The sequence below is a fragment of the Astyanax mexicanus genome, chromosome 14, assembly GCF_023375975.1.
Source record: "Astyanax mexicanus isolate ESR-SI-001 chromosome 14, AstMex3_surface, whole genome shotgun sequence".
Lineage (NCBI taxonomy): Eukaryota > Metazoa > Chordata > Actinopteri > Characiformes > Acestrorhamphidae > Astyanax > Astyanax mexicanus.
Genome location: NC_064421.1, coordinates 20,200,221 through 20,314,615, shown reverse-complemented (window position 1 = coordinate 20,314,615; position 114,395 = coordinate 20,200,221). Strand labels below are relative to the sequence as shown.

The window sequence follows — 114,395 nt, the reverse complement described above, 5'->3', positions numbered from 1 at the left end:
GGTGCTTAATGTGGATGATGCATACCAGCGATGTCACGAGGAGATTCCAGACAGAACCGCCGTAGATAAGCCCTCGGCGGCTGCCACGTTCACACTGTAGTAACGAGAGAAGGTGCATGGTGACGACCATGTGGCCGCTGCACAAATCTCTAGTAGAGACACTCCTTGAAGCGCAGCCCAAGATGTGGCGATGCCTCTGACAGAATGTCCTGTAGTCGGGGCAGGCAAAGGGCGATCTGCAGCCCTGTAGGCCCCCTGAATAACCTCCACAAGCCAGTGGGATAGCCGTTGCTTCGAAAGTGGTTTCCCCAACTTCGCAGCAGAAAAAACATACAAACAGCTGGTCCGTTTGACGAACAGCCGTCGTAGCAGAAACATATGCCCGTAGAGCTCTTACAGGGCATAACTTTAGCCTCCTGGTATCAGAATCGTCCCCATAGGCTGGAAGATCAATGGTTTGGTTCACAAAAGCAGGATTCAACACCTTAGGCAGAAACGCAGCGTTCTGCCTCAGTTTCACACTGCAATCATCCAAGCCCCACTGTAAACACAGGGGGCTGATAGACAGCGCATGCAGCTCACAGCTCCGCTTTGCTGTGCAAACAGCCAACAGGAAAGCAGCCTTTAGAGAGATCCATTTCAGCTCTGCCTGCTCTAGCGGTTCAAAAGGAGCCTTGCAGAGAGCGTTCAAGACTAGCGGAAGATCCCAGGGGGGATACCGCGGCTTACGAGGGGAAGCCAGTCTCCTAGCTCCCTTCAAAAAAGCAGTCACAAGCTTATGAGAGCCCAAGGAAGTACCGTCCGCCGGCATCACGTGACAGGCTAAGGCCGCCACGTATACCCTGAGCGTCGAAGCGGCCCTGCCTTCCTCCAGTAGCGTCTGGAGAAAGGACAAGACAGTCTGTAGTGTGCAGAGGTGTGGTACCACACCTTGGTTAATACACCAAGCTTCAAAAGCCTTCCACCTGCCCTCGTATAGAGCCCGCGTAGAAGGAGCTCTAGCATTATCGATCGTGCGTCTGACCTGGGCCGTGCACGAGTCTAATGTGCTGGTGGGCCTAAGGGCCACAGCCATAGCCGGAGTTGCTCCGGACGTGGGTGCCACACCTGTCCGTTCAGCTGTGAAAGCAGGTCTGCTCGACACGGAAGTTCCCATGGAACCCCATGGAGTAATGACAGCAGCGTTGGAAACCATGTTTGATACGGCCACTTCGGGGCCACCAAGAGGACCCGATGCTGTTCCAGGCGTACTCTGTCCAATACAGCCGGAATCAGAGGCAAAGGGGGAAAAGCATAGAGCAGAGTTCTCGGCCAGCTGTGAGCCAGGGCATCCTGGCCCAATGGGCTGTATAGTGCCATCTCCGAAAACCAGAGAGGGCAGTGTGTCGTGTCTGGAGAGGCAAAGAGGTCTACTCGAGCCTCCCCGAACCGTTCCCACACCAGCTGTACCACACGCGGGTGTAGCTTCCATCGTCCTGGGTGAAGAGAACGGCGAGATAGCGCATCCGCCGTGACATTGGTGGCGCCTGTCACATGAGATGCTCTCAGAGATAACACTCTGGGGTGAGCCCACGTCCAGAGTTCTTGTGCCAGCATTAATAGCCTGCGGGACCGTGTTCCGCCGAAGTGGTTTACATGATAGACTGCTGACACATTGTCCGATCTCACCAAGACATGTCTGCCGCGGAGCACCGGGAGAAAATGTCTCAGGGCGAGCACTATGGCACGTAACTCCAGGATGTTGATGTGGTCTCGCGCCTGCCGCATGGACCAAACACCCTGCACTGCGCTGTGGTTCCAGACAGCCCCCCAGCCTGTGGCTGACGCGTCTGTAGTGATCACTTCTCTGCGAGAAGGAATCTGGCCCATCGTTACCCCTGACAGCAGGAAGGGTGCAGAGTTCCAGACATCGAGGGCAGCCAAGCACTCGCTGGTAATGCGAACGCGTGTGTGCCTGTGCCGTGCCGCATCCAGTTTCAGACTGATGAGCCACATCTGAAATGGTCGGATGTGGAGCTTCCCCAGTGCCACCACCTGCGCAGCGGCGGTGAGAAGACCTTGTAGTCGCAAAAGCCTCACATACTGCACCTTGGCGCCCCACCTGAGGCTGTGAATGGCCGATAGTATAGCCGCAGCACGAGCTGAAGGCAGGGTGGCCAACATGCGACGTGAATCCAAGACCATGCCTAAAAAGGTTATGGACTGAGCAGGAATTAAAACACTCTTGTTCCAGTTCACCGCGAGCCCCAGCGCTTGCGTGTGCTGCAGTAATCTGAGTGTGTCTGTGTGAGCTCTCTGCTCCGAGGGGGCACACAGCAGCCAGTCGTCTAGATAGGGCAAGATTTTCAGCCCCTGAGCCATAAGGGGGGACAGGGCCGCCCGCATACATCTCGTGAACACCCTTGGTGCCAGTGAAAGGCCGAACGGCAGCACTCTGAACTGGTATACCCTGTCTCGGAAGGCGAACCTGAGAAACCGTCTGTGTTCTGGAACGATTGGAACGTGAAAGTAGGCGTCTTTGAGATCCACTAGGGTGAACCACTCCGCCTCGGAAACCGCGTGGAGAACAGCCGCGGTGTGTAACATCCGGAACGGAAGAACTTTCAAAAATTTGTTCAGGCGACGGAGATCTAAGATCGGTCTCAAACCGCCGTCTTTCTTCGGAACAACAAAATAAATTGAGTAGAACCCCTCGGGGTGAACTTGAGGGTCTACTAACTCTATGGCTCCTCTGGCCAGCAGGGAGCCTATCTCCTGGGAGAGACTTGCAGCCCGAACGGGATCCCGAACTTTGGTCACCGTAGGGCGAGAACATACTGGTGGCCGGCGGCGAAACTGCAGTCTGTAACCCACTGTCATGGTGCTCAGAGCCCACGGGTCTGAGACCATCTTTGTCCAGTAGGCCAAATGTGATGGTGAGAGCAACAGCGTCACCGGCCGTAGCATGTCAGCGGCGGTCAGCAGCGGCAGCTGCACGCGGCTTGGAAGGGTGGGGGGGTCGCCTAGGCGCTCTCGGCGGGACCGTGGGGCCTGCGGGGCGCGGCGGCGGAGCTGCGGCTCCGAAGCGCCTCTCTCTATCGTGTCCTCGAGTCCGCTGTAGTGGGCGACGAAAACTCTGTGGCTGCCCGGTATTATGCAGCTTTCGAGCCTCCGTCAGGGAGGATCGTCGTTCCAGGGCTTCCTTGGCTGCTGGTCCGAAGAGAGACCCGGGTTTGAGAGGCACGGACCGCAGCGTAGCTCGGCAAGGTTCGGGCAGAGAGGATTGGGCCAGCCACACCTGGCGCCGAGCATGCAGGCTCGTAGCGACGAGCCGACCAGTATCGTGGGTCATGTAACCCGCGGTCAAGAGGGCTAGATTCAGAAGCTCCTCCGAGCTATTTGAGTCCTCCGTGGATGCGGGGGAATTCTGCAGCGCAATAAGCAGGATGCAGAGGGAATTCAGCAGTCTCCCCATCCGCGTTGCTGAGTTGTGCATTTTAACAACCAGCTCGTCCGTGCGCCTACACTCCGCGCTCGGGCAGCGAGGTTCCGGCCGTAGCGCTTCGTCTGGCGAAACCACCGTGGAAGCCACACAGGGGTCGATCGCAGGCATGGAGGCCAGTCCATAGTCAGCCGCTCCGGCCATGGATGCTAGCAAGCGCGCCGTCTCCGTCGGCCGACCTGCTTTTTCGCTCTGAAAAGCAGCCGAGAATTCAGACACGAAGTCCTGACAAGGCGGCACCGCGAAAGCACCCGCTTCCAGGCGTTTAAACAGCGCGTTAGAGCGTACGCTCCCTGCTGCTGGTGTATCCAGGCCTAGCCTAGCTAAGGCTAACTTAAGCGTCTCTTCCACTGAAGCCCTGCGAGAGGCTGCGGGGTGTGTGTCCTCACTTCCCTTGGCTCCATCCGAAGACAGGGAGTGTGGGGGTGCAGGAGAGCTATCGGTCGGAAAAGATCCGAACCCCATCTCGTGCTCGAGAGCCGACCCTTGTGTAAAGTTCGCGTTGGAGGCAGCCGTTGAGAGAACGTCAAACTCAGCCTCCCGCCTTGGCGAAACAGACTCCTTAAACTCGACCGAGGGGCTCTCACCTGCTCGGTCCTGTGTCTGGCTGTTCATAGCTAAGATCAGGTTCTTTAGCTGGTGTAACTCCGATACAACCGAGTCCACACGGTTAGAGAGAGCTCCATAGCCTTTCTTTTTTCGCGGCGGCTCTAACGAGCTATCCGCGCTCCGTTTTCCCCGAGCCTTGGGCGTTGTCGCGGGGAGGGATGCCTCGCTTCGTGCTTCCAGGCCCGCTAGCCGCTCGTGGCGGATAGCCATGGGAATCATCGCGCAGTCGATGCATGGGTCTGTGAGCGCTTCACGCAGATGGTCCAAGCCCAGGCACGACGGGCACAGTCGGTGTCCGTCGTCGGGCTCCAGGACGGCCTGGCAGTGCATGCAGCTAATCGAGGCTAGCATAGCAGCGCTAGGTAGGCCGCGGCTCCGGGAGGGGGTCTGACAGCCGCTCGCGGTGGCCGCTGGCTCGCTTCGGGCGTCGAGCGCCTCGCCGCCCGCTAAGTCACTCGGTGTACCGAGCACCAGCTAGCTGAAGCAGATAGCTCACGAGGAGTTTGCGCTAGTTAGAGCTACGGTTGAGAGTACTCACCGTGTCAGGCTCCGGCGAAAAGGCACAGCAGTGCTGACAGCCGCTCGGCTGATAGCTACTCGTGGGGCCGCTAGCCTCTGGTTAACCCCGGCGTCGAGCGATTCGTAGCCGGCTAAATGAACTCGGTGTACCGAGCACTAGCTAGCTAGGTCAGATAGCTCGCGAGGCGTAACGCTAGTAGAGCTAAGGAGAGAGTACTCACCGTGTCGGCTCCGGCGAAGACACCACAGTGTAGATAGCCGCTCGTGGGGGCGTTAGCTGAGGCTAATCCCGGCGCCGAGCGCTTCGCTGCGGCCAAAGTGAACTCGGTGTACCGAGCGCACGATAACTGAGGCAGCGGACGAGTACTGAAGCTAGGTTAGAACTACGGTGGGAGTCCTCACTGGTTTCGAGCTTCGACGGGAAATGCACAGTAACCCGAAGCTTGGAGCCCCAAGCTTCGTGTGGGTACTGGCGACGAGTAATCCAAATAGGAGAAGAAAAAAGGAGAAGAAAAAGATGATGAAAAAACAGCTCTAGAGGTCGGAATCCGAGCTCTGAAGCGAGCTGCACTCAATCGGTTCTGGGCGAGAAGAAAAAGAGGAGGAGCAGCGAGTGCCAGGGGGCATTTATACCCCGCTTGCGTCACACGCTGTGTCACGTGTAGTGACTTCGTTGGTATACAACTCTCGGTTCGCCGTGGGCACGGCAGGGAATACATTCACATTAAGCACCGCCCTGGCGGTCAGTAACTATGAAACATAACTACAAGTTCGTAGTAAGTCACTTTTTGTGGTTAAAAAAGATGTTTCTCATTCCTAGTTTAAATCTCACTCACGTTTAGCAAAATATTAGCCTTAGGTGGAAGTTTTCCCTTCCACCTTAAATGTGGACGCAAGACCAGTAACTTACTAGTTCCAAAACAAGCCACAATTTTAGTCAAGCTAAATTTAGCGGCAATTATTTTTTCCCTTCACTAAATATTACTAGAGCCTGTTAGTCGTGTTATGTAAATACGTCGCGAGTTTTCCGTTCCACCTTAAATGCGGCGGCAGTTCAGAGTAAAAAAATCAATCCAAACATTTTTAATTATAAATTAAAATACCTTTTTTAAATCTTTTCTGACTCTAACGTTGCGTGGAAGTATTTGAGAATCATTACCAGGTGTATATTTAGATTACTAACACTGTTTTGGGTTATTAAATATCGATAATACAAATTTATTTAACTGTTAATTCTTTATGTCTATACAATTAGCTACAACATTAGTTTTCTAAAATCATTCATCTTTGAGCAATGTCTGGTTAAATATATAAAATATACAGCTCTGTAAAAAAATAAGAGACCACTTCAGTTTCTGGATCAGTTTCTCTGATTTTGCTATTTATAGGTAAGTTAGGTTTTGAGTAAAATGACGATTGTTGTTTTATTCTATAAAAATACAGACGTTTCTCCCAAATTTCAAATAAAAATATTGTCATTTAGAGCATTTATTTGCAGAAAATGAGAAATGGCTGAAATAAAAAAAAAAGATTAAGAGCTTTCAGACCTTAAATAATGCAAAGAAAACAAGTTCATATTCATAAAATTTTAAGAGTTTAGAAATCAATATGTGGTGGAATAACCCTGAATTTAAATCACAGTTTGTGTGCATCTTGGCATGTTCTCCTCCACCAGTCTTACACACTGCTTTTGGATAACTTTATGCCACTCCTGGTGCAAAAATTCAAGCAGTTCAGCTTGGTTTGATGGCTTGTGATTATATTCCAGAGGTTTTCAATTCGGTAAAATCAGAAAAACTCATCATTTTTAGGTGGTCTAATTTTTTCTAGAGCTGTATATTAAATAAATTATAAAAATATATATATACTTTCTTTTTAATAACAACTTAACAATTTAAAAGAATCATGCTGGAGGATTTTTTTTTTTTACCATGTTCACCCTATTTTTGTGGTGCTCTTCATCCTTTTTTTCCCCCCACCACTTTTCCTTGTTTAAGCAGAGAATATTGTGATTGTGTGTAACTGATGGCAGGTAGTGATAAATAAGTCGCCCCACACCTTGGCTGCATTTCTCATCTGTTTACTAAAGGACCAGCCTTAGTGTGATGCAGCCAATAAATGCAGCCCACCTTGGCTCCAGGCAAGGTACACTTCTAAACACCTCTAGTGGATGTCATTGCTCAACACCCATGCCAACAGTGATGAATACAGCTTTTGGAAGGGAATGACCTTCATACCCTTACTTCAGTACATCCCACATCCCAACCAAATTCAACACGTGCATCAACACAGGATTTCCATTCACCATTTTACTTTATTATTTACAAAATCACAGTTAAATAAATAGTTTGTAAAAATGTGTACAAAACGATTTTCCTCTTTATATGTTTTAAATGAATCACTAACATTACTTCAGCTCACAGGAATCAATAGTCAGGATTTTACATTAATGTTTTTTTTTTTTTTTCCTTTTCCTTTTTTTTTTTTTTTACAATCTGGTACTGCGAAATTAAGGCCTCTTTGATTTTGGCATCAGAACAATCTCAGTCGAATGTGTTGTAGTCTGAAGCTGTGTTAAACACATGCTACTAAATTCACAGTATAAAATGGAAAAAAATGAATTACTATGCAGGAAAAAATGACATCATACATTGAAAAGTGGCACCTTTGTCACATTTCGGGCTGGTCACAGTTTGCAGGGTGAAGTGCAGTATTTTGAATGGGTTTTAGGTCTGGATTAGTGCATAGCATGTTGGGGAGGAATATCAAATTGGCAACTGAAAGTATTAACACTGCAGTTAGATATGTGGTTGAGGTCAGATGAGACAAGCATGTCACTTGGTGAATCATTAAACATTGCCTTACTACACATTTTCTACTTAAATAAAAGTGAGGACTTGGACTCCAACAATAAGTACTGCTGGAAATAATTGGGCTGCTGCAATCTCTAATGCTGCGTTCCATTTAAACTCAGGAATTTAATGTTGGAGCTAAGAATGACATCACATCACAGTTTAAACATTCCGGTTTTACCATTTCCAAAAACTACTTGAGTTTATGAAAATGAGACTGATAGTCATTTACCAGTGTTTTAGGGTGAATCCAGTCAAAATATATCCCATAGCTTTGTTAGCGATTCCAGTTGGTGTTAATGCTTTAAACAGCTCTTGCAAATAGCTTGAAAACATGTCCAGAGAGATGTTGGACAATAATGACTGTACAACTGATCTGATGCCATAAGTAGATAGAAGTGCCAATAAACTGTGTATTACTGCTGCTTTTACTACAGTTGAGGTGTGCTGAAGCCATCTTGGATTCCAATCTCAAATTTTCTAGTAGGATATCCAACTTGTGTGGGCTTTCCAGCTCAGATTTCCCAAATTTTAACATCTATGTTCAAATGGAACATCGTATAATATCCAGAATTGTCACTGTTACTTTATCTGAACAGGACAAGCTTCACATGGAACTACTAATGGAGAAAACAAAACTTGCAAAAATTGAGATTGTCAAGAAAAACATCAAACACAAATGTTTAAAGTTAATCTCATTAAAATTTCTTTCAACTGGCATTGGCTACCTAATGCTGAATCTACGTCTACTGGTGCTTTAAGATTTGACCACTTTTCTAACATCAGTCGATGAAGGACAAACCGATGGGATCGCAAACGCACAGAAATGAAAGGACTAGACGTGTGATTGGACTGAGGCACAACCACATTTCAGACCAGCTATTAATTATTGCTTGTTTCTTTAAAGTATCTTAGATTTCTTTTAATTCTCCTTGTCAAATGACCAAACACTGAAGATGGATCAGCATCAACAGCTGGCTGCACAGGAATGACACAAGCCAAGTTTTGAACTGGATGATGATCTTTTGATCTTTGTTGGTTTTGAACTGGAGATGATTCCATTTGGAGACTAAAATCTCACTGATGCAGTAGCAGTAGGGTTTGCTGGTGATTTCAGAATGAAGCACATGTTCTTTGGGGGTAAACAAGCTGAAACAGATTCCATGTACAGTCACCTGCAGATTATTCACACTTGCAGTGTGAGAATCTCCATATTACAAACCTTGCTTAAACTGTAGAGTATTTATATAATATATAGATATTTATCTATTTATAACCACAAGAACTCTTCCCCTTCATACATGAGCTATCATACTTATGACAAATACATACATACATACATTCATTCAAAAAGACAAGAATACACACAGGCACTCTGCAAATGTAACTGACACCGCATTTGATGTTGGCACAAATCAAGCACATTGGCGGTTTCCTTAACACTAAACCAATAGGAATATAAAAAAATTACAGTGGTGCATCTTTAAAAAAACAAAAATGCTCCACTTAATTTATTCACATCAGATTTCCAACCTCTAACTGCTACTTTACTTTTTACATTTAGAATTATCAACTTTGATTTATTTGACTTGTTTACTTCCAGTGCTTTGTTCCAATGAACATTCTCATGCCAGTAAGGGAACAGTTAACAGTAGACCCCTCTTAGATAGCAAATAAAAAAATAAATAAGTGAGAGACTGTTCTAAACACCAGAACAGTGTTAAAGATACAGTTTTAAAGAGGGAACTGGTCAAATTATACATGTTGTTAAGCAAATTCTTAACATTAAAAATGGAGATTAATACTAGAACAAAATAAAACTGTGTTTGTGGTACTGTGCAAAAGGCTTAGACACCTAAACAAAATTGTAATAAAAAGTTATCTGTGCAGTAAGTATTTATTTGTTCAGTAAAATACTAAAACTACAATAAATACAAATAATATTAAAAAAACAAAGACATGATTTTATCACTGTGTTCTTTAAAACATCTTGAGCTCTCCTTGTGGGACCACTTACGGGAGTATTAAAGGTCACCTTCCGTCGTTTTTTCTTTCATTTTAAAATGTCTAGTTGTGGTCTCTAGTATGAATGAATGACATGTGAGCCGTTTTTGTAAAAAAAAAGTGCTCAGGTGTCTCTGTATAGCTCTTTTTTAATGGACTGTTTTAGGGGTGTGTCCAAAATGACCAGATTCCAGCTTTGCTCATGAATATTCATACATGCAAACAGCATGCAAATATCTCTCCTCTGATTGGCTAGGAGCCCTGCGACGCCCCTCCACCGCTCTGCCGCTCACTGCCTCCCACCTCCTAACTGATGAGCGGTGATGTTGCGTCGCTTCAGCTCCGCCTCTGGGAGTTTCTCGAGCCAAGGTGGGCTGGTCTGTGAGTTTCTGCCTACGTAGGCAGAAAGATAATTCAAAATTCACCCGTTTTTCGGAGGGGGGGAGGGGGGATTTCTTTGCTTAGCTCCTGCAGACAATGGGGGATGCAAAACAGTTTAATGTGCAGGTGTACACATTCAACTCGGAGAGACCTACTGTATTCCACAAAAAACAAGAAAAATCGGATTTTCGCGGAAGGTGAGCTTTAATAGTTACCACCTGATTTGGCAAATCAATGCTTAATGATGATCAAGTTCACACACTGGCTATCCAAGAGAAATCTGGAATCAAGCTTTGTACTTCAAACTACGTCACAATGTCGACTACTTTCTTCAACATTTAAACTTTTTGTTACTTTTTCTGTATTCAAATTAGGTGTATCTGTTTTATATACGGTACTGTGTCAGTACTGCACTGTCCTGTCTGCAATTTGTCATCAATTGTACTGTTTATTCCATGTTGCACTGTATTGGTTCTGGAGGAATGTCATTTTATTGCACTGTACATTTGTATACAGTGGAATGACAATAAAAGCCCCTTGACACTGCCAAGCCAAAAGCCCCTATTGAAACTAAAGAACACTGTGCTGAGCTGAAGAACATGCATGTAGAGCATCCTGCATTTAATTTTTTTTAATGATGTAATTCTGGTACCCACAAGACACTGTGCATCAAGGTAAAGTGCCCACCAATCTTTGGAAATGGAATGTTACATCTACCTGGCACCAACTATAAGGCCTCACTTTAACTCTGATAATTCCCATCAACTTGCCATGAGCAAGTCAACCAGTGTTAAATCTCACTTAAAAGATAACACCTCACAACTTATACAGGGATGGGTGTTTCCAAGCTGTCTTCTGAGGTAACACTTCATAATTAATTTACACACTGCTTAACTCCAATTGAATCCAATGACCAGTGTTATGGAATACAAGAGAAAACTCTTACTGCCAAAATAACTGACTTTAAACATTAAGTGCCTTACACCTCTACACAGAGCCATGACTTTTGCACATACTCTATAATATATTTAAATCAAATCGAAAACACTTATCTTTGCTTATCAACAATATATCATTTGACCAGGGGTGTTGAAACCTTTGCCTAAAGGTGCTTGCACACTGCACGCGGTAGGTGCGGCGCGGTACGCTGACCCCCATAGGATTCAATAGTGTCTAGAGCGGTAGAGCGGTGCGTCGCTGCCGCGGAGCAGAGCGGAAAGCGGCGCGTTTCCCCGCCCATAACCACGCCTCCACCGCGCTACCGCTTACCGCGGGCAAAGTTCAACATGGTTCAACTTTGACCTCGCGGCAAGCGGTACCTCGGCAGAAAACGCATGACGTGAACTCACGCGACTAGAGAGAAACTGTAGTCCAAACAACAATAAACGTGCGCGAGAGACTAATAATAGCGATTAGTGAATCCCCTCAGCTGTACATCACTTCCCTACACTCATATAGAGATAACAGGAGGAAGAGAAGAATCAGAGCTTTGTTCTGAGGCTGAGAAACATATACAGATCCACAGAGGCTGTAGAGACTCAAAACTACAAAACACCGCTCACAGAGGTGATGGGTTTTAGAAAACTCCGCCTATTATCAGCAGGAGACGCTTGGCGTCAGCAGCAGCGCAACGCACCCGCAACTGACCAGCGTAGAGCAGAGCGGCAGCACAGCGGAATGCCGCGCGGCATACCGCGTTCAGTGTGCAAGCACCTTAAGACTGTATATTTAGCTGCGTGAAAGTAAATGGTGAAAATGGCACTTATTTTTGTCCTGGGGGTCTTCTGTGTGTTACAGCTCTCCCTCCAGCATGCAGCTGACTGCTTGTTCTAGTGAGTGGCTTTGCTGTAGTTTGGGTTTGACCCCAGCCGCTGGCCCCTGCAACCGCTGCAGCTCCAAGATGCTGTCTATGGCGCTTTGCAGGTGCTCGCTGAGCCCGCTGTCCTCCACCAGCGGAGAGGAACCTGGACACAGTGCATCTGAGGAGTCCAGCTTTGTTCGTTTAACCTCTGGAGGACACAGCTCTGGAAGCATACTCTCTGGACTCTGTGCAGCTGTGCAGTCCGGCTTGTCCGTGGAATGTGGGAGGTCCTGCAAATCACAGGCTGTCCTGCTTGTGTCTGTGTCAGTGTCAGTATGACATCCCCCAACTGCCTGCTGCACAGGCTGAGAGCTGCTCTCCGGGGGACTGAGCGAAGGATGCTGAAGTGCTTCCTGTTTCTCCTGTGCATCTCCTTCTCCATTGGTCAGCTGCCCACCAGAGGTGCGCTTATGGCCCGCGGAGGCATGGGGGCTGTCGCAGGCGGAATTGTGGACAACTTTGCGAGATCCTGACTCGTGTTTAATAGTGAGGCGGAGCGCCCCCCTGCTTCTGGAACGATATGTCTTAAGGCCTGGAGGCCTGTCCGAGTGCAGAGCCCACGCAGGAGGAGAAGGAGGACTGCTTGAGGCTTCAGCACGGCCTGAGGGCACCATGTTGTGGTGCAATGAGGCTTTACGCAAGGACATCAGGAACGACTCTGCCAAATGACCAAACATGCAGATGATTAGATTCAGCAGTACTAATTTATATGTCAGTGTGAACAAAAGCATGCAGTAATTTTATTTTATTCGCTTTCTTGTAAAACAATATGGTATAAATTTAAGACTTCAAGACAAATATTAGGAAAATAAATGCTAACAATAAAAAAATGTCTACAAATGTTTCTACTGTTGGTTCTCTTGTTTATACACTGCCTGGTCAGAAAAAGTGTCTCCATCTGGATTTAACTAAGCAAATGATGTGGGTTTGCTGCAGTTGGTCAGGTCTAGGTTCAGCAACAGTATGTGCTAAATGAATGCGGTCAGCGAACTACCTGAATATACTGAATATAGACCAGGTTATTCCATCAATGGATTTTTTCTTTCCTGATGGCACGGGCATATTCCAAGATGCCAATGCAAGAATTAATCGGGCTGGAATTGTGAATGGTTAGAATGGTTCAGGGAGCATGAGATCATCATTTTCGAACATGCATTGTTCACCACAGAGTCCAGACCTTAACCTCATTGAGAATGTTTAGGATGTAATAGAGAAGGCTTTGTGCAGCGGTCAGACTTTTCCATCATCAATGCACGATCTTGGGTCTTGGAGAAAAATTAATGCAACACTGGATTGAAATAAATCTTGTGGCATTGTAGAAGTATAAATCTTGTGGCAAAGCCACAGCGAATGCGTGCCGCAATCAAAGTTAAAGGCGGTTCAATGAAATATTAGAGTGTGTGACCTTTTTTTTTGTCCAGGCAGTGTATATCCATATTTTTTGGTTTCAGACCTTTTTGGTCTGAACCAAAATAAAAGTAAAAGGTGACAAGTAAAATGTTTTTGATTGTTTGGACGTTAAGATCAATTAAAGACTCTTGTCACCAATTAAACTATAACACAAGAACTGTTGTGCTCACAAAAGCTTATGCTGGTGATCCCTGTTTCTACTGTTTTTACTGTAGACTAACTCTTAACTCTTATTGTTGTGCTGACTTGTTTTCCTACTTTACTTTCCCAAAAGGTCATTTACCTAGCAAAGTATTTTATTTAGATACAAAAATAGTCTTAACCTATTTGGAGTAGGAAAAAGAAACAAAGCTGACCTGGATCTCCCCTGGCTTTGCGTCTCTCCTCCCCCAGTGAAAATCTCTCTGATTGCAAGAACAACCGCTCCAGCATCACCATCTCTGCTGATGGACTCTCCTGCTGCACAAATCAATAACAACGCTTTCATTGAGAAAATGCCTTCATTTTACATTTCCACCAAATACCCATAAGTAAACCTTTAGTTCATTTTCTGATTTCTCCAAACGAGGATCCATGTCCTCTTTTTTTTTTTTATAATATTTGCCAGTGAATTGTCTTCATTTCCAAAAAATTACATTTTTTAAGCATCATCTAAGTATTAAATGCATAGTGGCCTGTAAAAAACAAAACCATTCTCAGATCTAGACCAGAGAAATGCTCCAGAGAGACACTGCAGGCTGCTTAGCAAAAGAAGCGTGTTATGCTCTGGCTCACCTGGGATTCTGCCAGTAAGAGTTTCTTGTACTTGTTCAGCATGTCTGTGGTACGTTTCAGCAGCAGCCCTGATACATTCTCAAACTGCTTATCCACTGCGCAGAGACAGATAAGAAAGACTCAGTGGTGTGCAGTGTTCAATTCAAATCTGCTTCACTGCAGCAGAGAGATGAGATAGTAACAAATAGTTCCATGCATCCAAAATAGAAGAAATGGCAGAATTTCCGCATATCAGGTAATACATGTCAGTTTTAAATTTGCTGCAGTTCAGAGGTCTTGAATGACCAGCATGTCTGGGACCTAACCTGTCATCAGATTAGCTTGGCTGGGTAAGGCTCTGTTGCAGGTATGGTAGGGCAAAAGCTGTCTCAGTGCATCCTCTAGCGAAGTGAACGGAGAACGAGTGTTGGGATTGAGAATGGCATTGTGGTCCGAACAAAGCTGCTGCTTAATCCTGGGAATTACACAAATACAGACAAGCAAATACATACACATAAGAGTCATTTGAAAATGTTAGCTCTTTAGCCTAAGCAGTTAAGCAGTGCTTTCATTTTCCAGACTCTCCATATTCTTCTTGTGTTATATTAGCTCCTATGTTCTGAAAGAAATTCAGATCTCCTGAAAACTTTCAATGTTAGTGAACATCTGCTTACCTGTGCTGCCGCATTGCTGGAGTAAGACTTTCTTTTTCCTCCACACAGACAGAGGGCACCTAGAAAAGCACAGAGATCAGGCATGAAAATGGCACACTTCTTCAATTCTGTATACAGTCAGGCCCATTTTCATTTCAGGAAACTAATAATTGGATTGTATCCTGATTAGATTTTAGACACATGCATTTATGCTTGGTAGTCAAACGCATCTCTGGTTATTCAGAATGCAACCCATTTGCTGTGTGGCACAAAATACACAAATTTGCTTGTTGTGTGACAGTTATTACTGGTCTTTCACTTATCATGGGAGGGGTATTGGTTGCCACATTGCCTTGAAGAGATGGGTGCAGTTTCACAGCTTTAACACGACTCAAATGTGTCTCTAGTTAGTCAGACTGAAATTTGATTGCCATGTGTTATTTTTGTATGCATCTTGAAGCATTGCTATAATAAATGGCTCAAATGCTTCTCCCCTACTGAAGTTGTCATAGTGATTGAATTTGTATCTGTTCTAATTGCATCTTGGCTGCATTTGTGCTTGTGTTTTTATGTGGCCCAGCCTTCCAGACATAATCCTGATACTTAACATGCTGCATAAACTGACCAGGCAAACAGTCTTACTAAATAATAATGTCTACTCACTGGTATCTGAACCTGGATAGTGGTCTGTATCTGGGTGCCCTGTGATGACACAATTCTGAGGCTCTCCTGTAGGTCTGGTAAGACAAGTTCTCTCTCAGCCATCATGCCAGGTCCTCCGAGTTCTACTACAAACAAATACATATCACCCACAGAACTTTAAAATAATATACTTGCCTCATATACTAAAATTATCTTGTACTTTTTTCAATCCATTTTTCTCATTTTTTTTTTTAAGAATCAGCTGCTGTATTAACACTTGGGGGTAGTATGCAAAGTGTGATAGAATATATTTATATTCGTTAATATGTAAAAGGTGGAAATCTTGTGAAATAGGTGATCTGGAAATAGGTGGATGAGGCAGCTTTTTTCCATATATGAACCAAATTAAAGTTATTAGGCTTTTTATAATATTGATCCTTTAACACTGTCAGACCTAATGTCTTACAGTTTATTAATGTTTGGGCTCAGACATGCATGTCTACAAAACTCTTAAAAATAAAAATATTGTAAAATATTGTATGTACATTGCAAACAAATGTGTTTCAGCCAATTAATGTTTCTAGTAGTGCTTGACTGGTTCGACTTGGAGCAATACAGTTAAGGATAAAACAAAGTTAAAAATAAACATTCCAGGAGTAGGGTTGGAGACCTTAATGTCTTAAGGTTTGTTGTAGTGGTTCATCCTACTCACGGCTTTGCTTCATGTGCTGCTGGGCTCTACTATGGTCAGTAGAAGCAGAGACGGTTAAAGGCTGTTGGTCAGACACAAAAATCTTTTCTGGAGCAGATGGACTCAGGCACGGCACAGATTCCTCTTGACCCTGGGGGTTTGTGCTAAGAGCAATAAATGTAGAGGAGGCTAGAGGCTGTCTGTCTGACAGAGGAGGTGTAGGGAACATTGTGGATGGGGTGCTTCCAGCACACTGGAGAATGGGTGGCGAGGACAGCATGTCACTGTGCTCTGAACCAGAATGTGCTGGGGTGGGCATCCCGCCACACTCAGACAGTACAGAGAGAGCATCCGACTGACCACACACAGCCAGAGCTACAGGTGAAGCTTCGGCCTCACTGGCTGCAGGAGAGTTGTGACTGTCCAGTAACAGTGTCTCAGACAAGGGCTCGGCAGAGGCTGATGGTTTAAGTGCTTGCTGTGGACAGAAAAAAAAGAAACATTGAGTATTTCTAAGACATTTCAGTGAAAGTTTGTTTGTAAAATCTCAAAAGCTCAGTTTGGTTACTTGGTGAAGAAGATGTATGAAGGCTTGATTCTCAGAACTATGGCCTTCTTCGTCAGTCTTTTGGTCCTCTGGTTGGGTAATTAGATGTTTTGTTACTGATGCAACAGGCTCAGGGATATGAGTGCTCTCTGGTGCTTCTTGCAGAAGATGGACCACTGGAGAAGGCTGTGAGTGCATTTCTGCAATGGGTGTCTGGACCGGGACAGGAGAAGGCAGTCTACTTTGCTGAAATAAGGGATAAAAATACCAGGTAAATATTAGGCATCCATGCCCAAACCTGGACAATGTATGAGCCACACAACAAACAGCAAAAACAAACACAATAAAGAGTAGAGTAACAATGGGAAGCTCACTTGTAAGATGCCATGGAGCTGCTTGTTTGCTTCAGTTTTATCTGTTGCAGTTCGTTCAGGCAAGAGAAGCACTGGGGTCTGTGGAAGACTTAGCTGCTCCTCAGGACCTCCTGCCATTACTCTCTGTCCCTGTGAAACAAAGGGCAGGCTCTGCACCACAGGCGGCCCGTTTACTATTGATATGGACGTCATGTCAGGGGTGAGCACATTAGGGGTATTGATCAAGGTGATCTGGTTCCCTAAGGCAGGGCTGTGAACCACAGCACCATGCTGCCCCTGCTGATGTGAAGTGTAGGCTCCTGTTAGCTGTGCTGGCATCTGGAAGACGGTAGGAGGTGCTGACTGAAGCTGCAGGGGCCCCGACAGGAGAGCTCCCTGTCTAAGCGTGAGTTGGCCGGTAGGAGTTGTAAATACAGGGCTGAAATTCAGATGCCTGGGGCGTACCGTCACAATCTGTGAGCCGTCAACGAGGTGTCCTGCTGGAGGGGCTCCACTTGGCATTTGATTACTCACTGTAGTGAGGAGAGGCCTTGCAGTGCTTGTAGACTGGGCCACAGTTACAGAGCTTTGGCTGGGCAAGAGGAAGTGGCTTTGGCCCTGAAAGAGGCCTTGAGGCTGAATGACGATGGAGCCTCCTTGGTTGACTAGCTGGAGGCTGACAGGTTTATTAAGTGTGGGTGCAGACTGTGGTGATGGAGTTTGCTTGGACGCCACAGGAGCAGACAGTAGGATGTTTTGTGATGCTGCTGGTGGAATGAAAGTAAGTCCTGCTGATGTTTTCTGCCCTGATGGTTTAGGGCTAATTTGCACCAACCTAGGCTGAATGTTCACAGGCAGCTTGGGCTGAATAGGCAGAGGGGCCCTCTGCAGTATGATCTCTGGAGCTGCTGTCCTAACAGTGGGGGTCAACAGTTGGCGGCCAGCAAGGCCTGGTATGGTTTTCCGGATGATCATGCTGGATGCCTGTGCAGGACTTAAAGAGAAAGATGTATCTGGAGAGGGTGCAGGGAATACGTTCCCAGGTAGCAGCCCCATTAACTGGGGTGCAGCAGGTTTAAGCGAGGGACAGCCCGGTCCTACAGCTAACAAGGATGGTTGAGGAGGATCTACTGCAACCTGTGTGTCCCTAGGCAAGGTAGTGACCCCAGAGATGTTCAAAGGTTTGGAAAGATAGGTCGGTGAAGGAAGGGGCATACTAGATGGGTAAAGCGAGAGAGGTTCCCCAGGTTGGGCTAGACCAGCCTCTAAAGCTAGAGTGTGCTCAGTGATGTCAGCCTCCTGGAGACTTTGCTGCAAGATGTCACAGGTCTCCTCTTCCTCTTCATCTTCCTCTTGCTGCTGTGGCAATTCTGCCTGGACTTCTGGGGCATCGTGTGCCTCTTCTGAATCTTCCCCTCCAGCTGGTGAAGCCAGCAAGGCCTCATCCAAGAAGGAGAGATCCACACAGCCTGAGGTAGGCGTGTCATGAGAACCAGCATCATCTGCCAACAAAGACACAGGGCTCTGGAGAGGGACAGAGGTGAACAGTTAGTAATTTGAGAAATGTGGATATATAATAACTCATAATAAACATAAAATTAGTTTTTCTTAACATCACTTATTAGAGTACTGTCACTCTTCATAGTTACCAACCTACCAGCAGGTGGTTTTAGAAGAAAACAGAATGGCAGACAGGTGATACTGAGCTAGTACTAGTAAAATCTTCCTCATCTACCATGTCTTCCATAGGGACAGAGGCCCAGACTCACCGGGGTGTCTGTGAACAGGGATGGCTCCCCAGAGGAGGAATTAATGAGCAGGTCTCCACTCAGCAGCTGCTTGAACAGAGGGGAGGAGAGATGGTTAATTGCAGGGAGGGTTTACCGGACTCTTTCATCTATTTCCCAAATATGCTTTCTTATACACAAACAGTAATAGTATACAGTGTGCAAGGTTTTATCTTGATACATGTTCATTTACTTGGTGTTAATACTGCTGTAGTAAATTATGACAAATTACATTTCCCATGTTAATAATTTGATTATGCACAATGTAACAGCTAGACTGACACTAATTAGTTCAGGTATATTTAAAGAGATAAAATGATGTTGCCAGAGATAAGTACCTCTTTTGTTCCATGAAGGAAGTCATTCAGAGCTTGTGGATCACTTTAAAAAAACAGACAAAGACATAAATCAGTCATCAAGACATTTAGCTCAAGGAACAGGGATATTAAAACATAACATATAACAAGGTTCAATTACAATGAATCCTGCATGGTAAACATCTGTCATTAAAGATTGACTTCCCAACTAGTTCTAGTCATTCTAGTTTAAGCAAGGAGAAACTGGCAGCACTTACCAGAGCACATCAAGTAAACATGTCCCATCTTCATCCTCCATTTCAACTGAAAATGTGTGAGATGAAGAACAAAAAAAATTAGGCCTATGTCGATATGCACCATATCAGCCAAAACATGTATTAAAATAATCAGCAAACGTGAGTACTTGAATGTGGAAAACAGGAAAATAATGAATGTATGAGCCACTTTGACAAAAGTCAAATTGTAATGGCTACATGATTGGCTTATGCAGTGGGACCTATCAAACCTAAAAATCCTAAACAGTGAACTGGTGACAGGGCTATGGACACCTGCTAATGCCTTGGTGCCAGGTACCACTGGACAGCTTCCGAGGTCAGATCTGTTGTGCTGGCAAATAGAGTACCTGCTCAATATTACGGCAATTTTCCAATGCATTGTATCTACACAACTTTGCTCTTCTCGTTTTTAACTGTTTGATCACAACATTTGCACCTCTGCATCATTTTATGAGCTGCCACTGTCCTATAAAATATGATTGCTAATTTAGCTTGAATATTTTACAAATGGCATGTTTGTGCTGGATGTCTGCATTTTATCATATAGAGTGGCATATAAAGAGTTTCTCCAACAAACATCCACCACACTCCATTCAGCTAATCAAGAAAATTTAAAGCCAATGACTGGGGATTACTGTCTCTACCGTCCAGGGCAGGTTCTCTACTACATTTTGAAACATTCCCTTAAGGATTTAATTGCATTTAGCAACAGGAATGTTGGTGAGGCCAGGATGTTGAATGGTCACCACGTCTTCCCATCCCCAACGCCACAACTCATCACAAAAACATTGCATGGGACACCAGCATTCTAGAGAACGCAGTTACACTGGTCCAAAGTGCAAAACTGGGGGGTGTGGGCTTTATACCTCTTTGACCCATGAGTGGCATTAGATAACTAAATAAGCTGTGTGTGCAATTGCACATCTGTGTCAATAATAGGTGTATATTAAACTAGTTGCATAATTTCATTTCAAGAGGTGTCCACAAACACGTCATGTTTTTTGGACAATGCAGATATATTTAACATCTGTTAACTGTTCCCAAATGTACCCAGTTTTCACAAAGATTTTCTTTAGTACTCCTTCAGAAGCTTGTTAGCAAAATATTGCTACATTTTCTGCTACTAGGCAAACCAACTGCAATTAACTATCACAAATATTCACAAACAGGACAAAACAATACTGCTCATTTCTGTGAAATCATCCCTTTCCATGCCTTTCAACATTCAGAGGTCTCTCCACCACAAAAGCGTCTCACCAATGTCTTCACCCTTGTCGCTCTGCTTTCCTTGTATTTTGCACAAGCAAAAATGCCCCTTGTTCCTGACAGGCTGAAATATTTTAGTGTGCGTTGGACTGAAACACACTATTTGTTTCCCTTTTACAGAGCCAGACAGGAGTATAAACACTTTTCAGCATTCAGACAGACTGAAGAGCTATCCATGAAACTGTGAGTAACCATTCTTACTGATCTTTACAGAAAGAGTATTGGATTTAAATTGTACACAGCACTTTTAATGAGGGCCATGAGATCACAAATCTGGCATGGAGTTTTTGTCAGGACTATTCTTAAAAACATATTTAACCAATTAGGCCTTATATGAAAGGCCAAATATGAAATTTTCATTCTCTTAAATGCTTAATTACCATCATAATTAACACCAGTTTTAGTGACTCAAAAAATATGCTACACTAAACACTTAGCTTACCAAATAAATAGATTTGCATTAGGGGTTAAGACAAGTCTTACTGTAATATTGTTGAATGAGACCCGGTGTTCTGACCCTTCAGTACATCACCTAATCTTATACGGATAAAAGCAGACTCACCTCATGAAACAGAGGCTCCATTAAGAGCAGGGCAAGAGAGTTGGTGGACACCTCATGTTCACACTTCAGGGACCGGCTCTGGACCTGGGCCAGGCCATTGGGGTTAGACAGGGGGCCGTGAAATCCCACTGTAGGTACATCACGATCTTCTCACTTCTCACTGTTAATGAGACCTGGGAGAATTGGGAGAATGGGCAGAAAATCAATAATACAGACCAGCAAATGGATAGGGTGCCTACTTACTGACAAACAACACACTGCGATGAGCGTGGTTAGTACCATCCAAATGTGATCCAAATAAGCTGTGCAGTTAACACTGTCTGATAGATACCTTGTAAACAGCAGCGACCTTCAGGACTGGCATCAGTGTGGGATGATGGTTCACACTGTGGTCAACAGTCTATTAGCACACAGTGTGTCTATTAGGCTGTAGCCAGAGCTAGGTGTGATGATAATAGCCTGACAAGAGAGGACTGCACTCTGCATTCACCATGATGACATTGTGAAGCTGCTGCTGCTGCACACACACACACACACACACACACACAAATACACACTAGCCTGAGAACACTGTGAGGGCATCTCTCTCTCTCTTCACATGCATGGGGACACCATTACAACCAGAGGCAGCAGAGGCAGTGAGCCATCACACAGGCAGGCACACAGAATCAGGCAGGCTGCTCCTTGTTGTTGTTGTGTCTGTCGTGTTTTTTTTTATTCCAGGGCAGGTCCTGGGGTCCTTTCTGCCAGCAGAACCTGCTCAGACCACCTCCTCAGCTCAGTCCCCTAGCTAACCCCCTCCCACCCACCCCCGTCACATTGTTGTGAACGCACCGCCGCCGCATTCGAGCTCATATCCTACCCTTAACAGTGTGTGAGAGTGTATTAGAGAGAGAGAGTGTGTGTGTGTGTGTGTGCATGTGTGTGAGTGCCGCAGCATCACAATAAGCGGTCAGTCCCAGCACGGAAAGTGTCTGAGACCCATACAGACCCCCATCATCACCCACCCACCCATCCTCTCTCCTCTGCTCAGCCTCAGCAACATCCTCACGTAACACCGTGGTAAAGCGAGCGTGCGTTAGCTAGCTAGCACGAGCGCAGCTCACGTCTCGAGGAGCCCCCGCGCCACAAAATCTCCAACCGTAACTTAAAAGGCAAAGGACGAGCAGAGAGAGAGTGTGTGTGTGTGAGAATGAGAGACAGAGAGGGAGGGAGAGAGAGAGAGATGAAGAGAGAGAAAAGCCCACTCACCGCTGTTCTTTGTGGTTTTATTGTCCTGTCAGGCGGGCCTCTGCGCCATCGATTCTCACTCAGTAGCCTTTAGAGATGCTGAGGGAGGAGGAGGGGGAGGCAGGGGGGGGGGTAAGACTGGGCTGGGGGGGAGAGAAACAAAGGTGGAAAAAAAATCGGAGCAGCGCGCGATTGGTCTCTCCATCAGGCGTCGCGCGCAGCTCTCGGTGTTCCGTGCAGGCGGCGGCAAGAGCGGGTACAGGCGCGCGCTGCTATACACACTACCTCAGAGGACCACCGGGAAAAGAGAGAGAGAGAGAAAGAGAGAGAGCGATTTAGAGACAGAGATGTAGAGAGACACAGAGAGAGAGAGAGAGAGAGAGACTAGAGAGATGTAGAGAGAGAGAGAGATTTAGAAAGACAGATATATTTAGAGAGAGATAGAGACATACAGAGAGAGATGTAGAGAGAGACATACAGAGAAAGAGAGATGCAGAGACATATAGAGAGACGTAGAGAGACACAGAGAGAGGTATGTAGAAAGAGACAGAGAAAGACGCAAAGATGAAGAGACTTACAGAGAGATGTAAAGAGAAACAGAGAGGGGGATGAAAAGAGAAACAGATGTTGAGAGACAGAGAGATGTAGAGACAGAGATACAGAGAGCGAAATGTAGAGAGAGATATGTAGAGAGAGACACAGAGACATACAGTGAGAGAGAGACGAAGATGGAGATAGACATACAGAGAGATGTATAGAGAGACATGAAGACAGATGAAAAGAGACAGAGAGATATACAGAGACAGAGATGGAGAGAGAAGCATGCAGAGAGAGAGAAAAAGATGTAGAGACAGAGATGTAGAAAGAGAGACACAGAGAGAGAAATGTAGAGAGATGTAGAAAAAGAGAAACATGTAGAGACAGAAAGATATGTAGAGAGAGCGAGAGAGAGATATATGGAGAAATAGAGATTTAGAGAGCGGGACACAGAGGGAGACGAAGAGAAACAGACACAAAGAAAGAAACAGAGACATACATGTAGAAAGAGACAGATGTAGAAAGAGAGGGCCATAGAGGGAGAAGAGAAAAGAGAGGGAGAGAGACAGAGAGAAAAAAAATGACACAAAGAAACACAGAAAGATACACTTATATAGAGAAAGAGAGAGATACACAGAGTGGGGGCGCAGAGGAGAATGGGGAAAACACAAAACTTCAGAAATAGTTCTCAATACAACACGCTGAGAATGCATTTATCTCCAATAAACAGACTTAACACATCTTTAACACTGTAGTTAGCTGTTAAAATAAGTGGCTCTTCAATTGAGTGAACTAAGGAACATTTATTTGTCCCTATGTTAGAAATACTGTATTACAAAATAAATTGATCAGGAATTAAATATAGCTGCTTATTGTACCAAAGTATGCATCTAAACCATTATGGTTTTCATTGTTTTATATTTTAAAATCATTACTTGGCTACCTTGACCTTCTCCTCAGTCCAGATTTTTAAACCCCTCCATCACAATCAGATAGTAAAAAAATGTCCAATTATTAATTTAAAAATAAAGGTAACTAAAAGTAAAAAATCTGCACCAATTATTATTGTTGTGGTTATATATGTTACATTGTTATTTTTAACAATACCATTCTCAATATTACTACTTGTTATACCTTTCAGCCATAAGAGAACAGTAACATTTAACATGTGTAAAATAACATTAAACATATCTAATAACCTTATACATGTAATTTTTAGACAACATATTTTAGAATCAATTTTTGACACCATAGAGATTTTACCTTTTAAAACATTGCTTCCAAACTTTTCCTAAAAGAAACATGAAAGAACAAGCCACTTATGATGCTTACGTTAGTATAAGCTGAATGATCTAGTGTCTTTTTCCTGTAAAAAAAAAACATTATTACCACATATCATTACCAACACATAAGTGAGAATAAACAAATGTCATTTGTTTTGAGAATATCTCATTCGGGTATAAGGCAATCATAACAATAATTATTTATGTTTATATTATTCATGATCATTTTTGCAACATAAAAACGAATGCCTAACACCAGTTTCAACAGTCATTTTATTAGAATTCAGCAGAAGGAAAAATATCTGAGACATTTGCTTACAAAGAGGGAAAACGTAATAATTAACAACAACTAACATATAGTAAGTCATCCACAGTTTTCAACTCACTTAAAACAGACCACTGGTTCTCAAGCATAATCCTGGAAACGTCTGTAATATACACCATTTTTAACACACTCTCCAGAGCAGTGGGTCCAGAAGACCAGAGTCGGTACAACTTGGTGCTTTTCTCTCCTTGAACACAAGTGGCTCTAATTTTCAGAATATTTCTGTTTGGTTTTTATGGGGAAGCAGGGGGAAAAAAAAAACACCAAATGCACTCTTCAGGACTAAAACTAGTGGCATTTTCTGTAACCAAATCTTCATATCAGAATCAAGTAGATCTGACTGGGGCTGGCAGATACTGAAAAAAAGTAGTGGCCATCCAGGACTGCAGAAATATGACTGAGAACCAGTGCTCTAAATCTCTGACCCACAATCCTCACATTTCTCCTTAGCAGACATTTCTTCTTTAGACTGACTGAGGATGAACTTCCCACCATATCCCTGAAATGCAAAGCTTATGTCTGATGGGTACACAAGGGCATCTTGTAGTTTATTTTCCAGCCTGCTGAGCTTGTCGACGTAGCAAAACATAAATTTTCTCTTTTATCCAGTCTTTGTTGTTGGGCTGATATGTCTGTGTGTCTGCACGGTACCTAGAAGAGAGGAGACAGAAACAGGGTGATTAACCTAGTGCATCTGTTTCCAATATGCTCTGTTTCAAAACCTTTTGACTCGATGAAATAATAAACCAAACTAAACGCCTACAGAGCTTCATCACATCACCAAGGGTCTCATAACATTTTGAATTTAGACCGTGTAGATTTGAGTCAATGACATTTCAACAAAATATATGCATTTTTGGAAGGGATACATACTGTCTAATAGGGGTGGGCAATATGTCTCTAAAATAATATCACGATATTTCAGGGTATTTTTGCGATAACGATATACTTGCCGATATAGGAAAACTAAAATAATTCATTCATTTCAGGAATTATTAATCATAATGTGGCAAAATAAATAATATAGCATAAAATAATATAATGCAGCAAATAATATTGCAGAATATTTAGTGCATGCATATAAACTGCAAACTAAAACAATTATACAATAAATACACCTAAAGCTTCACAGTAAATAATAGACTACTTTTAAGACAGAACAGCCCTATTATCACGATATGGATTTTTAATATCATGATATTTCTGTGTCACGATATATTGTATACGATATAATATTGCCCACCCCTACTGTCTAATACTGATCATCGTCTGAGAATTAAAGCTGAATTCATAAATGCTTTATTTTTTAAGAAGATTCAATCCATCCACCTTAGATTCAAAGCAAATCAAAGAGGGGCCTGGCAAAGGATTACTTAAACACTGCCAGCAGATGTAAAACAAAATAACACTAACACTCTTAATTCAAAACAATGCCTGGAAACCATCAAACCTGACTGAACTGGAGATGTAAAGAATTATTGCTCACTTTCTGTAAATCCTATAAACAGTTCACTTCTTAAAAATCACAGTGTTTGTCTGCTATATGATATATTATCGGCAAACTCCACATATTTCTGGTCCAGTCTGGAAGTGGAACAGCACTCCAAAGCAGGATGTAAATGATAATGAAGTTTTAGTGCAAAGTTTAAATGAGGTCTTTGTGTGAAGTATTTGTAGTAAAAAAATAATTGTGCCTGTATTAACAGGGATGAAACTGGTGACAAGCTCAATGCTTGTAAGCAAAGTTATATCTGTCATATTGTCTCTTATTGCAAACTAAAAGAGTAGAGATAAGATATCACACATCTATGCAAATCAACTGCATTTGGAGTGGAAATTGTGTTAATTCGATTTTTGGCCACACTCTTCCTTAAATATTCTGGTGGGCCAAAGAAAGTTTTAATCAGGTATGGGGCAAAGAGTTCCGAAAGACTGAGAACCCCTGGTGTAAGAATTAGCCTAAGAAGTCTTAATCTTGAGTTACTTTGACTCACGCAGCCAACTCATTAAATCACATGACCTGCCCCAATGTTCACACTTACAGTTTTATGTACAGGTCTGCGTGTTTATATGCTTTCCGGTACATATTTATGGCTGTCCCATTTCTCAAACCTGCACAACTGCAGTGTGCAAAGCCACACTAAACACACTTACTAAAACCACTCATGACTGAACACCACATGAAAGAAGTATTGGGCTAAGCATATATCCCACCATTCAGTGTGTTGGTAACATACAGTCTCTGCAACAACTGCGTGACCCACAAAAATAAGATATATATCTACACCTGTGGCCCTAACAAGACCCATGCACTGTTAATAATTCTGAATCTTCATTTTGTTGGTGTACAAACACAAACTGCAAGTGTGGACATTGGAACAGGTTAAAATGTCTCCAACCTGTATGTTTTATCCAATGCCTAATAATGTACTCAAATAAATGTTAAATATAAGACTTGTTAACGATGATATCTCTTCTCTCTTTTATCTTATACACTCCCACATAGAAATAGATTTCTCAGCTTGTGCTAGTTGGTCTTACAGAATCACTTCTTGACAGAGAGAAAAATCTTGTTTTGGTGTCCTTCAGATCCAACTCGACGGTCCATATTGTAAATGTAAATTTATACAAAAAAATTATCTGAACGAAAGCAGAGTTTCGATCCCTTTTAGGCCCTTTTAGGTACTGTTTTTTTATATGTACGATTTCAGCCTCTACTGAAATACTGTTACATGATCCAAAAGGTTCTAGAAGCTGTCAGAGTGACTAATTCTTTTTTTTTAGTAACAACACATGTATACATGATGCTTGTGTTTAAAAAGGTGCAGCATTTCTTAAAATAAGCAACTGAGGTTAACTATAATGTTAATGCCAATGTCTTTTGGTGAGTAATTTTAAGATAATACTGTGATACTGACTATGATACTGGCTAAACAAGTCTTCAGGCATGCTCACGAAAAAGTTCTAAATCTCCTGTTCTTATATTTTTACTCACACTGAATCTCTTTCTGAAGTGATGACATTTCTTATAGGTCTAGCAGAATAAATAGTTCTTTCAAACCTAAAAAAGGTGTAATACTACGCAACACTACATTTTATGGTATATTGGCAATACCAGAAGAAAATCTTTCACAGAAATGTAATGTTTTAACCCCTTAACAGGCCAGCATTGTTGTCAATTTTCTGCCTGATATTACACACCTAAATCTTGACCATTTATATTCAGACATTACATAAAAAGATTTCATGTTTGATAATAAATGTTACTACAAATTCTAATTGTAATTGTAATAGAAATTATATATTTTTCTATTTTTAATAACACTCTTAAAATTGGCACTTTCCTAAACTTCATTTTAAAATCAGTATTTTTTTTTTGTCTATTGTATAACCTGTTTTACTGCAGATAAAAAAAGGTTTTGTATAATCCACACTTGTAGCCTGTATACAGGACAAGGCCTGTAAAGGGGTTAACGTATAGAATATTTGTTTACAGCACAGAAAGCATACTTACACCAAGCAGCTGAGATCTGCCAAGTCATCAATGAAATCAAACAGCTGACTAATGTCATATGTGATTGATGGACTGTTGGGGTTCATTCTCTTCAGATGTTCTTCGTACATTTTACACACTCCTGCCAAAATAACACATTCAGCATCAGCACACATGTTACTATTAGTGTTAACTTACTGTACATCTGTTCCCGTGTCAGTAGCAACAAATGGCAGCCACTGTTTTAGCTACATTCTTTATTTAATGAAAGAAAGGCTAAAATACAACTATAAAACATTATAAATGAGTATAAAAGACAAACATGACATTTAAAAGATAATAAAGACTAATAATGATCTATTTACCTTCCATACACTCATTAACCGATTCATAATCGGCGTATGTTCTTCCCTCTGGCCTCTTGGTGGGCTGAACCAGTAGAATAGTATGAGACTGATTAAAACAAGACAGATTATGTGCAGTTAGATTATAACTCAAAAAACAACACATGATGTATTAGCAACATAATAAATGCAAAAAAAAAGCATTTAGCGTTGTCTAGTTTGTGACCAGGGATTGGTAAGTATTGGTTACTAACCCGTGGTTACATTACAGCTCTCCTCAATATGTTACTTTAAATTTTAGCTAACCAGTTAGCTAGCTAACGTTCCTTATTGTTAACTAACTGGTTATTTAGGTTAGCTAGACAAGCTCTAACCTTCATTTTCATAAACTTAGTTGAACAAATGCTTAAATCTAGTAGCAAGTTTTTCGTTTTTACTTTAAGATATAAGAAAGAAGGTTATACTCTTAGCTTAGCTAACGCTAGCTAACGTAACTACCTAGCTCTACCAGCTAACAAATTAACAAATGAGCTAACGCTAGCTAAGCTAGGTAACGCTGCTGAATATGGAGCTAACGCTGTTTAACTTTTCATCAAACACAGCTACGCTATATTATAAATAAATCTTAAGAACTGACCATGTTTGATGTTTGAGTTGTTGTCAGATCCACAAGTATATACCCGAATTCTCTCCTGGTTTTCCGCAAACAGCGTATCCTGCTCTCCGATTCGTATCGTCACCAGTGGGGATACTCCACTTCCTACCGTCCAGCATTTCAAACCTAAAGTCCCCCAACCATCACATTTAACTTCTCACAAAATCTACTGCAGTTTAAAAGTGGCTTATTGTTGTTATATGAGGAAACATTTATGCTGACATTTATGCTCCACTTGAGTGGTACAAGAATGTAACAGATGCTACAGTTAATTTTAGGGCATTATGGGCAAAATTTTTATATATATATTTATAAATATGGGCAAAATTTACATCACAATATACAGCTCTGAAGAAAATTAAGAGACCACTTCAGTTTCTGAATTAATTTCTCTGATTTTGCTATTTATAGGTATATGTTTAAATACAATGAACATTGTTGTTTTATTCTATAAACTACAAACAACATTTCTTTCAAATAAAATATTGTTATTTAGAGCATTTATTTGCAGATGCTAATGCAAAGAAAACAAGTTCATATTCTTAAAGTTTTAAGAGTTCAGAAATCAATATTTGGTGGAATAACCCTGCTTTTTAATTACATTTTTAAGGTAAAAAACTCTTAATATTTAAAAAAGTGACAACTTTGTTATCGCGAAAACATCATCGCCACCTTGTGACAAAAAGTTGTAGCGAGCAACGTTGTAAACATGTTGAAATAATGTTGGGACAATGTTGTGAAAAGCTTTGTTCCAGGAACCTTGAACAGCGCCGCCTTGTGGTAGTGTTGTTGCTAAGCAGCATTGCAACTATAGTCAGGTCTAGTCAAGTAGTTTTATTGTCAATGCTGCATATGTACAGGGCATACAGAGGATTGAAATTACGTTACTTTCCTTCCCAAGTTACAACAAGTACAGCAAGATAAAAATATAAATATAAAAGAAGAATGCGAGACACTAAATGTACAATATAACAAGGTCACACATATAGACAAAAATCACAGACAAAAGTGCAGTAGTGATGGGGGATTAAAGATGGAATGACAGCACCATTGTAAACAGGACCTGTATAAACATTAGTGCAAATATAGAGGTATAATGATTAAGGCTGGTAAAGTGAACAAGTGCATAAAGTTCTTTAAATGTCATAGTTATAGGGTGGATTAAAGTGGGTATGACAGTGTAAGCATAAGCAGTAGTGCAGTTAAGGGGTGTGAGAGTGCATGTCTACTATAATTAGATTTTTGTTATTTTGTGGGACTCAGTATGATTACATAACATCTAGGAAATCTGGAAACATCTGGTGTTTGTTGTTTTAAGCAGGCCTGTTTGTTTTTTTATTTATTTGATTAGATTTTATTAGATTTTATTAGATTTTCAAAATACACCCCAAAGACATTATAATATTTTATATTTAAGCTTAAGTTGTGATACCCATACAAAAACACACAAATACCAAACGGAAAAAACAATAAAACATTGTAGCAAGCAAGGGCATAGTAAAAAGCCTTCCCTAAAAACTGACACATACACAGCAACATTTTTTGTATACAATGGCAGTAAACTCAACACTTAAGTAGCAGGCCTGTTCGTACCATTAACACCTACATGTTTAAAAACCCGGGAGAGAATTTTAAAGCGTTTATGCTGATATTTATGCTCCATTTGGGTGGTAAAGAAGCTGAGAAATGCTTAATTTGATACAATATTATTTCAATGTCTGTATCAAAAACATCAAAGCCATATAAAAAGGCAGGAACACCCACAACAGATATTTTCTTCATTGTTTTATTTTCTTTATTTATTATATTTTATAATGGATGTTGAAATATCAGACATGTTTTGATTAATCTTAATATCATATCATCAATATATTGGTGAGTTTTTAATTATTGTCCAGCCTTAGGGCAACCTGGATATTCATCCTAAGATAAGACATGAATGTACTGAAGTATATGATCTTAAGTATTTTCTTCACAACTAAGATTTTAGTCAGAAAGGTGCGCACATTCATGTTTAAAAAACAGGGAGAGACTGAAAGAGAGGGGTAGAGCAGTAACAGTTTCTGGCAACCCAGGACCAGCAGGCCCTCCTCCACTGTGCCAGCAGCAGCAGCAGCAGCAGGATTCAGCTGAGGTCGCGTGCGTTACCGTGGTCACATCGCGCGCCGTAGTGAAACATGGCGGAGGGGGAGAAGTCGGTGGACGGGCTGCAGTTGAGCACGGTAAACAGCGCTGTCTTACGGGCAGCTCTCACACTTTGGGTGGCAGCGTTCTGTTTCGCTGTTGGCGCAGCGCCGTGTGTGTTATGTCGCGGTAACGTGGGGGTATTTTTGGGCTGTGTTTTGTGGCGTAGACGGAGCTCCGGTCTGGTGTTTTCGTTGACGCTTTTATGGCTACAGTCATGCTAGCATCGGCGTTTGGTTGGCTAAAGCTAGCTAACGGTAGCTAACTAGCTTATGTGCCTAGAGTAAGAGCAGAGGGAGGCCAGCGGTGGACGCTAGAGAGTTAGCTAAGCTAAGCTATCTAATTTATAGCGTATAGTGATTTTAGAATAAGGGGAATAAGAGGCAGGGCGCTAGCTAGTGTGCTAAACTTGGCCAGGTTAAAATAACGCTACTGAAGCCTGTAAGCTAGCTATAACAGGCTCAGGTCCAGGATCAGGTTTGGCGCGACAGTGAAGCAATAGCTATGTCTGAACTAGGTTACAACATATAATATTACCTTAGACATCCCGAGTAAACAAGAGATACACCTGGATAACATTATTAGCTGGCTAAATGCGTTGCTCTAATTTGAGCTTTGATTGACATTCGTAGTTGAACAACAGTGGAACATCTGCTAGGATCCTGTGTGTTGTTGTGTTCCAGCTGGTCATTATGGGTGAATCATGACAGCTCACTGCTTTGTTTTTTAAGCTACCATTACTGTAATTCTGCTAGGTTAAGGTAACATATATTAACAATAATTATTAGGCCTAACAATATTTTGTTGACGATATATTGTTGAAGGAGATAATTGTGATAAACAGTATTCACCTTCAAATTATGTGGACATTTTCTGACATTTACCTGAACATCCTGGCTATAGTCACAGGACAGTTTGAGACTGTGTGTTCGTGAAAAAAGAAGCTCATTTTAAAATAGTTTAAAATACTTTTGCTTCTAAAGGTCTGTTTTAACTAATTAAACAATATACATGATTTGATAATATATTAAAACAATATATAGAACTAAATATGAGCTTTTTGTTGATCATAATAATACTATTAGCTATGCAGGACATAAACATTGGACCAAAACCAAACAAAGTATAAAGACTGTATACTGAACAACACATTTTTTGGCAGGTTTTCATTAATTTTGACATGATTGCAGACAACTAAATAGTCTAAAATGTACCTACATGTTTTGTCTTTTATGTTATAAAAACAAAGTTGCAGAATTACAATTCAACAATATTTATTGAACACTTGAATGTTTTTCCTATCCCAGCACATATACCAACAAAGCAAAATGTTTAGCATAATCCAAAAGTTTTTTTCTGCCATTTTCAGCTAAATGATGTTGGTTGCAGGATAATTTTATTTACTGCAACCAACATTCGTTGCCCCTCTACATAAAATAAGCGTGTTTTTTTTAAGAAAGATATTCCTTTAGAAAAAGAAAGATATGCTCTGTGGTTATACTACAGACTAGTGAAACAGGCTGTTTGTTTCTGTTTCTGCTGTAGTGCTGATGTCATCACTGTGGGCATAGAAGAGAGCTGTTTTAATCCTGCTTCTGAATTCAGCTCATGATATTATTTTAATAGACCTTTAAAATATGTTGGTATTCAAACTTGAACTTATCAATTCTTCAGTAAGTAAAGTAAATCAGGTGAGCTGCCGGTGATCTTGACAGTAATTGGAGATCACAAAGTCATCAATCAACCCTGATTTGGTTTGATTTGATCAATATAACCATTGTGTCACCATGATAAACACAGTCTATTATACTCTCTGTAGGGTTAAAAAGAGATTTGATACATTTACTTAATTAAGTGTGTAGAATGCTGGGCTATGTACCCCTGTGGGTGTTATTTTCTTTTCAATTATTGGGCTTTGGTGACTTGGTCTTGTGTATGGCTGCATTGCAGGTATGCAGTTTAACCTGTAGTGTTTAACCTATTCACCTTAAAGTGACTGAGTGCACTAAAATACTCTAAAATACTTTCGAGTGGAAATTTTCTGTTTTTTAACCCAGACTGAAATGTTTGTGGTTTATTTTGTGCAAACAAATCTTTTTCTTTTCTCTTCAGAAATGGTGGGAGGCCCCAGACCGCGGGGCTGCAATACTCAATTATATTGTGGAGCAGGTCCCCCGTATTTATTGCCTGGAGGCTGAGCCACAACCAGCAGAAGAGGAACAACGAGTACAGGAACGCATCCTGCACCCACTGGAGTGCTTCCTGTTCGGAGAGGATCCGAGGGTTGGCTTGGAGAAACTGGAACATCGGAATAGTGGTTCATCCTCTCAGCTATGTGGACGTGTTTTTAAGGAGGGCGAGACAGTCTACTCTTGCAGGTTAAAGCATGATGGTTTGATTATTGTAGCCTAATATTTAATAATTAAGTTTGATGAATACAGCAGCTTAGTTAACAATGTAACCTTTATATAAATACAGTTGTCATGAAATCTGGTTCTGTTTCGTTCTTTAGATTTTCATGTAAAGTAAATCAGCTCTTGGGAACTTTTCTTTTCTACGTTTCTATGACAGCATGTAATTTAGCAGTTTATTATAAAGCAGTTACCTCATAATTATTCTACAAACACTTCTGAGTAAGCTAAAATTAATTACAAAGATTACTGTAACGAAAGGTCTACATAGGGCATTTGATGGTGATTGTTTTATATGAACTGTCCTTTTCAGTATTTCATATGCTACGTTGAGTTTATTAATATTTTTTTTAGAAAAACAGGTGTTTTTTTTTTAACAGGGGCTTGATAACATTTGAGTCTGCTTTAATTCATTTGAATATATGTCACAGTACTTTGCACCACCTAGAAAATGCTAATAAACTTGCACTCTTTGCTAATAAACATGCTAATAAACTTGCAATCTTTAAAATATATCATGTATTATTTGTGTTTGACACAGGAGTGTGTAAGTGGTGAGCTCAGTTATTAAATAATCTTTTTATTTTGCAGGGACTGTGCCATTGATCCAACCTGTGTACTGTGCATGGACTGCTTTCAGAACAGTGTACACAAAGGACATCGCTACAAGGTCAGTTAAAAAACGATTGGTAAAATGAAGTGAAAAATGGAATTGGTGTCAAACGCTTAAAATATTATTTGATTAATCAAGATTAAAATGATAAATTTACTTTAAAATGGTTGGTATTTTCCTGTATGTTTTAATTAATTAACTGTGTGCTTTACCACAGTAATGTTGACCGCACTAGTTAAAATATATGCATTTTCTTCCTTAATAGGGCTTGGTTTTTGGAAACAAATGGAGAGAAATAAATTAAATTAAAAAATGAATTGATTCAGTGTGTGTGTTCTGTATTCACAAACACTGCTTTAATGCATGATCTTGTAAAAGCTAAAGTTGCAACATTTTTACCAATATTTATTTCACTAATTAAAAGTGCAAGAGATTTTAACCAAGATTTCACAAAGCTTGTGATCCAAAATATCATGATATGATACCGTTATTATTTTGTTATCCAATACTGGAATAAAATAAACAACATTGTGCTGATGTAATGTGCCTTTGGTAGATATGTGCAGCAAAAAGTAAAAAAATATCACAAAATTATATATTGTCCAAACCTGTTTCTTCATATTGATATAATACATTTTTTGCAAACTCAAAAAGAGCTTTGAGAGACACCCTTATTTTAGTGTTTTTTAGTAGGTGTAGTATTAATCATCAGGCTCTTTGGATTGTGTCTTCTAGATGCATGGTTCCTCAGGAGGAGGCTTCTGTGACTGTGGGGACTTGGAGGCGTGGAAGACCGGTCCCTGCTGCTCCCAACACGACCCCGGGACTTCTGTGGCCATGGAGACAGTGAGGCTTGGTTTCTGCCAAAATTATTTAGGCTTTTCTTAGGATGGAGAGTTTCCATTAGTTTTGTTGTTTGAGCTAACTTCCTGTCCTGAGGTCAAAGGATTAGACTGCTGAACACTCTGGCCTGGGAAAAAACACTGCTGTGTGGGAAAGGATGCCTGCAGCGCTAAACAAGAGTTTTAAAGTTGCTTTGAGAGTCTGGAAGCGGCAGAGGAGAGATAAAGACAATGACAGCAATAGGATTATTATAGACTATTTATATGTTAAGTGTGAATAGTTCTAGTTTGGACCTTTCAGCTGATAAATATTAATGTTCTATCTGGACAGTAATATTGTGATGCATGTGAAACACAGTGTATTCTCATATGTCATAGTGAGACTTTAATTAGATGAAAGCAAAGGGGTCTTTAAGAAAATATCCTCAAGGGGACTTGTCAAAAAGCTGTGCTTTGTTTGCCAGCTGGTTTTGTCCTACATAGACATCACTCATTTGACTGTGATAAGATCACGGTCTGGAAGGTTTCACAACTGAATCCTCTGTTATCCACACATGTACCTGGAAAACAGCTGCTGTCTGTTGTTCCTGGTGTGCTGGCTTAACTTTTGTAAGCACCTTGGGACCAAAACAGGCACATTATAAATGCATTCACCTTCATCTAAACCAAACAGCGGCTGTTCACAGTCTCTTTTGTGATGAATTTTATATCTCAGTTCAGGGTGTAGAGGGATCCTAAACCCAGCTGTAACGTATACATTGTATATCCAAATTGTTTTGTGTATTGTTTTATATCAATATTTAATTATGGTTTATATATGATTTTTAAAGTTTATGTAATGCAAAGTGTGTAAATAATTTGTGATGAATTGGCAAAGACATGGATGTTTGTATACATTGGCAATGTGATATTTGGTAAAAAAGTGTATGATGATGATACAAATTATGGTTTAAGGAGTATATTGTGGATATCGGCAGTTTAGTAGTTAGTAAGAGCCTTGTTAACACCCTGTCTTTCTTTCTCACCCCTTGTTTTCACATATGTTGCTAAAGATCCTGATCACAGTATTTTTTTTTTTTTTTTGCAAGAACTGGCATTTCTGTGAACATTGACTGAACAGAAAAAAATATGTACAGGACAGGCCAAAAGTTTGGACACACCTCTTTTTCAATGCGTTTTCTTTATTTTCATGACTATTTAGATTGTAGATTCTCACTGATGGCATCAAAACTATGAATGAACACATGGAGTTATGTACTTAACAAAAAACGTTGGTCACCTGAAATAATTTTTCAACAGTCTTGAAGGAGTTCCCAGAGGTGTTTAGCACTTGTTGGCCCCTTTGCCTTCACTCTGTGGTCCAGCTCACCCCAAACCATCTGGCTTGGGTTCAGGTCCGGTGATTGTGGGGGCCAGGTCATTTTTTGTTAAGTATATAAAATTCCATATGTGTTCATTCATAGTGTTGATGCCTTCAATGAGAATCTACAATATAAATAGTCATGGAAAAAAAAAAACGTGTTGAATGAAAAGGTGTGTCTGTTTCTGTTATTACTTGTCAGTGCACGATGAACAAATGTATTTGTAATATTATTTTAACCAGTGGAGAGCAAGACAAAGCTCAGAAAAGTACTCGCTTGACCTTTTAGGAGTCATATTTGTGCCAACATACTTTGGGGAAACCTGGCCTGGTTACTGGAGGCATTTCACTGAACTACTTTTTGTTAACAGTAATCTGGAACTGTTGATGAAGGAATGCTGTGAGTGTATTGGAAAATAATTAAAATATAAGTTTACTGCATGTCTATAAAGGTTGGAGTCTGAACAAATATATACCTCAGATTTTGGCCTTAATACAAATCTAAGTAGGACAGCTGAGATAAGAACTTTGATCCACATGTTTTATGACTCTTGGACTACATTATTACATTATTGTTTACTGTGTGTGTTTGTGTTTCAGGACGACTGTGTCTTGGAGGCAGAACTGCTGGAGCGGGCCCAGATTCTGTTCCAGGTGTTACTGCAGTACTTCACTGACCTGATGGTTTGGGAAGAAGAAGATGAGCTCCCAGAAGAGATGAAGAATGGGTCAGTTGTGTTGGACTACTGATATGAAGATATTAAGTGTTTGTTTTTACCTGCTGATGATGATACAAATATACTCTTAAAAACAATGACGCTTCAAAGCCATCTTTGGGTCTATAAAGAATCATATTTGTGGGATGTGCGAGTATGAAGAGTTAGAGTTAGTTACAAATAACTATTTTAAAAATAAGTTTTTATGGAACAAAAAGTGGTTCTTTCTAGGGCTGTGTATTATCTAGAAAAGATGATACAATGTGTATCGCAACACAGGAGTTACGATGAAATATAGTGAGATATATTGAGATACTGTATATTGTGAAGTGATGTATAGGGATCGTGAAATCAGATTATTATTATTTTTTTAAGTGTCATAGTATAAAAACACAATAATATTTATAAAGTCTGAGTATAAGAAAATATTTTTTGAATTCACATATAACAGTGGGACCTAACAACAGAGTACAAAACTGCTACCTAGTGGGCGGGGTTTAAATCCATCACAAAATGAACCACTGTCTGACGCTAAATAATTAAAATCAGTACTTTGTTTTTGAAAACTGATTGAATATTGCAGAACAACATATCAGTAAAGGATATGATAGTGATGTTTTCTAACACCCCTAGTTCTTTTATACTATTATTTAAAGACCTCTTGAAAACTGAATTTGTATAAGAGGAGAAATTGGAATCAGCCTTTTGTGTTTATCTTTTTCTTCAGAATGGAGGAGGACACATACTATTGTGTCCTTTACAATGATGAGCAACATTCGTATGATCATGTGATCTACACGCTTCAGAGGGCCATCAGCTGTGACCACAATGAAGCTCACACACACACAGCTCTCATCGATAAGGAGGTGCAGTGTCCTTTATGTGTAGAATGTAATTGTTTTCTCTGAATGGGCAAACATCGGTCACAATAGCTATATTTTTATGGGCAATATTTTGTCTGAGAAGTAATTATCATCTCAACTGTTTTTTTCTCCTTTTTAAATGATTTAATAGCATAGCATAATATCAATTGCATCATTTTAAAAACAGTCAACTTTTATTATTCTGAATATTTAGATGTGGCATTTGGAATACAAATACTATAGTAAAACTGTCTATAAAAAAGTCATTCACGTTAATTAGCTCTTTTCACTAAGATAACCAATGGGTAAGATTAAGGCCAGAAACTAATATTGAGATCTTTTACATATATTGTATAAGTCAATAATGTAATTATTGTGACCGGCCTGCCAAACACATCTTAGCATATCTGGTAATAATTTTAAACATTAATATATGCACAGTGCCGAACAGGTTCTAGTAAATGTTCGGATTTTCATGGAACTTTTGTGTTATGTTCAGGGGCGCAGAGCTGTGAGAAGAGGAACCCAGAGATCCTGTCAACAAGCTAAAGATCTTATCAGGGTACAGCGCAATGATTTTTTTACTCTACTCTGAACTCTTCTATTAATGTTCTGTTCTTCTGTAGTTGTTAGGACAGTCCAGTCTAAGCTCTTTCTTTCATTTCTGCTTACCCCTGTAGTCAACTGCAGAGCAAATTACTCAGCAGCCTTTGCGAGTGGAGATTCTTCACTCAGCTCTGATGGCCCGTCAGACCTTTGCCCTCAGACTGGGACCTTGGTTTCAGCAGATCATTGGGTATTCAGGTACACAACATTTGTCATTGTTATTTTAAATAAATGTTAACTACAGCTTTTTGCTGTGGTTTCAATCCAGTAAATAAGTTAAAATGCTTATCACTGATAATGTGTTTAAGCTACCTGTAAAAAGGGGAAGGTGTTCAGACGTCTCCTGTTTTAGTTTGCGTCTTTAGTTTCTTCATTACTTTTTTTAAAATTTCAAATATGGTGCAGTGGTAATGTGTGCCTTCCATTGTAGTTTAAACAGCGACATGTTGTGGTATGTTACCTCACTATTTTGCCACTGAGAACCTGCCTCACTACTGTCATCCATTTTCAGCGAATGTTTTAACGTAAAAGTCCTAAGAACTCTGATTTGTGTTGTGTTGCATTGCTAAGTATCAGATGTGAATGAGTTTTTAATACAAATGTGTAAATAAACCGCATTAGAATTGAACATTTTGTTTTATTGTTGTTCACACTGCCACACAGATAACAGATCTATGTCACATATGTCAGAAATATTGGATTTGGGCTGCTTTTACCAGCTTTTTAAAATGGTCTTAAGTAACACGGTAAGGGTAATGTTACAATAGCAATTTTTGTTGGAGTTTTATGCTTTGTTTTGCTTCATCTGTCAAGACTGACGCTCAGAAATTTCTTTTGTAAATGGTGAATTCTCTCTCTCTCTCTCTCTCTCTCTCATATATATGTATATATATGATACACACACAGTGGGTTTCAGGCAGGTGTTTTGCCAGGTGGCCCTGGAGGCCAGTGCTGACGGTGATAAACCCTGTTTGATTAGCACACTTATGCTCCATGACTCAAGACTCTACAAAGGCCAGTATTTAAACAATCCCTTAGTCCATTCTTAAGGTTTTTTATATTATGTTTATAATGTTTGTGTATATGTATATTAAATATAACACTGCAGTTGTGTTGCATCCAAACAGGTGTTATGTATGGTGCTCCAGAATGTTAAATCTGAAAGTGCATTTCTGTTGTTTTTATTAGGAGCCCGTAAAGTTATCCATGAGATGATTTTCTGTAGTCTGCTGATGGAGACAGAATATAAGAGGCAGTTTGCCATGAAATTTACTGAGGTAGGTTCTTGTTTTTTTTATAAACCATAGCCAAACTGACCACATACCCACTGGAATCCAGGTCTGACCATTCTTTGTTTTATCTATATACTTTATGCAGCACTATAAGCAGTTGCAGAAGGATTTCATCAGTGATGACCATGAAAGGAACATCTCAGTCACGGCCCTTTCTGTACAGATCTTCACTGTTCCCACTCTGGTAATAGAAAGACAAGAACAGAAAAGCCACATGCCGCCAATAAACTGCACTTTCTTTTTGACAGTCAATCTTTTTAGTTTAAAAAAAAACTCTACTAGTTTCCCAAGATTTTAATGTTTTTTTTTTTGTCTCTAAAGGCTAGACAACTGATTGAAGAGGGTAGTGTGATAAAGGTGATCATAGACACAGTCATGGAGATGCTGAGGGAACATTTGGACAGCAACCAACGCTTCCATTTTCAGGGCTACAATTCTGACAAGTTCTTCCGTGTTCAAGTCATCTTCCATGACCTCAGGTGAGCACTTCCTTCCTCTGCAATTTGATTGTATTGTTAAATGTCTAAGGTAGTATTTTGTTTTATTTTTATGTAATTACAACAATGTAATTGTATTTTTGTGTGCAGGTACATCCTGATCAGTAGACCTGCCGTATGGACTGAGCAGTTGCGGGGAAAGTTCCTAGAAGGTTTCAGTGTCTTTCTGGGACTGCTTAACTGCATGCAGGTGAAGCATAACAATCTGTATAATTCTGTTCTATAAGATTCTGTTAAAGTAGTTCACTTTTGTAAGTGAGTTTTTTTTCCCCTCTGTTAGGGAATGGAGGAAGTGAAGAGGCAGTTTGGTCAGCACATTGAGGTGGAGCCAGAATGGGAGGCGGGTTTTTCCATACAAATTCAACTTCGCCACATTCTCTCGATGTTTCAGGACTGGTGCTCTTCTGATGTGAGTTATTAAAAAGTAACTAATAGGGTAAAAAGCTGTTAAAAATTCATTTTTCCTGTTTCATACAACCACATTACACTGGAGAGTGTAAAAGCATTCTTCTTTTGCAGGAAAGAGTTTTGCTGCTAGCCTTCCAGGAGTGTCACAGGGCCCTGCTTCGCTGCACTAACCAGCCCTTCCACAGTGAGCCCACTGACAGCTACATGTGCAAACATATCCTCCATTCACGCCCATACAAAGTCTCCCAGGAGCCTGTCTCCATTCACTTGCCCATCTCCAGACTGCTGGCTGGTGAGATTTTGCACATTTATATGACATTTATGATTAATATTGTTAAATAGTGATTGTTTAGTAACTTCTTTTGCAGGAAAACATTGTAAACATGAAATACTGTGATGGATTGTCTTTAATTATAAAGTAACCTCACTGTCTCTCTGGTTGTAGGTCTTTACGTGCTCTTGTGTCAGACAGGAGCTGTCACTTACCTCCCTGACTTTGTGGATCCAGTAAGTTAGGATTGTTTAACTGAAGATATGTGTTTCTTGACTGTATTTAAAGATGATCTGCATATGTTGCTCTGCTCTGCAAGATGGCACAGTGAGATAGGAGTGTAGATCTGTGTATGTGATTGTGTTTCAGGAGCACTTGGACTTTTGTGCATTTGCAGAGCATTCTCTGCGCTGCGTGGTATTGGTTGCACAGGTGGCTGCTGAAATGTGGCGTCGAAATGGCCTCTCCCTTGTCAGCCAGGTGAAATAATTCTCTCATAATGCTCGTGAACATTTACACTATTAGTTTGGTGTCATTGGAGCAGGTTAATTAAAATGCAGACTGTCGAGATCTAAACATCATTGAAGCGCTGCAAAACCTGCCTAACCAGTGTAGAATATGAAAATGAAATTGTGTGTTTATACTGTGCTGTCTTATGTGAGAAATTATGTCATACACTGACATGCCATATTTTATGTGTTATAGTGTTATAGCTTAGTGTTATAACTTCGTGGTCCATTTACGTACTGATATGCTGTTACTTTTGACATGTCTATGTATAGTCGTGGGCAGTTTCAAATCCACCTCAAATAGAGGGCAGCACCATTTGCATTGGCACAAGCAATATTTGTAGGCCAACGTGTTGCAATAAAATAGAACATTGTACTTGTTCAACAGGCAGTAAATAGTTTTAAATAGAATTTAGCATCGAAAAAGTGTAATAAAATTAAGCATTTTTAAGCGTTTTTGTGATTTTCTTTATTCTGGTCTACAGTTGACATTTGCTTTTGCTTTAGGTGTACTACTATCAGGATGTGAAATGCAGGGATGAAATGTTTGATAAGGATGCCATCATGCTTCAGGTTGGTTTTTAACTCTTCTAGTGTCTTGCCACAAGTCATGTGTGTTGAACATACTGAACATACAGTATATGTAGAAAACTTGTTGCATGCAGGTAAGACTGACACTTTTTTTTTTAATTGCAGATTGCTGCTTCCAAAATGGACCCAAATCACTTCATCATGCTTGTTCTTCTAAGATTTGAGCTCTTTGAGGTTTTTAATGGAAATTGCTCAAGTAAAGATCAGGTTTGTATGGAGTGTTAAAATTATGTTAACAATAATGTATAGGGCTGCAAGATATTCGCTGAAAAAAAAAAATCCTTTTTTCTGATGTATAATGCAATATAAAAATACAGATAAAAAATGCAGCATATTACAATATTAACAATGGGTTCTGTGTATCCAAGATTGGTGTAAAATAAATCATATTAGTAGGACAAACATTACCAGTGCATATTTTCTTTTTGCATTGAGCTGCAAAGTTCTAATTTGTGTGAAGGCTCATTTAATCACACTTCACATGTGTTCACAGGCAAATAAACAATTTCAAATGACATTATAGTCACTGCTTTCATACTTTTTTTTAATATTGTCATGGATTACACTTCTTGTGGTTTATAAAGCTGTGTCCGATTGGTTTTATTCTAGAAAAACATCACTGGAATTCAATAGGCATTTGTAACGGCAATTTAAAACTGGGAAAAACTGCATGCCTGCTGCTTGGTGTTCTGTAGAGATGAAGGTTGATAGATATTGCCATGTGACATTTGCCGAGTGTTTAACATTTGAAATTAATTCCTTAGTTTGAAGGTTTAAATGTCTTTTGATGTAAATGTTCACTCCTATGCAGGACCTCTTGAAACAGTGGAACAGACTGACAGAAGAAATGCTGTACTTGTTGATCATCATCATAGGCAAGCCTTCATAAAACCATTCTTTTTTTTATTTTAGATGGGAACAGAATATGTTGCTATTCTGTACTGTAGTAATTTTGCTCTTGGTCAGAAGTTGCCTTTGATGACTTTTATTTTAAGCACGCATTTTCAGCTTTTCAGCATGTTTTCAGCTTACATTGTTCTTTTTGAGAATCTTATCCAACTGCACAGATGGCTCCATTACTCAGCCGCTTGTTTGTTGGTTTAATGACTTGAGTTACTTTTGTTTTCTCTTTTCTGTTATGGTAGGTGAGCGGTATGTTCCCGGAATCAGTACTGTGACTAAAGAGGATGTGACGATGAGGGAAGTGATTCATCTGCTGTGCATAGAACCCATGGCACACAGTAGTCTGGTCAAAGGGCTGCCTGAAAATGTAAGATTGCACCAACTATAAAAATGTCCTTTGATTTAATAGTGGACTAAAACAAATGATGCAATTATTTTCGTGTTGTAGGAAAGTCATGAAACTGGGCTTGAATCTGTTATCTCAAAAGTTGCCACTTTCAAGTAAGTAATTTTCAAAGTCAGGTCAAGTTTTCAATCAGTTTAATCAGTTTGGATAAATGCATGTTTGTATGAAAGGTTTACATGCAACTTTTTTTTTCAGGAAACCAGGAGTTTCCGGTCATGGTTTATATGAACTGAAGAAGGAATGTCTTAAGGAGTTTAATCCCTTCTTTTACCACTATACCAAATCGCAGCATAGCAAGGTACAGTGTACATTTATATTGTTCAATAAATCAATCGTCCTAATGTTGTCTTTGCGAGTATAACTGGTTAAATTTATTTTTAAGGCTGAAGATGCACAGAAGAAGAGAAGGGCCCAAGAAGGGCTCGACAAAGGCATGTAATCAATTACTTTACATCACTGAATGGCTTAAATTCATGTGCTGAATAGTATACTGTACACTGAACTAGGGCTGCACGCTATAAGGTAAAAATTTACATAGCAATATTTTGTAATAACACTAATTTTTTCCCAGACATCAGTGAACCAAAATGTCATGATATTAATGAAGCCCTCTGTATATTCAGGATTAGAGTGTAACACATTATATTGGATAGATATAATCCATCTCAGCAAAAAAAAAAGACAAATTATTTTTCTAAATTTAATTTGATGTGCACATTGCACTAATGATGGTGAAATTATATTTTTCTGGCCTTGTATGCATCTAGTTGGGGAATTCAAAGGATTTTATTTGAAGAATAACAAAATTTACAGTATTTAGTCAAGGCGTAATATTAATACTTTGGAAAAATTTATTTATACACAACTTTTTCCCAAAATCAACTGTGACATACTCTTCCCCTTCTAATGTGCAGCTCTTCGGCCCCCGGTACCACCTCCTTTTTGCCCCGCCTTCTCCAACATAGTTTGGCTGCTGTCCTGTGATGTGTTCATCCACGTGCTGAGGAGAGTACTGCAGAGAGCTGTGGAGGAGCGCTCCAGTCTGTGGAGTGAAGCCATGATTCAAAGGGTATTTTGACACTTCTTTTGTTTGTTGTTTTTTGATTATTTCACACGTCAATACACTGTATGTTTAAAAGTATCCCAACACCTCTTGTCACAATTTGTATAATCTCCATATTATAGCAAATTACAATGAAAATGGACAGTATTTTATAGCTGCACAAGAGCCTTAGGTCACACTGCACAATACCAAATGTCAACTAAAGGGGTATAAAGACCTTCAACTTCCAGAACTCAGAATTCAGTGCAAAGCCTGTAGGAAGAGCAGAGGCTGTAACTATTGCAATGATAAGGCACATAGTATACACAGTTTCAAATTTTAAATAATATAATATTGAAGCAGGTGTTTGTAAACTGAGTGTAGGATTGTAGTGTTGGTTTTATAATTTATTTGCTAAGTAATTGCAGTTCCAGTGTTTTGATTAAAGTAAGTTTTAAATTTGCATGAGTACTTGATTGTGTGTGTTTGTGTTTGCACTACAGGCCTTGCATCTTTTAGGACAGGCATTGATTGAGGAGAAAACTCAGTTGGAAGCCAGTAATGTTGAAGAAGTGACATTTGATTTTAGTCACAAGGCTCGAAGTACGTCTATCTTTCAAAATGGAAAATGGTAAATTAATAGACTGTTTTTTTTATGCTTTCAGCATATGTTTACCCTGTCTTTTTTTTATAGCAATTGGCTCAGATCATAACAAGTCATTGTTCCATTTCCTGTCCAAAATGAAGACGTTGCCTTCTCTGGAAGCTCAGAAGGACATGATTAATTGGTTACTACAGGTTTCTGACTTACTTCATTCTAGACTTATTTCACACCTTGACATTTTTTTAATCCTCTATACTTCAGAAATGTTTAAATGTAAATGTATTTTTCCCTTTTCTTTTCAGATGTTTGAGATTGTGAAGTGCCTTCGTGAGAAATCTAGCCCTACTGCTTTGTGTGAAGTGGACCATGCTAAGCCTGAGGAGGTAATGGGATTTCAGCAATTGCACTCATTATAATGTACTAAGCAATTTATTTGATTAACCTCATGAGTGTGTGCCAGGGACCTATTTGATTAGTATGGATCCTCCTGTCAGACTTGTGTGACAGTGAGTTTGTTTAGGTTTGTAAAGATCTGAACGTGTTTGTTTGTGCAGAGCGTTCAGGACAGAAAGAGGAAGGCTGAGGCTGCTAAGCTGCACAGGCAGAAGATTATGGCTCAGATGTCTGCAATGCAGAAAAACTTCATTGAGACTCACAAGATGCTGTATGACAATGTGCCTGAGAGCGGAGGCCAGGGAGAATCATCGACTTCAATGGAGAGGTGAGGATATTTTGAAACGCTGTTCTAGAAAATCGATATACATTCTTTACTTTTTGAGATACACTATATGGTAAAATAGTCATTGCTGACAAAGATGCGCAAATGCAAACGCAGCTTATCTAGTCTCTGTAGAGAAGTATTGGCAGTAGAATAGTAGCAATTGGAGCATATAAACAAACTGTATTGTACTGTACTGGAATTGTGTTCTCTGGAATGATAGTGATCCATCCAGTACGTCAGGGATGAGTTGGGTAGTTTGGGATCATAGAATCAGGTGGTGATCATCCAACATTCTAATCTCACTAAAGCTCTTGTTGCTGAATAAAATCAAACTCTCACAGTAAAGCTTCGAGACCTACGTGAAAGGCCTTCCTATACACTAAAGACTGTTTCGTTTCTTTTCTTAAATACCTTAGTTTTAAAAGACAAAATTACGTGCAGTTGTTTCAATAATTTTGTCCGTAGGATATATTTTGGCCAATCCAGGAAGATTGTAGGTGGAAAACAGAGATTAAGAGTTTTTGCTGGTCATTGTTTCTTTAAAGATGTAGAAACATCACTTAATGTAAATGTACAGTTTTTATCATATTAAAATGTATTTTATTTATATAAATATTCTGCATTTAAATTGCTACCTTCAGATACATTTCTAACAACTTGTACTGGTGCCATTTCTGGACAATGTTTAGCAATGCAATGGAGCTGGGGGAGAGACGTGTGGCGGTGGGCCCTCAGCAGGGAGTGTGTCCGGCAGACTGGGAAGCTCTTACCTGTATTCTGTGTCAAGAGGAGCAGGAGGTTCAGGCTCAGGCTCCAGCCATGGTCCTCACTGCCTGTGTACAGAGATCTACTGTCCTCACCCAGTACAGAGGCAGAACCCTGTCAACAAAAGGTAGTGCTCCTAAACCGCACATGCATGCACACACTTGTGCATAAGTGTCTCAGTTTTATTAACACTGTTAATTTGTTTTGGACAGAGAGCTCCTACCCTCTGTTCATGCCTCCTGATCTAGCTGTGGGCACACACACTGGGAGCTGTGGACACGTCATGCATGCCACCTGCTGGCAGAAGTAAGTCTTTGCAGAAAAGGCTGCCTCATGTTGGCAGTGAATAAACGGACAATCACAGACTCGCTAAATGGACAAATATTAAATTTCCTCTGTATGCTATCAACAGCACTCTATAGGTTTTCTACTCTTTTCTCCTTTTCTGCAGATATTTTGAGGCCGTGCAGAACACCACTCGTAACAGGCTGCATGCTGAGATGATCATAGACCTGGAGAATGGAGAGTACATGTGCCCGCTCTGCAAGTCTCTCTGCAACACTGTGGTCCCACTGATACCCATGCAGCTCAACAAACTCAACTAGTATGAATGCTCTGTGTAGCACTCTTAGCTCTCTTATATATTTGATGGTATTTAAAAACATTTCTCACACTTTCTTTCTCTCCCATTAGTGAGAGTGCAGAGTTGGTTGGCCAGGTCCTCACTCTTCCTCGTTGGATACAGATAGTGCTGGCTCGGATCAAAGGACTCAGAGCAGCACAAGAAGCTGGTAAGAGGCCCCACTTCTAGTTTAAAGCTTTTCTCTCTGTTTTCTTCAGCATTTGGGGGACCATATGAGCAGATAACAGTAAAATACTATTGACTATAGAACTATTAAAACTTTGTCACTTTTTACCCAGTTATAAAGTTTAAATCAAATCAAATCACGCTTTTTACAACTCACTCTGTCATAAAGCAGCCTTACAGAAATACAATATGTAAAACATACAAAATCATGTTTAGGTTAAATATGTTAATGTAAATATTAAAATAAAATATAAAAAAGAAAATAAAATGAAGTAAAAAATCCATACTGCATTCAGCAGGAAGAGCATTATTGAGTTCAGGATTTTGGATGATCTTCCTTCCCAGCAATCCCGGGCTGTCCTCTAACATTTGGACATATTTTTCATAATGTTAAAGCCTTTTCTTTTCTGGTTACTAAACATAAATTAAAAACATATAAAAAAAAAAAAATAAAAAAAATCAGCCTATTTTCTGAAAACAATGCTTTCAGACTAGTTTGCATATTCTGATTTAAATTAATCCCAGCTACTAGCATATTTAAATAAGCATAAGGTCACTTAGAGTAAAGATGTTCTGCTGCAAAGAAAGTTAATTATGAAACATTCCTTTAAAAGCTGATTGCGAAATGGTAACGCATTTACTCATTCTTAGGACTGGCATATTGAGCTGGATTCATCACTTACTTACTAATTTAGAACAGGAGATGCAATCTTAGGCTTACAAATTTAATTGTTACTAATTCCACCTGCATAAATAAATAGTAAACAACATATTAGTTACATGTCTTCATTTGTTTGTTGCAGAGAAATCGATGTGGTTTGGAGCACCAACATAATTTACTTTAATCTCCGAGAACATATCTTCATAGATACCATTTCTTATCAAGTCTTTTTAAATCACTAATCCAGGTCTAACTGTTCTGTTTTATATTCGATTTTCAATGTATTGAATTTGTTGACATACCAAGGCCAGTGTTTGTCAGCAGGAGTTTTAATCTAAATATGTTAGGATAAAGCTTGTTTAATATTTCCTGTCTGATCGACTATGTTGGGGTAAATAATCATGTTAATTTTATTGTTTTAAACATCAAATACACTTAATGAACTACATTTATAAAACTGATGTCCCGTATATATTCAGACAGTGGTAGTGAAACAGCAAAGGAAGAAACTGGGTTCTTCGAGGATGGCCAAACTGACTTCAGGTCAATTCTCAGTTTTGGAGTTCAGCCACCGTAAGTCACCCCCCTCTTTCCTTTTGAAAGTTTAACCCCCTATGTGAACCAGGATATATCTTTTTGCTCTGTATGTCATTTTGAAATGTTATTAGCGGGCACTTGTAATATCTGTTATATAAGCTGTGGAAATTTTATCCAAGCACTGCTTTGTCTTTGTCAGGCCAAAGTATTCAAGCAGTATAACGGATATGCTGGTAGTGTGCGCCACTACGGTGCACAGGGTCGGTCTGCAGACTGCACCCAATGAAGTTTGCCCTCACGTGCCTGTCATGACCTGGAACACTTGTGCCTACACCATCCAGGCTACTGGTGAGAGGCTTTTCCCCATTCACTTTCTTAATGGGTTGACCATCCTTTATTTTTTGGCCGTGATTTAACACATTTATTCTGCTGTGTTCTTCTCTGCAGACAACATGTTGCAGGAGGAGGGAAAAGCTCTTTTTGGTTCTCTGCAGAACAGACAGGTCAGTTTCAGAACGTGTAATTATTCTGCTTCGTTCTGTAAGTTAATGTATGTGCTCTGAGGGCAGTGTTTGTAATTATGTGTTTCAGCTGGCTGGTCTGAAAGCAGTGGTACAGTTCTCAGCAGTCCAGAGACTAAAGAGCTCACAAACTATCATACAGAAGCATTTTAGAGACATGCTGGCAGGTATGGCTGTGTTTCATTATGCAAATGTGACAGTAAAGTAATTATGCTAATGTAAAGGTTTTGAAATACTAAAGACGTTTTTTCTTCTCTGTCTCTCCACCTAGCCTTGCTACCTCTCCCTAATGCAGAAGAGACACCGTCAATATTAGAAATAGACTACTTTCATTTTTTGGTAAGAGTGTGCTCTAACAGACTGTCTGGATACTTAATAATATTATATAATAGCTGTGTTAAGAACAAATATAGTGTAATATTAATAAAACCATTGTTTTCCACAGGTCGGACTCGTTCTGTCTATACCTGCTCTGTATCAAGAGGAGAATGTTGACCTGCAGCCTTCAGCAATCAGTACAGCTTACAATCATCTTCATCTAGTGCACTTAGTCACCATGGCCCATATACTGCAGGTCCTGCTGTCCTCACAAGGTACAAACACAAACAATAAAAACAATAAAATACTAACATATAATTAATATAAATAAAGAACAGAGTTGTTGTCGTCACTGCTATATAGAAACTGAAGGAATTACAGTATATATTAAAACATGCATTATCTGTGTGTTTGTCTTTTGATCAGATTCCAGTGCAATGATGGCAGTGATGGCAGGGGGAGAAGAAGAGGAGGAGGCCAGAGCAGCAGCAGCACTGTACTCTACTTTATCGCAGCACATAGAGGGGTGAGGAAATCTTAAAAAGTCTTATAATGTCTTAAAATAATCACATAAGCTACTATTACCATTCTTGCAAACATGTTCCTTTTGCCTCATTTTTATCTCTTTCATTCTCTCAGTCTCAGGGCCAGTGTGACTGGTTCCATGATTGCAGAGAGAGTAAAGAGAGGTGTTTTACCCTTTCTTCGCTGCGCTGCACTTTTCTTCAATTGCCTTACAGGAGTGCCCCCTCCAGAGGAGCTCTCCAGTACTGCAGGTTAATAAGCTGCCTAATCCATACGTCTTTACTGACACTGGCTAAACTGTAATGATACTGTGATTTTTACAGCTTTCCAAAATGTTTTTTCTTTTTCCCATGCTCAGAGTCCTCTGAGAGTCTGCTGCCCTATCTGTGTAGTTACCTCGCTTTGCCCTGCAACCTTTTCCAGCTCTTCCAGGATCACAGAGATACTGTAACTCCTCTAATACAGAGGTAAAACACTTACATCTGACTACAGTTTATTTTTATCAGAGGTGTTCATAATTGTTTTAAAACATCCTTTCCGTACTCTGTCATTTCTAAAATACAGGTGGTGTGGAAATGGAGCCATATCAAAAGTCCTGAAGGGGGAAATGAGCACAGTCAGGTAAGTGCACTCTCACTTCTTAGTGACATTTTTTTATTTGCTGGTTATACTTTTATTAAACTTCCTCAAAATGAAACTGTGACAGGTATCCAAGGAATAGAAACAGGCTGATCAATCTTCCTGAAGACTACAGCATACTGCTTAATCAGGCCAGTCATTTTAAGTAAGTGCAGCTGTTACTGATGTTTTGTTTTCTGCACTCAGAATCCCCTTCACTCTTTAATCACTAAAGAATTCAAGCATTAAATTCTCACTAAACTGTATAGGTCAAATGCATTCAACATCACTTGGTTCTGTCCAGGTGTCCAAAGTCTTCGGACGATGAGAGGAAGCACCCGACGCTCTGTCTGTTCTGTGGCACCATGCTTTGCTCTCAAAGCCCTTGCTGTCAAGTGCAGCTGGACGGGGAGGAGGTGGGCGCGTGCACAGCCCATGCTGCCACCTGCGGGGCTGGGGTGGGCATGTTCCTCAGGTGAGTTCACATGGTAATAAATCTGAATGCACATTCAATTGATTTGTTCTTTCTAGAACAAACTAAAACTATTTTGTATGGCGGCACAATATATTACATATATTTTATATATTTTCTGTCGGTTTTTAAACATTGTGCAGCCCTACAATTTTCCTTCTTGTATTGAAATGTTAAGCGTAAGTTCTCAAAACTGATCACACCTGTTCTGTGTTGTACAGGGTGAGAGAGTGTGAGATTGTTTTGATGGCCAGTAGGACACGTGGAAGTACATATCCGGCTCCTTATCTTGATGACTATGGAGAGACAGATCCTCAACTTGGGTAAATCAGATTGGTATAATAAAAATACATTTCACACAACACATTTTATAGAGATTGATTCATCATTAAGGTGTAAGAAGGATTGACATCTTAATGTAAAACATATTTTAATCCAAAGCACAGTTAGTAGATTTGTATAAAAAAATCTCTTCATTTTATAATAGAATTTACTGCTTTGTGTTCGTATTGTATGTACTATATTTTCTGTATTATTGTATATATAATCTGCAGTGTTTGTGCTTGTTATTTGACAGACGTGGGAACCCCCTGCACCTCTGTCCTGAGCGCTACAGGAAGCTGCACCAGCTGTGGCAGCAGCACTGCATTCTTGAGGAGATTGCCCGCAGCTTGGAGGTGCATAACGTCATGTTCGCCTTCGAGTGGCAGATGCTCTGATGCTCTGAGCTCAGGTTTGGTCAGAGTGGGCCTGCAGAAAGATGGCTAATGGACTCCAGGAGGGACCGCCCTTTCCCACAATCTCTGTTCAGTTCTTTCACGCAGTCCGATTTCCTCTGTTCCAGTAAAGAGTAGATGAACTGAAGGGTAGTGACCCAGGATATGTAGGAGGGTGGGATGTACTTTTGGTCTTCTGTTCATTTAATTTTGGCTTAGAGTTCTTTTTGTTTTCTTTTATACTTTTTAAGGATTCACTTGGCCTGCGTAAGCCAGTTATTGTAAAACAAGGAAAAGACATTGCACATGTAGCTTTTATTTTCCTTCTCTTGAGCTTGAAGTGTTTCCATGAGTAAGTAATGAAGTCTTCATGCATTGTTTTTGAAAACTGGAGTAAGGCAGTGTTGTATTGTCTTACTTGTGTACGCACCTTCTGCGGAAAATGTTTTCTGTTCTTTTTGCACTTGTGCTTAAATGCTATTATACATATCCTGTCCTCCTCTTTGGACTTGTCACCCCTACTCTCTACTGTGTGGAAAAACTGTATCAGTGTTAATATATCATACCAATATATGAATATATTATACAGAGAACCTCTATATAAAAGTATGTCTGTTATTTCATGTATAAGTTGTGTATATATATATATATATATATATATATATATATATATATATATATATATATATATATATATATATATATATCTGCCTGGATTTTTGAGTAATTGTTCCCAAGGTCTTTACCATGTTTTGTGGAAGCTAAAGAAGGCGGCGCTGAACTGCAGGATATGGGTGTGGGGCCACTTGCTCTGAATGTGTAATTTCTGCTGTCTTCTCTGTTTGTACTGATAATTCTATTCCATTCTGTTATGCAGGTGTGGGTATAAGGCCATTCCCTAAGATACGACTTAATGATCAATTTACATACTGCTATTTATACACAAACAGGCTATATGTATACACAAATAGGCTATGAATAGCTGCCACTGTTACATGAAAACCTTTGTGTTATCTTTTTTGCAGTTTTTCACTTTCGACTTACAAAGCAATTTTTTTTTACATTTATTATATATTAAATGTATAAAAAAAATGCACGGTTTTGCAACAGTGCATAGCTATACATAACTGTATGTCGGTGTCATGTTACATTTTCCCCTTTTTCTTTTCTTTTTTCAAGTTACTCAAGTTACAGTTCATCTTACTAACACAGTCATCTACCATATTCTGAATTATCAGCATTGCTCACTGCTTTTCTGGTTAGTGATTTGAACAGTTATCAGGAGCATCAACCACAGAGAGCATATGGAATCTATGCAAAGAAGCTTTATTTACATGTTCATCCAATCATAAACACACATTCATTGGATACTTAATATCCGGTTCTGTTTTGGATATTGAAGTGATTTTAGGCCCCATACACATGTCTGATTTTTTTTTTTTTGTTAGCAGATGTACATTAACAACTGTGGTATGTTTTTATTTATCTGCGGTCATAAGATTATTTTTTTTCTAGCATGTATTTTAAGGTTTGAGATTTGAGTCTTTGACCCCATTTACACCTCATCAGTTATTTCAAATGACTAGTATCTGGATTCTGTTCTGATAAGCCACACATTTACACTGCTACACTGCTATAGCGTGACTTGGGTGCATGTAAGACCACATCCTGAAGTGCTTCATTTGAATCTGTTTTGGGTGTGTATTGGGTGTGTTGTAAGTTTGGCCTTATCCTGAGAGGCACAAACTGAAGGGTGTAAAAATGGTCTTTTTTTGTTGTTGCTGTAATTTAGGTTTGCTTTGGCTGTTACGTTGCTTCTTAAATAATTTAACACCCTGAGACTTTCAGAAACACTGATAGAAACTTTCCAAAACAATATGCAGATATGTGGATGGGGTCTTGGAGGCAGATGGCAAGAGTTTACTCACCAGTGTACCATTGAGGAGTAGGCAGGCACGAGTTGGAAGGTAAACACAGTTCTGCTTTCTAATTAAAGAATGTTATTCACTTTCATACTTCAGGATGGTGCATCAAAAACACTACAAAGCAGCTTTTCAAATCTACAATGATTTGTTATTAAGGAAAATTTGCAAGTAAATCTTTGTGTGGAACACTTTAAATGGTACATTTGAGGCATTCTCAGACTCACACATGTAGAGTAAACTTAAGGTGTGATCGTCAGTCAGAGAGTATAAGACGGGTTTGGTATCATCAAGGCCTCAGAACATGTGCATTTTACTTAATGTACTGTTTTATGTTGGATTTGATGGAACTACAATACTGTGCAGTGCTAGTGTGAATAGTAAATTTGTGTATAATTTTTCTCTTTAACGCCTGTGCCAATTACAAAGTTTGGTGGAAGAGGGAATATGCTGCGAGGTTGGTTTTCAGGGGATGGTCTACGCATTTTAAGAAGTTAGAATCCCAGACCAGGGTCTGCACCAAGGTTTGTGTGTTTGTTAAATTGTATTTATTTTGGTTAAATTAGTTTATGTTTCACACTGCAGTTGAGTAAGCACACTGAGGAACTTTCCAACATCCTGTCATCATCACCTACAAGGTCTCATCTTTTTATGCTTCTCGTTAATTAATTTGTAGAAAGATGTGCGTTGGACACTAATGTGTGCTCAGTTCTGCGAGTTGCCTTTCTGTTCACATGTTCCAAATTATTGGCTTTACAGCCTAGTGATTTGCAGGTTGGCTAGGGTATCCATCGGGATGGAGTTTTACAATACAAAATTGTGATCTGCATAGATGTAAAGCACATGAGGCCTCATTCACTACTTTACCCTGATATTTTCTCATATGAAATTTGTCCAGTTTAAAAGGACAGGGTTTAAAAACGCCCCTTCTGATAAACAGCTCAAGACCAGTTTTTCCTGGTTGCTGTTTTTTTAAGTCTTTGAAAGTCAAGGGGGCTGAAACGCTGCTCATTTAGGGAAAAAAAAACACATCTTCTGCTGGTCAGCTAGCTGTTGTCCAGCTCTTGATTGGCAGAGTATATGCTGCATTTGATCATCAAGGCAGATTTTAGGGAAGATTGTGTAATTTTCCAAATGCTTTGCACAGCAATGTACACCAGCGTAACCTTTCTCTGCTGTTACAGTGTTATTGACCAATGAACAGAACTGTAACAATGTATATGGTCTGTAATTTGCCATTGTCTCAGACAGTAGAGGTTCACAAATACCCACAGTTGTGAGCCTGATACCTTTGGCCAACAAAAGCAGACTAGGACCAGGTTAACTGGCCACAGGCATTTCCTTGGGAGGCACGTTGTCTGGGCCATAGTGTGCTGTACATGGTCTGTCAATGTTGGGATCTCCATTAACAGCTGTGTCAATTTGATTGCATTTCCCCAGGTTTTTGATGATGTTGAAGTTGGAGCGTACAGTCTCCACAAAGCTGTTCTCTAGGAGCCATCCGTCAGATTCTGACTCGGGGTCTCCCTGTCGCAGGACGTTCTCCACAGCAGTTTGCAGGTAGCGAACACCAGTAAGCACAGAGAGCTGTAGGTGAACAGAGAGGAGAAGATGAACATAAGATGGGCACTGTCAGTCTGTTAGGTAGGTGTTTAACAATGTTAGGAAATCCACAGGAGTGTGTTATACAGTGTGCCCTATATAGACAAATGAGTTTGGGTGTTTTTATTCTACCCAACACCCTTAAACTTATGAGTTTCCAACCTCCTTCTAGCATTTAACATTCTCTCTATCTTTATGAAGATCCAACTTCATGTTATTGCCTATGGATTTGGATCAGGGTACCATAAATATTCTTATAGGTGTCTTAGTGCTTTTTTCATATAGTGCACCGGTATGTTTCATTCTCTTGTGTCTCATCCAAAAAAATAGATTTGACAGATACACAAAAACAAGGATTTGTGACTGAGCTTTTACAAAGTGTGAGACAGACACTGGGAGAAATTATCACACAACAGTGGCTCATAGGTCTTTTGTATTTTAAGAAAAATTATTTCCTGTTTCTGATCTCTGAATTTTGCTTTTTATTTCCTCATGAGAAACTACCACTGTTACCAAATTCCAGCAGCAATTCAAGCAAGTGTGAATCTACCATACAGTTCTGTGGCAATTGTTTGTTCCTTACGTACCTCAAAGAGCCAGATGAGAAGAACCGTCAGGCCGATGGAGTGCAGTATGTGGGTGTAGTGCTCCACCAAGGCCTGGTGACAGCCTCTCTTCCATAAATTAAGCTCCTCTGTTTTGTAGTTGTAGTTAAAGTGGGCTGAGTTGTTGGTCAGTTGATACTGAATGCAGGGCCGAGGGGAGTTCACATTGCAGCAGCTGAATGGAACACCGTCCATCAGGTACTTCCCTTCTACGTTACTGCGTAAACGGCTGAAAATAAATAATACACTGTAATAATAACATCGTGGAACATCATTTTATTAGCAACAGAGAGTACTAATCTATCACAGCACACCCCAAGTGAGTGAATCTGTCCCTGAAACGACTCAAATGCATACGTTGATACGTGTATAAACGTTGCCTTCTTCACCAACAACAACAAAAAAAACGCCATATTTAAGAGACCCGTAGCTTTATAAAATGAAATAGATGGGTTAGCAGCTGTGGAGCAGGTTTTGCTCAAGTGGAGAGAAAAGTACATGCTCGGATCGAGGAGGAGAAAAAAGGCCAGGCAGCTTGCTTTTGCTGTTTTTGCAGCTATATCTGCACAACTGCACCTAGAGATCTGTGGTACGAGAGTTACTGAGGGCTTGAATGCTTTTGATTAAATCAGAAATGCATCATACTAGTGGGTACTTAAAGCAGCATTATGGATAATTGGCTTTTTTTTTTTCCTGGGCCCCATTTTAGTTGGAAAGCGAAATTCATGGGTAAACATCCCTTAGGAGACTGAGACTGACGCTGAGAGATACAACATTGACACTGAGAGAAGCATGTGTATTAAAGCTGTAGAGTAATATAACAAGATTATCCATAATAGTTATGCATTGTTCTAAACCCAAATACAATCAGTGGAGCAACACAGTGATTTTATAGCTGTTATTTTACAGTACAAATGCTACAAATTATTGCTGTAAACAAAGCCACAGACTTTTCTTATGAATAGCCCAGTCGAGAACAGAGTACTAAACTAGTGGAGTACAAGACTACTGGAGTTCCAAAGTAATGATATGTGCCTTTTAAATAAAAAAAAAAATAAGAGCCTACTTACTCCTGCACTTCTCGTGAGGACATGTCCAAGTAGCTGTTGCTGATCCACTGGATCTGGAACCAGTCTCTGGGGCCTTTATTCCCACAGCACTGGAACTGAATCTGCAGGAGATCCACAGTACGTTTCAGGAAGCACCGCCCTGGTGTGTCTGTGTCTTTATAGAAGCGCATGGCATCGCTGAGTCCCAGTGCTAGAGCCTCCTCAAGTTGCCCATGCATTGTGTAGCACATCAGAGCTCCAACCAGTATGCACAGTGTGAAGAAGAACGTACAAATGATGTAGGGCAGAATCATCAGCTTCCAGCGCAAGAACTTATTGGTGTCCACACAGTCGTAGCAGATCTTTCCTCCTATGAAGTTGATTACACAGGCTATCAGCCCCACTGCGATAAGCATGTTTGGCACAGCGTGAATCTCCCGCTCGGCCATTAGCTCCCCTTTCTTGTTGATCTCCACCTTGAGAAACAGGCCCAGGCTGAAGAGGATGATCCCAGTCACCACAGAGACCCAGTTTAGCAACCACAGAATCTGGGCCAGCTTGTCCCTCTGGCTTTTAGTGAACTTCACCCTTAGAACAGCCATTGTTGCCAACTTTTAGCTTTAAATCTTCAACTGATTCTGTCTTGCTTGTAATGAGCTCTAACCATTTGTCCTGGGAATATGAAATTTAGTGGGAATATTAGTGTCTAGAACAAGATTGTATTGGGCAAAAGAAGAAGCACACAGAGGTTTTACAATAAGTTGCTGTAGCTATAGAGAAGGCATTGTTTTTATCTATTAGATGCCTGGAGGAATTCCCATTATAGCCTTAACTTGGTTGCCTTCTCACTGGCTTGGATAAGTTCCAAAAAAGCATGCATATTGAGATATTGTGTCCATTAGATTCCAGGAAGCATTTTATGGCCTTTTGGGAATACATTGCTGAATCCAAGGACATATCCAAGCAGATGTTGGGCTATTTTTCCATTATGTTCCCACGAGATACCTGGAATGATGCTTGTATTCTTAAACAAATAAAAACAATATTACAGTTAGTTTATATGCCTTGATAGTCCCTTCTCTCTTTCTCTCTCTCTCTCTCTCTCTCTCTCTCTCTCTACATATATACAGCTTCTAGAAATCAAATGTGGCAGAAATATGGGTGCTGAGACTAAACAAGTTTATAGAACTTCACAAGCTGATGCTGCTTTGTCTAGAAACAACCAAAACATGCAGAATTTAGATACAAAACCTAAGAATAACCTAAAGCTCACACGCAGACAAAACACATCTCATCTACTCTTACAGACACACACATCCCTGTACTTAGCAAGACACAGTGAATGAAGATGATCCCTGCAGACTTAGGGGTAGCTGTAAATGGTTTAACACTCACCCAAACATGTCTGCCCCATCTGCTTCATTCTTTTCCACGATGCACTTGCATTTCAGCGTATTTTCCTCTTCGCTGTGGTGTATATTTGCACTTTTTGTGTACACTAATGTGTTTGTGGCATAAGGTCAGACAAAATATGGCGTGTGGGTTTCAGAGACAATGCCATAGGCCCAGCCCTGACCTCCCGTGTAATCCGCTCTAATCAGTAATCAGCCCAGTTGGATTTGGAAGAGTACCTTCTGCCACCTACACAAATCTCACTGACTGACTGTTATGGGCGTGTATATGAGAGAGAGTGCGGGAGTGAGTAAGAGTAGTGTTAAGTAAGAGGATGGGAAGTGGCCTTAGCATTTTCAAGATAACAGTATTTATGGACTATAAATTGTAACTGTGCACCTAAAAAATGTGAGTTGCTTTAAATTTATTAATTTTCACAGTCTGTAAAATGTATGAATTTTCTTCATATTTTCATACTTTGTGGTGTGATCTGACTCTGGATTATTGTATTATTGCTTTCAGATGAAGGAGTAAAATCTGCAGCAGCCTTTAGTGAATACGGCAAGGGTTTATGGAGCCTCTCAGATCCATTAGAGCCATGTTTTTGATGACATTAGGGGTAAAGTTTTCAGTGAGCTCATAGGCTGACAGCAACACTGAAATCCTTAAAGAGCATAGAATTTAATCTCCTTCACACTCTCACTCTCTCTCTCCACATATGCTTTATCTCTCTCTCTCTCTCTCTCTCTCTCTCTCTCTCTCTCTCTCTCTCTCTCAAGAAGCACCATTTCTACCTATTAAACAATGTCATTTATTCCTGTGGTTTTTGAGGTGGAACAGCACACAATGCCTGCCATTTGGATAATGGTTCCTACAATGGGGCACATAAACTGGTACGATTTTTCAAGCTGAACAATGCAATTGTATGCCATTTCAGTAAGTAAAAAGGTAAAAGGGTAAGACAAGTATAGGTTTTGATGGAAACAAGCCAATCAGTAAGTCTCACTGTGTCCCTTGACTTAATGGTATTGCTAGTTCTGCAAATTTTGTGGCATTTACTTTACTCCACTTTTCCACCAAGCAGAACTCGAAATGAACACTTCCACATTCCAGCACGACAACAGCAGGTCCACAAGGTCCGGTGTGAATTTGTGTGTTTCAGATTTAAACTAACTTAATAGGATACAGGGACATTGTTACTAACCAGAAATTACCATCTTTTCATCTTTCAATTAACAATAATTACCGTGTTTTGGAGATGTGCCTTTTTTCCCATATTAACAGCGTGAATATAAATAATTGAGGAATTTTTTTGTTATACCTTATCTTGTCTCATGTAACATCTGCTCATCAGTGCTAAGTGCTCCTTCATGTCATAATACCCTGTATGTCATATATTCATATTTAAAGTAATACCATATCTAGCCTACCCACCCTCACTCACTCTTCAAAGAGCCAATGGGATCCAGAGCAGGTCTAGATTAGTGGATTATTCTAGCCTAGGGGATTGAAGCAGGGGAAAGCTCATGGGACCCAGTAAGCAGATCGGGAGATGCTTCTCTTCTTGGCCCGTGGGATGCTGGTGGAAGGTGCTTTTACCGGTGAGTCTTGGACATGTATATTAAGCAGGTGTTGATGTCATAACACTGCTAATAAACCTGTGTGATGACTGAAGATTAAGCTGGACTGAGCTGGTTTCTTCAAAGCGACAGTCCATAGGTTTTGGGCATTTAAAGATCTCTTTTGTGACAATGTGTAATTGCACTGAGCATGAGTGAAATTTTTTTTTACACAACATGTATAGTGGTGCAGTCTACTTTCAGAGTCAATGAATCTGGCAGTTTTAACACGGATTATTTTGTTCTGTTTTAGATTGCCAGCTCCCCTCAGTTCTAATTCTGTGTTACTTTGGTTGAACAGTGTGAGAAGTACCAGGTGAAGGCTGAGTTTGCCATTAGCAGCACTGCAGTTGCTCAGGTAACCAGCAAAATCCATCCATCATGGTCAGAGAACTCCATGGAAAAACACTTTGTTCTGTCCCCTATCCACTCAGAAATTCTACTTCTTTTAATGTTAAGAAAAAAAAATCAAGGACTGCTGCAGGTTTAATTTTGTCTGAATATTACCGAGCAGGGTGATGCTGTAACCATACCAAATAAGGCATGCTTTTTTTTGCTCAACTGCAGATAACTTGGAGTGAATCATCCAGTAGATTTTAAAGATTGAAAAACTAAACCTTTGGTTCTGGTCTTTAGATTAGTCATAAAAATGTCTCAAAGAAGAACATCTTAATTCGCTCAAACTCCAGTGCCTTCAGTAGCAGGTGTTGAGTCATATGTAGTGGAGCCTTTCTTTCTACGCCAGTAAATGGGGTTATGAAATAACTTATAATTTGGGAGGAGCCATGCCTCAAGCCCCGGCTTCATATTAAATACTATCTACCTAGCTTACATACCCCTTTTTTGTTAAAATTTTATTTCTCCTTCTTGACTCTGCTCTTTAGACGGGGGAACTGACTTTCTACCTCAAGCAGAAACCACCGGAACTCCAGCCCACAGGTTCTCTGAATTATCTCCCCTCTCATCTCCTCCTTATGAGATGTTCCAAACTAGCAAAAGGATGCTCAACACTGAAGCCCTGTGGAACAATTCTTTAACAGACAACAACGTGAAGGACATCTTCTGCTGGCTTCGATGCATCATCACTGAAGGCAAGCAATTCCAGGACTAATCATGGCTATATCTATATATAGTTGCTGAGGCCACTATAATAACACCATTCTTTGTACAAACTTTGATTTGTATTTGGCAAATGCAATATAACTGTCGTTATTTGTATAATTGATTTATTTTCAACAGATAAAGACAATGCGAAGAATAGTCTGGCCAATTTTAACTGCTGGCTTCAGTGCTCATTGGAAATGACCAAGAAAGAGTTGCTAACTCTCTGTGAGTACAAGGAAATCCACTACAACAGTAGAGTCACCACTAATCTCTTTATATAGATACAGTAGTGAACCATTACTATTTAGAGCTAAGCCTTCAGTTACATTTATAAAATGTGCATTTAATTAGTATTTGGCCTTTAGTTTGGGCCATAAATAAGAAATTGAACAAAATAAAAGTGAAAAAAATGAAAGTTTTTTGTCTAGCTTTTCAAAGAAAAAGCCTTTACAAAACTACATTTATTGAATTACATTGACCTCAGCGGTGCTATTCTAATCATAATTTTACATTAGTAGGTTTGTTGTATTTATTTTATTCAGCACTGCAGTTCTAGTCACACTTTTAGCTAGCTAGCTTTCACAGCAGTGCCACTATGATCATATTTTTACTTAAGCAATGCAATTTAAGTCATAAATGTACCTTAGTAGTGCTATTTAGAGAATTCACACAGAGAATTAATTCAGTTTTTTTGGTAAACAGACACTAAGGCTAAGTTTGATCATACAGTTCCAAAACAGCAAATGTACATTGCACTGGATTAGGGCTGCATGCAAGAACGTCCTAAGAACCCCCTGCTTTTCTTTCTTTTTTTTTTTCTTTTTTTTAAGTGTGGCATTAAAAATGTCATCCAGGCCAAACATGCTTGCTTGTTTGTGAAGAGGTAGGGAATCAAGTATACTGATACCTGACATTGAATTTAAACCTGCCGTTTCATCCACTGTTTCTCTCCTTTACTGGCTGCACGCAACAGTCCCTTTACATGACAGTTCCTCACTGCATAGATATTAACAAGTAGTAATTTCCCACTCTGACTCCAGGTTTTGTCCAGCGCAAGGGCCTCTGGATGTGTCTGGACCAGAGAGCCTTCACTAAAGTTCATTTACTGACACAGAAACTGGAGAACCTGCTGTCATTGAGCTGCTTGGGAAAGAAACTCACTGATCCTCATCTATCTACACACAGTGCGTTATCATATCTAACATTCTTTAAAATAATTGATAAAATGAATGTCACTGTTCTTCCAAGTACATTTTATATGTAAATGCATTATTTCTGCATTTTTCTGTCATGTCTGCCCATCGCAGGGCTCACAAATGGGACGTATTTAATTGATGGTCACATGATCAGCTGGGGCTGCTCAAATCAGGAGCAACAAATACTCAGACAGCACATCTTGCTCGGCAGACTGGTACAGTGGTGGAGTTTAACTGGACTTCTGCCACAGTACCCAGGTGATAATTTTATACTTTCTTACTGTCATTAGCAATGTTCTGTTAAAGATTAGTAAAGGTGATGATACCATTGAAATCAAAGGTGAATGTTAATCACCATTATCAGTGGAAATAAAATAAGTCTTCTAAATAAAACATTCTTTTTTTTAAAAAAGCAGACCAGACATTAAATGTTCAATTAGTCTAATAAGATTTACATTCCTTTTAGATGCTTGTGAGTTCAAGCAGATTTCTCAGATGTGGCGTAAGATGGACCAGAATCCCAGAAGAGTTTGCTTGAAGCTGCGGTAATTTCTCCCACTAACTATTAAGCATTGGAATGTTTTAAAATGTTAGATTTTTTTGTTTTAATGGAGGACCATTTTAAAGAAAGACATTTACTCTTACTTTTTATGTGTTCTGCATAAGTCAGTGGTTAAGATGGAAAAACTTAGCCTATGCTGGTGAAAAAACAAATTGGTTAATCAGCTTGATCAGCTTGAGGTGGCCAAACTGTTTTCTTTTTTAGAGGGTGTGTATTGTAAAATAATTATCAATTCATATTTATTTACAGAGGTAGTAGCTGTAATGTATAAATATATCTATTATATTGACTGTTCAAACCAGCAGTAAAATGTTTTAATATGTAATGTTGATGATGGTAAAATAATGGTAAATCTGATCAAATAAAAAAAAGTTACAACCTTGTTTTTTTCTCTAGAATAAGAAATTTTACCTAAATATAAATAAAGCTATTAACAGCTAAAATAGTGAATTATGCAGAAATTTGGAACAATTGATGGAATTCTCCTGTACAACTTTTGCACAGATACTACAAATAACCCCTGCTGATGATATATGTCTCTTTCTCATTAGATGTGATATTGAAGATAAATACAGATCGAGCTCCCTTATCCAGGACATAATGGCTCGTTTGGTTAAACAGCATGGGCCACTATGGGTTTCAGAAGACTGTGCCTACCAGACTTACCCTCCACCCTCTCTTAACGCTCTCCTAAATCTTGTGCTGGTCCCACATGTAGACATCACATGTGTCCAGGCCATTGTATCCTGCTTTGAGTGTATTTAGTTTTCAGTTTCACTTTAAGTTCAGTGAATTTTTTTAATAGTGTTCTTTAACTGGACACCTTCAGATAATGTACTTTGTCTTGGATGTGTCTAACTACCTGCGCTGTAATGATGACCTTCTGAAATCATTCTGCCGCACCTTCAGCATCCCACCCAGCTTTTCCCAACAGATCCGTGGATTCTGGCTCATGGACCATGGCTTTGTGTCTGTATGATGTCTTCTCTAATTTGATTTTAGCATTCATCCATGGTTTCTTATTGTTTATTTGTTCAAGTAATGAGACATTAGAATCAATTGTTATAAGAGCAGTTTAAACACACACAATGAACCTGATATCCTCAGGAACATTTAGGTTTCTGAAAAATATGTTTGTTTTTTTTCCCATAGGATTCAATGGAAATGCTGCTAAGCCCAAAGGCCAGTTCACCCTGGTTATCACTTCACCATTGGGCTGTTCTGAGGACCCTGCTGAAGCGAGGGGAGCGTCAGGCAGCACTGAAGTACCTGTACTACACCACACCTGCCATAGAGAGCGTTCAGAATGCCAGACTGTATATGGACGTCCTGCTACAGAACAAGTACATCATAATTAATCTCACTCACAGTATACAGTTGTGTTACATCCACTGCTAAACACAGATAATTTTTTTTCAGTCGTGTTTCTGAGGCCTGGATGCTGCTCAGACATGGTCAATTAGGAAACAAGCACCTACTCAAACACTTCATTCATGAATGTGAGAATGTTTGTGTCTGTGGGGAAGCACTGACCGCTGTGTGTAAGGTGAGTGTTATTCCATATATACTAGTAGTTAAAATGAGTCTGTGTTAAATAACAAATACTACCAGTATAAGAAGTTACTTAATTGTGAGTGAGGAATTAATTTAGATCATTGTAAGAAAATGTTATACACTCACAATATGGCAATAAAAATAGTAAAATAAAGAGAAACCCCCCCAAAAAACATAAGTCTAACTATTTTTTTCCAGAACTGTAGTCCTGCAAATACTGTATCTTTAAGAATATGACAGACTATTGATTAACTGTACTAATTACAAGAAAGACTATATATATATACAGGATTGTTGCTAATTACAGTAACTTTTCAATATATCTCAGAAGTTACAGCCCCACTTACCTGAAAGACCAGATTCAGTGAGACCTGAGGCCACGAATCAAGATAACATTAAACATGAATTAAACAGTCCAGAGGGAAAAGGTGAACTTCTTTAATTATTTTATCATTGAAGAAATTGTGTATAAAGCTTTTGAATTAGTCAAACAAAGAAAATTTTGTATAAGCTGACTCACGTTGTGTTTTAACACTTTTAGACCAGACCTCTCGTCCACTATCTGCACTGTTATACAAGTGTCTCAGCAACAGCTCTCTGACGCCTGAAGATTTGATTACACATCTTAGACAAACTGTGACTGACCTTAACTCACTACAAACCACAGAAAGGTAAAACTAGAGATTAATCTTACTGTATTATACTGTATGGATTAACTGTGAATTATAAAGACCAGAGGAAAGAATGGTTACCTGTGGGTTACTTGTGACCTGAGTTTCTTACATAGGGTTTTGGTAGTGTGGCCAGAGCATCTGGAGATCACAGAGGAGAACAGGAATATACATCCAACACATCCTGCGTGCCATAATCTGCCCGACACACCTGATCCAGCAGAGCTTCAGAAGGCTCCTCAGAGAAGCCCAGAGCTGGAGCAGCTAGAGGATGAATTGCCTGCATTGTTACAGGTACAGTAGCATCATTTGAGTTTATTTTTGAGACACAGTTATGTATTCCTTAGATATTGGAACAAAACCCAATTCCTTAAAATAGTAACAGTTTAGAAGAATCAAAAATGTTCTTAACCCTCCAGGGCGGTGCTCTTCAATGATTTATATTTGAACCTCTTTTTTATTCTTTCTTTTTTTTTCAGTTGGTATGTGTGTCTCCGTCAGTGGAATCTTCTGGTACTACATCTCCAGACAGTATAACGTCCGCATGCTCCTTCACAACTGCCCCATCTTCACCGCTTGTTGTCCCATCTGAAACCCCATCTGCCATCTACAGCAGCACAGAGACAGTGCAGAGCCCCTTTTCTACATGTACACAAGAGGACTGCCAGGTGCTGGACAATGAACTGAGAGCTCCTGAAAACCTGGCTCAGATCTGTTGCCCAGACCTTACTTTGACTGTGGATGGTTCTACAGAAGCAATGCCTTTTAAAAGCCTGCGGAGAGGAAGTGCAATTGAACTGGACATCTATGAGTGTGAGTCTGCTGTCCTGTTGTAGTTCTTTTACTGGCTATGCTTCTCGAGTATTCCTAACATCTCTATTTTATTCATATCCATTTTTATTACATTTCTATGTAATAAACCTGTTTGTTTTTACCATTAACTGTGATAAACGTTTTTAATTCTGCAGGTGTTGTGGAAATCTCCACGTCTGCAGTTCCAGAAAACATCTCAGACCCAACTGACAGTCCAATAGTAGAAACTGCACAAACTAAGAAACGGTATACTTTATTTAAGGCTCAGTGATTTCACTTTCGTTTATTTTGATCTATTTCTTCTTATTTATTATTATTACTGCAATTTAGTCAAATGCTAATGTATAAAGGTATACCAATACCTCACCATCAACCTAGTAACTCCTTAGCAACCGCCTAGCAACATCTAAACAACCAGCACCTATACCAAAGTAGCACATTAGCAACCGCCTAGGAAAATCTTACCCTACCAGTGAATACCTTTACTAAAGAAACACCATAACAACTGACTCATATATCAAAACAACACCCAGCAACCAATTAATATTATAACAACACTTTGCCCACAGATTGAATGTTTAAAATTTAACTACAATAAACTGCTTAAAATATTAATTTTGAACATTATCATTACAATAAATATAATTAAAAAAAAAACAGTTTTCACTTGCAATCCATTATTCACTAATCAGCCATAACATTAACATTTTTACTGTATTCACTGTCCAACTTATTAGCTAACGTATTATCCACTGAGCATATAGGAGCACTATATCTACTAGATCTATAATTATAGAATGCAGTGCTGATTATAACCCATCACTCAAACAATACATGCTCTGTGGTTGTCCTGGCCATTAAAGAACAGGGTGAAAATATGATAATATAAAGAAAAACAGAAGTATATATTATAAAACTACAAAGCTCTCTTATGTGGTCAATGTAGGTGGTGTTAATGTTACGGATATTTTGGTATAAATAGTACTTTAAATATTTTATTTAGGTCTTGATTAATCTTTTATTGTTTTTAGGTCAAAGAGCAAGTTTAACCTTCCGTCACAGTGCTACAGCAATGAGGATAATCAAGCAGTGCATTCTCCTGCTGAGCTTCCTGTAGACAGTCACAATTTTTTAACCCCTGATTATGGTAGGTTAAGAGTATTTATATAGGCTCTTTTTTATCGTATCACGGTTTGCTTAAGGTGAACTGTTCTGTCATTGTCTCATTTGTTTCATCTGGAACAATGGCAATGAAGCTGATTGATCAGTGTAATTTTACTAGACTGTACCTGTATTTAGATGTGATGACAATAAAAGCTTTTTGACTTGACTTGATTTTAATGCATCAAACACAAAAAAGCACAATGTGAAAACATTCATAATTTATGTGTGTCATTTTCAAAACTTCACGTGTTCTTTTATCTATAAAATAAAGACTTAGCATGAAAGGAGCCTTAAAGGTATTTAAGTTTTTGGCTGAGTGTAACTTTGTCTCTTTTTTTTTTATACAGAAAAAGCAGTCTATGATAAAGTCGTATCTGAGGACATCATTAAGGCAGAAAATGTGACTGAATCTTTAACCTCTGAACAGAAAGCTGAAAGTTTTTATCCTCAGGAATCTTTCTCCATTGAAACGCCTGAAACAAGCAGCTTTCTGGAACTTGAGCCTTTAAGGGTGAGCATCTTTACATGTACAACATGATGCGTAAAACACCTTTTGGCTCTCTGTTGTTTCACTATTTGTGTTTCTTTGTACTGTCTTCAGAGAGCACTGTCTCTTCCTCTAGCTGAGGAAGGCTTTGAGGTCTCCCGTTCGGATTCCCAGGATTCGGTGGATCAGCCAGAGATCCTTACCTCCTGTGCCCCTTCTGAGGACATGCAGGACCTCGAAAAGAAATATGTTTTAAAAAAGAGAGGAGATCCATGCCAGTCTGCTTCATTAGCCTCTTTAAGGAGCGCTGTCATAGAGACAGACTTCTTCACCCATCAGCTGCACATTCCTCTTGGAGTCTCCGTGTCACCCTGCACCAGTCCAACCCGCAGCCCCCAGCTCAGCCCCTCTGATCAGGTTAGAGACAAATCCCCCAGCCAAGGCAAGACTACAACAGCGAAGGTGGCGATGTGTTTCCGGACTACACCCGACGGGATAGGCCACTGTAGAGTGGGCAGCTGGTGGAAGCAGGGCCTGGAGACAAGACGAGCCTCCACAGGCCTGCTGCATGCAGTGGAACAGGTCTCAGCTGCCACAAAAGGTTTGTGGAAACTTGGAGCATTTTTCCTTTGCTTTAGTTTACCTTCACGCAGGAAAAATTTAAAGCAATCCATAATGCATTACTATAAACCACATAAAGATTATCTCTCCACTTATTGGCCAGACCTGTCTGGGGTGGAGCAAGAAAATAAATACAGAAAGAAGATTGTGTGTTCTGGACTATTGCACATTTCTGCATGGAGTAAGAGATGGCAAATGTTCTTAACTGTAGCAATTATCTGGATGATATACCAGATTAAACTCAAGCTTTCAGATTAAATTGTCACAGATTAAATTCTCATCACAAACCGAAAGCTCCAGAGTTTAGAAACGGACCAAGAGCCTCTCTTTTTAAGGATCTTGATAAAGTCATTTTAGGTCGTATCCAGGTGAAGTAACTGTATTCACATCTGCCCAATCAAATCGCACCAAGAGTGAAAATAAAACAAATTAAACTGGACCAAAATAAATGCAGGTGTCGTGTCAGAAATCCTAGGCTAGTATTGGTTCTAATTTAATTATGATCATATTCAAGCATGTACTTATATTGTGGGCTAGAATTAAATCTTTAGGCTGTTTTAGAAATGGAAACAGTAAAATAAATAATGGGTTTTAAAGTAAAAATTCAATGCATGGATATTCGTATATTATAGTAGACTGTAAATGTATTTATTTTTGTTGTGTTAAAAACTAATGTAATGGCTCAGTGCTTCCACTATGATCTGAGTATGGCTGGTTTGAATCCTGGGTCATGGTGCTTTCCATCAGCAGCCAGAATCCAAGAGAGCACAGTAGGCTTCGCTCTCTCTCTCCCTACATTACTCCCCAAAATTATGTGGTCAACACAGACATCTGCTGGGCGTCTGTCAGCCGTGTTTCTGCGCTTTCCTCCGAGCACGCTGACTACCTGCTAATGCTACATCAGTGGCAGTTGGAAAAGAGGCGGTAAATGGCTTCACATGTATCAGAGAAGGCATGTACTAGTCCTAAACCTCTTAGTGTTGGAGTATTGGAGCATAATTAGTGATAGAGGTGGTCCTAATAAGTAGGTAATAGGATAAAATGGGGTTAGATTATTGGTAAAAAAAAAAAAAGATTCCATCTCTTGCTTTGATCTACTGAGCCCTCTTTTTTTCCTTTGTTCTAGGACAATCTCAGTCTCGAGGATCACCTGGCTTATTGGAATCCTCTGCCAAGCCTAAAGGAGGCAAAAAAGAGGTCAGACGGGTAAGATATGCTCATTTGAATCTGAATTTGGTATTACAGAGTGACAGCAATCCTTTACTGATGTGGTGAGACTGAGGAAATCAGTGTGGAACTTCCTTTAGGCCACACTGTGGCAGTGTTGGATAGATGTTCTTGTGATTCAGCATGAGCTCATACTAACAAACGTTCTGCTGTGTTTAGATGTGTGTTAATGATACTGGATTCAGGCTATTGTTTAATTGTTCAATCACCCTTGAGTGCTTTATGCAGGCAGTTAACTTCAGGGTAATAAAGAGTGATACATTTACACTAATGGAGACACTAAAACAGCTGCAAAAGGTAAAACCTCATTAAACTGTTTAGTGCTGAACTTTGTGGAAAGCAAATGGAATACTGGGTAGTCTTAGGTATCTGTTGCTCAACATGCTTAACATGTCAAGTTTTATTTTCACTCATTGCATTACAGTTTCTAAATTTTATTTTATTTTAAATTGGTCCCCCATTTTCTCCACAATTTATGCGGCCAATTACCCAACCCACTCATTAGGACTCCTCCTATCACTAGTAATGCTCCAACACCAGGAGGGTGAGGACTAGCACATGCCTCCTTTGATACATGTGAATTTAGCCACTGCCTCTTTTCGAAACCAAGTAGCGAGCTTGCTCAGAGAAAAGCGCAGACACTCGTTTCGGGTACATTGGCTCACATTTGCGGACCTCACCCTTTGAAGTGATGTGGGGAGAGAGCGCCATCTACCCACCCAGAGAGAGCAAGGCCAATTCGTTCTCTCGGGGCTCCGGTAGCTGTTGGAAAGCTACATGAACAGGATTCGAACCAGCAATCTCCCGATCATAGTGGCTCGCTGAACCACTCGAAGCCCCTACAGTTTCTAAATTTGATCTTAGGATGTCAGCAAAGATGGATCCAATGGGTAAAGGTTCAAATGTGTCAAACCTAAACACAACATAACATGATAACGGTAAATTTCAGTCAGAACAATGTGATATTCATGCCAAAACAAAATGTGAAAACCAATCACAACCCTGTACATAATTTACACTGCATTTACCCTTCTGTTAGTAGAGTTACTGCTTTCAATTTGGCACTAATTTCTTTCTATAATTTATCATATTGCCCTGGCTGCAGTCCATTAACTCATCAGCTGTGGCTAAGGCTTTACCTGTATCTGACAGGGATCAGAGCGTGCTTTCAGCTTAGATTAATGCCCTGTTCTATACACACAGCCACTGTTAGGAAATGAGGATATCAATTTTACATCTAGGAGCATGGTTCAGTATAAAAGCTATAGTCCAGAATAATCCAGTATGACAATTCTTTATAAATTTCTTCACTGATTTTTTTCTGTTAAGTTTTCTGTTTATTGCTATTTTGAAGACTCTTTATAATGAATTTTTAGGCTGATTTTCATATGGAGGGCAATACAGCCACTCGTATATCAGTGCCTGTATTTTGTTGTCCACTTTATAAAGGATTGATTGCTGTTGTGAAATATCGGAATGCCTCTATTAGAGCCTTTTCATCATGGCCTCTACTGACTGTGTGATTGTCCCATAACCTTAGGCACAGATTAATGGGATCAGGATATTTCTGCACCCACCACCCCTTGTGAAAAGTGTGTAATGCTGAGGAAATAGCTCTTCCTGACTGTAGGAGGAGCCCAGGAGCAAGAAATGCCAATTGGCACATAATACTACTTGAAAATATTTTATAAGAGAAACATAATGTTTTCTTTCTGCTCAAAGATTCACAGGGTTAATTAAATGCCATTTTAAAATGCATTTTAAAACTGTTAAGGGCTCACAATAAGTTGTCTGTTTTGACCTCCTGTCCACACAAATACTGTTTTAGGTGATTGAAAACATTCTTTTTTAGAGAAGCTTTTTTAGAGTTTTTTATTATTAGAATCTTTATAATTATATTTATTTTTTATAATCTTTATTTATTATTATTAAAATCTTTATTTTATTATTAGTAAATTTGTTTAAATTTCTCACTATATTTAACGGTGCTTCTTTTTGATTATTTTTACATTAAGTTTGTATGATGTTAGTATCTCCTGCTGGAAGTTAATCTTTTTTTTTTTTTTGTTTGTTTGTGGACAAAGAGATCTCTACTGGACACAGAGAGTTTTTTTTCTTTTAATATCCGGATACAAGTAGACAGCATTTCCAATGTCAATTGGAAAAACAGCAGACAAATTACAGATAAGAAAAAAAGTATTGTACTTCTGACAGTGAAAATATTAACATTGAAAGGATGTAATGGCTTACTGGTGTAAAACTTTTTTTAGGGTGGGAAAGAGGAGTCGACTAGTAGAAGGGGACCCCGAAAAGTGGCCTCTCATCCAGTGGAATCCGGATCATCTGCACATGCAGAACGAAGAGACAAGAGAGGAAAACGCTTTAAACAGTCATGAGAAAAAGATTTTACTTCAAATATCAGCTATGACATGTAATCATATTTTTAATGATGGTGTCTAAATGCACAGTTCACACAGGTATTAGCAAATCTGATCACAATGTGGGACATTCAACTATTATATATAAAGCATTTTTCCTGTAGGTCTTTTAGTGAGCATATACAGTCAATGCAAGTAAGGAGAACTGCCATTTTTGCTTTGTTCAGACACTAGAGTGCACTCTAGAGCAGGTTTATGAGAAATAGTTAAAATGGAGATCTATTTTTTCCAACACAGAAAAATATTTCAGCTGTTTTTCACAGTCCTGTTATATTGTAATGCTGCTAACTCACCACCCAATTAGAAGCTAATAGCCAGAATGTAGATATACATTTATTTAATATATTCTTCTACTTTCCTAATTTTAAGGTGCCATAGAATAAAAAAATATTAATTTGGTCACTGATGATAGTTCAGTACATGCAAAAGAAATTTGTTAACCCCAAACACTGTTGCGTCCTCAAAAGAAAATCCACCGAAGTAAAACAGGACTATAAAACAGGCCAATTCCGAAACATTCCAAAAAAAGTATGATTTGACTCATTTTATATATATATGCCTTCAAAAGCCTTCCTGGGTTAAATGCAACAGCTACTATGGGAGAATATTGATAAAAGTCTAAAATGCTAGAGACCAGAGAAAAGCTGAGTGGAGGAAGAATTCCTGTGGGTATCCAATCTTATGACAGGCAGGGAAGAGCTGCAAGGATTGTGTTTTATAGAAAGGCTTTGAATCATTAGGTGCTTGCTGGGTTCTTGTTTAAAAGCTAACCCTACCACTTAAATAAATAACCCAAAAGCTGGTTTTAAACTACTTACACAAATAATGTCAAAAGTAGAAACTAGTAGTAGTGGCTCAATCAAGCATGTAGAAAAATAATGTCCTTCTCTTATACTATAAAACTGAAAAAATTAAATATTTTGCATAAATTGTCAGATATTCCAAAAATAAACATACTATTGAATTTGTGTTATATTGTTTTTTCCAGATATCAACAATGAATTTTCATACAGTACTGATGTTTTAAAGTCATTGGTGGTTTTAGAAGGTGATTGTAATTGTATACCGCGCCTTAAGAGGTGTAATTACAAACTGGAACTACTATATGGTTGTTGACATATATAAAGCCCGATATACTGTACACTAGCTATTTTTTTTTGTCTTTTTTTCAACTCTGAATCTAACACATGCATTAAACTGTTCAAAACATGTACTGGTTAAACTCAGGCAGCTTTACTTAATTTTGTACAAGGTTTTAAGCTGTAGATGGTTACGAAAATTGTGTGACATTGTCCACTGATTCCTAATTTTCTTTTAAAAAAGTATTTATTTTAAAGAAATGGTATTAATGACAAAAAAACACTCCTGATAATGGCACCCATTCCTGTTACTGAAGTTCACCCCTGTTACTAGCACTTTTACCTTTTATGTTTTGAGTAACAGGAATGAAAGTAACAGGAATTAGTTTTTCGCATAGAATTAGCAAAAAATTTAAAACAGCTAAATGACGGCTATCTTAGTAGCATGAGGACACTAAGCATATTCTAGTGATTTCCCCCAAATTTTCAGAATCTCATTACAGGTTTACTGAGACTCCTCACTTTCCCTATTGACCAATTCTTCATTTGGAACAAATAGGGACACACCCTTACAATCCATCATCCAGCCTCACTAATTATTAATATGAGTAAAATCATTAGCAGAGTTCAGAGGGTTAATTAAGAACATTAACAAACTATATGTTTGCTTATTTTAGGTTTATGGTTATTTTCTTCTGGTGTGAGACAGTAAAAACATGAAGAGAAAGGCACCACACCAAGGCTTTATAGACCTAATGGGTGCACAGTGGGTATGACCCACATTCCCAGATGTGTCTTTTTAGCCGGGTGTTATAAAAGGCTCTGTGTGTTTAGTCGAGATGGTGCTAATGTAACCCATTAAAAATTGATGAGCTCCCTGAAGCTTCAGCAGGAACTGGTGCTGCTGCGAGCTCCCTCAAACTCCTCACTGCAGAGACAAGCAGGGGTGGTATTTAGCATTAGCCAAAAGCAGGCAGCTGCATACTGCCCCCAGAAAAAAAAATAGATTATATATATTGCATGTGTTCTAGGGGATTTTCTGGATGTGTATACACTTTAAAAATAGAGGTAACAGATGTGCACGTACATAAACACACATCCTGTCCAGTCTCTGTAAAAAAAGTAGTACCAATTAAATATGTCTTTCTGAGGCAGATAAACACGAACCTATAGGCAACATGCCTAATGCCACGTGTGGGCAAGATGGATATAAAGGCCTATAGAATGATGGTGCTCCGACCAAAACAGGATTTTGGGATGAGTTTGGAAGAATCAATCAAATTCTCACAGCAGTTCTTCATAATCTACTAGAAAGCATTCCCTGGACAGTCACTTTGTTACAAAAACAGGACAATTACTTTTGTGTTCTCTTGAATTTACTGTGCATGTAATTTTTTATGCAGTTGTTGGGCATTCTGATTGTTTTAAATAAAACCACATGTAAACTGACAATAGGATCTATGATCTACACAATCAAATCTAATTTTGAACACACACACACACACACACATAGATTGGTCCAGCACACATAGAGAAGAACATACAGACCGTAATGACTTACAGTGATCTATACATAGCCTGGAATGACGTATAAATAATTTGTGCAGTCAACCAAGCTATCGCCAACCAACCGTATGTAATGGATTGTCTACATGTCTTATTGGCCTGACTGTAAGCAGAGACATAACATTAATATGTGCCCAATGATGACTATGGTCATTTGAAATGAGTATAAACCTGATTAAGGTGGACCTAATAACGAAAAAAATAAGATTAGATGATGATGATTTAATGAGATGTGACATATGTTGTATTAAAAAAAAACAGCCAAGTAAGAAACCCTAAACAGAAATGTGTGGTACAAAGTCTTTTATAACTATAGTATGTAATTTTTTTACAGTAAACTGTGTTGTTTCTATGATGGTGTAGTAAATATAGTCAAGAGTGCCCTAGACTGAAGAAGAAAACTGTGTTTAAAGATAAAGTACTAAAGTCCTGCACTGTTTGTTAAAATCTTAAAAAAAATTATTTATGCCCACAAATCCACAAAAGCCCACTATGGAAAAATGTTCAAGGTTGTTGATAATGAAGATTACCTCATTACTTCTACAGTCTGCTAGTAATCACACTACAAGCTGGCCAGGTTTCCTGTGCCAGTGTCAGCACAGGATTTTACCAAATTGAAAACCTAAAATATAAATACAAGCCATCAAACCAAGCTGAACTGCTTGTATTTTTGCACCAGGAGTGGCATATAGTTATCCTAAAGCAGTGTGTAAAACTGATTAGAAATCAGGGTTATTCCACCAAATATTGATTTCTGAACTTTTAAAAATGTATGATTATGAACTTGTTTTCTTTGCATTTTTTGAGGTCAGCAAGCTCTGCATCTTTTTTGTTATTTCAGCCCTTTCTCATTTTCTGCAAATAAATGCTTTAAATGACAATATTCTTATTTGGAATTTGTGAGAAATGTTGTCCTTAGTTTATAGAATAAAAACAATGTTCATTTTACTCGAACATATACCTATAAATAGCAAAATCAGATTAGAAACTGATTCAGAAACTAAAGTGGTCTCTATTTTTTTCCAGAGCTGTATAAAACAAGAAACAGAAGATAAGCATTATTTTAGTCTATCTAAATAAAAAAATCATTACATGCCTTGCCTCTCCATCCACCCCCACCCCCCTTTCATCTGTACTGTAGTGCCGCCTGCAGAGCTCCATCGCGCATGCGCACTGCCTGAGCTCCGGGGCTGATTAGCAGCAGCAGTGCGAAAATGGCTAAAGATAATTTTATTTTCGCGCAGTGCATCCTGTACTTTCTAGCGTTCGTCTTTGGCTTCATCGCGGTAGTGCCTCTGTCGGAGAACACGGAGGACTTTCGGGGGAAATGTCTGCTGTTCACGCGGGGAATGTGGCAGAACGAGAACATCACAGTGTCCAAACAGCGCTTCATCATAGAGGAGTGGGGACCCCAGTCATCCTGCAGCTTCATCACTATCGTGGGCATCGCCTCTCTCGTGCTGTCCGCGGTTCAGGCCTGGAGACTGCTGTTCTTTATATGCAAAGGCCACGATGAGTGAGTTACACGCTTTTTTTAATCTGCATTCCCTGTCCCTCATATGCCCCCGTGCTCGTGCCCGTGCCAGGGATGCTGGGGCATTCAGCTTATCTGAATGGGACGCATGCACTCAGAGCACAGCAGCTCAGAGCACTTTATCATGACGCTGCACAAAAAAACACCATTATGCGTTTTTCTAAAAAATCTTAAAATAGGAATTTCTGTTTTTCTGTCCATTATTAGCATTCAGAAAACGAATGTCAGCATAAGCGTGGCTTCAGCACACTCTGCATCCAGATAAACGAGCAGCTCGATCAATATGCAGCTCTTCAGCTCTGATAATGGCAGATGTGATGGACACTCAGATAGCTCAGATTGCAGTTTGCACGCTATGTTATGTAAATGCTTGAGAAGACAGTGATGTGGGATTTTGTAATCAGGGATCAGGGTTGCTGCACAGGCCTTATAGCCTAAACCGTTTTAGTTAATACAGTGTAAACAGTTTAGAGTCTGATCTAGGCTGATGTGACTCATTTTTAATCTAACTTAATCTTGAGCAATTAGGTGTTTGATTCATCTGATCATTTAACCCTTTATTTCAGAAAGAAATTTAGAGTAATAGAACGTAAGAATGTAAAAGAATAGAATTGCTTAATTGCAATTGTTTTAAATATAACATGACCCAGCTCTAAAATTATTTCCATTTGTCCACTGTTATATTTCTGACGGCATTCCTTCTCCTTCTCCTGTATTCGTCCACAGCTCCATATTCAATGCCTTCCTGAACCTTCTGATCAGCTCTTTCGTGGTGTTTGCCGTGTTTCTGTCCAGCACCATTGTAAGCGTGGGCTTCAACCTGTGGTGTGATGCCATTACTGAGGGGGGCAGCATGCCTAGCAGGTGAGCATCCTATTCACATTATTCAGATCATATTTTTTGGAGAATGTTTGGTTTTTAAGAAGGTTTATGGCTGCTGTTTATATGATACTCACATTTTTTTTGTTGGGAAAATGTTTTAAGCATTAGACAGATGTTAAGCTTTGACAGATTTAAAATCTGCATTTGTTTGCATTAAGTAATTGTAAGTGTTAATGAGGCAGGATTTTGGATGACCATAACCCCACTTTATCCCCCAACAATATTGGATGGAGCACCATCATTCTAGAGAACATAGGTCCACTATTCCACACCTCAATGCTGCGGGACTATATACCCCTGTAGCACATGACTTGCACTAGGCATGCTGCCAATAGGTTCATGTTTATCTGCTCCAGAAAGTTATATTCTATTGGCAGTAATTCTCTGCAGGGACTGTGTGCATTTACACATCAGTGTCAGCATTGGAATCAACTTAAATTAACTGAATTCATTCATTAGAAGGGGTGTTCACAAACATTTGGACATCCAATGTATGTTTATTGTGTTGAACCAATATCTTCCCTGATTTGCTTGTTTGTTCTTGCAGCAGAGCTATTGAAATAAGGCCCAAGGCTCAGCTAATTCTGTTCAGTTCAGTGACATTACAGCTCCATCATGTTTCACTAAGCATCACTGCATGAATATGAATATGATTTGTTCAGAGTCTGAATGGGTGCTTTGATGAAAAGTTTAAGGGCTTTTGCGATGAGGCTTCTTTTAAATATGTAATGAGATTACCTTCATAGCTTCTAGTTTCTTTCAGAATGTAATTCTAGTATTGCTCTTGCTTCAACAAATATTCACTTGTTGAGAATGCTTCTTTTCATTTCTAGTTGTGAGGACTTGCAGGACACTGATCTGGAGCTGGGATTGGACAACTCTGCATTCTATGACCAGTTTGCCATTGCACAAGTAGGTTTATAATAGTGAACAAATAAACTTTATGAATCACACTGCCATAATATATCATATTTGTACACCATTTAAATTGCAAGAGTCATTTACAAAATATAATAATTGAATAGTTGTGTTTTTAAATGTTATGTTGCATTAACAAATTAAGATCAAGAACTTTGATTATACCATTTCTGAGAAGCAAATATAATTATATTTCCACTTTGGTTGTGTTTTTTCATTATGTGAATCTGGCCTGTTATGATGAATGCACCATTAAGGATGGTCTTTGAATAAATTCTATTTAAATTGACGTCCACTGAAAATTAAGATGTAGTTTTTTCTGTGAGTGTAATGACACTGACATGCCTAATTTCAAGGGACACGAGACTAGTATCATATCAAACAGTTTTAGGCCTTGCCCCCCTCTGAGTTAACACCACTTAATAATAAATTTACATACTGCTATCCCATGCATTTTGGCATGTCGGTGTACTCTATAAAGTACATGGCACATTGAAGGCATATTTCTTTCATGATATGATTTTATTGTAACATTTCTCTGTTTCCTCCTCCAGTTTGGATTATGGGCAGCTTGGTTGACCTGGTTGGGTATCACAGTCATGGCCTTCCTGAAGGTCTACCATAACTACAGGCAGGAGGACATGCTGGACAGCCTGATCAACGAGAAAGAGTTCCTGCTAGGCCGCTCCTCACGCCGCTCCTCTGACGTGGTGGATAAGAAAAGTGGCATGATCTGATCTTCTGTGGGGGAAACCCATGGGCAGTGGAGCAGAAGATCACTGGCTGAAATATGATGATTGAGATGAGACACAACATTCATCCACATGCACTGAAATCCAGTGGTGCTTGAAAGTTTGTGAATCTTTTAGGATTTTCTGTTTCTGCATAAAATTGACCTGAAACTTTTTCTGGAAAAAAAGAACCAAATTAAGCAAATGAGACAAAAATAGACGGGTATTTTATTTATTTATATATTTTATATGTTAGTGGCAAAAGTATGTGAATCTTTGCTTGCAATATCTGATGTGCAGCAATGACTGCAACTAAATGTTTCAGACAACATCCAATAATTAGTCCTGCACATTGGCATTATGTGTCTAATTTTCTACTTTTAGGACCTTTGTGAAATACTGATCAAATTTGAGATCAAATGTATGCTGAAACATAGAAAACTCAAAAAAAGGGGATCCCAAACTCAAGCACCACTGTAAGTGCTAAGATGATATAGCATAGAGGTTACAACAGCTTTTTTCTTAGGACTCAAAAAACTGCAACTTTTGGTAAAGCTGTAGTAACTCTATAGTATTAATCAATTCTTAAAAACACTGTTTCTGATACACTAGGTATAAATATTGCTCTTTTTAGACACATTTCCAACTAATATCTAGTTGTAAGTTTACTCTAGTTCTTATTACCTTGTCTTCAGTGACTTTAAAATGTGGATTACAGCTCAGTATACTCTCTATGTTTGTTTTACAGCCTACAATTTACAACCCAATTAGTTTCCCTTTTAGAGTCCTGGTGAATAAATCTAATCTAATAGTTAGAAACAGTATTTAAGTTAGATTTCAGTATACACACCATTTAATCCTGTATGGTTTACAGTACTGTACTCTCTTATCTTTCTCCCTGAGTTATATTCTTAGCTCGCTGCTATTATCTGTATGTTTATGCATATATGATAAATAAGATAATTCATGTACAGTTACATATGAGAAGGCAATATGCGATCTGTTATGCTCTGTCCAGCTGTATAAGTAGCTTGACATACATACAAGTACTAAACATAAATCCTGCACTTTCCTAATGAAGACCAAAGGTGAAGCATTAGGTTAAACTGCACTCTCTTTCAGATGAATTGCGCAGTGCATAGTGTCCATCAGTGTTACTCTTTTTATTATGTTATGTGGTGGTATGACAAACAGAGTATTTGCTGCATGCTGCAATAAAATGTGGTGTGTGTGTGTTTTCAGTATGAAACATTTCAAATAGCCAAATAACTCTTTTTAATCCTGTGAGAATATTTTAAATTTCATTTTTAAATGTGTTTATGAATTAATTTAGCAAACGCATGAATAATAATTTCAGTGTATGTTTGCAACACAGCCATATAAACACTTGACATCTCTGTCCTGTATGAAATACAGTCAATCTGTTATACCACGTCTCCTTTTTTTCTTTTTGTGTGCAATTTTGTGATTACCTTATTTTATGTTTTTTAGTTTTTTTTTTTAAATCAGGGTCCACAAAATCTAAGGCTATTTGAATAGACCCTGCCTAGTGTTAGTGCTGTGTTCCAAACAAAGTGCTCAGTGAGTTTATATTGCTATCCATTTTTTGGCAAATTACAAAATGCTTGCAATATAAAAAAATGATTGAATGATAATTGGAGTGAAATCTGTGGTAAAGTGAGTTTGGCTGCCTTCCCTTTATGTAGGAGGGCCTATGCTGTGAGGTTCCTGTTTGTGGAAGTTTTAAAACAAATCAAATCAGGTTGATTGCCGCATCACATACAAGTATGGATGAGTAAAAAACTTGACTATAAGCATATAATATTGCACTGCTGAATGTACAAGGTATAATATATAACTATGAATATATAAATGTTATATTTCTATTTACAAATACAGTACCAGCAAAAAGTTTAGACACACCTTCCCAGTGTTTTTTTCCTTCTTTCTTTAATTTATTTTCAACATTGTAGATTAATATTAAAGACATGAAAACATATGGAATTATGTAGTAAACAAAAAATAAATGTTTTTTCTCCACAATCCCATGACCTAAACTTAATCAACTGAGATAGGTATGTGGTTTGGGATGAGCTGGAGCTTCACAGCATGAAGGAAAAGCAACCACTATTGTTTAGCACCTCCAGGAACTCCTTCAAGATGCTGAAAAAAACTATTTTAGGTAATTCTACCTAATGAAGACACTGATATTAAAATATCAAAAGTGAGCAGATCTGTCCTCAAATATACTTAAATGTGGCTACTGGCTACTTAGAAGAAGCTAATGTATAAAATATATTGTGGTTTGGTTAACAGTTTTTGTTTACCAAATAATTCCACACGTGATCCTGTATATAGCTATAATGTCTTAAATATTACATTTACAATGTAAAAAATATATAAAAAGAAAGAATTGAATAAGAAGATTGAATAAAAAGATGGAATAAGAAGAGGTGTGTTCAAACCTTTGACTGGTGCTGTATGTATAGGAGACAGGAATGAATCTAGATATATGTAATGTGGAAGTGAGGAGCTTGTATAGGAATGGTATCTTGGGAAAGGTGAGGTAATCTGTGGTGGGTTGGACAGAACATTTTCCTACTGGCTCTTCAACAGCCAGGGAGAAGGATCTGTCTGGTTCTGGTTTAATTTATGCTCCAGTTACTTTCAGCTTTACACTAATGCACATAAAATAAATGTTAATGAAGATATTATACATATCAGACCAAATAAAATTGTACAGCTTTTGAATCTGTTCTGATAACGAATCTCAAAACTCTTTAGAGTGTATTTGTTGCTGGTTTTTTTTGTAGTTTCTGGAGGTGTCTATATATTGTATAAACATTTGTATGGTTTGTTTGAAAAACAAAAAGAAAAGCTTTCACCAGAGCCACGGCCCTGTGGATTTCCACAAACACAACCTTTAACCTAGGTTTGAAAATGGCACTTTTTATTTATGTATTAAACACAGAATTTCTAGCAGAAAATCACATCTTTTAAAAATATTTTTATATTATTACTTGCCAAAAACACAAAATAACACAAGCAATTATACAACTTTTTTGTACTTAAAGGTACACTTTTCATAATTGTGTAATATTGGTCTTTACAGGGTCATATGTGTTCCCTTTTAACTAACTGCAGAAAGAACAGATTTGTACATTCAGTATTCTGTATCACTTTACTAATAAACTATATATTTCAATTATACATTTTTTCATTTGAAAGTCGGACACTTTTGTATCATCAGGTTCTTGATGATAATGTTTATAATCTTTATTAACTTTACTGGTACAAAAAACACGTGAAAGGTACTCAGAAAAACGAAACAGTTAAAAAACGAAATATCTGAGGTGTGACAAAAAAAACCCAATAAAAACTGAAAACATAAAACAAATAAAATGGATTTAATAGGGCCCTACTTATGTGAGTGAAATTGACCCTCTAGAGGGCAAGCATAAACTTTACTTGTAATAAATGAAGCAGTATTGTTCTAAAGTAATGACAGTAAAGTGTTGAAAGGTCCCTTTTACTCGCCAGATTGTTTAATAGAAGTAAAAAAAATGCCAATATAAGTTATTGGAACTTTAATTCCAGTACAGTGTGCTTTTCAGCATTTTTGTTCTGTGTTTTTGTGTCAAGTTCCAAAATGTGTTGCTTTGTTTGTCATTTAAAATCCATTACCACCAAAAAAGTTACATAGAAATTGATTTATTTCAATTTCAATAAGCGTGGTTCTCATGTGGTGAAGTTTGCTTGTTTGTGTGGTAGCTATATTATGTTGATGTTGAGTTTTTAATGTCAGTTTAGTCTTACTCTAATGTTATGGGATTGGTAGAACTTGTTGTTAGTTAGTTAGCATGGTTAATAATGTAACATTTGTTTTGATACAGTAAACAAAACAGCTTAGATTTCTTCGGCTTAAAGTCAACTGTTGACCTCTTCCAAAGCTCTCCTTATTGTCTTGTTAGCTCTGTCTAGCAATTTCTTTGTCAAACCTTGTGTTGATTGTAAGGGCTTCAGATCATCAACGGTAAGTTAACTACAGTAGAAATGGTCCATGAACGTTTTCATGCCTGCTGTGGTGATGCACTTAAATCTGGCTTGCTTGTTTGTTTACATATTTAAGTTTGCTGGACCTTGCTGATGTTTGTGGTACCTGTACAGCCTATTCACACTTGCGTGTGCACACAAAGGGGTAGGGTGGTCTGATTCTTGTTAGGCTGGAGGGGAGGGGGGAGTGTTAGGGCTACATCAGCCTTTAAACAGAGATTTACTGTAATCTGAGAATTTAAGTTACAAATTGCTCTTTTATTTATAGTGCCCTAAATGTATTTTTATGTGTTAAAACATTGTTAAAAACTGTAAAAAATATAAAATAAAGTATGACAGAAAAAAACAAAAAACTGAAAACATACAATTTCATAGGGCTCTACCCCTAGCTCCTGACAGAGAATTATATGAGTGAAATTGACCCTGTAAAGGGCAAACAAAAATTTGAATTGTAGTAAATTGAAGCAGTGTTGCTCTAAAGTAATGAAAGTGAAGTGCTGGAGGGTTGCTTTTACTTGCCAGGTTGTCTAATAGAAGTAAAACAAATGCCAACACACTTTATGTCTCTGGTTTGCAGTGATTTTATTGATGATTTATTACAACGGAATATAAACTGTCAAAGAAAGGAGAGAACCTTAAAGAAGGCACTTCTATTGAAAGTGTCCACATATAGTATATTTGATGAGAAACAAAACAAGCTGAAGTAAAACCAAACCCAGAATGTTATGTATATGTGCTATATCTGAAGAGGATTTATTGCTTTTTAGGTTTGTATGATGAGAAACCATCAGTGTGAGACTGCTGATTTGAATAGGTACTGCTTCATATTGCTTTGGAAATTCAAGTACAAACCATTTGATGTTTCTTAATTTCTTCACTAAAACAGTTCACAATGTACAGCAAGCATTGCATTAAGTTGTGCTATGCAATGAGCAATTGTGTTGTTTATATATATTATATACATTTGTTCTCCATGTACAGACATTTATTGTGACCATAAGAGACATGTATGTTCACCCGGATATCTCACAGTGCTTTATTTTGCTGCATATAACAGGATAATTTTGTGTCTCCGTTTATATAACATCCTCCATGCATCCCATGGATACAGGACCTTATAAAGACCATTTTAAGTCATGATTAATGTAAGGACCAATTAGCTTGTTGGCACCAACTTTCATGCATCATTAACAATGTTAGTTTGAGTAGCATTCAGTTAACATATAGATGTCCTCTAAGCATTATTATTTATTTCACATATGGATTTCCTTGCTAAAGTAGATTACACATACACTGATCAGCCATAGCATTAAAACCACCTGTCTCATATTTTATGGGTTTCTCTTGGGCCACAAAAACAATGTTGACCCACGAGGCATGGAATCCACAAGGCCTCTGAAGGTGTCTTGTGGAATATAGCACAAGGCTGGTTATGATAATTAATAATACTTTTTTTTGTAGGTGATATTTTAGAACCATATTATGCCAATTATGTATTGAGAATACTGTTCATAATGCAGCATTAAACCCCCTTTAAGGGGTGAATATATGTCCATATAATATATTGTGTCACCAGGGAGTTGGCTTCAAATTTTACATTTTTGTAAATTGTAAGGTGTGGCTTTTGACTTTTGACTTGTTCATCCAGCACATCCCACATATGCCCAACCTATCTAAACACTTCTTACATATGTTACTGTTCTGTGTAAGTGAAGAAAATGTATTTGGCTTGAAACAAATGTCCTCTCCAAAACAACAAAACTAATGTATGTATTGAAATCCGCTCACCATAGATGCTGATAATTAGAGATCAGAGCAGTAAAAAAAATCTAAATCTAAATTATATTAATTCTAGAAAATGGATAGCTAGAAAAAAACATATAAAATATTGAAATAAATAAATGTATTATACTAATGCCAAGTTGGTACAGCTGGTTCTTGCAAAATGAGCTCAACTCACGTAAATATAGAAGAAATCATTTTCTTTTGCTCAGAATTTTCTTAAACTAAAAATGGCTTTGCCCTTTTCTTATATAAGTCAGGCATTGCATTACATAAAATATGGCCAACTTCATTATGAAACAGCTTTTTTTTCCTTTTGTTTCTTTTTCAAGTGAATGCAGAAGGTGGAAACATTTGTGCTTACCTTTGCGTCATAGTCCTTCATTTGAAATAGTGAGTGTAGCTATTGTGCCATTTCATTTCATTTTCATGGTTGCAAGTACATTCAAATATATAATGCACATAAACATGGCTTAGTTAGGTGACAGTCATTAATAGTTTCTATTTACATGTGGAATTATGCAGGATTCAAAGCATATTTCAGTATTAAAAGCATATTTGATTAACAGTAAAATAAATAGTAATGGTTTGCATTGCACATAGACAATCACAGACTGTATAGTAAAATGGTCAAACTAGCAAAGGTGATTAAATAACTGATATATGCAGGAGATGCATAACAGGGTTGTGAAATTCAACATGATGCATTGATTTCAATCCAAAGAATACTTAGATACTGTAGATACTGCACATTATATTCTGGCTATGTTCACATGACCAGCCAAGTAACTCAAACTTTTTCATGGCTGTGTGGATGTATGACTAATGTTTCTTAGATCAGGTTTGAGTAACCTGTACCATATTTTAAATTCTACAAGGTAGTTATTTACAAGACCAGACTCCAAACACTATACATTTGAAACAGAAATGTGACCTTCGGTTTTGAGGGTTTCCCAAACATAATGTAAATTACTGATCAACGTAGTGTTTGGTGCAAAAATGCACAAAAAACATATTTTTTCGTTTTGCTCTGACTTGAATGCTTGCACAAACCTCTACAATGATAGGGGGATTTTTGTTGGACCCCTCTATTTTTTTTAAGGGTGGGACTCTATCCACTCCCAATCATATTCCAAACAGTGTCCAGTCTCCTTGTTATCAATGTCTTTGTGATTGTATGCTGTTTTAGGGACAGATTTGTTCACATTACAGACAAAGACAGGTCAATAACAGTAACTTGTATCTGCCTGTTATACAAGAACCATCAAGATATCCAAATCGAATCTATGCAAAAAAACATTATTTCTGATTGTAATGTGAACATAGCCTTTGATGTAGTATTTCCAAGTATTCTTTGGATAAGAGGCAACAAACATCAGTAAAACATGAAATGTGCTCTAATGATAAGTGCTACTGGAACAAATGGACAGCTATATGCCTCTTAGTAAAAATGAAGGTATGGCATTAACAGCCATTGTAAAGGGCATAAAGACACCATATCTGTATGGTGTGCAAAAGGTTCACGGTCTTCATCTGCTCACAGCAGGCCACAAAGCTGGATGACTGTCTTTTTGGGAAGTTCCAGGGCAACCATCTCATTTGAGGCTGATTGAATTTAGCCTGTCCTTCCGAGTGCTTACCTAATCACCCAAAGCCAAGGAGGCATCACGTTCTCCCATGTCCATGTAGCTCTTGGCTCTTCAGTCACCCACTCTCCATCATCTGGCACTCCTTCCACAGAGCATGGGTGGAGAATGGTGTTGCCCTGTCAGTCCAGGTGCAGTCACTGCATGGTGAGCCAGATCCAGCAGCCCCACAGGATTTGCTTGAGCTGCAGCAGGTAGACGGCCAGCGCTGCCTGCAGTTCCTCACAGGCACGGTGTGGCCGCCGGCGGTCAGTGCAGTACAGGGCAAAGCCCAGTGCAGAAAGCAGCAGGAACAGGCAGGTCAGCAGGGCTAGATATGGCCGGCTCTGGGAGGAGTCATAGGCTGTAGAGGAGAATGGTGGATAGAAAGGTCAGGAACAAATGAACATTGTGGTAGCTGAATTAGAAATATTAGAAGAAAGGTTTGGTTAACCACTTAATATTCCCAGATCCAACAGGAGTTCCTAACTTTCCCCTACTAGTAAAATTTTGGACAACTTGGGCAGTTTACAAAGCTTTGTATGGATTTAGTAATCTAATTAGTAATTCTTAGGATGTCATAAAAGTCATGAAGCTTGAAGGGCTAAACAATGTAGCCTGCCAGAAAAAAACACTTTCCTTCAGTGTTGTTTTGAGAAACATTCAGTGTGTAAAAAACAAAATAACACCATAACAAAATGTTTTTCCTTGTCTATCATCTATTTTATGTAAATCAATGTCTACTGGGACTTTTTTTTTATATAAATGAACAGTAGTATTCCACTGGTAAAAGTGAATATTAGAAGTTTAACACCAACAGCAGCAGTATACAAAATTAACTCACCTCCTAAACAGTCATAGTATGGAATATCTGTAATTCCAAAATAAGAGAAAGGCGTGTTAGACTTTTTGGGCTTATAACACATGCAGCGATAAGAATTGCAGGTGATGGTACTAAATAATTTATCTTGTGCTTTTTTTTATGTATTGTTAAAAATGAAAAGTGATATCACGAGCTTACAAAAGAGGAAACAAAAGTAAACAATGCATTTAGTAAACCGTTAACCTTCTACTAATAGACAGTAGACAGTGTACGTATGTGGCGATATATTCCCTTTCAGTCTCGTAATAGTCTTGCTGGCACGGACTGTGCAGTGCCTCGGTGTCTCATTTGCATATATAATTAAGTAAGTATGTAAATCATGTTGGTGTGTTGTTAAACCTTGGTGATTCATTAACTCCACTCTCTACAGGGGAAGCTCAGTTACAGCTCTCTCCCACATCTTCAATTTACTTCGCTCATTTCCTTCAAGTGTTGGCTCTTAATGAAGCAGACTGCACTTTAAGGAGCTGATCAGAGGCAGATGCAGGTCAGGGGATGGGGGGCTGACTGCAGTAATCTTGTGGAAAGGCTCTCACCGTGTACAATGATCTCTGGCTCTCTAAAACGAACCCGTCTCTCTGTTTTTCGCCGGTGGGTCGGATCTGACTCACTGCCACCTACATTGGTCCTTTTCAGGATGGATGTGGGAATCTTACCATTGATGACCTAAAGGAAATAGCAAACATTATTTATTTTTCCTGAGTGTATGTTTTTGCTGCCATTAAAAAACACATTTTTAAAATGTTTTTGAGAAAAAAAAAAAAACAAAAAAAACAATGAAAAACCAAGTAAAATCTTCGGGGAACTGTCACCAATCTCACCTTTTTCAATACATATTTAAATCTTTATTTATTTTAATAAAAAAATCTTATCAGACAGTTACTATTTCCAAATCAGCATAGACTGATTATTTCATCATAAAAAATGCAACTGGAAATGTCCCACAATTCATATTTTGCTTATAAGCTTGTTTTTCGTTTTAGTATATATAACTGCGTTGATTTGTTCTGAATTAATTTCAGTCAGAATAAAATTAGTCTAAGTTGTTGTCTCTGAATCCTGTCCTTATTGACCCCCAGACAGTCTGTGTATCTTCCAGGACAGCCATACTGTGGTCGATTAGGAGTGAGGATATAGCCGAAATGTGGACTACTTTTGGGTTCTAAGGAATGAAATAAAAGTCTGCTCTAAGCCAGTTCCTGGAAGTGTGAAATTCCCTTAAATTAATATTACTCTTGACATTTTAGCATAATATTTATGAGTACCTTTGGTTTTGGAGTGTCTGTTGATGGATGTGGTTCTTTCCTGTGCCGGAGCTCTGTGTGTCTGTCCTTATGGCTGTGAGTGAAACCGTTGAGTGTGTTGCTGTACGACTCGGCGGCAGAGAACCTCTTTGACAGAGCTGACACACACTGACCCAACGAGTCTGTAAAGTGAACATTCAGTAAATGATGTTGTACTTTTAGGGGATATTCTCATCCAGGACACTGGAATATAAGCAGAGTCAAAAGGTTTCCTGGAGTTTCAACAGTTTACTTTGATGTTTCACAAAGAAGGCATTGTGTAAAGCAGGCCTGGGGTTAGTGAACCTTAGAGATCTGCCTAGTTTGTGTTTTATTTCTCTTTTTCTCAAACCTGGTAATAACTTGAATTGGTGTTTGAGTGTCTGCACTGAAATTTTGTTGTCCAGGACTGAGTTCATATCATCCTCTGAAGGCCCTATGGTCTCATACATGCAGTAAAAGCAAGATGGCTAATAAGGTTAAGAAACACTGAATTAGGGGTGGACAATATATTGTTTCATTATTGCAGTCAACTTTTAAGACATTTTAATTACTAATTAATAATTATTAATAATTTATTTTTTTCCCAATTTAGCTAGGCCAATTTCCCACCCAATCAGCTGCTACTCAGCTGTACATCCCCCCCCCAATCACAGGTGATGTCACAACACAAGGAGTGTGAAGACTAGCACACACCTCCTCCGACACATGTGAAGTCAGCCAGAGCCACCGGTTTGTGCTGGTAAACATCATCCTAGAAAAGAGGGCCCATATAATCACCAAAAGAGATCAAGGCCAATTGTGCACTTTCAGGGCTCTGGCAGCTAAATAACCGGGATTCAATTTCCTGATCATAGTGGCAGCGCTTTTAAACTGCTGGACCTCTTAAGTGCCCTTCTTAATTCTAATTTTACCAATTTGTTTTAACCACTTTAAAATGGCGCTCACATTACTTTTTTAAACGATTTGTCTGCTTGATACAAAAGGACAATTCACACTGTTCTGATTTTCCATAACATACCAGCCAGAAAATTGTGCCATATATTGTTTTTACTTAATTCTTGGATGCACAGAGTGCTTTATTAATATCATGAGACACTCAATTACTGGCTTGTTTTAATATATGAAAATCCTTGAATTTCTTAAAATCACTACATATATTGCAGAATTTATATTAAATGTTTTTCACTATCAAGGATCACCTACATTGCATTGTGTAGTCTTTTTTTCTATATTAGTAAAAAGCAATGGGTGAAAAGAAAACTAAGTTTCTACCATAGAAGGCCAAAAACACAGCTGGGTGTTTCTCTGACTATTCTTACATTTAGTAGGATTATTTTGAGATTTGCAAACAGCAGGCTTGTGCAATAGTCAATGTATCCTCATTTTTCAAGAGGCTGTTCTACTGAAAGCACTTTCTTAAAGATGCTGACTCAGTAGGTAAACATCCAGTATACACTTTTTACCCTGTATATAGCCACACAGAAGGGCATCAGGCTTGCCTCTTTGCATAACAGAGGTAAAGGTGCTAATGCAATTCTGCTCTAGCCTTCAAAAATGTATCAAGGCATAACTGCCTACAAGAGACTCTATGAGGGGAGAAAAGAGAATAAAGACCTGTCCTCAAACTGTCAGTCAACATCTCAATAGAATTTTTAGTTACAGCTATTAATGGCGAAAGCAAGCTAACTGTACATTATTACTTATTCATTGACTTTTCCTTTGAGTAGATGTTGGCACATGGTAACAGGCAGATTACTGTAGGCGCCCTGTGTTTAACAGTGAGGGGAAAAAGAGAACTGCAAGATTGAGAGAACCATGGCTGTGACATCAGTGGTGAATATTTATGATTTGCTACATTCTGCACCATTTTAACAAAGGTTTTTTAAATCCCTTTGTTAAAGACAATTGTTTTGTAAGCTGCACAATGGCAGCTATGGTTCACAGATTTTTACTGTAAAATAAATGGTAAAATATTAGCTGTGGTTGTCGGAACTAATAAAATATGCAGTTGAAATCTATGACATAACAGTATGATTTAAAGGTGATCATACATTCAAGAACTGTTAACAATATATTACTAATATATAACAATATATTACTGAAGTAGTCTGATGTAAAATTTGTACTTATTTTTCTGCATTTGATCCAGTTTAACAGGATTAATTACACTGTATTGAAATGTGCTGTTTGTTATTGTTTTTAAGCATTATTGATATTTGTACTATCAGAATAGTACATTTCATATTCACAATAGGGCTGTCCCTAACGATTATTTTTTAAACGATTATTCTAACGATTATTTTTTTCGATTAGTCGACTAATCTATTCATTGAGAAACATATTTAAATAATTATTTTACGTTTTAAAGCAAACGATAAATTACTATATTTATATATAATAACAACAACAACAACACAAGCCTACTAAACCAAACCCCACACTTATAATCACTTACATGTACAGCACGTTGTTTAGATCTATAACGCTAAAAATGGATAAGCTCCCATACACCACAACCGTGTGTTGCACTGTTTTCTGTGACCGCTAGATTTTGTGACCACTGGCAAGTAGTTCTCAGCAGACCGGTGCACTGGCCGATTCGAAACGTGTTCGTTTCTAATGTTTACCCCGACTGGCCAAAACGGTTCAGTTTAGAGCTGAGGGTAAGGTGTAGGTATAGAAAGCTTCCGTTTTGCCAATGAACGCTCATAACCGTGAGCACTGGTCACAAAATTCCGACGGTGACAGAAAACGGTGTGACACCGCAGCGCCGACGGCGCTAGCTAAAATAACTTAAGGCAGCTAGCTTAGCTAAACACCTGAACTTATGAATAATGCTACTGTTTCTGGAAACTGCGAAATGCCATGCACAAATATAAACCAAAACTGTATAATTTCTGCCTGTGGCAGGTTTAAAACCTTTGGTAGACAGCCTTAAGTCTTTTTAAGGACACCCGCGGAGACCCTGATGTAAACGGTAACTTACTGTGTGACCCTGTTGACATAGTGCTCCTGGATGTTTGCGCTTCAAGTGCTCCTTTTGCACGTATGGCAGAGGACCACATTGTTGCCCTTTTGCGTGAAATGCTCCCAAACTTTAGATGCCCGCTGGCGTTTTTTTGTAGCTGGAGATTGCTCTCCGGAGTCCAAGCTCTCTAGAGCTTAGATTCTCTGCCCGAACCCGACATGACCCGAGGCCCCGCCCGTAAATCCGACCCGGGCTCCAGAAAATAGTCCGAGATGTAGGCGTCTGTTTTTTAATTATATTTTTATAAAAAAAAAAAATAACGAAAACTGAAAGTGAAACTAAACTAATTTATTTATAAGCGCTGTTTTCACTACCGCAGTTCTACAGCGGGGGTGTTGTGCCGATTCTGTCCGCGAAGCGGGAGTCAGATTCAGCAGAGAGTCGGATTCGGCACAAACGCGGCGGCACCTCGCGGTCCGCGGTGTCAGTTGTAAGCGCTCGCGCTAGCCGCAAAATACGGCAGAAAACACTGAGGGAGCCGCAGAATTATGAATGGGACTAGAATATGAGCACGAGGAGATCAAAGAGAACCTTCACCTGTGAGTAGCTCTCTCTCTCTCTCTCTCTCTCTCTCTCTCTCTCTCTCTCTCTCTGTGTCTCTCTCTCTGTGTCTCTCTCTCTCTCTCTCTCTCTCTCTCTCTCTCTCTCTCTGTGTCTCTCGCACGTGAACTCCTCCGCGTTTGACTTGCAGAACTGTGTTTAGCTGTTCTTAAAAATCATTTTAATTAAATAATAGTTCTATGCTTCTATGTTACCGTGTTAATTAACATAATTCTGATCATATTTCGCTCATTAAAACAGCCCGAAAACAGCCAGTTGGAATTTTTGGGCCCGATCTAACCTCTAATGCTCTCCACAGGCGCCGCCATGTTTACGACGCGCCGACGCACGTTATGCAAATCGATGTATTTTTGTAATCGATGACGTCGATTATGTCGACGCGTCGCCCCAGCCCTAATTCACAATAACAGTTGATCACAATACTATAAAAAATGTATTATCCAGCTCTTACTGTACACTGTAAACATTTTTGCCACATTTGTTTAGCTTTTTTGTTAACAGTCAAAAATGACTTAATGACTTAAACAAAATATAATATATAATATTTTTCTTATTAATTATAGTGACATTTTTTTTTCTTTTAGCTCTGACCAAACTTACATACATTTTTGCACATATGTCAGTCTTCAGAAATAAGGCAAATCACAATCAGTATTATGCAATATCTAATGCTAAGCAATTTTGACACGTTAATGTTAATAATTACTGACATGTGATAGATAGATAGATATATATATAGATAGATAGATAGATAGATAGATAGATAGATAGATAAATATAGTTCAACTGAATAACATTTTACTTAGCATGGTCTTTTTTGTTGTTTTACCTGAATATTCTGTCTTGCCAATCTCAGCATAGACAGTGGCCAGAAGCTCCAGACTCCTGGCTGTGATTGGGTGATCATTACCGAATGCCCGCTGGTGTATTTTTGTGGCCTGTGACGGGCGAAAACAAAATGTGTGAACTGATGGCATCTATAGTGGAATTAACTAATTAATTTAATTAAAAGCATTCCATGCAAATTGTAAAAATGTACAGACCTTGCCGCTGTACTCTAAAGCCAGATGGGGTCTAAAAAACATGAATTAAAAACTGCAATTAAAAAGACAAGCCATTGATGTACACAATTGTTTATGCAGTGTATGTAAACCTTTTTCACATTAGCAGTTAATTTGTCAGTCAGGATGTGCTTGTGTGAGACAGGGACACAAATGGTTGTGTTTGCTAATGAGGCTAAAGGTTGTTAATTCCTGTATTGTCTGTCAGGATTGCTTCTTGCTATAATCAGTATAAGAAGTTGTTTAGGGTCCTTAAACCACCAGGGGGCCCTATAAATTTGTATAAACATTGCTGTGAGATTTTTGTAATGGGAAAATGGTGGCAAAGTAGATTTTATTTCTGCTAAAATAACCGCAAAGAATTAAACAACTAAATAATATCTACAAAGGTTTGTGGACACCCATTCCAATGAATGCTTTCAGCTACTTTAATTTGGACCCATTGCTGACACAGATTTGCATGCAGATGAACACACAGCCTCTCTATTCCCTGTAGAGAAGTACTGCCAATAGAATCTCACTCTGTGAAGCAGATAAACATGAACCTAACGGCACCATGCTTGGTATGGCCTTTAGGGGTATAAAGTCCCTCTGCATTTAAACAGTGGAATTGTGCCCTCTAGACTGATGACATTTGGGAGTTGAGGTGGGGGTGGTGATCATCATTCAACATTGTAACCTCACTATAACACACTTAACACTATATGCAGTTAAATTATCACAGTACTTCTCCAAAATCCAGAAGAAATCCTTCCCTGATCAGAGACGGTTTCTCCAACAAAAGCAGAATTCAAAATTATTATATTTTTTTAAATTCCCCTAAATTTCGGAAAAGGCTAAGAATGAGCAGGTGTCCCAAAACCTTTGTCCATATAGTTTATCTTCTCTTCTGCTTGTTAATACAGAAATGGCATTATTTGAAAGAGAATTTTTAGTATCAATAGATTTTTTTAAAGGCAATAACTGGAGCTCTTAAGGTTTAAAGGCAACAACTACACAAGTCCATATCACATTGTGTGCAGTACAGAGTAAATGTAAACAGCAGATACCATTACATGCCGATGGTATGTTAGCAAGTGAGTGGCTGTCAGACATACTGCTGACACTCGCCTTCACTAGTGGCCTCATCTGACCTATGACATCTCTTGACACTTGAGAAACGCTAGGGAGAATTCAGCAAGGGCCTCATGTCACCTCATTCTTAAGAGTTCTCACATGGCTTACCATGACCCATGTAAAAGGTTCTTGCCATCCTACATTGCAGGACATTACTACCATTTATTGTATGTTAACACTGCTGTAACAAAACCTTTTAACATATATTAATGTAAGGGGTTTTGGTCCATCATCTGCAAAAAGAAGTTGAACCATCATTTTCAAATTAGGTTAACAAACCATTGGCATCTAAAAGTCGTTATGTTGCAGATCAGAATAAAAAGATTTTATCAAATATATTAATCTACACTACCCTGTAGTAGATGCTGATTCACAAATGTATCTGTTCAAATTCACATAACAAAGTAACAGCTTAGGAAAAGAAGACCAGCTTTGACAAAGGGTAAATTTGACCCAGGGCTGTAACTCACTCCTCTGATCTGGCAGCGTTCCACACGAATACCTCAAATACAACAGCTATGACAGGCCTTAATCAGGCTTAGTGAGGCATGTCGTGTTGTCAGGTATGTGGATCCGTTTCAGTTCTCAGCACACAACAAATCCAACCACACGTGCACCGTGATTCCCGCTGAGGCCTCTAATGGAGGCAGTGGAAACGTGCTACCTGCGCCAACAAATATGGAGACATGTGCGATGGGTCACACATTTGATGTACTGCGGGGTGTTCCATTGCTCACCCAGTGTGCTAATTTCAGCTTCACACACGGCTCTGTTTCTGTGAAAGCTCATTGTGTCCAAGGATGTTAGCATTAGCACCTTGGAAAGTCAACCTTCATCGTGTGTAATACAATAAGACTAAGTCACTTTCATCATGTGCTGATGGTGTAAACTAAAGCTTACAGGCACATTTCTGTGCCAGTGGTGCCCAGGCATACTGTGTGTCCTACTACTTTCACATTCTGGGTTAAAGCCCACAGAGTCCAGCAGTCACCTTTACGTGTGCTTATGAATGTACAAACATGCTCTTTCTGGGTGAGGCGGATGTCCAAGTGGTTGTTCCTAACTGTGGTCCAGCTTCAATTAATAATGGCCGGGTGTCAGCTTGCTCTGTTTTGGATTGTCCACTGAGGACACTTGATCAGCAGTTACATAGCTTAGCTCTCGGCAAAGAGAGCACTACTTGCAACGACACTGAAAGATGCAAGAGGCCAAGCCATTTCCTCCTCTCTCCGCAAAGAGAGAGCTATTCTAGGGCCTAGTCTACAGGTGTTTTTCCCCACTTATCTTGTTTTGGCCTCCCATCTACATGGACATGGCACTTTAGGGGACTGAGGTTTTATTAAAGTGTTTGTTGCCAACTAATGAAGTGGTTTACTTTTTCATTACACTTCCTGAAAACACCATTTCTGAGTCAAAAGCTATGCCTTATTCCCTATATGTATGTTAATATGAGTTTTTTGGAATCATTTTTACTAGGGATGCACAACGATATTGAAATTATATAGTTTTTGATTGATAATTGCTTTATTAGAATCCTTGGCATTGGCTGACATGGCCGATATTTTAAACAGATACTTGGTTATGTATTTATTGTCTGCTGTTTTTGTAATACTGACTTGTATTGCGGGCTGCAAAAATACAATTGCCAAGCCTGGCCGCACTGCTATAAAATTAATGAATTTAAGTTGTTTATTTTAATTAGATTTAAAGCTATAATGTTACACAGCTGTTTAGAAACAATGCAGGTGATGGAGAAAAAAAACTGCCGGTACCTTTTCAGAAATAGTGTATGGTTAAAAAATACTGTATGCTGCATAAACAAAGGCCTTTATCCTTTTGTTTTTTTTTCTTTTGTCATTAATAGTGTTGATGTAATATATTTTATTGTTCATGTATATACTTGGAACAGAGTATTGTTAGTGCTTTTGCTACCTTTTTCAGTTTGTCTGGGTATTTTAAGGAAGCATTGTTCAGAAGGTTTGCTTATGTTCCTAAATTAAGCTGCACCTGTGTGAAGTGCTGACGGCATCTGCCTGGAATCTTTTTTTGTAACTCTGCTATTTTTAATCTAAAAATTATTTTAGATCTAGACTTTGGACGCTGTTCAGTTCTACCCCCAGAGTAACTGTAGCTGTAACTGCCAGGTGCAGGAGGGGCCCACAACAAAAAAAGTAGTTTTTTTTTTTATCCTCACTTTCGGTAGCACTGGCTGATTGATTAGGTGGATGCAACATTTACAGCTGCAGCACTGAAAGTAAAACTCCACTGAAAAACATTTATTATAAAAACATTATAAAAGTCTCCCTAAATTTCCTATAGTACCTTTTCAACGTGTACCAGAGTTAGAATCTCTGCCCTTTTCAGCTTTCCTGTGTTACATGACCCATTGCTAGAGATTAAGAGATAACAATGCAAATTCCACCATCTATCCTCGCGTCCTGGGAAACGTAATCTTATGAGGGCACCAATAAAACAATCTCGATTTCATTCAAATTTAATGCCATTCTCATTCTCTTAGTGCCAAGAAGTGAACTCTTTCCGCAGAATGATAAGGTTAAATGCTTTAGGTCTTTAAGCAGTGCCAACAGGCGTGTGTGATGGTAGTATAAATATTGATCTCTGTGCCCACATGTTCAGAATGTGGTGGCCTTACAAGTGACTCCCTGGTCATGTTAAGCCCCTTGAGGAAATGGGACACCCATGACAGTGTGCCCCAGTAACACCCGAAGCCTGCGGACTCACATAACACTAGCCACCTTTCTCCCTTTCTTTGTGTGCGCGATTGCCATTCATTGATATAAAGATCATACAGATACACACATTACCTCAAATAACTGCTTTATCCTTTATCCTGTTTGACAGATTATGAACCTATATATTATACTAATCCTGATTTGCTGTTTTTTCATGGATAATCTTGGAATTTTCCATTTGTCTAGAAAATTTTGCTTCAGTAGTTTGCTACAGGCTTTTTAGATGCCTTCTATCAGTTTAATCTGGCAGATCTATTAGATCAGTTCTATCAGATCATCATCTCACTGGATAGAGCATTCGAAGATCGCATGAATGGCTACAAAGGGCAAACTTTTATTAAACTCCAGACCATTAATTTTCTTAATTTGTTAAGGAATGATACGTGTTCAGACAACTCTATTACTGAATTACTTGAAAATGGATCAACTATGTAATATGGAACAACTTAATTATAATATGTAATTATTTCTACTGTGTTAATGCAATACTTTTGTTAAACCCAATGGATTAAAATCCATTCTTCTGAAAATCTAAACTTAGTTATATATTGATGGCTTACTTTCAGATCTAGTGAGATGGTTACAGAGGCAAAATTACACAAATTGTGTGTCTGTCCTAATAGTTGTGGAACTCGCTATGTCTTGGAAATGTATGTCTTGGATTACAAACTTTGGTGCTCATAATGCCAGATTTCGCCACCTCTCTTGATGTTTAGATGTACTTATGTTCTGAGCCAATATGAAGAGGACTATTTCTCATGTTAATGTCCACATATCCTCCTGGACCAGAGCCAAGAAAACCATTACTGCTAGGGGAGTGCTCTTTTGTAAATACACACACCCGATACACTATAAACTGACTTTACTTTCATTTACAATCTGAGAATAGTTACAGAAAGAAATGCGATTAAATACTCTCAAAACTATAGAGGTGCTGTACTTTTAAATTTCAGTATAAAATAAAATATTAAAAAGAAAGGTTTATGCTAAAACAAATAAAAAAGAATTCATTAGAAAACGTGTGCCTTTCTTCATGCTCCATTCTTAGATACCCTAGCAGCATTTCCAAGACAAATTTCAACATTCAGCATTATCCATGCAAATCCTTACCTTTTGCTCATGATGCAAAGCTGGGCCAGTCTTTCAAGATCCTGGGCCTGCGAGGCCTGCTCTGATAACTCCTCCTGAGAGAGCCATCCTGGAGAGCCTAGTGAACCATCCTCCAGAGAGCCTGCTACACACAAATACACACACACGCTCCGTCAGGAAGCCCCAGACAATATGCCACAAGAGCTCAGACCCTGGAGATACACTGAACAGGCACAAGAGTGTGAGTGAGGGAGGGAGAGCAAAAGAGAGAGTAGTCAAGAAGGCGACTGCTTTGCCACACCCACATATTCAAATGCTCTTAAGAGGATATCCTTAAGCACAGTCTCACACTCAGCAAACAGTTGTAAATTATTATTTTAACAATAGGGGAGGCAGTGGGAAAATCGATGATGTATGGTGCTCAAAGATCAACCACAACATTATGACCACCCCTTGTTTCTCCACCCATTATCCGTTTTTTAGCTTCAGTGAGCATGTAGGAGCATTTTGTTGTTAAATAATTAAAGACTGTAGCAGCCTTTTTTTGTTGCTTTTACACTCTGAGTGCCACGGAGCAGTCCGGCAGGAAATTCTCACGTTTACGTGAAAAGGTTAGTGTAACATCCAGCCCCGCCATCAACCACCATGAACAAGAACACGATTGCCAGTTGGCCCCAAAATGACTGATCGGTCCACCTCTACAAAAAGTCATCAGGCTTTTAATCAAAGCACATAACTGACGCAAAACTGGACTCCTGTTACAGCTGGCGTGAAGCTATAGCATATGTTTCCACGGTAATAACCTTTGACCAACAGTCCAACTGCGGCTTTAGGGCATAGGAAGAAATCAAGAGAAGGGAAGCAAACTATTTTCATTACTGTTAACAAAAGATGCCGGCTTTAAAGCTGCCAACAGCTATCAGAGCCCCAGCAAGTGAGGTACCAACCCTGCCTGGAGGATGGGAGCCATGACAGTTACAGCTGCATCAGAAGTGCTGCGTCAGGCTCCGGCGTTTCCATGGATCCCAGCGGCTCTTTTAATGAGAGAACACGCACAGTAGCCATTTGTCTCTGTGGGCTGAAGCACTCCCACCCTCAGCCCACGCTCCGGCAGTCTGCTGCCTCAGCACGGCCTGACAGCAAGTCCAACGCCATGCAGACATGCGTCAGGAGAAGAGATGGATGGCCCTTCTCCCCCCGGAAAAACGGCGGCATGCACCGCAGTAAATAAATACTAACCTGGACTAAACGTATCGCTGTTCTCTGTGGATGCTGTAGGAATACAGACCAGTGTTCATTTCCTTTTAGTCCTCCGGCCAGAGGCTCAGTTGTGGTGGTAGGGTATGACTGCATGCTTATTTTTGTAGTTTACAGAGCCGTGCTTATCCCAACTATGCACAGAGATCATCTGTGTGAATGCAAGATGAACCCAAAATAGAGTGGGCACTACTAATAAAGTCCGAAACACCTCCTTCTTTATGGCTTGACTCTATTATTTTGAACACAGTAGCATATTAAATAAGTACAATGGAAAGTGTAAATGAACTGCCTTGGTTTAATATGTTGTTATTGAATAAGTTAAACTTGCTGTGGTATTAAACAAGTAATCTTCACAATGTTAGAAAAAATGGCCCTAAAATACTTTGAAGGCAATGTTATTACTACATTTATTTAACCTTTTATACTCTGACATTTTATTACATTCTAAATACATGCAAAGCAAAGCAAAGCAAAGTGGCAACTGGCAAGTTATTCCTCAGTTATACCAATAAGGTAAAAATAAACTGATTGAACCACTGGTGATTCTGTACAGTTTAAGAAATAAAGGAACATAATTGTACTATATTGACATTAAAAAACATTAAAGTTTTAAATAGATACAATGTTAATTTGCATGGGAAAGTGAAAATGATGCATCTTTGAAATCTCTTTAATGCAACACAATTGGGCCTTAAAGACCCAGTTGCATTGTACTTTGTTCAGACCTTAGGGGCCTGTAGCATACACTTAAAAGATGCATTGTTGTATGAACTTGACTTTAATTATGCCACAATTTTCTATTCAGTGAAATAAATCATAAATCAGCATGAACACTTATGATGCATCAACATAAAATGCAATTTCTGATAAAGCAAAATATTTCAGTACAATATATTTGACTTGTTGTTATGGAATGTACGTTACATAAACATTTTTAAATTAATTGCCTAAATGCAGAACTGTCAGGTTATTTAATATTAAATATTTTTAACTATGAATAATATTCATACTATGAGTTTACATTGATGCCCATAGGGTGATCCTTTATAATTCCATTGTATTTCCTTCTAGATTGTAAAAAGTGGAAAGTTCTTTTCTTAGGGTTCCCATGTGTCCTGGAAAAATCAGGAAAATCTAAACACTTATAGGCTATTATGCCAATTATGGACACCAAAGGGTGTACAGATAGATTTGCCTCTCTACAGTCCCAGATTTACAGGAGAGGGAAAAACTTTCTGATTGTCTTGGTAGGTAAGTTCAAGGCAGTTGCTGTGGTGTTTCATGTAATTGCTATGAAGTCTTTGGTGGAGCATTCCTATACCTCAAGAATGCAGGATTTGTCGCATAGAATAATAGAAAAGAACAAGGAAAACTTTTTCTTAGTTTTCGAGCTTTGCTATTGGTCCAACCTGAAATTCTAATTTATGCCAAAATGGTTTGTCCTGTCATGGTTTCAAGAAAAGAAAAATAAGTGCATGTACTGAGAAATGAGAGTTAAAATCTTGGCAGCGTACTTTTTAATACCTAAATTAATCAGTCAGATAATCTGCTTAAATATGTTGGAGATAAACTAAAGCCATTATACCATAAGTCGTCCTGTATGTTTGGACCATATTGAAATACATAGTCAGTAATATGAATTGGCAGCCAACAGATAAGAAATGAATGTCGTAAAAGGGACTTGCCTGTGCTTCCCTGCAGAGCAGTGAGCTCGATCAATGCCACTTCATAGAACATCTTCTCCGCTTGAATGAACTTCAGTGCCTTCTCATCTGGTTTATACGAGTGAAGGATCAGCCAAACTCGTCACTGGGATTAGTGGGTTGTTATGATGATGATGATACACACAAACACACAACCCAGTCACTCACAATCCATATTTGAATTACGTTTTGTTCAGCCTCTGATTTTAATCACCCATTCCAGTCATTCTCTGGTCAAGTAACAGAGCTTTATACGAAGAACACTGCTAGTTAGACTGTACCTTCTCTGCAGCTTTGATTGGCCAGTATTGGTTGTAGTCCTCTCTGTCCATACAAAGTTACAAAGCATGAGTGAGAACTATTAATAGATGTGGATTTAAGAGTTTATTTACATACTCTGAAGCATGCTGAAGGGAAAGGAACACGGTTCTTTGTAAGACGACACTGCACTTGACAAGTGTCATTAAAGTCCTTTTGATTGGAGAGGAAAATGTTCTTAAAATAAATCTGAATGACCCAGTTCAGAGCGGGACACAACAAACTCACATGTAGCATCAAGCAAGTGGTTCTATTTTGGTATTACAAAGTGTGAAAGTAACGGATTAAACAAAAAAAAATGTAACATCAGTCAAAACATGGCCTCACTCTTTTACTACAGGTTTGCCCTGGAGATATGACGCAAATAAGGCTAACAAATAATAGACGCTTATACCTCATCCATCCAACCATGGTGGAGTCTGAATGGTGTCCACATTTTTGTTGTTTGTTTAAAATATGCCTTTTATGAAGAATCTTTTTTAAAAACGTTCTTAATCTGTTGAATTTCAATCGAGTTGATGACACTTGGAAATGGAATGCCCCAATCTGATCCAGTAGATCTGGACTGCAGCCAATCTAGACTTACCTTTCACAATAGCAACATTTTTTGACATTGTCCAAGAATTTACAATTGTAAAGAATTACACATTACACCACTAATATTGAGAATATCATATCATGATAATAATTCAATTGCAACCTTTTAAAGCACAGTTAATTTTTACTTATTAGGAATATTCAGATATTTGAATTGGATAAAACATCCTACATATATGAAACAAAACTGTTGTTGTTACAGTTCACATATTTATTGGCTCATACTTGTTAATGGACTTTTTTGAATAAGTAAACAAAATGGGCAAGGTCAGCAAAATTGCCCATATATTGTACAGAGTATCAAGCAATACTCTGAAATAACTAGTTTAATCTGGTGTAAAAAAAATTAATAGGACAATCCTGATAATGATTTTAAGTCAGTGTTGACTCTGTCAGGGAGTCTAGTGTGTGATTGACTTGGAAAGATGACAGCAACATAATGGTTCCACATCTTCAGGTGCCAAAACTACACTAAATTCCAGGCAAGCACTCAGCACTCCCAGACTATACACATGACTGGTGCCAGTAGGGTACGAGTTGGCAAGTAACTCCTGTCCTAAAATTAGGCGCTTTATTGCTGCATTTAATCTCATGTGTGAATCATTAGAGTTCATTTGTGTTGTTTCTGCCAAAGCTGATAATACACAGTGATCCTTTTCTGGAATGTGACACATATTCCCAGGAGTTCCTGGATATTTTTAGAGTGCAGCTGGGTGGGACGGATTTAGATGTGTACCAGAAGTTGAACATTTGTAAACATCAGGCTGAAGGTGAAGGATCTCTTTTTTGTGCATGCTTGCAAATCTGCTTAATTAGCTACAGCATGGCCAAGTACAAACTAATGTATATTCATCAGATTTAAAAAATCAGAGTTTTGATGGATCCTTTTAGTCTAAGTTTAAAATCATGTCTCACTTTATTAATAAATGTGTGGTTTTAAAGAATAAAACAATAAAATAACAGATAATTTTAAAATAATGTGATGTATTCATCACAGTTTTCAAAACATTATTATTTAAAACAAAATAATCGTTAGCACAATTGCTTTTTTAATGCAAGTCACAAATATATTGATTGTTCAAAAATATTATATGTAAACAAATAAAGACAAAGACGTGGTTAGGGGCAGGATACAGATTTTAAATCGTCATAGCTCTTTTTATACCCAAATTTTGTGGGTAAAAAAGTGTCTAGATACCCTTAGACTTGCTACTAGACTATGATTTTGTTTTTAGAAACACAACATTCATATTAACAAAAGCTAATATTTAAAAAAAAAAAAAGCAAAAAAAAATGTTTAAAAATTGTTGGTTTATTTTAAGTTTTTTTTTTTTTAGGCTATTTTAGGTATTCCAATACCAATGTCTCAATATTTTAATCATTAATACTTTTTTTGCTTTTTATTGCACTTGAAAGGGGTGCAACTTCTAATATTATTATCATTTTCACAATATATCAGCGGCATAAAATGTTTTTAAAATGGCAGTAATATTGTTATTGCAATAACTTGTGGGACAATGTGTTGTCCAAAATATTTTTCTCATGACAGGCCTACTAAACCACACATGATCTTTTTTTATTCTAGTGTAGACCCATTTTATTTATATTTTCTCTTCTATCATTATAATGACCTAACCTCAGACACATGAACTAGGATAATAACCATTGAACTCTGAGAATATATGAGTATATCAGTGATGCCGAAGAGCAATTACTGACCACTTAACTGAACGGTCATGGCCAAAGGCATATGATATTAAGCTGGCCCTGTGCACCTAACCTTGAGGGGAGACATTCTAGCGAACTGATATTGCAACAGCAGCAGTGATAAGTTGGAACCTAATTGAAGCTAAGCTATGTCACTTAATAGGAAGGACAGGACATCTGCAGTGACTTTCTGTAAGTAGGACCTCAATCATGTGATTTTATTTAATTGTGCAACTTTCATTAAGTTGTAAACTAACAGAAAATGATTTTTAATCATTAATTAACTTGTTGAGGGGAAAAAATAGCAGGGATTGTTTAGTACATAAAAGGGATCCATGGAATAAAGGAGTGTTATTTTGTTTGTCTATGTAATTTTAGGTTAATAGAATGACCGTTTATCAAAGGTAATCTTCAATTCTAAAACAAATATGTATTAATCTGCTTGAAAAGTTTTACTGAAGCTTGGTGCAGAATACACACATTTTTATTCCAATTGTGTTTATCCTAGAGTGAGATGACCAACTGGACATGCTTCAGCCATTAGCAGCCTTGCTGAAAAATGGCAAGGAGAACAAACGCTTGCCATGTGCCAAGGACTCCACAAATGGAAGCTACACTTGTATATAAACTCAGGAGTATCAAACAAAAACTACCTTAACAGGATGAACAAAAAGAGAAGCTGGACAGGTTGGGCTAGCTCTTAGTACAAAATAACATAAGGATAATTTTTTGTTTCCCTTTTTTCGAACAAGAATGTCTACTCGTATTTTTGGCTTTAATGTTGCATTTGTTCTGTTTTGGTGCTTCTCTAAACATATATAATTTTACGTCAGTATGACATCATATGTGAGTTGCACTTCCATTTTTATCAGTTAGATAAGTAAAATCTACACGTGTACCAATATTTCCACACACTCAGTGTAACCCCTAGCTTGGCCTTGCCTTCATTCAAGTTATTATTTCTAATCTTATGCAAAAAATAGCCCAGTCTTATTGAACTGTCTGCCCAATTAATGATAAAATTGATAAAAGCTACTAGAATATTTCAGACTGTTTCACATTTTCTTCTACCACAGTTTTAAAAGTCCTCAAAATGGTTTAGGTAGTTTCTGCAGATATGCTGTAGGCATGGAGTGTTGATCGTGCATCCAATAGGCCATCTCACACATTTTCAGTCGGAATATATCTGGCATTGTGGCTAACCATAGCATAGCATCGCAGTCTTAGAGGCAAGCTCTTGAGATGACCGCACTATGAGGACAAACATTGTCCTGTTTGAATAGTGCACCAGAGTGTGCTTTCAGAAGTGTTAGAGCCACTGGTTGCTGGGCCCTCGTAAGCGTAATGTTGGGCAATCAAAGTACCCCCAATATTTAATTCCTGTGGGTTGATTTCTTCTGACTGTAAACGTTTCTTTGACGATAAATGGTACGTTCTCCATATTAAAGATTTTCTCAAGGTATTGAGAACCAGGCCATTTCTCTTTTCTTAATACTGAGCCAGGAGAGGAAGCTGATAATGTGAGACCCAAAATTGGGTCTTTTTAAATTAGAGACAACTAGATGTAGAGGGAGGTGTATTGTGTAACACATGGCTTGCAGTTATCAGCCTTCTACAGTTGAGTGGACAGAGTGGAGTGCAGGCTGGGTCTGCGCAGGTTAATTAGCTCCAATGCTCAAAAAAGAACGATAAAACTCTTGTAAAAACAACAACAAAGCTCTGTAGGAATAGCAGTAAAAGCACAAGTTCACAAAGCTATAGTGGCCAGCGCCCCTGTTTGACTACCTGCTAAAATCTCATGACTGTTATTCAAATTTCTGTACGCATGTGTATTTAATGCAAAATTCTTCATCTGATCCAGGTGTGGGTGTCTGTGCCTGCTTCAAGCCAAGAGTCAAAACTGTTTGCAGACATAATGTGAATTACTAACTCAGCCAAAGACAATATTAAAATGGTTTGAACCCTCTTCTCCTGTGCATTTACTTTAGCTTTCCTACTTTTGAGACGGGTCTCTTGGAATGTAAAACAACCAAAGTAGGGCAAAAATAAGAATAATGTCCAGGAACAAATGCTGAGAAAGAGCAGTTAGACCTAATGAGATCAGGTCTACTAATTAATATGAATATGAATCCCTTTATACCAGATATACCTTTTTCTTATATTTGCATATATATGTATATTTTTATTGATACTAGTTTTTGTATGACTCTACCACTCACTATTATTGTTGTTGATGCTGTTGTTGTTTTTATTAATATTGTTTGTTATTGTTATTGCCACCAGTATTTAACAATAAAATAATAAGTAACTTCATATTATATTGTGAAGAGCTGTGGGCATATATTGGACTTTCTAAATATAGTTTATCTAACCTACATGTTTGTTAATTACATTTTAATCACACAAAAGAACATAGAAAAAATAGAAAATGCTTTAGGTCCGGTGTCACCAGTTCTGGTTATTAAGTTCAATGCTTAATGCTGGTTTATCTGAATGTGGTACTCTCTTCACTCTAAACTGTAGCAATAGTGCTAGAATTTATTATATGACCAGAAACAGTAAGAGACATTTTGCTGGTTCTGTATAGAAACAGTTTTAAGGAACCATCAGTAAAATGTTTTTTACATCTTAGAGCTGATCCAATGAACCAATGAAATTTCAATCCAGGCAAATGTTGTATCTACATAAAAAAATCTGTGTAGATCAGCATTATGTGTACATAGAAGTATATTGGATATTGTCATCAGTCCACAATTCCCATATTGGTGCTGCCTAAAAAAATAATCTCTCTAAAACTGGATTTCTGGACAACTTCTACATCAGCATAAAAAAAGCAATGAAGCATTTCTTGAGCTTTACAGGAAAGGATACAATTCTTCTCATCAATGAACAGTTCTGCAATCTGTCAGAAAGGGAGAGGAAATAATTCTCCATTAACAGCTCAGTACATTACAGTACATGCATAACAAATAGTGTTGCGTCAATGCTGTATTGCTATCGACACCAATATAGGGACTCACACAGTATCATATCGACAATAGAGAGCACCAGTACCGTGAAACAGTTATCAGTGTGCATGAGTGGCATTAGATAATGCTTGGCTGAAGCCAGAAGCAGACTTTAAGTATATTTCCATACTTGCATGTGTTACTGCACTGTGAAAATTAACTCATCCAATAACTTTTTAAATGTGCAGTTACTCAGACAGTAAATTCTGCTCTTTCAAACTTTATATCTTATTTGAAACATATACAGTAAGCTACCTTTACTAAAATAAAACACTGAATGAGATAAACAATCAGGATTACAGGCATCTGTTGTAGTTAAATCTGCGTCTGTATTGCTATAGAAAACCTGGGATTAGTACCACAATGGAAAAAGGGGTTTCAGTGGATCCCTAATTACAAAAGATCCAATGCTTACCACTCTCCTACACACTCCTGCATGCTAGAAGAGCCTGAGTCTTGGATGTAATGTAGTGTTGGCCAGTCTCTGGAGAGTGTAATGCCAGACATTCCTTTAGGCTTGTATAAGAGTTACTGTTTATGTTCACTCCACTTCCTGGGACACTTGCAGTGCTCAGACAGGGCCAGCTGACATGACTAGCTAGAAACTTGATGAGGTCGACACCAAGTTATCTTTATTTATTATTAACTGTCATTATCAGACAGTCAGGGCTAGATTAGAGAAGGCCACATTGATTAAAGAGGGAGTTACTTCATGCAGGTAGACACGTCACACTTCAAATAGTGATCTGCTGATGTGGAATGGAAAAAAGAGTTTGAACTTCAGGTTTTTATATTCTCCTTTTTCCTTTAAAGTTCTTACTGCCCACTGTCCAAACATTCCCCTGCAAACACAGTATGTTTGTGCGTGTTACAAGTATTATATAATCGCCTGATGTCAATTTATATGAGCCCTTTCCCTCAGTTGTTTGATTTCCCAATAATATTGAATGTGAATTGTGCAACAAGTGAGGCATTATGGATCTCAGGTCTTCAAATCTGGACCTTGAATCCAGATTTCACTCCTGCATTTTGTTCTTGCTGCAGGTTAAGGGAACAGTTAATATAACATAGTCACCCCTACCATGTACTGCAAAGTCCAGGAATGAAAATTGGATTGAAGATATTAAAAAGTTTATTTTTTGGGCTTGTAAGTGGCTACCACTAAATTAATTATATTGTTTAAGGAAGTGTTAGTAAAAGCATTAAATTTATTGTAAAATTGTCTTTTCCTTAGTGGTTTTAGGTGGCAAAACTCAGTAAAGGAGGTGTGAAGGACTAATGTGTCTGATTAACCACCAGTTTCATCCATACAAATGTCACCCTAGGCCTACTGAATGTCCTGAAGAACATATTCTTACTTACAATGACAACCTATGTCACTTACTGTAAATGTGACTGTAAATAAAATGCAATAAAAATAAACACTTATACTTCTACAGGCAAGGTAAATACATGTTCTATTATAAGCTTCAAATTAAGCATCAAATGTCTTTTAAAAGCTTTTAACATCAGAGTTTAATCTACAATTACCATAAATTGTACAAGTGTACAAATCATTAGCCACATATATATATATATATTAGTACAATCCCATAGACACTGAAACTGAAAAAAAGAAATGACTTATGTGACAATTATTTAACAGTTAATATTTCATGATTGTGGCAGGCATAGTGCATGTGCAAACAGCTTTCATAAAAATGTTGAAGCTTGCATTCCGTAGTTAGTAAGGCTGTCAGTAATTGAAAACGCACTGGTCCATGTAAAATATGCAAGAACCGGCTGGCATGCTGAAAACATTTCGCTGCACACAGTTGATTTAGGTTAGTGTGCCGTCATGTCGGCCACACACTCCCCATGCGGTCCCTGCTCGAGTAGCACAGTAGCACACATGTTCTCACTGCAAGTCCTATTTAATGCACACTGAGCATCTATAACATACGTGTGGAGACAAATCTAGGTCAAATATGATGTCTTTTGATGAGAGCATGGGCTTTACGTAACTGTTGTAGCTGATTTAGAGAAAACCATCCCCATTCAGGTAGCCATATAACACATCCCACGCTGCACGTTTGCCTTCTGCTGTGTGGAGTGAATAATGAGTGCAGTCTGTCCACTAAATGTGGAATTAGTGCTCAGCACATTGGCTGCATGAAGCTTTGGTAATAGCACTATATTTCAAGGCAAGATGCATATAAGCTTAGTAACAAATGCAAAAAAAAAAATGTGTGCTTGAGTATTTATGAAAAGAGTATACCAGCGTTCACAGAAGATGAAGATTTATAAAGTTGGTAATGTGGGTATAGGGTATTTGATATTAAATGCATTTTATTTATATAGATATATTTATATTATGATGCTTTTATTTCAACATCATTTTTTAAATCATTTTATCTGTTTGGGCTGGGCAATAATTCAATATCAATAAATATACATAAATTGTGATTAAATAAATATTGCTGTTACTGAAGCATTTATTCATTACAGGGTACTTTACATGGAGATTTTTGATAGGCATATCTATTGTGGGTGTTCTTGGCAGTTTTTCTGTGGTGTTTTTATTGGTCATATTGATATCAGAATTATATCGTATTGACCCAAATCCAGTATGTATATTGAGATATAACTTTTGCCCATATCATCCAGCTCTACTATGTATAGTATGTTGACATACTGACATAATGCATATATATACACACAGTTAAAAGTTTAGTAAACGTATATTGCCTTTAAATACATATATAGATATTGTAATTAATTACAAATTTAGCCTTAAAATTTTGAACCGTACACATTCAAATTTTTTGTGTGTATATTTATCTAGATCTGTTAATATCCATTTTCATGCATGTAGTGTGGAGCTGCAGGTCCTGCAGGTCGAGGCTCACCTGATGCAGGCAGTTGGGCAGCGAGTTGAAGCTCTGAACATGGGTCAGTCCAAGCAGGCAGCTGAGGAAGCAGTGCAGAGCGGCCTGCGAGTCTCCCTCCTGCTGGAACTGCCTGCCCAGCTCGAACAGGCCCTCACGCCCCCCGTTCAGCATCCCTGTCCCGGGACGGCCCACCTTACAGCACAGCCGAGCACGTTCATGTGCCACACACAGCCGGTACTGGCACCTCCCACCCCATCCCGGCTCAGTCCAGCAGAGAAAGATAAAGCACCGCAGGCACGTAGAGAGGACTGAGGTGGAAAAAAAAGGCTGGAGAATGAAAGAAAAAAAAAAGAAAGAGAGAGGGGGCTGTGCCTGTAGTCTGTGAAGGAGGAGAAGATTCCAGCCGGTCTGCTATTCTAAAGGCGCCTAAGACTCAAGGGCAGGTGGCGTGGGCGGGAGAAAGAGTGGGAGGGAGGGAGGGAGGGAGGCAGGAAGGGTGTGAGGGAGAGCGAGAGAGAGGAGGGAGGATGTGAAAAGCGTAAGAGGCTCACAGACGGAGGGCGACACAGACAGCTCCGCTCTGTTTCCGCCCACGCTCGCATTACCAATGGCAGATCAGCACAGGCCCGCCCACTAGCAGAACTTTGTAGGAGATTTGTTAGCTGACAGGCAGGGTTCACAGCCAATCAGATTGATTCTCATGTACAGTAGAATGGCTGGGAACTGTAAAGCAAGGAATATGGGCTTGACAGTTTAAGCTGTTTTCCCCACTATAATTTAGAGTAGTGACTTTCTATTTAACATACAATACCAGTCAAATGTTCTACACACCTTCTCATTCAGTGTTTTTCTTTTTTCCTTAATTTAATTAATTTTAATGTTAAAGACAAACTAATAAGAGACACTTGGAATTATGTATATAATTGCTTGTACTACCACTTCCCCTTTTACTTCTAAATCCACTAGTAATGCTATCACCACTAATACTTCCACTACAACTGCTACTACAGTTACTGCTATTACTACTACCACCAGCTCTCTATATCCCATACTACAATCACTGCTAATGCTACAACTGCTACTGTGACTACAGACTATTACTACCACCACCACAACCTCCTGTGCTACAGCTATCAACACCAATACTAGTACTACAATTATTACCACTGCCACCCTCTTTACATCCATTACTACTACTACTATTACCACTAATACTACCACTACTGCTGTGACTTCCAGTACTACTACAACTTCACAACACTGATACTGATGCTACAATTATTACTGCCATCGCTACTACTACTACCATGTCTATATTATTACTGGTATTATAATTATCATCACTACTAGCATCACCATCACCAGGACCTTTAATACTATCATTAATATAATACATTCCTATTACCACTCATACTGGCACTACAATAATTATTACTACCATCATCTCTACATCCACTACTACTATCACTACTACTAATACTACTACTACTGCTACTACTACTACTACTACTGCAACTACAGTTATTGCCACTACTACGCACATCACGATGACCTACATTACTACTACAACGATCAACACTACTACCACCTGCTTGTATATATTACTTCCATCATCTATATTATTGATTCTATTACTACTACTATTGCAGTAACCACTCATACTGGTACTAAAGTTATTACTATTACTACTGCTAGTGAAATTATAATTATTTTTACTACAACCACAATCACTACTATTATCACCATAAGTACATTCACTTTTACTTCCACCACCATTAACTCAGCAACTACAAGTACTATTACTTTACTATAAACCACAGACTATATACTAGGATAAACAGTATAACAGTATAAAGTCCTATACACTGAGTTTTTTCACAAGGGTCCCAGAACCATCCATTATACGAATAATTGTATATATTTTCTAACAGGTCTGTTAAATTTCATTAAAAACATTCCACACATTTTAATGGTAGTGTATAAGAAAGACAAAACGAATGCAAAGGCAAATTCACAGGACTATTCAAGAGAATAACCAGATATAAAATGAAGGAAAAGAGCATGAAAATCTTCCCTAAGTTACAGTTATACACTACTTGGGCAGACTTCCTGGTGATTCAGTTATTTGAGAGCCATACCTTTGGGTCATAAACACAAAGGTTGTTCTGCTTTTTTAATAGTTTGTTTTCGGTACATTTAACAGTAAAGCACTTAAAGGATGTATAAACTGATGCACAGTAAGAAAGTGGGTTAAATTTCCTGCATTGTGGTTATGATTTATTCATGAAGACTGAAAATCTCTCTAGCCTTATCAACATGAGACTGAATCATAAAAGTTCAAATTCAAAATGTGACACAAATACAATGTTTGATACATACATCATATAAAATGTTAAGAACATTAAATAGTGCTTGATGAACGGAGCCTTTGGTGGTAGCAGTAATAGAGGGCTCTTGATTGTCATAGACACGTAACCTAATATTTGTTTACCGGGTAATGGTAACTTCATGTTTACATTCCACCCATTTCTGTGTGCTCATTCAGTGTGTACTATTATACAGAAGTAGAGCAAACTGCTCTCTTGTCTACATAACTCAGCTCTGTAGAATTCTAAAGCTCTTTAATTGGTAAGACATGTAGGGTGAGGGAAGTGAAAGTTTGGAATAGAGACGTGATTCTCTCATGTAAAATTCAAACACAGTGAGGTTTCTGTTGAATTTAAAAGGTGGTTTGTAAACACTGCACGTTCTTAACCATTTGGACGGCTTCAACCAGTTCTAATCTCAACAGAGAACATGTGCCTCATCAACATTCTGAGCAGTAATGCCTTTTTGTTCTCTGTGCAAGCAATGTTTGACCATCCTTCCATTCTCACAGACCCTGATCTTTTCTCTGCTATGTTCGAACCTGTTTATTTTTTTATGTAATTTTCCTTTTTTAAACCCTAACATCCTAATGTCTGAATATTCCAAATAATTGTAAACTTCATTGGTCTTTAAAACGGTGCAGTTTTATTATTATGCTCTGCTATTGAGTTGTCATTATTTCAGTGGCCTAAAATGATCTTAAAATGACAATTATATTGTTTATAGAACAATATTTAATCTTGTTGTGTGTACATGAGAACATGAGTACATTATTTCAGTGTAAAAGTGATCAACGTGTAAACTATAATTTTGCTCAATACAAACCCATTTAGAAGAGATTCTTAAGTAAGTGTTTTCCTCATTAGATATTCTCTCACTTTACCATCTTTTGAGCTAGCTAAATGCACACACAAATGCACACAGGACAGGATATAAACACTAGTATTTACTGCATAGGTATCTAGTACGAATAATTACAGAAAATAAAAACTGTTCAACCCCAAAGCCCATTCCTCTGCCTTCCTTGTGCTTTAACCACTACCATATTTTAGATTTTTATTTATCATTTCTTTTACACAGCGTAGCAAACTAGTGACACATTTTTAAATTAGACAAAAAGTTGAAAAAAGTTTTAGACCACAGCATAAACTATCAGATTTTTGTTCATCTTGGTCATTTGCTCAAAGCGGAACTCATTGCTACATCTGTAAACGCCTACAGCAATGGTCTCTAGAGTAAGACTGGAAAAAACATCCTTCCCAGCAGTGAGAATCAGAGTTGCTTATGAAACACTACAACCTTAGGCTGCAAAGCATTTTTAGCTTTTTATTTTTAAAGCCAAAATAATCCTTGGAAGCCGAATAACTTATTACCTGCAGAATACCTTTTACAATAGCATCAAATCACTTACTATGAATGACTTTATTTGTAATGCTGTTCTAGTGGCTTTCCATGATGTATTATATTGCCAAAAGTATCCGCTTGTCCGCATTATTCTTGGTGAGGTGAGGCTTGGATGGAGTTACTTGGCCATGGAAAACCCACTTCATAAGGCTCTCTACACTCTACTGTTTTTGAGCTAATTTGAAGGCCACATGAGGTTTGAAGGTCTGCAGTGATTGACGGAAAGTTTGTGACCTCTGCACAACATTTGCCTTAGCATCCGCTGAGCTGCTCTGTTTTTTTTATATTGACAGAGTGAGTTACTTTTGTTCCCAGACGCTTTCACTTTGTTATAATACACTGCCTCGCCATTCATGGGGCTGGAATTGTGAAAGAGTGCTTCAGAGAGCATGAGATCATCATTTTTTACACAAAGCGTTTGTGCAGGGGACAATGAATGCAACACTGGATTGAAATAAATCTTGTTTCATTGTAGAAGCTTACTGAAACAATGTCACAGCAAATGCGTACCAACTTTTTGAACAGGTTCACGGTACCACGCTGGAATTCACTGAGCTCCTGAGAGCGACCTGAGAGTGACCCAATGTTTGCAGTCTGCATGCCTAGGTGTTTGGTTTTACACACCTGTGGTCATGAAAGTGATTGGAACCAGTTCAGTGCTTTGGGTTAGTGAGTGAATACTTGGCAATATAGTGTTTACTAGGGGTGTCACGATTCCTTAAATCCTCGATTTGATTCTATTTCCGATTTTAGGGTCACAATTCGATTCGATTCTCGATTTTCTTTCTTTCTTTCTTTTTTTTTTTACAGCAGAGAGGCCTATGGCAGTTTTAGATTCGTCTATGGTCGTTCGTTGGTTTGATTCATCAAATTTACAATATCTTATTTCAAAAAGTGGGATTGATATAAGTGATGCAAAGTGATCTGTAATACACCACATTAGGCACTAATGGTCAAATTTAAATAATTTAATTAAGATATATTTGTAATGCCATCTAGTAGCTTTTTTTGGTAGCAGCAGTGTGCACATAAAATAAATAGTAAAAGAAATACAGGAACAGTTATGTAAAAAATAATAGAACAATTAGAGCCTTAACAAACTGAACTATATCCTACTATAACAGTTAAACATGGAAAAATAAGACTTTAAGACTTTTTTGGTCCCTGAGAATGACCATTTTTTTCTTTAATAAAGATACATTATTAACTTTATCTGAGAGAAAGAGGCTCCTTATGGTACCAAAACTATTAACATATTTGAGGCTAGACAAAACAACTGTTATTTTTATATTTTCAAGTTTTTCTTTAAGAAGATGAGAATGTCCACATTCTCTGGAGAAAGGGCTGCTCTTTATGCCACAGTGTGCTGCGCCATTTGCATAGCGTGCTGCGCTATTTGCGTAGTGCGCTGCACCATTTGTGTAGAGAGCTGTGCCATTTGCAGGAGGGATCGTTGATCCTCTTTTTGACTTCGATGCTCGAGACCATGACATAATTTCGATCGATTTCGATGAAATATCGAAATCGTGACACCCCTAGTGTATACGTGTTTTGTTTCAGTTATTTGTGTCACTGGCT

The 114,395-nt window shown here is 38.8% G+C and overlaps 7 protein-coding genes across 15 annotated transcripts; 3 read left to right on the top strand and 4 right to left on the bottom strand.

Annotated features, from left to right (window-relative positions):
* Positions 1–11,567: 11,567 nt before the first annotated feature.
* si:ch211-168d23.3 (BRD4-interacting chromatin-remodeling complex-associated protein) lies at positions 11,568–22,512 on the bottom strand. 4 transcript variants are annotated; one of them, XM_049463469.1, is made up of 14 exons: positions 22,215–22,512; positions 20,964–21,136; positions 19,118–19,163; positions 18,882–18,924; positions 18,526–18,591; positions 16,778–18,280; positions 16,425–16,649; positions 15,878–16,334; positions 15,187–15,311; positions 14,545–14,603; positions 14,197–14,345; positions 13,892–13,986; positions 13,474–13,573; positions 11,568–12,365 (listed from the first exon to the last, which is right to left on the bottom strand). In XM_049463469.1, the coding sequence occupies exons 3-14, from the start codon at positions 19,156–19,158 to the stop codon at positions 11,638–11,640; spliced, it is 3,591 nt and encodes a 1,196-aa protein (XP_049319426.1). In that variant the 5' UTR covers positions 19,159–19,163; positions 20,964–21,136; positions 22,215–22,512; the 3' UTR covers positions 11,568–11,637. The 4 variants fall into 4 exon arrangements, with proteins under 4 accessions (XP_049319426.1, XP_015462514.3, XP_007253867.3 ...); XM_015607028.3 differs by having other exon boundaries at positions 13,474–13,576; positions 15,187–15,308; XM_007253805.4 differs by having other exon boundaries at positions 13,474–13,576; positions 22,215–22,511.
* Positions 22,513–24,268: 1,756 nt separating this feature from the next.
* Positions 24,269–28,969, bottom strand: LOC103042297 (ERH, mRNA splicing and mitosis factor). The gene is made up of 4 exons (XM_007253804.4): positions 28,813–28,969; positions 28,197–28,284; positions 27,853–27,973; positions 24,269–24,989 (listed from the first exon to the last, which is right to left on the bottom strand). Exons 1-4 carry the CDS (start codon positions 28,813–28,815, stop codon positions 24,887–24,889), a joined length of 315 nt encoding a protein of 104 aa, XP_007253866.1. The 5' UTR covers positions 28,816–28,969; the 3' UTR covers positions 24,269–24,886.
* A 1,975-nt stretch (positions 28,970–30,944) lies between these two features.
* On the top strand, positions 30,945–52,228 carry ubr1 (ubiquitin protein ligase E3 component n-recognin 1). The gene is made up of 47 exons (XM_007253796.4): positions 30,945–31,052; positions 33,127–33,392; positions 34,017–34,095; positions 34,774–34,884; positions 36,841–36,968; positions 37,684–37,822; positions 38,319–38,381; positions 38,500–38,623; positions 39,332–39,439; positions 39,614–39,702; positions 39,803–39,901; positions 40,039–40,196; positions 40,305–40,404; positions 40,495–40,623; positions 40,734–40,914; positions 41,068–41,129; positions 41,263–41,373; positions 41,910–41,975; positions 42,099–42,200; positions 42,805–42,868; positions 43,139–43,263; positions 43,345–43,397; positions 43,498–43,600; positions 43,685–43,733; positions 44,217–44,371; positions 44,848–44,947; positions 45,039–45,142; positions 45,251–45,331; positions 45,503–45,669; positions 46,359–46,561; positions 46,647–46,740; positions 46,886–47,038; positions 47,128–47,225; positions 48,383–48,476; positions 48,640–48,788; positions 48,888–48,943; positions 49,032–49,128; positions 49,233–49,300; positions 49,407–49,554; positions 49,706–49,805; positions 49,919–50,055; positions 50,163–50,271; positions 50,369–50,425; positions 50,511–50,588; positions 50,727–50,897; positions 51,116–51,217; positions 51,472–52,228. The coding sequence occupies exons 1-47, from the start codon at positions 31,008–31,010 to the stop codon at positions 51,611–51,613; spliced, it is 5,217 nt and encodes a 1,738-aa protein (XP_007253858.3). The 5' UTR covers positions 30,945–31,007; the 3' UTR covers positions 51,614–52,228.
* Positions 52,229–52,816: 588 nt separating this feature from the next.
* Positions 52,817–58,325, bottom strand: prph2la (peripherin 2-like a). 2 transcript variants are annotated; one of them, XM_015607015.3, is made up of 4 exons: positions 58,184–58,325; positions 56,810–57,812; positions 55,722–55,968; positions 52,817–55,119 (listed from the first exon to the last, which is right to left on the bottom strand). In XM_015607015.3, the coding sequence occupies exons 2-4, from the start codon at positions 57,388–57,390 to the stop codon at positions 54,853–54,855; spliced, it is 1,095 nt and encodes a 364-aa protein (XP_015462501.3). In that variant the 5' UTR covers positions 57,391–57,812; positions 58,184–58,325; the 3' UTR covers positions 52,817–54,852. The 2 variants fall into 2 exon arrangements, with proteins under 2 accessions (XP_015462501.3, XP_049319424.1); XM_049463467.1 differs by having other exon boundaries at positions 56,810–57,460.
* Positions 58,326–58,400: 75 nt separating this feature from the next.
* On the top strand, positions 58,401–72,782 carry LOC103041179 (uncharacterized). 3 transcript variants are annotated; one of them, XM_015607013.3, is made up of 21 exons: positions 58,401–59,781; positions 60,101–60,157; positions 60,684–60,890; positions 61,039–61,128; positions 61,944–62,087; positions 62,211–62,357; positions 62,566–62,644; positions 63,213–63,402; positions 63,491–63,634; positions 63,814–64,004; positions 64,081–64,207; positions 64,544–64,643; positions 64,757–64,886; positions 65,003–65,180; positions 65,366–65,699; positions 65,855–65,945; positions 66,731–66,846; positions 67,211–67,374; positions 67,465–67,951; positions 69,098–69,177; positions 71,469–72,782. In XM_015607013.3, the coding sequence occupies exons 3-21, from the start codon at positions 60,779–60,781 to the stop codon at positions 71,592–71,594; spliced, it is 3,030 nt and encodes a 1,009-aa protein (XP_015462499.3). In that variant the 5' UTR covers positions 58,401–59,781; positions 60,101–60,157; positions 60,684–60,778; the 3' UTR covers positions 71,595–72,782. The 3 variants fall into 3 exon arrangements, with proteins under 3 accessions (XP_015462499.3, XP_049319421.1, XP_049319422.1); XM_049463464.1 differs by lacking the exon at positions 60,101–60,157; XM_049463465.1 differs by lacking the exons at positions 60,101–60,157; positions 61,944–62,087.
* Positions 72,783–75,435: 2,653 nt separating this feature from the next.
* LOC103040044 (transmembrane protein 179) lies at positions 75,436–79,775 on the top strand. The gene is made up of 4 exons (XM_007253795.4): positions 75,436–75,797; positions 76,542–76,679; positions 77,531–77,609; positions 78,170–79,775. The coding sequence occupies exons 1-4, from the start codon at positions 75,496–75,498 to the stop codon at positions 78,350–78,352; spliced, it is 702 nt and encodes a 233-aa protein (XP_007253857.1). The 5' UTR covers positions 75,436–75,495; the 3' UTR covers positions 78,353–79,775.
* A 2,231-nt stretch (positions 79,776–82,006) lies between these two features.
* Positions 82,007–109,512, bottom strand: c14h14orf180 (chromosome 14 C14orf180 homolog). 3 transcript variants are annotated; one of them, XM_007253794.4, is made up of 10 exons: positions 109,065–109,512; positions 106,040–106,070; positions 100,529–100,615; positions 97,605–97,725; positions 92,608–92,638; positions 92,394–92,502; positions 87,955–88,115; positions 87,226–87,355; positions 86,651–86,677; positions 82,007–86,170 (listed from the first exon to the last, which is right to left on the bottom strand). In XM_007253794.4, exons 1-10 carry the CDS (start codon positions 109,215–109,217, stop codon positions 85,965–85,967), a joined length of 1,056 nt encoding a protein of 351 aa, XP_007253856.1. In that variant the 5' UTR covers positions 109,218–109,512; the 3' UTR covers positions 82,007–85,964. The 3 variants fall into 3 exon arrangements, with proteins under 3 accessions (XP_007253856.1, XP_007253855.1, XP_049319625.1); XM_007253793.4 differs by having other exon boundaries at positions 97,605–97,728; positions 109,065–109,511; XM_049463668.1 differs by lacking the exon at positions 86,651–86,677 and having other exon boundaries at positions 97,605–97,728.
* Positions 109,513–114,395: the final 4,883 nt, after the last annotated feature.

What these genes read in the sequence shown, in the direction of transcription:
- si:ch211-168d23.3 (XM_007253805.4), bottom strand. Translation starts at nt 19,158, where the DNA reads ATGGAGGATGAAGATGGGACATGTTTACTTGATGTGCTCTG. An exon ending in TGTTTACTTGATGTGCTCTG is followed by an intron (nt 18,925 to 19,117) that starts GTAAGTGCTGCC and finishes GTTTTTTTAAAG; the next exon opens with TGATCCACAAGCTCTGAATG. An exon ending in AGCTCCATGGCATCTTACAA is followed by an intron (nt 16,650 to 16,777) that starts GTGAGCTTCCCA and finishes CCCTTATTTCAG; the next exon opens with CAAAGTAGACTGCCTTCTCC.
- LOC103042297 (XM_007253804.4), bottom strand. An exon ending in GGTTAATGAGTGTATGGAAG is followed by an intron (nt 27,974 to 28,196) that starts GTAAATAGATCA and finishes TTATTTTGGCAG; the next exon opens with GAGTGTGTAAAATGTACGAA. An exon ending in GCAGATCTCAGCTGCTTGGT is followed by an intron (nt 24,990 to 27,852) that starts GTAAGTATGCTT and finishes CCTCTCTTCTAG; the next exon opens with GTACCGTGCAGACACACAGA.
- ubr1 (XM_007253796.4), top strand. Translation starts at nt 31,008, where the DNA reads ATGGCGGAGGGGGAGAAGTCGGTGGACGGGCTGCAGTTGAGCACG. An exon ending in CTTCTGTGGCCATGGAGACA is followed by an intron (nt 34,885 to 36,840) that starts GTGAGGCTTGGT and finishes TTTGTGTTTCAG; the next exon opens with GACGACTGTGTCTTGGAGGC. An exon ending in CATCTCCAGACTGCTGGCTG is followed by an intron (nt 40,915 to 41,067) that starts GTGAGATTTTGC and finishes CTCTGGTTGTAG; the next exon opens with GTCTTTACGTGCTCTTGTGT.
- prph2la (XM_015607015.3), bottom strand. Translation starts at nt 57,390, where the DNA reads ATGGCTGTTCTAAGGGTGAAGTTCACTAAAAGCCAGAGGGACAAGCTG. An exon ending in TCCTCACGAGAAGTGCAGGA is followed by an intron (nt 55,969 to 56,809) that starts GTAAGTAGGCTC and finishes ATTTATTTTCAG; the next exon opens with CCGTTTACGCAGTAACGTAG. An exon ending in TTCTCATCTGGCTCTTTGAG is followed by an intron (nt 55,120 to 55,721) that starts GTACGTAAGGAA and finishes GTTCACCTACAG; the next exon opens with CTCTCTGTGCTTACTGGTGT.
- LOC103041179 (XM_049463464.1), top strand. Translation starts at nt 59,733, where the DNA reads ATGCTTCTCTTCTTGGCCCGTGGGATGCTGGTGGAAGGTGCTTTTACC. An exon ending in TCACATGTGTCCAGGCCATT is followed by an intron (nt 63,403 to 63,490) that starts GTATCCTGCTTT and finishes GGACACCTTCAG; the next exon opens with ATAATGTACTTTGTCTTGGA. An exon ending in TGGACCATGGCTTTGTGTCT is followed by an intron (nt 63,635 to 63,813) that starts GTATGATGTCTT and finishes TTTTTCCCATAG; the next exon opens with GATTCAATGGAAATGCTGCT.
- LOC103040044 (XM_007253795.4), top strand. Translation starts at nt 75,496, where the DNA reads ATGGCTAAAGATAATTTTATTTTCGCGCAGTGCATCCTGTACTTTCTA. An exon ending in GGGGGCAGCATGCCTAGCAG is followed by an intron (nt 76,680 to 77,530) that starts GTGAGCATCCTA and finishes TTTCATTTCTAG; the next exon opens with TTGTGAGGACTTGCAGGACA. An exon ending in ACCAGTTTGCCATTGCACAA is followed by an intron (nt 77,610 to 78,169) that starts GTAGGTTTATAA and finishes TTCCTCCTCCAG; the next exon opens with TTTGGATTATGGGCAGCTTG.
- c14h14orf180 (XM_007253793.4), bottom strand. Translation starts at nt 109,217, where the DNA reads ATGCTGAACGGGGGGCGTGAGGGCCTGTTCGAGCTGGGCAGGCAGTTC. An exon ending in CTTTGCATCATGAGCAAAAG is followed by an intron (nt 92,639 to 97,604) that starts GTAAGGATTTGC and finishes CATGTTTTTTAG; the next exon opens with ACCCCATCTGGCTTTAGAGT. An exon ending in ATACTATGACTGTTTAGGAG is followed by an intron (nt 86,171 to 86,650) that starts GTGAGTTAATTT and finishes TCTCCTCTACAG; the next exon opens with CCTATGACTCCTCCCAGAGC.